This window comes from Bolinopsis microptera, chromosome 6 (genome assembly GCF_026151205.1).
Source record: "Bolinopsis microptera isolate Bmic1 chromosome 6, MBARI_Bmic_1.0, whole genome shotgun sequence".
NCBI classification, from domain to species: domain Eukaryota; kingdom Metazoa; phylum Ctenophora; class Tentaculata; order Lobata; family Bolinopsidae; genus Bolinopsis; species Bolinopsis microptera.
In genome coordinates, this window is record NC_087077.1 from 17,102,003 (window position 1) to 17,245,426 (window position 143,424).

At 38.7% G+C, this 143,424-nt stretch overlaps 11 protein-coding genes and 1 long non-coding RNA gene across 18 annotated transcripts in view; 9 read left to right on the forward strand and 3 right to left on the reverse strand.

The window, feature by feature from the left end:
- Positions 1 to 5,293: 5,293 nt before the first annotated feature.
- Positions 5,294 to 10,461, reverse strand: LOC134816474 (rho GTPase-activating protein 24-like). Of its 4 annotated transcripts, none has more exons than XM_063825335.1 (11): positions 10,362 to 10,461; positions 10,115 to 10,225; positions 9,786 to 9,921; positions 9,325 to 9,502; positions 8,719 to 8,898; positions 8,553 to 8,621; positions 7,620 to 7,781; positions 7,102 to 7,200; positions 6,734 to 6,922; positions 6,306 to 6,341; positions 5,294 to 5,978 (listed from the first exon to the last, which is right to left on the reverse strand). In XM_063825335.1, the coding sequence occupies exons 1-10, from the start codon at positions 10,408 to 10,410 to the stop codon at positions 6,306 to 6,308; spliced, it is 1,209 nt and encodes a 402-aa protein (XP_063681405.1). In that variant the 5' UTR covers positions 10,411 to 10,461; the 3' UTR covers positions 5,294 to 5,978. The 4 variants fall into 4 exon arrangements, with proteins under 4 accessions (XP_063681405.1, XP_063681404.1, XP_063681402.1 ...); XM_063825334.1 differs by lacking the exon at positions 6,306 to 6,341 and adding an exon at positions 6,448 to 6,478; XM_063825332.1 differs by lacking the exon at positions 6,306 to 6,341 and adding an exon at positions 6,437 to 6,478.
- A 3,952-nt stretch (positions 10,462 to 14,413) lies between these two features.
- Positions 14,414 to 55,518, reverse strand: LOC134816365 (ras-related protein Rab-6A-like). The gene is made up of 7 exons (XM_063825179.1): positions 55,493 to 55,518; positions 34,676 to 34,746; positions 34,404 to 34,462; positions 33,703 to 33,862; positions 33,316 to 33,427; positions 28,403 to 28,496; positions 14,414 to 15,202 (listed from the first exon to the last, which is right to left on the reverse strand). Exons 2-7 carry the CDS (start codon positions 34,734 to 34,736, stop codon positions 15,068 to 15,070), a joined length of 621 nt encoding a protein of 206 aa, XP_063681249.1. The 5' UTR covers positions 34,737 to 34,746; positions 55,493 to 55,518; the 3' UTR covers positions 14,414 to 15,067.
- Positions 51,528 to 61,579, forward strand: LOC134816366 (uncharacterized). Its single transcript, XR_010160400.1, has 4 exons — positions 51,528 to 51,692; positions 54,245 to 54,356; positions 54,645 to 54,768; positions 61,135 to 61,579. It is a non-coding gene; the product is annotated as an uncharacterized LOC134816366 (long non-coding RNA).
- Positions 61,580 to 62,135: 556 nt separating this feature from the next.
- LOC134816826 (uncharacterized) lies at positions 62,136 to 68,577 on the forward strand. Its single transcript, XM_063825821.1, has 6 exons — positions 62,136 to 62,295; positions 63,359 to 63,542; positions 63,739 to 63,849; positions 64,126 to 64,221; positions 67,148 to 67,278; positions 67,998 to 68,577. The coding sequence occupies exons 1-6, from the start codon at positions 62,160 to 62,162 to the stop codon at positions 68,378 to 68,380; spliced, it is 1,041 nt and encodes a 346-aa protein (XP_063681891.1). The 5' UTR covers positions 62,136 to 62,159; the 3' UTR covers positions 68,381 to 68,577.
- Positions 68,578 to 73,789: 5,212 nt separating this feature from the next.
- LOC134816621 (N-acetylated-alpha-linked acidic dipeptidase 2-like) lies at positions 73,790 to 89,355 on the forward strand. 2 transcript variants are annotated; one of them, XR_010160428.1, is made up of 13 exons: positions 73,790 to 74,456; positions 74,705 to 74,880; positions 75,078 to 75,229; positions 78,543 to 78,634; positions 78,918 to 79,011; positions 79,216 to 79,316; positions 79,691 to 79,782; positions 80,272 to 80,381; positions 80,641 to 80,867; positions 81,039 to 81,233; positions 86,531 to 86,702; positions 87,133 to 87,377; positions 88,542 to 89,355. XR_010160428.1 is itself a non-coding variant. In XM_063825553.1 (12 exons), exons 1-12 carry the CDS (start codon positions 73,791 to 73,793, stop codon positions 87,252 to 87,254), a joined length of 2,199 nt encoding a protein of 732 aa, XP_063681623.1. In that variant the 5' UTR covers position 73,790; the 3' UTR covers positions 87,255 to 87,928. The 2 variants fall into 2 exon arrangements, 1 of the variants encoding a protein (XP_063681623.1); XM_063825553.1 differs by lacking the exon at positions 88,542 to 89,355 and having other exon boundaries at positions 87,133 to 87,928.
- Positions 77,284 to 78,326, reverse strand: LOC134816624 (uncharacterized). Its single transcript, XM_063825557.1, has 2 exons — positions 78,030 to 78,326; positions 77,284 to 77,862 (listed from the first exon to the last, which is right to left on the reverse strand). The coding sequence occupies exons 1-2, from the start codon at positions 78,192 to 78,194 to the stop codon at positions 77,383 to 77,385; spliced, it is 645 nt and encodes a 214-aa protein (XP_063681627.1). The 5' UTR covers positions 78,195 to 78,326; the 3' UTR covers positions 77,284 to 77,382.
- A 144-nt stretch (positions 89,356 to 89,499) lies between the features above and the next one.
- LOC134816493 (protein AATF-like) lies at positions 89,500 to 91,634 on the forward strand. Its single transcript, XM_063825354.1, has 2 exons — positions 89,500 to 89,617; positions 89,741 to 91,634. Exons 1-2 carry the CDS (start codon positions 89,510 to 89,512, stop codon positions 91,019 to 91,021), a joined length of 1,389 nt encoding a protein of 462 aa, XP_063681424.1. The 5' UTR covers positions 89,500 to 89,509; the 3' UTR covers positions 91,022 to 91,634.
- Positions 91,635 to 91,845: 211 nt separating this feature from the next.
- LOC134816435 (uncharacterized) lies at positions 91,846 to 94,755 on the forward strand. 2 transcript variants are annotated; one of them, XM_063825272.1, is made up of 3 exons: positions 91,846 to 92,252; positions 92,448 to 93,322; positions 93,635 to 94,755. In XM_063825272.1, exons 1-2 carry the CDS (start codon positions 91,875 to 91,877, stop codon positions 93,318 to 93,320), a joined length of 1,251 nt encoding a protein of 416 aa, XP_063681342.1. In that variant the 5' UTR covers positions 91,846 to 91,874; the 3' UTR covers positions 93,321 to 93,322; positions 93,635 to 94,755. The 2 variants fall into 2 exon arrangements, with proteins under 2 accessions (XP_063681342.1, XP_063681341.1); XM_063825271.1 differs by lacking the exon at positions 93,635 to 94,755 and having other exon boundaries at positions 91,852 to 92,252; positions 92,448 to 93,474.
- Positions 93,650 to 94,183, forward strand: LOC134817455 (group XIIA secretory phospholipase A2-like). Its single transcript, XM_063826595.1, has one exon. The coding sequence runs from the start codon at positions 93,650 to 93,652 to the stop codon at positions 94,181 to 94,183; it is 534 nt and encodes a 177-aa protein (XP_063682665.1).
- A 135-nt stretch (positions 94,756 to 94,890) lies between the features above and the next one.
- On the forward strand, positions 94,891 to 98,865 carry LOC134816623 (protein MAK16 homolog). The gene is made up of 5 exons (XM_063825556.1): positions 94,891 to 95,073; positions 95,340 to 95,443; positions 95,603 to 95,743; positions 96,135 to 96,290; positions 98,568 to 98,865. Exons 1-5 carry the CDS (start codon positions 94,896 to 94,898, stop codon positions 98,703 to 98,705), a joined length of 717 nt encoding a protein of 238 aa, XP_063681626.1. The 5' UTR covers positions 94,891 to 94,895; the 3' UTR covers positions 98,706 to 98,865.
- A 197-nt stretch (positions 98,866 to 99,062) lies between these two features.
- LOC134816622 (phosphatidate cytidylyltransferase, mitochondrial-like) lies at positions 99,063 to 101,210 on the forward strand. The gene is made up of 3 exons (XM_063825555.1): positions 99,063 to 99,646; positions 99,895 to 100,003; positions 100,311 to 101,210. The coding sequence occupies exons 1-3, from the start codon at positions 99,070 to 99,072 to the stop codon at positions 100,729 to 100,731; spliced, it is 1,107 nt and encodes a 368-aa protein (XP_063681625.1). The 5' UTR covers positions 99,063 to 99,069; the 3' UTR covers positions 100,732 to 101,210.
- Positions 101,211 to 138,363: 37,153 nt separating this feature from the next.
- The window catches only part of LOC134816616 (uncharacterized), a 5,868-nt gene continuing 807 nt past the window's right edge, over positions 138,364 to 143,424 (forward strand). Inside the window, exons 1-4 of one of the 2 annotated variants that reach the window (XM_063825550.1) lie at positions 138,364 to 138,505; positions 138,870 to 138,974; positions 139,400 to 139,599; positions 141,967 to 143,424. The exon at positions 141,967 to 143,424 is cut by the window's right edge and continues 807 nt beyond it. In XM_063825550.1, the coding sequence (XP_063681620.1) occupies positions 138,416 to 138,505; positions 138,870 to 138,974; positions 139,400 to 139,599; positions 141,967 to 141,970 (399 nt within the window). In that variant the 5' untranslated portion in view covers positions 138,364 to 138,415 and the 3' untranslated portion in view covers positions 141,971 to 143,424. The remainder of the gene's footprint in view (positions 138,506 to 138,869; positions 138,975 to 139,399; positions 139,600 to 141,966) is intronic. The other variant, XM_063825549.1, reaches the window with a different exon arrangement.

The following is a 143,424-nucleotide window of genomic DNA, read 5'->3' on the forward strand; positions in this document are numbered from 1 at the left end:
CGGCGGAATGACAGGCTGAGCGCCGCCCAGTAACCCCAGCGCTACATTTAAAGGCAAAATCTCTCACAGGTCGTTGTCAATGACAACGACCTGTGAGACAATGTCATACCCATTCTCATCGGGCGATAAGCAGTCCAACGTCAATGCAGTAATCGTCGTTTAACCTTCTTAAAACACTGACATTACAAATACAATAATATCATCGTGTAATGGACTTTATAGTCTAATACAATAACGCGAGTGGTTTAGACTTAGAGCAATGTGTTTTAAACGTTTATTCAGTGAGTTGCTCTTTCTCTCATAGTCGTATTGTACAGGGGGGGGGGGGGCAAAAGTCAGTGTACATACGTTGGCCTTTATATATAGCTCAGTCACTGAGTGGCGAGTGCCCGATTCTTTGTGGTATGATTTACTATCACCACTCATTTAATGTTTTTAACAAAATCGGTGCCATGCTAGAAGCGTTTCCAATCTAATTGTATCCACATACCACATTAACCATGTTTTTACGGTACCGCGACAATTGACCTCCCGACAATTGACCCCCTATTTAATTACACTGGGGTCAATTGTCGCGAAATCTAGGGCTTAGTACGACAAATTGTCGGACAATTGACCCCCCGCCAATTGACCCCCCGACAATTGACCCCCATGCGATTACACTGGGATCAATTGATCTAGGGCTCAGTACGACATTTGACCCCAACCATTTTTCAGCTGCTAGTAATAATTTAGGAAAACACCATTTTTTGGCCATATTTCATCATTATACTTTAGTACTACATATATATAATACATTATATTTACAAAGTCAAGTCAATGATCCCCGTGATTTTCAAGTCACGTGGTTTTAAGTCACGTGATTTCCCCGACAATTGACCCTCCCTTGTCAATTGTCGAGGGGTCAATTGTCGCCCACCCGTTTTTACCTATTAATTAGTATTACTATTATATTAGATTTACTTTTGCAATTTTATTAGCTTAAAGTTGAAAGTTTGACCAATGAAGGCCTGCGAACGCCGTGATATTCCTTTGTCGCCTGGCAGAAGAAGGTGCATAACAGTTTCATTCCAACTCAAAATTCCCTATGAGAGTCAGGAATGTATTGTTGATTCTCATAGTCATTATTTTCTTTGATGAGGTGGCTACTGCTGATGATAAAGGTAGGAATTATTTAATCTGTATTGCATTTGTTATACTCTTATAATAGTTATAATTATATCTGTCCATTTCAAGACGCGAAATCGAAATAATTTTCTGCAAGTGATCAAAATTAAAAGATGGAAACCAGAGAAAGGATCGTAAAAGAAGCTGAAGAATACAGTAAAACGTTTTACAGGCTGGGTAGTAGTGCATCGTGACGTAAAGACCCGCCACGACCTAGGAAAACACTCCTCTTAAGATTAAAACAGACAGTACTTCTGGAAATGAGGAGGTGGTTCAAGTGGTGTTTTTCAGCCCACGAAAAAAGCTTGCAGGGGGTTTTTACATCCAGTTCTCCTCTCCTCCAAAGTATAAAATCTTCTCCTGCAACGCACTTTACACTGCTTTCCCCTCTTCCATTCCCAGCGAAATTGACAAGACATGGACAATCGCGCTAAACTACCTGGACCCAAGATTACATTGCATTGCAATGGGGTAAATGTTTTTGATATACTGCTGTCAGGCGAAACGTGTGACATTCAAAAATGGAGAAATGTTTGGAATAGAGAAGCAAAATTGATTCGATTCAATTCCGAAGACAGTGCCTCTGATTACTACTACAAACCCAAACCAGGTATAGTACTTGAACATCAACTTAAATTAGTCAATAAAGTTATATCTTTGATTTTAGACATTTTGAATATTATATGTGTGGCATCATACTGATATGATGAGCCCTTTATGTAACTATGATTGTAGCCTCTTATTTCACAGTTTGGTCCGTTTAAAAAGGGCCGATTTTGCAAATAAAAGGATTTAAGTATACGATATCGTGTTTAACTTTAATTTGCATTTTTGACTAAGTAATTTGACCCATTTCCGGCACAGACATTGGATTCAATAAAAATTGTCAAACTAACGAATGTATAATTGGGCTGGCTAACTTTTACTTTTCAGAGACAGGAGAGATTACTACTGTTCCAACACCAAGTGTACCTACCGATTCCAGTAATACTGTGGAACCAACTGAAACAGAAGTCAAAGCTATAACTGATGCCGATGGATGGGTGGCTACTGCAGAAGGTGATTAATTTTCGATTTACTCTTAAATTAAAGTAGCTTTGGTTCATTCTCCAAGTTGCACTCCGTTCAATGTTCATATTGGACCAAAATTTCGTCTAAAAACAATAAGTTCTCAGATTCCCTGTTTATTTTCATACTCGATCCGAATTCACAACTTCACTGGATAGAGAGCAGGGATGTCTCCGATAACTCTAATTGTTTTTTTGGGAAAATTTGTGGGATTCAGAATTTCTGTTGATCCAACAACATAATGTAAATTACATTTTCTTTGATCTCTGTACGCTCCGACAGTAAATCAAGTTCAAATGCGACTCATAAATATAGCCCCCTTGAACTATTTAGCTCCGACAGGTTTGAGGCTTACTCGGCTGATCTAATGAACACAAAAAATCGACTCGAATCCAAAGAAGCACGCCGGTGTAAGAGCAGCCAATTTTGTTTTCTATTTCCGGTTGCAAATCTAATTAAAATCATTTCAGCCCCTTTTGAAGGAGGATAGGGAGAGTACGAAGAATGGACTAGTTGTTCAGCTGTTTGTAAAGAAAGGACAGGAACACGAACAAGGACCAAAGTATGCACCGACTCTGCCTCAGCGCACGATGAAGCTAGCTGTCAGGGACAAAGGACCGAAATACGACCGTGCAAAACTGACCAGTCTTGTCCAGGTAATATAATTAGGTAGTGCGCCATCGACAGTGAGCCGCGCGTGCCGACTGTAGGATGGTTTTTTAGCGCTAATTTCGGCCAGCACAATTTTCTTCAAACAAATAGATATTAGTTAGATATTAGTTAGATATTAGTTAGATATATTGAGTATCCTTCCCGACCTCCAATTGCAACAAAAATTGGTAAGCTTACTCATAGACTTACAAGAAAAGTGTCCGAAAAATTTAAAGCATATCCAACCATCAGACATTATGTTACAGCTAAAAGCAGCGTATTTTGCCCCATTTTGATCACTATATCAACTCCGATATCCACCAAATTTTTCGGACAGTTGTGAAAGCCCTATTGAAAGGTCGTCGCCAATTTTTAGAATGATCTCATTTAAGGAACTGAAGATAAATCCGAATAATACGACAAAAATGGTCAAATTTGGACGAATTTGGTCAAATTACGCGACTTTTACAGCTACTTTTGCTCCAAAAGCCGCGCACCATCAAATATGGCACCTAGGCGAAACTCGCTGATCTTTCCAAAAAGGTATGACAAATTTGGTATTGTGAAAATTCTCACAGTCTCTAGAAAACAGTGGTACAAAAATTTTTAAAATCCGAGCAAGTTTATTTTTATCGTGCACCCCCTAATATAATCCCACTGCTATACATTCACAGTTTCATATGATTCGTTGGTCGTTAATTGGTATTCTTTGGGAAAGAGTGCCAATTAAAGATCATCTTTTCGCACTTTTACCAAGTTCGTAAAAGCTTGGAAATATTTACTTAAATTTGTTAAGCAATTATAAAATTGTGGTATTACTATTAATCAATTATTTGGGCACCATTAATTGAACAATCAGCATACATTTTCTAATCTAACTCCAACTTATGATGACCAATCAACGTGGATGAGACCCGTGAAGCGTAGTATAAGTTCAGCAGTTGCTGAACAAACTTGTCACCTCTCCACTCTCGGTCAGACATTGATAAGATAAAATGGTAAGAGGAAGACAGGCCTCCCCTATATGCAATACGAGTTCGGAAGCGGGGATATTGCCTTTTATTTCAAAGTACGTCTCGGCAAGGCAGAATGACTTTGTCATACGTTGTATGACCCGCCGCGCACGAAGTGCGCGGCTCCCCCTGTATCGTCACTATAGTGAAACGACCGTAGGGGTCGCAACGTGATACAAGAATGACTCAGGCCGAAAAGTCAAAAATTATAAAAGTTTTAGTCAAACATTTTTAAAATGTTTTAAAACTTTGTCCTAGCCTGGCGCGCGCTACTTTGTAGCACTTGCCTCGGGCCACTTCGAAGAAATTTAGACGAGTAACATCCGTCAATAGTTAACGGGTGATATTCGTAAAATATCTGTTCCAAAAAAATTTCAACATTACAACTTATATATAGAGTAACATCCTTGATTGACGATGTCAATCCGTCGAGATCGTTGCTCTGCGAAGCAGAGCAACGATCGTCGACGATGCGTAGCAAGAATGCTAGTTCGCGCGGCGCGTCGAAGTCCTCCAAGTAACATCCGTAACATACCGTCAATTTTTACGTCATGGGGGTGATTCGGAATCGGCGTCCAAAAATACATCGATTTAGATCAATGTCATACCCAAGCCGTTCACATAGCCATGTGTATACGCGTACTGCGTGACGCGCTTGTTTCACAAGTTGAATATACAATATATATCCTTTGCCGCCTTCGGCGGTCGCGCGCTACTGCAAGTGAGAGGGCTCTGGTTAGAGCAACCCAAGCCGCGATCAATGTCATACTCGAGCTGCGATGAATTAACATCGCATCGTCAATTAAGCGGTATGTCCTAATATAAGTAGATGGCCCCTTGTATTGACATACGTTGCATGCCACTTTTCGCGCGCGCCGCCGATACGAAACATGTATCAAATGGCCCCTTAAAAGATCCCACAGAGCGAACTGCGACCACCGGCTGACCAATTTACCCGAAGCCGCCTCGGCAATTACGGTTAATTCCTAACGACATTCCTGGCGACGGGAACCTCGGAGAGAACAACTACAAACTATTATTCCTCAGTTCTCGCTGCTGCAAATTTACTATGTGTTGCGATCAAGTCACCAGTAATCTCATGCACTAGACTGTTCACTGGATAAGCGATACAATTATCTATAATAATCTATCATAATAGGGTGGTTTTCATAGATGACCCTGCTGCCTTGCAGCTAAACAACGTAAAGTAAAAGTAAGCAAATTAACAAATCCACAAATAAATAACGACGCGTAATTAATTAAATAAACACGCGCAACACGCGCGCGTAACGTCCGTGCGTGCTATGCTGAATTTATACGATAATAGCTATGCGTCCTCCAACTTTGAAGTTTCCACGATTTGATCACAACACGGAAGCAGAATCACACAGACGTTCGGTGTAATGGTGTAAGGATGCTATCAATAACAATCAACAGATATAAACAATCCATCAGTCGTAATTTAACTACGAGTCCACATTAAACTTATTTACATCATATCAAAATCTCGTTTTTACCGCCATCTAAATACCCCGCATATTATTAAACTATAAAAGTATGAATCTAACGCTCAATTTGTTGTTAAAAATGGTTATCGAGAAACCATTTTGCACCGTTGCAACGATAAATTATAACATCGATAAGATTCCACTCACATGTCAACTGACGGGGGGCTCAATTTATTAAAGCCTGTGACAGCAATTAACCGATTAAACCTTTCTACGAGTCCCTAAGTTTATCTACTATCAAATAACACAATCATTTGCCATCGTACAGCAAAAGCATATGCTACAAGAATCGATAAAGGAGTATGGTTAAGAATGGAAGAAGCCTCCTGAAAACCTCTATGGATAAGAGAAAGAAATAAAAACACGTAAAAATTCAAGGCCCACAAATAGTGCCGGGCCGAGGTTTAACGGCTGGTCTATCTTTAGCAACAGGCTGAGTCCTCCTCCTTAGTTGGGGTGAAGTTAACAACTCTACATTTTTATTAGCACCCGTCAACACGGTGTTGGAACTGCGCGGAGGTGGTAGTGGTGACGATGGCAAGGATGCTCGAGGGCTACAACTTTCCTGCGCCTGGGTAATGGGGCTGATAAGAGGTTATGAAAGGTATTACAAATATTACAAATATTAGGGGTTTGATTTTACTACCGCTGATCTGTTATCATCTAGATTCTACAATGTAATTATATAGATATATTTTTGTAAAGCTTGAAAAAAGAAAGCCCCACATGACATAACATTGACCTCTAATAATCTCAAATACTGCTGTATCATTAGAAGTGTAAGAAAAAAAGGCATACATAAAAGCGAAAAGAATGCGTAATAATATGAAACATAATATATTGCTGTCCCGAGAATGCATTACAAATCGATCATATCAGCATAATCAGCTATTATTACTTAAGTGATTGTTAGTTCATTATCTTGATCCTGCAACTGATTGGTGTTCCTTAAATTGACATAAAGAAATATTAAACAGCATATAATTGTGTTGATGATAATTGACACTTGACACTGAATACTGTACTAACGCGGAAATTACTCAAGGTAGCTTTGTAATTTGTAACTTGATTCTGCAAATTTGTAAGTATTTATAAGTTTCTGTAAGTATCAACACAGGCGATGTATTTTTATAGGAAATATTACGATGGCCAAAATACATAGTGATAAGAAATGTAAGAAAAGGAATTGTGCCATCCCAACAGTATAAACAGTAAACAGTAATAAAACCTACTTTTTTCCCGCAAAAACTACTTATTTAAAGTGAGAGTATTTTAAGGAAATGACCGTTAATTTCCCGGTAGTAAGTGATAGTAAGATTATCGTACCTCTAGTCGTTGAACACAGCCTCCTAGATGATCCAGCTTGTTCTGCTGTTCTATAATAGTGTGCTCCTGATGTTCCACAGTTTGCTGAGATTGCGCCAGCTGCGCACGCAGCGCTGCAATCTCCTTATCTTTTGTGAGAATCTCCCGTGATTGTACTTGGTATTTTATCATTTTTACCGTGAATAAATTCTGAAAGGTTTGATAATATCATCAAAGCAGTGTCCTTCTAAAATGAATGAATAAGAGAACAGATTATTAGAATGTTTCTATTGAGTTTACTAGAAATAAACCTGACTAAGCATTAACATAAGATGAGAGTTGAAGAAACATACCTTAACAATTAACATACCTATTACCCAGAAACATACCTTAAGCTCGTCCGGGTCAATATTTTCTAAATCTAAATCTTCTTGATCTTCTTCCTCCTTGTCAGCAGGAAACAGTGTCTCGTGGTTCAATATCATCATCTGAAGAGAAGATATAATCTAACTTCACCAAACACGAGTTATATCCTGTAATATCCTGTAAACTTTTAGTAGTAATAATAGTTCCTAAACTACATATCATAATAAAATACTATTGAACGTTGAACATTTTACTGAGTAAGACGACACAGTAATAAGCTAGTAGAGCTACTTACAGAACAGTGGCGATATCATGTGTAATGAAAATATTGCAATATAGTGTTAACTGTTAAAACTATTTACTCAATCTCCGAGTTCAAGTTTCAACCAAATACCATATAATATTATGTAATGCTACTATTCAATAACTACACCGTGGTCAGATCATACATACCCCAGAATACCACAGAATATCACAGAATACCACATACGTCATACCATAGATTACGACAGAATAACACAGAATATTACATAACACATACCTCTGTGACTTTTTTAAGTTTCTGTATATCTCTCATCTCTAGATCAAGGTTGCCACTGTTGTTTTTGAGGATTGTGGGTGAAAATACTATGGCTAAGTTGTTGAGGTCCATCCTGTTGGAGTCTGAGTAAGTCTGCACTTTGAACAGGAACTCACAAAGTCTCTGAAAAGCGCGGGGGATTCTGTGATTCAAAATTCAAATTTTCAATTCTGTCATCATAGAATTTCTATGATGACTGTTTGATTATCTGTACATTTTCACAAAGAACGCACAGTAATCTGGGAATTGTTTGTTGGATTGACACTCCTCTGAACAGTTTCAGCACAGTTTTGATAACATTCTTTTAAATTAGTAAAGAAACTACACGGAGTACAAGTTCGCTACTTTCAGTCACACTTCAATACCTCTACAAGTAACATTAAACCAGTGAACTGTAACTCTTGACTTACAGTCTTGAAACACACAGCATATTTTACTATAGCGAGTTCAATTTTATTCTCTGACGAAAGCAATTACGCTATTACAATTCTATTCGTACAATTTATCAGAACTCTTAAAAACACAACAGTTTACACTATGAACTACAGTCTAAACTAAGTTAAATTGTTGTAACTGTATGGAAGCTATCTAAAGAGTGTAGTGTAAGCCTCCTGATGTCCCTACTATACATTATAAACTATACATTATACATTATACATTATGCATTATACATTATACATTATACAATATACATTATGCATTATATTTTTATATTACGTGTTGTTGAAAGACCTTCGAACGATCAAAGATGTACCTCATCACGCCAAGCAGTTATGCTTGTAGGTTAATATACACTTATAGAGTACAACAACGTTATAACACCATTATACATTATACACTATACACTATACACTATACACTATACATTGTATTTTTGTAACACTCCCTACTGACCCTGATACAGTTGTAGGCTGAGCAAGGTATTCTGTTGATCAGGTACCGTAACTCGTTCAACCCTTCTTGCTGTAGGAATAGTAGAGATAAGAGAAAATGTACCATTCATCTTGATATATCTGTATCATATCAAACAATTAATTAATTAATTAAACAATCCATCTACCTGGTTCAGCTCGTAGGTAAGAATTATAGCCACAAAATCCTCATACAGCGAGCTGGGTATCACTGAATCAGGCAAACTCCGGAGATACAGTTTCAGTAAACTGCCAATAGTGTGCGTATCTCCCTTTGCTTCTAGGTTCGGCTCCATTCCTTCTTGGAATTCCATCTTAAGCTGCTTTACCTGGAGGAAAGATTTGGTAATATTTTAGAAAATATCGTTGCATCGCAAAAATTCCTTTCATAACTAAAATACGATCAAAGTTAAGCCTGGTTGAATATCACCAATTATAATAGTTATACCAATATTTGCGGTATTTATTGAACTATTGTAATAATAAATCCTCTATTGAGTTACATACCATGCTTACACCTAGATTATGTATCGTAATTTGATACAACCAACATAATATATAATATGTACATACTGTGGACTGGAATCGCATATTACGTAATCTTACTTGCCTTAAAGTTATATAATAGAATACTGACTCATATCATAAGTGTCGGATAACCATCCAAATGAACACAAAAGTAAAAGTGAGTCTCCAACGCATTCCACACTGAACACATTCCACACTGAACACATTCCACATATACTTATACTCACGGTCTTCTCGTTTCCTGGCAACCTGAATATTCCATTCTCCTTCAGCCTGAAACTGTTATCAAGATACCCGATACACTGGGATATGATTTTAGGAACGTTTCTTCCTCCGTGGAGCTTTTCTCTTTTTACAGTCACCTCAATTGAAGAACCAAACATCCCACCTCCAAACGGGCCGTAACTGAAATCGGAAAGGTTTTGAAACTTGACTTTGTGATTTGTTGGCGATCATTCAATTTGGCGATCATTCAATTTGTCGGCGATCACACGAATTTGAATTTTTGAGCATATTTTCATCCGCATAACACGTTAGATCCCCTAATTTCAAGATAACTTAACATTACTGGGATAATAGACACACTAACATGAACATATTATTACTGAAATAGCAACACCGGGTTATATATACATATTATATGTACATATAACGATAGACCACCAAAGGTTAAAGTAACATTCCATACCTGATACATGATATGGCATCCACCCATTTCTCACGTTCTGTTTTGGTTTCACAGCTAAAATTGTAAGAGCTCTCCTTGTCCGTTAGCTCAAACTTGAAGCCGTGGTCCGTGTCCGGATTCTGTACTATCTTCTTACCTGTAATTACAGCTATAATAAATATCCTGGTGAGTTAAACAACTGAAATCTAATCTTCTGAAAGATATAATAGACATCCGTACCTACAGTTATGTAATGGCAATATCATATTTCCTTAACAATTGTTTAGGAAAATAAAGCTCTCTGTCTCCAGATATGGCTTTTTTAGCAGCAGCTATTATTATTCGCTTACCAGGTAGATCAATGATGCCTAACGATGGATTACTATTATCATCCTTCTTGAAATAGGACAAACTGTTGCCAGATACCACCACCCATCTTCTCTCATACCTCCTTAAAGTACCTGCACAAATAAGGGCCTCATAATTTTAATATTTTCAAATTTAATATAAAATTATAAAACATAAAATTTAGAACAATTAATCACATTGAATTTCGGCATTAGCAGTGACAATTTAAAATGTATTTTGACACCATACCATGTGTTTCTTTCTTCAACCATCCAGTAGTGATATTAGCCATACTCATTGCAATTCTCAGTTACAAACATGTCACTGTCACATATCTAGAGCCATGGCTATTTATTAAGAAATATATTATCCTTTTAGTAAAAGATTTGTAGATCTGGTTACTGGTTACTGGTGAGAAGGTGAACTATTTATGGTTTGTCAAGTGAAAGTGGTCCTTGATTTCAATTGGTTAACGTTGGAAGCTAATTGTTTAAAATTCACTATCGCGTGTCAGAAAGAACATGGTTCACCTAACCAGCCAGTATCCAGATTTATTGAACAACCCTATTTTCGAAAAATGTGCAGATGACTGAAAGAAAGACAGAAAAAATCTGAAATTGATTTGTTTGATAGTTGGGTATTATCAGTGGCGTAACGTAGGGCCCCGCTGACCTGCTGTGCGGGGGGCGCCATCTTAGGGGGGCACCAAATCGTTGTTTGAATGTGGGAAAATTTTGAAAAACTTAACTGAGGTAGGTACTACTACTAGCAAAACTGCGTGTTTTGATCTAGAAACACATTTTTTTAGAGATTTTACCGGCGTATCTTCTAAAATCACCTAATTTGTACAATTTTAGGGAGGGGCGCCAAAAGGGGAGGAAGGCCAAAAGGGGAGGGGGCGCCAACAGAAGGGCGCTTTTTCGGTGGGGGGGGGGGGGGCGCCAACAGTCAATGTTTGCGTTACGCCACTGGGTATTATGAATAATTTCTGAGAGCTAGGCTGTCAGAAACATGTGCAGGAATATATTGGTTATAATCACAGGAACCACTCCAAAAAGTCAATGTAGATCTGATTGGCCAATCCAGCTAAAGCATGTATAGTTTCCCAGGTGGCTTTAAAGCACATTTTAAAGATTTTCTGCCGTTTTAAGAAGGAACTAATATGGTCTAACAGAAAAGAATCTTTATAAGGTACAAAAGATACAGAGCAATGCTGCTCTGTGTTTATTTACGGCAAAAAGGTACGTGAACCAGTGGCGTAACGAAAGGCCCTGCTGACCCCGCTGTGCAGGGGGGCTCCGTCTTAGGGGGGCGCAAAATCGTCGTTTGAATGTGGGACAATTTCGAAAACTTAACTAAAGTACTAGCAAAACTGCGCGTTTTGCTCTAGATACACACTTTTTTAGAGATTTTACCGGCATATTCTTTAAAATCACCTAATTTGTTCAATTTTAGGGAGGGGCACCAAAAGGGGAGGGGGGCCAACAGGGGGGCGCTTTTTTCGGCAGGGGGGCGCCAACAGGCAACGTTACGCCACTGACGTGAACCTATTTCAAAAAGCTCCACTATCTACCAGTCTGGTTCAAAATATCACTTCTAGTCTTCAAGTGTCTTAATAACATAGCCCCTCAGTACTTTCTAGGAAACAACCCGAAACAAGCGCGTCACGCAGTAGGTACGTGAGTGGCTAGATAGATTGTTATTATAATATTATAATATATATAATTTTGTTGTTATGTCGTGTAAGTTTGTGGAGTAGTAGCAAGAAGGTATAGTATACATTTATATTTGTTCTATTGATTATTTATTAATGATTTTATGTAGGGTCGGCACCAATGTAATTATGGTTTTACCACTGTGTTTTGGTTCAGCCGAAATAAATTTTACTTTGATGTTTACATAATGTTTCTCACTCCAGCTGCAGTCTGGTAGTGTTGAGTCTCATGAATATTTTTTAGCTCTCTTTTTCCATGTTTTTGCCCCACAGGAGATATTATGGTCTTTTTTTATTGAATATAACTGTAATAAATTGATGTAAAGTTTATTTGAATTTTGAAATAAAACATCAATCTAAGAGAAGTAGTACTTCTCGTACTTCTCAGAAGTACGAAGACAAAGTTCTAGACTAGATGATGACTTTTATTTGTTGAAAGTTCCTCCTGCTCCTCATTTCAGACGAAAAGATACTGAATTTATGTTTTGTGGACCAAAAATTTGGAATGAACTACCCTACTCAGTGAGACCATTATCATCAGTAGAATGTTTTAAAAATGCCCTAAAGACATTTTATTTCCACCTAGCTTTTGATAAGTTCCAGTCATTTGGTTCTCCTTCCTTTTGAGTGTGAGCGATGGTTATTTTTATAGATGATTTGAGGTGATTGGGATTACAGGTGAATGTAGTTAGAATGAGATTTTGTCGTTATGTGTTCCATATTGTCCCTGCTCTGTATATGTATGATGTAGCTGTCTGATGGTTTAGGTGTGAGGATGAGTGTCTTTTTGCCAAGTCTGCCAGATGTTTCAAAGAGGGAGTTACATATAATGGGGAAATCAAAAAAAAGAATGAAAAAAAATAACACAATAAATAATAATTATACCTAAAAAACAAAAAAGATTTTAACAAATTCAGAACAATTAACAAACCTTTTTTGTAATCAACCTATATTTGAACATAGGATCAGATTAAATACAATTTGCGACAAGACACTTCATGCAACAAGGAGCATATTTTTATTGACAGGACATATATTCTGCCATGCCCACTGTTTGATACAGTCGCGCGCGAAAAGTGGCATGCAACGTATGTCAACCCACTGTCATGTCAGTAATGTGAACTTGTATCACTTGCAGCATAGCAAGTCTCATTAGGTAGTGCGCCATCGACAGTGAGCCGCGCGTGCCGACTGTGGGATGGTTTTTTAGCGCTAATTTCGGCCAGCACAATTTTCTTCAAACAAATAGATATTAAGTATTCTTCCCGACCTCCGATTGCAACAAAAATTGGTAAGCTTACTCATAGACTTACAAGAAATGTGTCCGAAAAGTTTTGTAGCGCGATGCACTACTGGGTCGCGCGCGCGCATCCAATAATGCTTCTCGCAACCACTCGTATGCAGATCGGCGAGATGCGAAGGATTGACATCGTGAATCAAGAAAAGTTTTAAGCATATCCAACCATCAAACATTATGTTACAGCTAAAAGCAGCGTATTTTGCCCCATTTTGATCACTATATCAACTCCGATATCCACCAAATTTTTCGGACAGTTGTAAAAGCCCTATTGAAAGATCGTCACCAATTTTCAGAATGATCTCATTCAAGGAACTGAAGATATATCCAAATAATACGACAAAAATCAACGAATTTGGTCAAATTTGGTCAAATTACGCGACTTTTACAGCTAATTTTGCTCCAAAAGCCGCGCACCATCAAATATGGCACCTAGGCAAAACTCACTGATCTTTCCAAAAAGGTATGACAAATTTGGTATTGTGAAAATTCTCACAGTCTCTAGAAAACAATGGTACAAAAATTTTTAAAATCCGAGCAAGTTTATTTTTATGGTGCACCTCCTAGTCTCATTCAATTTTTAAAATTTACCATGCATATGGTTTACAAAATTCCAAAATATTGACGATATGCGATAGAGATTGTTAAAGACATTAAATCAATCATGAGCATCATTGCGCTACATTATAGCGCGATGAACTGCTGAGCCGCGCATCAAATGATTTTTCTCGCAACTTCGGTAGATTGGCAAAATGCCCCACTCATATCATGGTGGGCCTGGGCCTCGCCGAGCTGCGAAGGATTGACGTCGTGAATCAATTCGCTTCATAATTTTACTCAGCTTTAAACTTAAATGCAATGTAATATATATGTATGATTTGGCATACTTGATATAAATAATTCAGTTAAACAAAAATTTGAATGCAGTGAGTTGCAGCGCCACCCAATCTAGCCTGTTAACGGGTGATATTTGTAAGTTTACAACCTACCAGGACGCGCGACGAGTTGGACTCGTCGACGGTATGGAACAGATATTATACGAGTATCACCCGTTAATACAAATCGACATGTTAAATGTTACCGAGCGTGCTAAATCTGAAATCGCTCTATACTACTAAGTCTACACAGACACTCTACATCTCGATCCGATCTTCGAGATTTTTATAAAAGGGCCCCCGATAGTTGAAGCCAACTGCAGCTGGGATCAATGTATTTTCGAACGCTGATTCCGAATTACCCCTATGACTGCATGACATATACTGTACACACAACACATATAAAACAACTTAATTCTGAATAAATTGATAGTAAATTTATCATTCACCAATCCTTCAACATGACATACAACAATATACAAGATTAGACTAAGACGTATCACTTTTAACAAATTCATGTCGTATCATGGCTTATATTTTAAAATTAAAATATCAGTCACTTAAGAAAATTTCAATACGATATTTTGATACAACTCTACAATAATGATAACAGTCTTAAGATATACTTGGGTAACCTAAATCATCCTATACAGAAGATGATAGATTTTGATAAAATAAAGATAACAAAATTTATTAAGGGCGCCGCCCGGCTCACCTATGATATTTATCGCACTATGTCAAAACATGACAGGCCAATGTGCAACAAGAAAATTTTAGGAGACATCGTTGCACTGCAACATTTCAATAATTTGACAAAACAGCAATTGTTCAGGACCATACTTTCACATTCCGCATATCAACAAGCTTGTGATATGAACAATCTATTGGATCAACACGAATGGTAAAGTAAAATAGTGAAGTAGCGGTCTCTTCATACAAAATAAGCTCACTAAAAACCCTGATCGCGGCCAGACTGTCTGCTCGGTATAATAAATCTGTGTTCGGTAGCAATCTTGCATGAGATGTGGTTGGGACTCTCCAACAGCTGAACCTGGATACAGTATATCTCCTAGCAATAACAACCCCCCTCCGCTGCTGACGGCTCAGTCTTGTCCTTCAGTTTCACTTCTATTAAATCCTCGTTGTTTTTACCGTCATTACCAGAGTCCATTCCAGGTAGGGCTGCCGCTATCCTCTTAAATAGCTGAAATCATGGAATGTTGTTATTTAATAGTTAACCATCGTTAACAAGCACTTGTTTTTAGAGTAGAATTACATTAACATCAAGATCGGTAGTTCCCGCAATCAAACAACGAATAGGTTTTAAAAAGTTTCAATTATTAAAATTATTATTATCAAAATCTCTGAAACATGGGCAGAATATTTTCTGTCATCATCAGTGAATATTTACTAGTCCCTGCATAAAAGTTGGAATAATTTAAGGACCATTAGTTTAATGTACTAACATGTCACCAAAAGAAGTAATGTGTCTATTTTTCAGCGGCACTAGACACGGGGTGCTAGCAATGGGGGGAGGGGTGGGGGATTCCTTTAAATTTTAGTTGTAATAAACATAATTTCCTCTGAGGAACTTCAGAAAAGTCAGAACTCAGATACTTTTTGATAACCAACAACACACCATATCGATCCTATATAAGTACTAGAAAGCCCGTGGTCACAGGGAGGAAGTTAATAGTATTCTGTGGTAGTCAGTTTTTATCGCATCAAAAAATATCCGTCATGACCGAAGATACAGCCGATTAAAATGTAGCTCGCACTGAACACAATGTAATTACCACAACACCAATTAAAATGTCGCTCGCAAATCTTTGCACGTGCGTGTAACCATGGTTACTATGCGACTTCCTATTTCTCATCTGATTTGCACGTGGGCGGTCGTACAAAGATAATTCTTTGAATTATAAGTAAGAAGATAAACTTGACATACAAAGTTTAATTAGTTAATGGTACTACTGCGGCGTGCCTGAGTGTATCGATTATGGAGGATGGCATTGGTTGTGGCTGCACCCACTCACTTCTCTCTCATGGTTTTGTTTTGCGTTGGTTTGGCTGAAATATCACATGTTTCCAATGGCTGATATACAAATAAATATATATCGATCATATCATTGTGTTAACCGTTATTCTGAGAACTGTGCCCGCTCTCAGGCGAGTATTAACTTAGGGATTGTTCACATAATATGACGCAAGCCATTCTGTGGCCATGTTAAACTCCTCTTCCCCTCCCTCGGCCACTTTACACAAAGCTATTATGTGGTAATAAGCTTCTCCAAGCCCCTACCTCTAAACCGGCTTACTTATGCAGTCTTCTAAACCGGCTTACTTATTATGTCTTCTAATTACATGACACTTGTAGTAATCTGTCACGTGACATAGCTATACGAGCGTCACGTGACATAAGGGTTGCCGCGAGGCCCAATAGAGCGTGATTTTAGTATAAATATGCATTTTGTGATATGGTAGATTAGCCATCTGGTCAGTGCGTTGTGTAACTGTGTTAAAAGGAGGTCACTGATCGTTGGTTTGTTTCAAGCACCATGGCCAATTTAAACCGAATGCACTCGGTACAGCCTAACATAGCTTTCTAACATCCATATATCGCCATTCGATTGGATTTTGACCGGGGAAATCATGAAATAATACTAATAGCATCAGCTTGTGCAGCTAGTTCTAATACACTTTTATGCAAATTTTGCTGATATGCCAACGAAATTAACTTGCTCGAAAATAAACAAACATGATTTTGGCCTATCTTTGGACCGAAAATTGGGTTTTAACCGGGTAAAATCAGTCTAATTATCTCAGGACCACTTTTAACGAATTCTACGGTCAAAAATACGGAGTATCTGGAGTCCATAGCGTATCGAGCAGGAACCCGTCTAACCCTAAATGGTGTCAAGACTCAAGAGAGTAAAATAATTATTACCTATTTAGTTCGCGTCGGCCGGGTGGTGTAGTGGTAACACGATCGCCTCCCAAGCAGAAGACCCGGCTTCAAATCCGGTCGGATGCAAGTCGGCTGTGATTTGGTACAGCTTCGGCTTGTAATACACACTCTCTGGCTCGTAGTACTAACCCCCCTACAGCTAGTATAGTGCCTCGGGGCTACCGGACAATTGAACCCAATTTGGACTTTTTCTAGACAGGGTAGCTTGGGAAGATAATTTTAAACCCAATCAGTCTATCTTATTAACTTTGAGGGGTCGTTCACATATCAAGTAATCATTTTTGGAAAATTTTTACCTCCCTCCCCTCCGTTATCAGTTTAACACATAGCTATTGTGTCAAAATTACACTAGCGTAATCATTCGGAAACCCCCCCCCCCCTCAGCTGATTACGTAATATGTGAACGATGTGGTATTTCTGATTTCGGTGGGAGAGACCTACCCTTGTATCTTGTTGTTGCATCTAATTCGCGTTTTTTGACACCACTTGAGGGTCCAAATTTTGGGCACCAAAATTCTTATTCCTTGGCCAGTTTTTTATTTGTTCATGCTGAAGACCATTAAAGCATTTGAACCAGTCAACAAAGTTTCAGTTTTATATCTTTTACGGTTTTTGCGGAACGTCGTGTTAAAGTTGATGCCGTAGTGTCCAGTAAAATGGTACGGATATATCTATATATACCATGTATATATACATTATACCTACATATCGTCTCGCTTTATATATAGTATACATAAGATAGTGATATTTTGATCTCCAATAACACATGCTGCAGAAACCATCAAAATCATTGATCTGTCCTAGCTGATATTCTAATGGCTTTTTAACTAATGAATCATATCGACATATCTACCCTTAGAAACAACGGCCCCCGTACAGTTTTAACTAGTCTCGGCGCACTAATGATCCGTTCCTTTGGACACGTAAGCGGCGAAACGAATGACAACGGTCAGTAGAAAATGACAGCTCCGGGGCCCCCCCGGCCCAGTTACATGAGGCTGACTATCTTTTATTTTGTAGTATTAGTTATCTCTTCTTGTCTATATTTTGACGAGTATAAATCAATAGGCCGTTTATATTATAAGTTTGAAGATCAGCATAATCACCTTACTAAATCGGTTCTTAGTACCCCGTCTTCGTCTTGACAAGAAATTGTTGGTTCTTAAACAAATAGCAGCAGGTCTCCATATAACACGTGCGTTAATTTGAGCGCTAATTTTAACCAACCAGTAATAGTTAAACTAGTCTATATGAAAGGAACTTTCAGAACATGATCACATTTACATGGTCACATTTACAGGACTGTTAGAATTGTCTAAGGAAATGGTTAAGCACGTTTCCAAATCATTCTTGTCGTATTGTATCTTATCTTGGTTATATGAGCCAGAAAGTCGGTAGTAACAATAATAATAACGCTTTATTTGTATACCGCTTAGACCGTATAAGCGACCAATATCCCCAAAGTGGGGTTGATACTGGCCAACAAAGCGGTGCAGATAATTATAGCTTAGTATTCCCATTTCTATTCAAATTCAAATTTATAAATTGTAGATAGTACAGTTAGCTGACGGGTTGTTTTTATTACTCTTTATCACAGAGCTCAATTATTACGGCCGGCGAGGTTGTACCACCCTATAGTATTTAAAGAATGTTCCGATCCGGATATTACACACCCAATAGCATATTTGTCTGAAATATTATTGGCTTATGATTTTGTCCATTAAAAAATACATTTTTTATTAATTGTATTACTGTTGACATGCAGGTATAAGATGGTATTGATATTAATTATCAAACTGACAATAAGTTTGATTATGATGGTACAGCTTTCCCTCGCAAATGTTTTCGGTAAGAAAATTCATAGAATTTTATGAATTATATTTAATGAAAGCACCTAACCCCTTAAATCAGTGAACTAATTCAAATCTGGGGCCATCTACAAAAAACTATAATAGAATTTTTTATTTTACCTGTTTTAACATTAAAAAAATTATATCTCGAAATATTTAAGTTTTAACTTTTGCTATAACCTTTCATGGCTTTTCTAATTGTATTTGTGTCGTTATCCATAAATAATAAATATGCCAATAAAATTCTTCATTTAAGCGACGAACTAATTAACTATTTACACTGACAGTGCCGAGTGGTGTGGAATGGATACCTTTCTCGGTTTCGGAAACTGCCATCGTCCCTACTGATTTCTCAAACTTGGCCGTGGAGCGATTCTACGTCAGGCTCCCTTGCGAAACATCCGTCCATTTCAAGCTCTTCATCCGAGATGATCAAGATGATACGAACGGCCATATTCAGCTTAACTCAAAGGTTTCCCGGCTAGCACTCGTTTTCAGTTTTTTTGGGCCAGCTTGGTTTGTTTTTACGGTTTTGGGAAAAGCGTCGTTTCATTCGCCTCTATTCTCCACTAGGTAAGAGGGAACGTTTACTGTAACGGTGCTGGAGCTAAGAAGCAGTACGGTGGAGAGTTAACTTGGTTTAACATGGATGATGGTGCTATGAAATGTGAATCTAACGGGGTAAACATCATCCTTGTGTGAGTACAAGTTTTGCTATAGCTGCTTTATATTTTTAACATACTTTTAGTATCCATAATCAATATGAGCGGAAACAATAGCTCGTTTCATCGTGTCACCAAGTAGTGGGTACCAGGTAATCATATCTAATTAATTACGATAATCAGGATGGAGAAAACAGTCGACAGGATCACCATCATGAACAAGGGACAAGTTTTGCACAATCAGGCTTTCACTGATAACGACGCATTCTGTCGGAAACCTACAAAATCTATCAGAACACAAGTTTGGAACTACGGAGGATCACTGGATCTCGGTGTCTTCGACAATTCAACTCCTCGTAAGTTCAGAGACAAAACAGATTAAAGTTCATTGTGTCGCTCCAATAACTTCCACACGGCCGCGTTATCATCACAATATCATTATCCTGATTATCCCCCAGGAGAGAAATGTGCCAAGTATCCGGACCACTGGAAAGTGCTCTTTGCTGGAACTGATTTCCCACTGGAGTCTGGAGAAAGTGTGACAGTGCGCTGTGCGGGGGGAGGGAGTGTCACTGTGACTTGTATCAGTGGAGAAACATACGATACAAGTCCGGACTGTGAGTCTGGTGAGTTAAAGGCGGTGTTCTTCAGGGACTTGATAGTCAGTTTTAAATCCTCGCCCAACCCAAATAGCACCCCAAATTCCCCTACCCTATCTATAGATTAGGGGTTGCTCTGATATGATGTTCGGCAATCGGCATATAGACTTTAAAAACAGTTTCTTAACAAAGATATCATAGTAACGAAGGCCAAGCCCCAAGGTTGAACGCACACGTGTAGTCACAAAGATTGTAGAATGTTTTGTGATTGTTACGTTGTGTTGAGAGTCGTACAGAGATATTCTTTCGAATTATAAGTAAGAAGAAAGACTTGAAGTACAAAGTTTAATTAGTTAATGGCACTACTGCGGCGTGCCTGAGTGTATCAATTATGGACGTTGGCATTGGTTGTGGCCGCACCCACTCTCTCATGGTTTTGTTTTGCACTGGTTGGTTTGGCTGAAATATCACATGTTCCCAATGGCTGATATATAAATAAATATATATCGATCATTGTGTTAATATAACCGTTATTCTGACTTTGTAAACTTCATATTATCTCGAATTTTCTGTACACCAATGACACTGCGACTAAAGGAACTAATGACAAATATAACTATAACAAAGTAACAAAAATAGCCAATATTTCGGTACCGTCTGTACCGAAATATTGGCTATTTTTGTTATTTTGTTATTGTTATATTTGTCATTAGTTCCTTTAGTCGCAGTGTCATTGGTGTACAGAAAATTCGAGACGATATGAAATTAACAACGCCAAAACGTTCCTCGAGAGTGTGCCTCCACACCATATTCAATAACCGTTATTCTGAGAACTGTGCCCGCTCTCAGGCGAGTATTAACTTAGGGATTGTTCACATAATATGACGCAAGCCATTCTGTGGCCATGTTAAACTCCTCTTCCCCTCCCTCGGCCACTTTACACAAAGCTATTATGTGGTAATAAGCTTCTCCAAGCCCCTACCTCTAAACCGGCTTACTTATTATGTCTTCTAAACCGGCTTACTTATTATGTCTTCTAATTACATGACACTTGTAGTAATCTGTCACGTGACATAGCTATACGAGCGTCACGTGACAGGATTAAACAGGATTAAACATGAAATTACCAGAGAGAACACTAACGGACTCGTCTTGGCTGACATAAGGGTCTTGGCTGACATAAGGGTTGCCGCGAGGCCCAAAAGAGCGTGCTATTAGTATAAATATGTATTTTGTGATATGGTAGATTAGCCATCTGGTCAGTGCGTTGTGTAACTGTGTTAAAAGGAGGTCACTGATCGTTGGTTTGTTTCAAGCACTGGCCAATTTAAACCCAATGCACTCAGTACAGCCTAACATAGCTTTCTAACATCCATATATCGCCATTCGATTGGATTTTGACCGGGGAAATCCTGAAATAATAGCATCTTGTGCAGCTAGTTCTAATACACTTTTATGCAAATTTTGCTGATATGCCAACGAAATTAACTTGCTCGAAAATAAACAAACATGATTTTGGCCTATCTTTGGACCGAAAATTGGGTTTTAACCGGGTAAACTCAGTCTAATTAACTCAGGACCACTTTTAACGAATTCTACGGTCAAAAATACGGCCACGGAGTATCTGGAGTCCCTAGCGTATCGAGCAGGAACCCGTCTAACCCTAAATGGTGTCAAGACTCAAGAGAGTAAAATAATTATTACCTATTTAGTTCGCGTCGGCCAGGTGGTGTAGTGGTAACACGATCGCCTCCCAAGCGGAAGACCCGGGTTCAAATCCGGTCGGATGCAAGTCGGCCAGTTACCAAGCTGTGATTTGGTACAGCTTCGGCTTGTGATACACACTCTCTGGCTCGTAGTACTAACCCCCCTACAGCTAGTATAGTGCCTCGGGGCTACCGGACAATTGAACCCAATTTGGACTTTTTCTAGACAGGGTAGCTTGGGAAGATAATCTTAAACCCAATCAGTCTATCTTATTAACTTTGAGGGGTCGTTCACATATTACGTAATCATTTTTGGAACATTTTTACCTCCCTCCCCTCCGTAATCAGTTTTACACATAGCTATTGTGTCAAAATTACACTAGACTGTAATCATTCGGAAACCCCCCCCCCCCCCCTCATCTGATTACGTAATATGTGAACGATGTGGTATTTCCGATTTAGGTGCAGTTGTGATATGACCTGGGTTCAGTTGTCGTTTTGGGATTCAAGCTGATTGGTCACCCAATTAAGCTGATTGGGAGCCTGCTAACTGCGTGGGAACTAGGTTCAATTGGGTTCAGTTGTCGGTCACCCTGCCTCGGCACAGAGTGGCTTAGGGTTACTGAAAAGGAGATACGCACCTCAGGCCATCCCAACGTTCGGGAGAGACCTACCCTTGTATCTTGTTTTTGCATTTAATTGCGTTTTTGACACCACTTGAGGGTCCAAATTTTGGGCACCAAAATTCTTATTCCTTGGCCAGTTTTTTATTTGTTCATGCTGAAGACCATTAAAGCATTTGAATCAGTCAACAAAGTTTCAGTTTTATATCTTTTACGGTTTTTGCGGAACGTCGTGTTAAAGTTGATGCCGTAGTGTCCAGTAAAATGGTACGGATATATATATATATATCATGTATATATACATTATACCTACATATCGTCTCGCTTTATATATAGTATACATAAGATAGTGATATTTTGATCTCCAATAACACATGCTGCAGAAACCATCAAAATCATTGATCTGTCCTAGCTGATATTCTAATGGCTTTTTAACTAATGAATCATATCGACATAGCTACCCTTAGAAGCAACGGCCCCCGTACAGTTTTAACTAGTCTCGGCGCACTAATGATCCGTTCCTTTGGACACGTAAGCGGCGAAACGAATGACAACGGTCAGTAGAAAATGACAGCTCCGGGGCCCACAGTTACATGAGGCTGACTATCTTTTATTTTGTAATATTAGTTATCTCTTCTTGTCTATATTTTGACGAGTATAAATCAATAGGCCGTTTATATTATAAGTTTGAAGATCAGCATAATCACCTTACTAAATCGGTTCTTAGTACCCCATCTTCGTCTTGACAAGAAACTGTTGGGTCTTAAACAAATGGCAGCAAGTCTCCATATAACACGTGCGTTAATTTGAGCGCTAATTTTAACCAACCAGTAATAGTTAAACTAGTCTATAGGCGATATGAAAGGAACTTTCAGAACATGATCACATTTACATGGTCACATTTACAGGACTGTTAGAATTGTCTAAGGAAATGGTTAAGCACGTTACCAAATCATTCTTGTCGTATTGTATCTTATCTTGGTTATATGAGCCAGAAAGTCGGTAGCAACAATAATAATAATAATAACGCTTTATTTGTATACCGCTTAGGCCGTTAAAGCGACCAAAATCCCCAAAGTGGGGTTGATACTGGCCAACAAAGCGGTGCAGATAATTATAGCTTAGTATTCCCATTTCTATTCAAATTCAAATTTATAAATTGTAGATAGTACAGTTAGCTGACGGGTTGTTTTTATTACTCTTTATCACAGAGCTCAGTTATTACGGCCGGCGAGGTTGTACCACCCTATAGTATTTAAAGAATGTTCCGATCCGGATATTACACACCCAATAGCATATTTGTCTGAAATATTATTGGCTTATGATTTTGTCCATTAAAAAATACATTTTTTATTAATTGTATTACTGTTGACATGCAGGTATAAGATGGTATTGATATTAATTATCAAACTGACAATAAGTTTGATTATGATGGTACAGCTTTCCCTCGCAAATGTTTTCGGTAAGAAAATTCATAGAATTTTATGAATTATATTTAATGAAAGCACCTAACCCCTTAAATCAGTGAACTAATTCAAATCTGGGGCCATCTACAAAAAACTATAATAGTATTTTTTTTAAAAAAAGTTTTAACTTTTGCTATAACCTTTCATGGCTTTTCTAATTGTATTTGTGTCGTTATCCATAAATAATAAATATGCCAATAAAAATCTTCATTTAAGCGACGAACTAATTAACTATTTACACTAACAGTGCCGAGTGGTGTGGATTGGATACCTTTCTCAGTTTCGGAACCAGCCATCGTCCCCACCGACTTCTCAAACTTGGCCGTGGAGCGGTTCTACGTCAGGCTCCCTTGCGAAACATCCGTCTATTTCAAGCTCTTCATCCGAGATGATCAGGATAAAGCGAACGGCCACATTGAGCTTAACTCAAAGGTTTCCCGGCTAGCACTCTTTTTCAGTTTTTTTGGGCCAGCTTGGTTTGTTTTTACGGTTTTGGGAAAAGCGTCGTTTCATTCGCCTCTATTCTCCACTAGGTAAGAGGAAACGTTTACTGTAATGGTGCTGGCGCTAAGAAGTACTACGGTGGAGAGAGAACTTGGTTTAACATGGACGACGGTGCTATGAAATGTGAATCTAACGGGGTAAACATCATCATTGTGTGAGTACAAGTTTTGCTATAGCTGCTTTATATTTTTAACATACTTTTAGTATCCATAATCGATATGAGCGGAATACTTATACATAAAACTAATTGCTATAACCTTTCATGGCTTTTCTAATTGTATTTGTGTCGTTATCCATAAATAATAAATATGCCAATAAAAATCTTCATTTAAGCGACGAACTAATTAAATATTTACACTAACAGTGCCGAGTGGTGTGGATTGGATACCTTTCTCAGTTTCGGAACCAGCCATCGTCCCCACCGACTTCTCAAACTTAGCCGTGGAGCGGTTCTACGTCAGGCTCCCTTGCGAAACATCCGTCTATTTCAAGCTCTTCATCCGAGATGATCAGGATAAAGCGAACGGCCACATTGAGCTTAACTCAAAGGTTTCCCGGCTAGCACTCTTTTTCAGTTTTTTTGGGCCAGCTTGGTTTGTTTTTACGGTTTTGGGAAAAGCGTCGTTTCATTCGCCTCTATTCTCCACTAGGTAAGAGGAAACGTTTACTGTAATGGTGCTGGCGCTAAGAAGTACTACGGTGGAGAGAGAACTTGGTTTAACATGGACGACGGTGCTATGAAATGTGAATCTAACGGGGTAAACATCATCATTGTGTGAGTACAAGTTTTGCTATAGCTGCTTTATATTTTTAACATACTTTTAGTATCCATAATCGATATGAGCGGAATACGCCTGAAAACAATAGCTCGTTTCATTGTGTCACCACGTAGCGGGTACCAGGTAATCATATCTAATTAATTACGATAATCATATCTAATTAATTACGATAATCATATGTAATTAATCACGATAATCAGGATGGAGAAAACAGTCGATAGGATCACCATCATGAACAAGGGACAAGTTTTGTACGATCAGGCTTTCACTGATAACGACGCATTCTGTCGGAAACCTACAAAATCTATCAAAACACAAGTTTGGTACTACGGAGGATCATTGGATCTCGGTGTCTTCGACAATTCAACTCCTCGTAAGTTCAGAGACAAAACAGATTAAAGTTCATTGTGTCGCTCCAATAACTTTCACACGGCCGCGTTATCATCACAATATCATTATCCTGATTATCCCCCAGGAGAGAAATGTGCCAAGTATCCGGACCACTGGAAAGTGCTCTTTGCTGGAACTGATTTCCCACTGGAGTCTGGAGAAAGTGTGACAGTGCGCTGTGCGGGGGGAGGGAGTGTCACTGTGACTTGTATCAGTGGAGAAACATACGATACAAGTCCGGACTGTGAGTCTGGTGAGTTAAAGGCGGTGTTCTTCAGGGACTTGAAGCTGCAGTTTTAAATCCTCGCCCAACCCAAATAGCACCCCAAATTCCCCTACCCTAGTCTATAGATTAGGGGTTGCTCTGATATGAGGCTCCGCATATAGACTTTAAAAACAGTTTCTTAACAAAGATATCGTAACGATGGTGGAACGCACACGTGCACTCACAAAGATTGTTGGATGTTTTGTGATTGTTACGTTGTGTTGAGCTTGTTTTACATAAAAATCGGCTTTATCTTCGGTTAGGATGGTTATTTTTTGATGCGATAAAAACTGTCTATCAAAAAAAATTAACTCCCTTTCTGTGACCACAGGCTTTCAAGTATGACATATAAATAAGTTAATAAATAACAAGTAAAATGAATTTATACACAGTAGTATATTAATATATTCGTATAATTTAATTTAATGATTAACATGTGATCATAAGTTATCGGATATCATGTTTATAATGAATGTCTGGTAGTGTCATTACACATGTTCCACGTGACCTGTCCAATACACAGAAATTATCGGGGAAAATGTCTTATTTATTCGTAGGCATTACCACGGGTAGAGCGCGGGGTACACAGAATTCTATTTGACGGCTTGGCGTTGGAAGAGAGGTGAGACCTGGCATATTCTATTAATAGAACTATCTTACAAGTCAAGCGGAAACTCGTGAGCTTGTGTTTCGGGTAAATACCAGGGAATTAGCCACAATGTATGTTGTTTTGGCAGAAGATTTGATAAAATCGATAGCAACAATCGAATAGAAGAGCTGTTGTTATGACAGAATATGAGCATTGAAACGTCACATAGAATTACGTGGGATCTGAAAGGCTCGGGTCGCGTCTAATTTCTAGAAACATAGGACAGAAACGCGCGTGGCGAATATTACGTCGCTCCGATACCAGATGTTCAGACATAGCGCGTTCCATGATTCATGAAAATCCGCCTCGATCTGTCCCATCGGATTACGTGTTACCAGTAATCGGTTAGAATTACATCACTATTCAAGATTTATATAGATGTATATAAGGGACTGAATATGGTAAATAAATACAAAACGTCGGTTCACAGAAAAAATTCTCATAGGTAGACAAAAGTTACAGGTTTATCTGAACTAGGTAGAAATGATCTCGTGTCACCATGGAATTTTCAATATGCAGCAAATAGCCGATGACATGCACATGTCCTTACTGAATGTAAATAGTTTCTTATGTTATGTTATGAGTGTTTGATGAAAACATCATTCATTGTGCACGGGAATTTCTAAATCCGTCTGTTTGAAATTTTAATGCAGTACAAAAGATGACTGTCTGTATGATTTTTGCAAGCATCCAATTTGATACAATTTCGATTTTATTAATTTGATCAACAGTACTAAATAGTAATCATGCACGAAGCAGACTTAGCAGTCTTCGCCAAGCCTGAATTATGACGATAACGCAATATCGCCTTTATCAACAGTACATAAACCACCTGTTTGCATTTAACAGTACAGTCTAAAGTTTTACTGTCTCCATATTTCGTTACTGAATACATACAACAACCTTAAAAGTTCAGTAGTATACACCCATCTTATGTACTTTACACTGTACTTATTAAAAGTACGTCGCAATGAATTAGATTGTACTGTAAAGTTGGGTAAAATAAACATGTAAAGTGTGGAATGTAGTGTGGAATGTAGGCCACTAACCACATTAACCACAGTAATATGCAGACAACATGCCACGTTCACAAGGACACGTCCTTTAGATCCTAACCTTTATACTAGGTTGCTATAAACCTTAATTTTAAAGTTTTACACTTACTAAGTTGATTTTATTGTAGAACCTACTACTGGTAGTTGCAACTAGTTTATAACTGAAAGTACCGGTAAAACAAACATGTAAGTATACATCAGCCGTTACATGGTGTAAACTGTAATTTAACTATTTTCACAACTACAATTAAATACATTTATTGAGTACCATGTACGTTTAGACTAGGTGTCCACACCCTGGCTCCATAATGTGAAGAATTCTAGATGAAATTACCAGTATAATAATACTATGACAATATGTAGCGTGTACTTTAACATAACTTGGTTTATTTTTCAAGATTATATATGTAATATTATGTGACCTGATAAGAAAATAACTTAATATGCAGCACCTGGTGAGAGTTCTATTCCACAGGTGCAACAAATTTCCTTCCAGTTTCTCAGAAATGATACCATTTCTGTGGCCAACTAGCCAAGCTCATAAAACGCAACACTTAGATGGACAACGATTAGAGGTGACAAAGTTATCCAAGTTTACATAGACTGGTGTGAACAGCTGAGTCATTTATGTGAGAATTCAGAGTAATAAATTTCATACAAAAAGGAATCAAGACCACCCCCCCGGCCAAGGTACATAGGAAGGGGAATCGGGAGGGAGAAACGTACCCGCGAGTAACTTTGAAAGCTAGGTAGAAGGGGGGGGGGGGGGCCGGGGGGGGGGGGGGGGTATTCCAGGATAGAGTGTAACAATACACTTGATGCACATTATAGGAATTCCTTATAAACAAATAAACTTATTAAAACGTTTAACTGTTTGATGTTCGTTACCTGTTTAACGTTATAACCAGCTTTTGCACTAGTTTCTATAAACATTACGTTAAGATCTTGGGACTTCTTTTCCCCTTCGTCAATTGGAACTTGTCTGAAAACACGAACATTACAATAATATATTATCATTTTCAAAAACCATGAAGTAATAACCTGAATGGATAGAGAAAATCAATTTACTCGCCTGATAGAGAGAACTACATGATATGCAGTGATGTAATAGTCACCCAATACCCATAATAAGTTGTATACAAGTCATATTACAGTACTTAAAGTATATAAATAGTTGTAAACCACAGACAGTTTTCATTTTACCATTTTAGGAGATCTTACAGCATGGTTATATGATTACTATAAACGATAATACAGTCTAAAGTAATTACAACACTATAGATCTATCATATTTATCGCTGTGTAATCAGGGACAAGCTTGAAATTGACTGGAGGCTGGGATTTGTGGTCCCCTAGCATATAATATATAATATATATCTATTATATATAAATATAATATATATATACAATATATAATAGTTCAAACCTGTGTTTCATTGGTTAATGTTTTAAGAAATCCTATATATTAATACTGCACTATTTTGTACTGTACATATATTGGTATTTGTAAAGGGTTTCCATGTGAGTACACCATAAATGGGTTAATAAAGTCTTTAAGAAAGCTAAAGGACTGAGATATTTTACTTATACATAAAACTAATAAAAACATTAGTTACTTATATATATATATACATTGATATATAAAATACAGACTACAGGCTGTACATTCGTTACTTATATTTTAAACTATCAAATACAGACTACAGATTATACATTAGATACAGTTAGGGTGACAAGACTGTTCTCTAAATTTTAACCATAGATTGATTTAAGAGGATTTCGTTAACCCCCTAAGTAAATGAGAGGGTGAAAAAAACAGTTAAACTTTTTCACTGAAACAAAAACTCTTAATGAAACTCTTTTCTAACAGTTTGCGTCCTTGAATTTAGAGGTAAAGCTAAGAAATTTAAACATAAAATTTGGCAAGTTTCCATAAACGATATTTTATGATCGGCGCCAATAATCGCTTATTGAGCGCTTTTTCGGCGCTTTTTTTTAAAAAAACCGTTTACAATCGCTTTTTTTACGATTATAAACGGTTCAAAAAAAATCGCTTATAATCGACTATAATTGATGTCATAATTCATTAGTCGATTATAAGCGATTTTTTTTGAACCGTTTATAATCGTAAAAAAAGCGATTGTAAACGGTTTTTAAAAAAAAAAGCGCCGAAAAAGCGCTCAATAAGCGATTATTGGCGCCGATCATAAAATATCGTTTATGGAAACTTGCCTAAAATTTGTTAAAACAGAAGAGCCACAACTGAGATGTATAATGTAAAGAAGTACTCTTACCCCTTCTAGATTTCATCTCACGAGATATGACAACCCCCCTTCCCCCTCCCTCCCCCCCTGATGTTAAACCCAAAAAGTTATAATCAGGACTACTGGAAAAAAGAAGCTTACTGGCGAGTAGAGTTGAAACGTAACTTTAACTTAGCCCACTCCATGATCAATCAAAACATCTTTAAATTGAGCAAGATAAGACTAGGGAGTAACAGTACGTAATCAGATGTGTGGTGGGAACTCTCTTTGTTTTTAGAGTTACAATTAATAAAGTTACACAGCATTATGCAAAATTAATCTTTACAAAGGTTGCTCTTCAAAAAAACAGATGTTTTCACCGCCGTGAAAGATAAAATGATAACATCATGGAATTAACGTATACATTTCTTTGTTCAATGTCCATTCACCGTAACGTTTCTGGTTTCATTTATTTGATCATCTGCGGCACTCTGATGTTTCCGATCGCGATTTATCGGACAGTAAATAGAATTCTTTATAGGGGGGGGGGGGGGGGGGGGGAGGGGGACATGTCCGCCAATGTCTTGTCCTTTTTAGATTCTATGAGACAACGGACGTGTTTTTTGGGACATTAGCGAACATTGGCGGACAAATATTATGAAAATTTTTTGCGCATATTTTGCGCAATCGGAAGGAGCCTATTTTAAAAAGAGCTTATGATTATATTCATAACATATCGAGGCTTCTCCTTTGCGATCAATCTCGGAAAGCATGCCTCCGGATAGCATGCAATCCGAGCTTGGAAGCGAAGAGCCTGCCTTCAGAGACCGAAACGTATTTTCTGAGTGTTTTCGAATGTTTTTCTATAAATCACTTTTGTTTACGTTTCATGTTACCCTGATTATTATGAGCCGAAAATATTTGTTTAGTTTTTCGAAGTCCGCACTCACCCCTCGATAAACGATTTTGGACTCCAAGGTTCCCCCTTGTAATGCAATCTCGAAATGCAAGCCTCTAGTCTTCTATGGAATAGGAGCTCGGAAGCGGGGGCCCTGCCTTTAGAGATAAGTTTCGAGAATGACTCGGACCGAAAACTTTTTACCAAGTCAAAATTGTTTCCAAAGTTTTTCTGGAAACTACTATTGTTTACGTTTCATGCTACCCTGATTAATATGATTACATAAACATAATTTTTCAACGTTTTTGAGTCAACTTTTGACGAAAAATATGCATTTCAGGATATATAGGAAATACATTTTTAAAGAAATATCCGGCTAAATGTCCCCCCCCCCCCCCCCCCCCCCATTTAACGTGGTTGGCAGCAGTGCGCTTATTTTATTAGTTACTTGACTGACGTGTTGGTGTGATATTGAAATAATTAGTTAACGAGCTACGGACAGGACCTCAACTCACAACAGGTGAAAATAATGTGATCATGTAGGTGGATATATACGATCAAATGTAAAATCAAATTTGTTCAGTAAAATCTAAACTCGAGTAAATAAAATATTATTATCAACATCATTCTACTTTACACCAGCCTGGAGCAGTTACAAAGTGCGTCCTAACATAGACCCCCCGTCCTAACGTAGACCCCCCCCCCCCCGTCCTAACGTAGACTGGATACAGTTCAGTTTCTAGAAGCTGCTGCATGATCTCATGCCCAATAAAACAGCTTAAAACCGGCCTCACCAGATTTTTTCATTGAGCCTGGCCTATTATAAGTGGCCTAAGAACTTGGGCCATTTGAAATTTGAAATCTTTCGCCAAAGATTGCCATACCTGATACCTCTTACTCAATAGTATTTATATATTTTATTTAACGCATGCAATTGTAAGAAAGTACGGGTATATGGCCCCCAGAATATAGGTGGCCCCCAAAATATAGGTCATGTTAGTGGATACAGTTCTAACCAAGATAAGCGATACTAATGGGATCTGTTACTGCTAGGTTGGAGTAAAACATGTAACTAATGTTTCTGGATAAAAATTTTGGACCTACATGAGGTATTTTGGTATATTTGGTCATGACAGCGAAAGATTTAAACGATGTTGTCATATTCTAGAGGGGTAAATATGGCGAAAAATTGTCATGACAAAAATCTGTCCAACACATGCCATTAAGACTACTGGTATGAGTATATAAGTATTATTTTAAGCTATCTTTTCATCGAGACATCTGCAAACTGACAATTTGGAAAAAAGTTATGGCCACCACAATTTTACGGGCCCCCAGAATATAGGTCTATACGACCCCCAGAATATAGGTTGGTCAAAAACCCTGAACATGCCCAAAACCATGCTTTGGGATGCTCTACTTGTAGCTACTAGTCTCCTGAACCCACATATCAAGTTTTATCAAAATTGGATAAAAATTGGCCGAGTTATGGGATAAAAACAAAAACCATATGCCCATATTTGGGCATACGCACCAAATTTGATCGATTTTGGTCCATAAATTGGTCAAATATCAATATTTTTGAATGAAACCAACTTTATATGGAAGGTAAGCATATATTATACATTCTCTATGATTATCAGCTCAATATCTACCTAACTGTGGATTCTGTGTTCAAATAATCGCAAAATATGAACAAAATCGCCCATATCTCAAACTGACTTCGCTCAAAACAATAGAACTCAATAGGGTTTCAATATTTTCACATGAAATTTTCAGAATCAACGTAGAATTGTCTCATGACCTTAAGTTTTGGGACAGAATTTTGAGTTAGGCCTTTAAAAAAATTTGGCGGCCAAAAATGTCTGATTTACAGTCATTGAGGTGCACATTGTATTGATACAGATAAAACAGCCCCCCTCAATCATATCTAGGGACACTCCTTCAATCTTATTTAAGTATTTAGTTAAGATCCCTACTAAATGAGTGCATGAAAGCTTTTTAACTAGTAAAATTAAAGATTTTACTCATTACGGGTATATGGCCCCCAGAATATAGGTTTAAAAAAAAAAATAGCGACCAAGATTCTGCATTTTCTCTGTCACCCTGAGCATTAAGGAATGTGGGGTAGTGATGAGAAACAGTTAAAGAACATATGCTGAAGAGATGGCATCATCAAAATGTATGAAGGTGGAGTATTTGAGGACGATTTTTGCATACCTATATTCTGGGGGCCGTAGTTTTTGATTTTTTGCTATTAAGTATACTTTAAACCATTTCAATTTAGTATCTGGAGCCATTGGCATCATCAATACAGTCTCAGCAACATATTCTGACTGTATATAACTGTCTGTGACAATTTTAGAACAACTTAGGAACAGATGTTTGGACCTATATTCTGGGGGCCCTGTTAAAAAATGGTATTTTTACAGGTGAAAAAAAAGTACACTTAAAAACCTAATAATTATTTTCAACTACCCAAGAAACATTTAAAGGGTTATTATGTACATATTTACAGCCCTAAACATGCTTAGAAGTAGTTTTAACACCTGTTTCTAAGTGCTCAAAAAACGACCTATATTCTGGGGGTCATATACCCGTACTCTTTGATAATATGCAATAATCCTTCAATAAACGTAGATTAAGGAAAGTAGACTGACCGTTTATCGGCGAGATCTGTTTTATTGCCCACCAACATAATGATAACATCGTGTCCACGTTCTGTCCTCACGTCGTCAATCCACTTGTTGACTTGTTGAAATGAACTTGCATCTGAGTTTAGGAGGTTATTATTGGAGTTTTTTCTCTTGATGGAGGCATGTGGCTTGTATTTTAACAGATAAAACTTGTGTTTAATATTGAATAGCTCCAGCAAGGGCTGCTCGTAATGAGGCACAGTGTATAATGTGTATAAGTTACATAATTTATTCCTAATAATAATACATTTAAATAATGCATAATAATGTATAATACATCATATAGTCGTAATAAAAATGTATATATAATACATGATTCCTATACTATTATATTGTATACTCAGTACTCACTAGTGATATCATATACGACGACAGCAACAGTAGAGTCCCGAATATAAGATGGGATAAGACTCCTGAATCTCTCCTGTCCCGCCGTGTCCCACAACTGTAGTCTTACTGTTCGGTCTTCCAGGTACATCGTCTTAGACAGAAAGTCAATACCAATCGTAGCCTGCCGATATAATGGTATTCAATAGATGTGGCTTCTGGTCATAATTTGTGGGACCATGGTGTGTTAGTTGTGACAAATAAAAGGAATATAATATATATATATAAGTTTAATGTTTTACTTTATTTATTTATTTATTAAAGAATTTGTTTAAATTTAATTGATCCTCGATATCGACTTGTCGAATTCTATGAATGCTGCCACTTTGTAATAATCCGAGTCTAGTTATCTATAAGATGGCTAACTGCAAATCTGTCCTTTGGGTACGCGTACGGATAGGTATCCAGTGACCACAAGGCACAAGTATAGAAGAAGTAAGTTCTACATAACCTGGATGGACATGACAACATAATGATATCATCACACAACAATAGCATAACAATATGTACAGCATAATATATCATACACTAGATAAAGTACAAGCGGTCTGGCTGTTACAAATCTAATTCGGTACTTAATTTGATGAGACGCTCTGATAAAATATTTAAACGATTTTCGAGCAAGCTGATCAGATTTTAAAACAGAAAAACTTGGTTTTGCGTACCTGATAAGTGGTGTCAAAGCTGTCGTACATAAACCTTGTTATTAGAGAGGTTTTTCCAACTGAAATTAAGTTGAATCGTATATTAATTTACATATTATATTAATAAGACATTATTATCAAACACGTAAAGATATCTATCAATAAGGTAACAAATTATTCAAAATCAATATTATGATATACACCAGTCCGAGCATAATGTTACATTTTGTAAGCGACATGCTTTTCAGTCAAAAACTTAATATCTTAATTCTTAATCTAGTAATCAAACATACCACTCTGTTCGCCGAGGAAGACAACTTTGAATTTTCGGAGTGGATTACTGTATTCAGCCATCTCATTACACCTAAATATAACAAACATGTTATTGTCAATGTTTTATGATTTTCTACCACTTTTGAACAAGTATAGGATATTAGTTAGGACTGGAGAACATAGGGTCAAATATTATAAAATTTTAAGTGATGTTTGAGGCTTACATTTGCATATTTTGTTGGATCATGGTTTAAGACAAAGGGAGGATTTTAACAAACATTTTAATGTGTCAATTATTGATAATTCTAGCCCTAAAACTTTGAAAGTCCGTGAACATAAATATACTCCTAACATCTTAATTTTAACTTTATATCTGTTTTAAGAGTTTTCAGATTTTTAAAGGAATTTTGGGGTTTACCAACTTTTTACAATTTTTAGGCTGATGTCACTGAAGATGACGCCTTGCAACATGCATCTTTCGTGGTACTCTGGAATAGAAAACATCATCAAGTGCTTCAACAACATTGATCCTAGAGCATATGCAAGGAACTATTCGTTTCTACTCAATGCAACTGCGTTAGGAAAACAAATTTTTTAGGAAAACAAATTTAAATTTTGGTATTTATTAATAACAATCAAAACATATCATATCATCAAAATAAAGCCGCGCGTTGGTTGACTGCCTCAGTAAGGTGAATAATATAAGCTCGAAGGTGCCCTGCGCATTTACAGAACCACATGCGGCGATCACATGATCATGAGGACCTGTGAGCGCCAAATTTAATTTAAAGTTTTTAGAAATCATACATCACTACGAGTTACTCATGCTTTTTTAATTTTCATAGGAGTGTAGATTGTCAGGTATTTCATTCATTCATACTTAGTCGGTTTAAAGCTGTTATATTTATGTTTAGAACTCACTATTGTTTAAACTATGAAAGCAGAACGTAGGTAATGGACAATATACCGACGACAATACCAAGGACCCGAGTGCCTCAATGACTTTTCCGGATCCGTTTTTACCGAGGGCTTATCCACCAGTTACTCATGCTGCATGTATAGTCTGATAATATTTATTTGTTTTATTCTATAACAAGCATTCTGTAAATTGGAGTGTCGTATTTATTATAAAAGAGCCAGCCAACCTCCGCATTATAATCTTTTGTGAGCCAAGTTCGTTTATAAAATCTTATCATATAATAAAATTGATCCAATAATCTTAGATGAACGGTATATAATATATCATAGCTCATCGTTATTAAAATCCGAATGGATGAATTAATCAAGTAATGTTCCCTTTCAACACAACTAAACAACAAACAAATGCTTGCTCACCAGTGGTGACGCAATCGTAGGGGCATGCAGTTATTTCGGATAACTCTCACCCCGACGACAGCGTCGAAAAATAATCAAATTATGCATTTGCGCCATACTGGACACATTTTATATTTAATATTCTACAGTTTGTAGAAATTAGTGTTATCTACTGCAGTAAGCTTAACTGGCGAGCAAGCATCGTCCCACTCGGCCGGGACGAAAATACCGAGTCCAATCACAGAAAGTTAACCATAAACTAATGATAAATATAAGAGCTCGGACATCGACAAAAATCACACACTCCAGACAACGGGGGAAGAGAGGAAAGGAAGCTGCTGGGCTCAACAAATTTTGATAATTGTAAACAAATTTGTTCTTGTGCCCTATAATAATTTGGTATTGAGGTATGACCCTGTACTGTGCGTGATGGCGAAAGTGAAAGTGAATGTGAATCTATAATGCGAACGAAGTGAGTTGTGGCCAAAAGATTCTTCAATTTTAAAATAACCAAGTCAAAGGACTCTGTTTTAAAACACAAGCTCATTCTTATCGAAGTTTAATTCTGTCCATTCTAATTCTTCGTACCTGGACTGTATCTTGAGTAGCTCACTTTTCAGTGTTACTTTAACTAAGTTTGTTGACTTAGTAAAGCTTATCAAACTGTCAATTTTTCGACAGTTGTTCCACATTTTTGTTGATTGATAAATGAAAGAGGAGGATGGGTTCGGGGTGATGAACTGGTCTGAACGTCTTTGTGATGATGATCTGTGGAGTAAAGATAGGAGTGAGATTGGAGATTCTAATCTGACAATTTTGAACAGTTCTAATAGACATGTGTATTTGTACAGGTTGTGGACGGTAAGAAGGCCGTTCTTGTTAAACAACGGCTTTGTATGCTCTTTTTTAAAGAATTCCCTTCCTAGGATTTGTTCATCTATACAACGTGTTCTGGCACATGTTCTAAACTTATCTAGATATGCTTCAAGGTCACCAAATAGTATTCTGATACATTTTTTCTGAGTGATGAAGATAGGTTGAAGCATATTGTTACTCGACCCACCCCATACCGATATTCCAAATCTTAGGTGAGACTCAAATAACGTGTGGTACAATTCTTTATGGTGTTTTTTCGGGATAACATGTCGTATTCTACTGAGTCTTCCGATCTCACATCTAAGTTTCGAGTTGAGGGCTCTTATTTGAACATCCCATTTTAGCTTTTCGTCAATAATAACACCTAAAAACTTGGTCTCTTTACAGAGTGCAGACGCTTCCAGGCCAGACGAGCGGGTTAATAACTTTCAAAAGCTGTTTACAGACTCCTGGAGATCAAAGATTAACGAGAGCAGGAAACTCACTTTCTACAAGGACGTCAAAACAGTCTTTGCATGGGAGCCTTACCTCGATTATGCAAGAACTCTCGATGACAGAAGATCAACAGCTCAAATAAGGTGCAGTTCACACAGACTCAGCATAGAAATTGGGAGATACAACAACACAGAGAGCAGAACTTGCACCTTTTGTGAACTGAAAGGATCAACCGGGATCATAGAGGATGAAACACACTTTCTCACTTCCTGCCCTCAAGGGAAGGCTATCAGAGACAAGTTTACCAGAGCTAGTAAAAGCTTGGGAAACAGCAATGACAACGGACTGACCAACATTGTCAACACTCTCTCTCGTACCCAAGATCTTTAGGGTAACCTTAACGAGCAGGATGTGAACTTGATTAGACTTTCATGCTCAACCATCAGAGAAATGTACAGTCTATAACAACAACAGACCTGTGAAGCTGCCATGGGACACATCCTCATTGAAGCGCATGAGAAAGAACAAAGATAAAGCATGGACTGCATTTGATATTGAACCTTCTAGTGTTAATCTTAGTCATGAAAGTAGTAAACAGCTCATATATGAGAATGATGAAGTGAAAGCAAAGATAAGATATGAGAAGAAGATAACTTCCAATTTAAAGATCAATTGTAAATCATTTTATTCTTATTTGAGAAATAAGAGAAAGGTTAAAGCTTCGGTACCAAGTTTAGATAAGGAAGACGGTACAAGGACAACTAGTGCAGGGGAGTCTGCAGAGGTACTTGCAAGTGCCTTTAGTTCGATGTTTGTTAATGAGCCACTCGGCCCATTACCTAGAAGTTTTAGTAAGAATACTAATAGTATATCTGATATTGTTATTACCTGTGATAAGGTTAAAAAGGAACTATTAAAGCTTAATATTTTTAAAAGCACTGGCCCAGATGGGCATCATCCAAAGCTGCTTAAGTCCCTAGCTGGAGATGCTAGTTTTGTAACAGCTCTTACTAAATTATTTAGTGCCTGTAGTGATACTGGAAATCTTCCGGAGGTATGGAAGTCGGCATCTGTAGTTGCACTTTTTAAAAAGGGCTCTAAGTCTGACCCTCTTAACTATAGACCAGTTTCTCTTACTTGTATTCTTTGTAAAGTTTATGAACAGTTTGTTAGATCCCATGTGTTAGAATTTTTAGAAGACCGTATTTCAAAGGACCAACATGGGTTTGTTAAAGGAAAATCTTGTTTGTCAAATCTTTTGGAGACTTTCGACACTATACTTAATTTAATAGATGAAGGTGCTCCTGTGGACTTATTTTATTTTGATTTTAGTAAAGCTTTCGATTCTGTTCCCCATTATCGCTTGATTAACAAGCTAGAGAGTCTAGGGATAACTGGTAAAGTTTTAGATGTAATTACAGATTTTATCTCAAATAGAACTATGAGAGTGTGTGTAGAAGGTGAAACTTCAGAGTGGAAGATTGTATGGTCAGGAGTTCCCCAGGGATCAGTCCTTGGACCATTACTATTTGTGTTATTTATTAATGATTTACCAGATAACATTAAAAGTAAAGTTAAAATATTTGCTGATGATCTTAAGCTTATAGCTAATGCCTCCGAGCATGAAATTATAGTTAATGATCTGAATGAACTAGAGATGTGGGAGAGTAAATGGCTTTTAAAGTTTAATCCTACTAAATGTTCAGTAATGCATTTAGATGTTAACGATAACCCAAGATCAAGTTATTCTCTTAATGGAGTTACATTGGCAGAATCTGTACAGGAAAAAGACTTGGGAGTTATAACCCATAACTCTCTGCTTTGGAATGAACAGATTAAGGCTTCAATATCTAAAGCCAACAGAATGATATGTTGGATTGTTAGAAATCTGATTATCAGGGAAAAATCTGTGATGATATCCATTTACAAAGCTTTGATAAGACCCCATTTAGAGTATTGTGTTCAATTGTGGAGTCCAGTTGCGGCTCATGGAAGTTGGGGATCATCTTGGAGCTGGAGAGCGTCCAGAGGCGGTTTACCCGTCTGATTGATGAGGTGGGTACTCTTTCATACAGTCGTCGACTGGAAATCCTCAATTTAACAACGCTGGCAGAGCGGCGAATACGTGGGGACCTCATTGAATCTTTTAAAATGATAAGTGGTTTGGCCAATTACGGAGCTGGTTTGTTCAGTATGAGCAGATCTGGTCTTAATGTGGTATCAAACAGTAGATGCAGTAAAAGTAACAGTAAAATGAAGAAAGTCCACAGTTCTTTTCTTCCGGAGAGGGTGAGACCATATTGGAACAAACTCCCCTCGGATGTCAAGAATTGTGGGACTGTGTTAAGTTTTAAAATGAGATTAGAGGCTTTCAAAAAAGAGACTATTTTAAACGGATCTGTAAATGACAGTCATTTTTGGTATATTTCGGACGAAGTATTAGGAAAGATTGAGGAATTAAATTATGCTACTAATAAAGAGAAGCACAATGAATATCTTATGTGTAATCCTCATGTTGCTAAAAAACGTTTTATCAACTTATATAGTAGTGGAAAGTACAGGGTGGCCCAAAAGTGACTACCCACACGCAACTTCTTAATAACTCACGTAATTCATCTCTAAATTGCACCAAAAGTTCAGAGATTATAGATATGGGTCAAACTTAGATTTCCTGAAAGTTTCGTAAGCCACGCCCAATTACAGTGGGCGTGGCGTGACACTCCCTCTTTTTCACTATTGTCTTCATAAAATGAGAACGCTTTAAGCTAAGAACTCCAAATTTTTTGCACACATGTGGCTTGATAATTTAAAACCTTTCCCGAAGTTTCAAGTTCATTGTTCAAAATTTGGCTGAGTTATGACCATTTCAAAATTCATCGGATACGTGATCCGAGCACTCAGTCAGTGATCTCTGCACTCAATCAGTGATCTCGTCACCCAATCTGATCAAGAGTAAGGCGTTAGCGTGTATTAATGAGGTTCATTAGGCTTTACCAAACATACTGAGGAGATGACGACCTGATCATGATTGATTGGATACGGTCATTGTAAAGTTTGCTTTGCCCAAATTTGACTGCCAAAATTGGTACAATTTGACCGGTTGAGCTATTTAGTGAGCTAGCATGCCACCTGGTGTTCACCCTTTGTTAATATTTCACCCAGATGGAAACAAATGTTCACTGGACACTTTAACATGTAATCTATATGTGTTACTCAGCCAATGTGGAGCATATCAGTGCTTCAAAGTGACATTTTAAAACTTTTTGCAATCTCGTTGGTAACTGAATCTGGCAGTCAAAACAGGTTGAGACTCTCAGAAAAAGGTCCCATCTACACAGAAAGCCCCGGTTGAGACAACTTCTAATGCTCAGCCTGTGTGGAGCAGTAGCTTGAAAGTTAGGCAATTTTCGAGACCAAAAATCATACGCTAAACAGTCAAGTTTTTGGTTGAAACTCTATGAACTTTTTAGCTGAAACCCCTCTCAAGAGTTTTTGACTATTTGCGATAACACACCATGTCTCAACCGACGTGGAGCGAGGTTTTGGCAATGTAGAAATTTGTAAATTTTTAATTTATTAGCTTTTCATAATGCTTTTGTTTAGATCTGTAAGATTTTTTTAGCTTGGTAACTCTTACTAACTCTATTTTGAGTACTGAAACGGATATTTATATTCAGTACACTTCTCTCAACCCTGTGGAGCCCAAAATGGTTAAAAATTTGCCAACTTTTAAATTCTTTCTGGGTTGAGATAAAGTGACTTCTGTGATTTACATCTTGACTCCTGTATCTATATTTTCACCGTTGATGCAGACTCTTTAGTCGAGAACAGCCTATCTCAACCATGTGGAGCAAAAAGAGGTCTTCCTTTTGATCAATCGAGACAACTTTTAAGTGCTTCATGGGATATTATTTTTATTCATTCTAGAGAAAATATGTTATAATACTGGTGGTCAATAAACTTACTTCACGGGAACTATTCAGTGCTCAACCTGTGTGGAGCAGAGATGATTTCTGTTGTATTAGATTTTCGAAGCTCACTACTTCATTCTACAGCCGCATGCAAGAGAGATCTTAATCAAATGTTAGGCAGTTGAGGAATCCCGTACATGACATGTCATTTCTAGCTCTGCTCCACTCTGGCTGAACAGTTCTGGAACATCAATCATGGCCCAATCATGGTAAGAAAAGTATTTAAAGTATATCAGTAAACTTTAAATTGCATTACGTACAAATTGGCTACAGATCGACCATCATGGAGACTCTTTTTACCGTAGAAAAGCCTGTTGCTCCTCACGGTTGAGCATATTGTCTTTTTCTATGGTTGCATATTTCTCTTTAAAGGACACAGTACTACATACATCAACAGCTTCTTAAGTATTGATGATATCATTCCTCCTTTATCCTAATATAACAACACTGATCCTTACAAATAGTTGTGTTATCAATCTATCATTCCATTCTGCTCCTCTCTGGTTGAGCCTATTAAATACAATTTTTCAATCTGTTCTGCTAGTAATTTATTGTAAAAGCTAAAATACTCATTCTAATTTCTCATCCAAGTCATATCAGCCGATGAGGAGTCATGTTATGCAGTAAAAGTCCTCTGCTCCACATGGTTGAGCATTACTAGGTTTATCAGCAGTTCCAAAGAATAGAGTCAGGGGGTCTGAACATAATCACAAGAAAAAATGATATTTTTATGGCCTGATTAGATGTATTTATCGTTTTTAATCACACTCACTTTCAAAACTCAGTTTCTTCCCAATCAGTATTCCCAACTAAGGTATAATAGTTTCGTGCTCCGCATCAGTTGAGCAAGGTGTACCATTATTGATAATGTTATCTGGTGCGTATTCCTTTAAACTAAGATTTTGTGAAAAAACGGAGATTCTACTGTAATGTTTACCCCTGGTTGAGACGAAAAATATGAGGATATTTCGACTGCTCCACACTGGCTGAGGTCCATTTTATGATTTGGCAGTGAAAATATTTTGCAATTAACGTCCAGGATCTATTTGTTAAATGGCGATCAAAATAGTCAAAAAGCATAGATTTTATTGGGGTGCTCCACACTCTTTTGCTCCACATCGAAAACCAGGTCATAACTTTTGCTCCACATGAGATAGAAACTTCATTCCAAAGAATTCAGAAAATTCGGAATCTTCAGATGAAAATGATATCAGAAAGGATTAAATTGCTCTTTATCAACCTGCTTAAAAATTTAATTCAAAAAGTAGGCAAAATGGGCAAAGCAAAATTGACAATGACCATACCGATAATGACTTTGCTAGACAGGAAAACACAAAATTCTTCGTAAAAGTAAGGTCCTAGGATTCCACGAGAACTGATGGCGCACCAGATCGTGACCTTTTCACCTTTTGTTGACAAAATCTATCCTCGATTGGAAATCACGGTCTAAAAGTTGGTGTTTCTTTGTGATCCGATAGGCCCGGTTAGAAAGATCTCGCTTAAGGATTCGTTGAAGGGATGTTCTGCACACAGGGCAGAACTCCCCATTCTCTTTCTTCAGGTAGACGAACAATCGTTGTTCCGCAGTATAGGGAGGATAGTGAACCATTTTCGATGATTCAATGGATGGTTCATTCCTTTTTATTGATTGTAAGGAACGAACCTGTGACTAGCAGGGCTAACAAGCCCTGCAACCAATCAAGCGGTGCACGTGAGCCAAACAGGCCATTAACCAAGTGACGAGATCACTGACTGAGTGCTCGGATCACGTATCCGATGAATTTTGAAATTGTCATAACTCAGGCAAATTTTGAAAAATGAACTTGAAACTTCGGGAAAGGTTTTGAATTATCAAGCCAAATGTGTGCAAAAAAATTTGGAGTTCTTAGCTTAAAGCGTTCTCATTTTATGAAGACAATAGTGAAAAAGAGGGAGTGTCACGCCACGCCCACTGTAATTGGGCGTGGCTTACGAAACTTTCAGGAAATCTAAGTTTGACCCATATCTATAATCTCTGAAATTTTGGTGCAATTTGGAGACGAATTACGTGAGTTATTAAGAGGTTGCGTGTGGGTAGTCACTTTTGGGCCACCCTGTATATAAATTAGATTCATTTTAACTTGGTTGTTTAGGCCAATAGATTTAAGATAATTTTTAAACTTTAGTAGATATATTTTTGATGATGTGTGATGATGTTTGTGTCATTATATTTTGATTATGATTTGATTTCTGAATCAAATCATAATCAAAATATAATGACACAAACATCATCACACATTCTCTAACATTAAAAGTCATTTACAAAAGTCAGTCAACAGTCCAGGTAGATTTTTAATTTTGCTTGTTGATTAAAGGTTGTAGCGCGATGCGTTACTGTGCCGGCACAGTAACGCATCGCGCTACAACCTTTAATCAACAAGCAAAATTAAAAATCTACCTGGACTGTTGACTGACTTTTGTAAATGACTTTTAATGTTAGAGAATGTGTGATGATGTTTGTGTCATTATATGCCGCGCCGCGCACTCAATGAGGCTTCTCACAGCGACATCGGCTAGATCGGCGAAATGCGCTACTGTGCCGCGCCGAGCTGCCATGAATTGACATCGTCAATTAAATTAAAGGATGTTTAAAAATGTGCAGCATTAATCTTATTATGTATAAAGCGAGACGGTATTATTATATATAGATGAATCCGTATATATGGATGGATCCTGACACCACGGCATCAACTTATACGCGCCGACTTACCGCAAAAACCGTAAAAGATATACAACTGCGAAACTTTTTTAATTAGGTCATATGCTTTAATGGCCTCCAAATCAGCATGGAAAAATAAAAATTGGCCAAGGAATAGCAGTTTTAGAGCCCAAAATTTAGACCCCCAAGTGAGTCAAAAACAAAAATTAATTTGTATCACGTCGTGACCCCCACGGTCGTTTCACTAGGTGTTCTTAGGATACAGCTAGGGGGAGCCGCGCACTCGTGTGCGCGCGGGTCATACAACGTACGACAAAAATTAAATAGGTAATAATTATTTTAGTCTTTTGAGTCTTGACACCATTTTAGGGTTATACAGGTTCCTTCTAACTGTAAATGATACAGTATAAGTACTGTTATAATATAAACACCATAAAATGTAAATCAAAAACTTAAACAAAAAATTGGTGCGCCGCGCATATTTTAATTAACACGACACGCGCTTATTTTGTATTTTAACTGATTTATACCGCACTACACTCTTAAACCCAAAAAGGTCATGGAGTGCTTGTTGGATGGGGGTCTAAACTGCTTTTTGTTGTGATGTGATTTAGTGGATTTTATATATATTATTACAAAGGGTTTTATTTTTACTTCAGTTTTTAAATTTGTCCCATTTTTACAACATTTTTATATAGGGTCATTGCTATATTATGTGTATATTGTTTGAATATTCTTTGTTGAAAAAAATGTATACCGCACTACACCAAATTATGGCAATATTTTAAACGAAACTTCGGTTTTCAGCATGAACATAGTTTTTAGCAAAATATTGTAGGTTCCTAGTACAATACTTTCTACAGCAAGTTTTTAACTTTCTGGAGGTTGGGCTGACAACATTTTTCTTTCATTCGTAACCAAATCAAGAAAGGAGTAAAAAATGACTTTTTCCGTTGTGCTTGAACTATGATAGAGTTTGTAGTGTGATAGATGATTGTGGCGATGGTTCTGACGAACAACAATGTACCAATGTGTTTATGTGTAAATTTAAAGAGCAGCTGATCCTAATAACTGAAAAGTGCGACGGAGAGATTGATTGTCTTGACTTCTCGGATGAATGTAACTCTGACTGTGGCAGAGAAATCATACAGAGCCCATTCCTCAAGCTCTTATGTTGGTGTTTGGCCCTTTTAGCAATTGTAGGGTGAGATTGTAGGGTGAGAATCCCTGCCACGTTTTTGGCCAGTTTCGCCGGGGCTCATGTCTTTCCTCGAGGGAGCATTAGTGTATACAGAAAAACTGACAAATCCTAGCGAAGTCCAATCCGAACCACATCTTCCATCAGAGGTGGTGCTGGGTCAGCTGGTTACTGAACGGATTGGCCTGGAGAATGGCATAGTCCTGTTACTCTCAAGTTAACCATTGAGGGGGTCAGGCGCTGTGTGCTCACGGCTGGTTCTGAAGTGGGAGCACTGTCGGTGGTGGCTCACCCAGATAACGGACAGTGTCTCTCCTTCTTTCTTCTTGGACTTGCATTGTTGCTGGCGAGTCAGCCAGTAGCAATGCAGCATCTCACTCACTCAATCACCTCAGCAGTTCGGTCCATTTTTTCATTTGCATTACTTTCGCTCCAGGATGGCACTGTCCTGTCATCCTCAAGCTAACCATCGAGGTAGAGGGTCGGATGCCATCCGTCTCACCTGGTTCTTGACCTGTCGCCCTCAGACCTACAGAGGTGGGGTGCACTGTCGGTGGCCTGTCACCCAGGTTGTCGGTGGTATCTCTCCCTCTGCCTCCCCTTTGGACATGCATTGTTGCTGGTGAGTCAGCTGGCAGCAGTGTACCATACTATTGCGTGTTTACTAATCCCCTCTTAGCTTTCAGGCTGAACTAAAATTATAAACTAACAGAAGCAGGATAGAAGCAAGAAATCATCAGTAGCCCCTCAACTTAACGAAGACTGATATCAACCGCTCTGGTACAAGCAACTCTGATAAAGTACGACACTGCTGCTTCTCTGGGAAGTCAGCACCAACAGAAATGGGGACACTCTCTGATATGAGTGCTGGAATTCTCAGCCGTTTTACTCTACAGGCTAAGTTTCTTGTTATAATTCTATCGCTCTGTTCTTTCATTTGTATTCTGTCTCACTCATCTTGTTTTCTCGATCGTTACTTGCCTCCGTATAGGCTGCTAAACTTAAATTATAAACTAACATTCGTTCCACCCCCTTGTGTGTATACTAACACCCCTAGATTCCCAGGTCTGGTCCTCTGGCATTTCCGAACAACTGAAAGTCAAGTTCTTTAGAGCCTGTGTCGAACCAGTATTGCTCTATGGATCAGAGACATGGACCATAAACAAGCAGCTTGAGAAACGCCTCAACGGATGCTACACCCGTCTTTTAATGAAGGCCAAGAACATCTCGTGGAAGAAGCATCCAACTCTCAAGCAGATCTATGGCAACCTTCCATCTATTGCCTCAGTGGTTGCGTTGAGGCGTTCCAGATTTGCTGGGCATTGCATGAGAGCTTCTGACCAAGTTATCTCCACTATCCTCCCCTGGCGACTTGCCCAATCGGGCCGTGGAAGGAGACCACTCACCTTCCTGGACGTAGTAGCTCGTGACACTGGGCTCCAGTTAGACGACCTTCGAACTGTTATGTGCGATCGAGACGTGTGGAGGCAGACAGTGAATGGGATTTCGATTGAGGATCGCCCAAAGTAAAAGTAAGTAGATTCCCAGGAACAGGCATAAATATCTATGGAAATCAAAGCCAAACAGACAGACAGCTACTCAGCCACAATGCAGGGTAACAGATACTGCTCTGAACCAAGGATAAGTCGGATTACAAGAATGCCAACATCATACATCACGTCTCTTATTAAAAGACAAAGCTCAACTCTCTATCCAAGTTCCTGAAATCAGAGTTGTCTAACTGAGATTCGCAGTCAGACATGCATTATACCCCCCTCGACCAACCCATCTACTAATCCGTGTCTACAGGCAAGAAATTGATCTCGTCATTTGTAATATAACATGAAATATTATATACCTATTGAAATTCTCATCCTCCACATCATACAAAAGAGAGCGGCCTTTGGCCATACACCACATCATATCAAAGAGAGCGGCCTCCGGCCAGACATATCAGACCTAACATGATCTATTTTCCTTAAAAGCCCATGTTTATATAAAGTTTTAGCGTGTAAAATTGCTTCACTTTACTTACTTGTTTATAAATTTTACCTCGAACCATGCTTTCACAGAATTAAAATATTACCACACGACGCGACAGGGCGACAGTTTTCCAAAACTGGTTACATTCTTCCCTCAAGGCGCAGCTCCTACACCTGGTAAATTCCACTCTAATAGCACAACCTCTCAAACAGACTCACCGAAGTAATCTTCAGCCATTAAATGCGATTCAGGGACTATAGCACCGCTGTCAAACCTGATCATGTTACAAGGCATGACTTTTCTGCCACTACTTCATCATTATAGATACACTGATTAGTGATTACTTAGTGTGTAGATAAAACGATATGAGTGTTGCACACACTGGCTTATCAATGAATGATTGATTCATCCTATCAGCGTTATCTTGATTCGAACTGAGATTGCTATATTAAATTTTTCCGATATTTTACGTAACGCGCGAACGCCATTTGAGCACAGTATGTACTAATGATCTAGCTGCAAATCCTTTAATACGTTTTGCTTGCGCGCGCGCTACTCTGGTAGCGCGCATGGCGGGTAGTTTTAGTATCTATTGTGAGGTCATCTTGTTTCAACTTTTTATTCAGTTTTATTCATTTAAACGATGTTAATCATTTAAAACGACTTTACTAGAATTTGTCAACGAAGAAGAACTCTAAACTGTTACCACAGCAACCATTCAATGTTGCCATAGAAACTACACACTCTTAACATAGCAACCACACACGGTTACCGTAGCAACTCCAAATCACTACCTAGCAACTACACGCTGTTACCATAGTAACTACACACTGTTACCATAGCAACTACACACTGTTACCATAGCAACTACACACTGATACCATAGCAACTATACACTGCTACCATGGCTACTACACACTGTTACCATAGCAACTACACTCTGATACCATAGCAACTACACACTGTTACCATAGCAACTACATACTGATACCATAGCAACTACACACTGTTACCATGGCTACTACACACTGTTACCATAGCAACTACACACTGTTACCATAGCAACTACACACTGTTACCATAGCAACCACACACCGTTACCAGGACCCTCCAGTACTGGAAACGATGAACCTTCCCAACCTGATCACCCATCTCTTTTACATTAATCTCTTCATACCAGCTACCGCTCTCAGGATTGGGAACGAGGAGCGAATGGGAGCTATTGCGATGCAATCCGGACAAGAGTCTGGGATGGCTCCTTTAGTTCCAACTTCTCAGTACTGAGAGCGATTCTCTTTTCCATTATTTGCCATAGCGTGTGCGACGCGTGCATCCTCGGTGAGCGCACGTGTGCTCCGTCAGCACCGCTACATAGCGGTCTGCGAGCGTGCGCGGGCAGCTGTGGTGCGCGCTGTGCCGCGCAACGGCGTTGTGGGGTCGGCCACTCACGCTGAATAACAGAGTAGCCAAACCGGGGTCTATTACCCGTACGGCATATTATTACGCGCAGATGCCACTGGCGGCCCGCCGACCAGAGACGCCCGGTGGCAAGCTGATCTGCATATATGACCTCCATATCTGAAAGCAGGTTGGAGTGCACTATGGAAAGCTTAGAAGCTTCTGTCACCTACTACTACTACTACTACTTTTAGCAATTGCTCTGAACATGATTTCGGTTTACCGAACTTCAACAGACTTTAAAAAAGAAATGTCAAAGGCGGCTCAGATTAACAATAAGATGCTGATACTTCTAATAAATGTAGGTGACCTGTTGATTGGAGTGTATTTATTTCATATTGCGGTTATGGACACGATAATCTATGGGAGTAGCTACTGCTTTGAACAACTGAATTGGCTATCAAGAGTTCATTGTACCATAATTGGTGTCATCTACACACTACACAGCACTATAAAATTGCAATTGGTGGTTAAAGTCTGATGATTCTACAGTCTACACACATTATTATCAGCACCACATGTTTTTATTTATTTCATATTGCGGTTATGGACACGATAATCTATGGGAGTAGCTACTGCTTTGAACAACTGAATTGGCTATCAAGTGTTCATTGTACCATAATTGGTGTCATCAGCACAATTGGTTACGAAATGTCCCTATTATCCATGACAACTCTCGGCATAACCAGGCTGATGGAAATACAAAATGGGGCACGGATCAGTAGTGAAATCTCAAGGTCGGCTATTCGGAACATTTGTTTAATAACAACAGTTATCGTTCTGATGTCTATTGCTATAGTCGTAGTCCCTTTGGTGCCTCAATTTGAAGACTTCTTTGTCAATGGCATGACCTATGAACCTTCAATAAAACTTTTTATCGGAGCTCCTGGGAAAGAAATCCATCATGATCTGCTACAGGAGTACTATGGAAAAATAAAGGAGAAAAATCTTAAATGGAAATCGATTAATGATCTAGTTGATGGCATGTTTTCCAATTATTATGGAGTAGATGTACCTGGTCGAAATAGATTGAAATTCTACGGCAATGAAGGGGTTTGTCTTTTTAAATTCTTTGTTAAAAAAGACGATCCCCAAAGAATTTATACGTGGGTTGTCATTTCAATGAACATGATTTGCTTTGCAATAATCTCAGTATGTTACATCTTCATCAACATTTTGACCAGTGCAGTGCCACTTCCAAAGTGCTCACTCAGAAGAAAGCAGGACATGAGATCAGGAAAAGGAACAAAAGAATGAAGATTACAGCGAAAGATATCCCTAATCATTGGGACAGACTTCCTCTGCTGGCTACCGGTTACCGTAGCTTCCAGCCTACATTCGGGGGCTGTTATCGACGCAACTCGCTATTATGCCCTTATTTCTATAGTCTTCCTTCCAATCAACTCTGTCATCAACCCTGTACTTTATATAATAATGATTTCTTTTCCGTACTTTTGGGAAAATTTTATGAAAAAGTGTATTGAATTTGTTTGCAAAAAAGAACCGAAGAACCATCAGTACTGATGAGTAAGATCGTGAAGGTCAAATAATAGAGATGGAAACTTTTAAGACCTGTCATGAAATACCACTCGATTAAAACTATACAATTTTTTGATTATGCGGATCGGTTATAAAACTTTTATTCTACTATTTTGTGATTTTGACTGACTGTCATGTTTTCTCCCCTCATATTCATGATGGTACATTGGCAAAGCTTTTAAAAAGCGTTGAGGGTAAGACAACTTTGCCCTTTACTATCAATGAATCATTAAAAAAAAATTTAAAGTTTTATCCTTATCTGAATATCAATTGGATGTTAAGTTTGATTGTGGCACAAGGTGATAGTGAATTATTTGTTTTGAGTAGATTATCTTAAACACATTGGCTCTCTTTTTGCCGCTTTTTCCAGAGCTAAAGTCTGTTGTTAACTTATTTTAATCTGTTCTGATGTTCAACCTAATGAGGTCTATACTGCAATAAATAATATAATAAATCTATAATAGTATGTTAAATCTGTAAATGTTTGAATACAATTTGTGAATGAATTTTGTATCGTGCTAGTTGAAATTGGAACTATTGGTCTATTTATTTGCTAGATATCTATATTTATATATTTGCTCTATCTCTTTCCCCTATTTATTTGATTTATGTAATTAAATAATTACTCTCTTAATTTCATTTAACTATACAACAAGGTGTATTATTTTGTAAGCAAAGGTATGAATGTTTTTGGATAGAGACACCATAGTATTCCAACTTATAATATGATTTGTCTATATTTGACATTCATTGGTGGCAAGGGATGTCAAATGTCAATACCTTATTTGTCATTCTTGCATTTGTACAGTAAATTGTATATTATGATGTGTGTTGTATGTCAGGTCCTAATTCTACTGTTATAATATGTATATTAGCTAAAGACTAATGATGACCTTGTCTGTGGTGATTCGTTGACTAGAACGATTATTATAGTTGTATTTTGGGCAACAATAATATCTATATCTTATTGTGTACTTCTAATTTGTTATCTGTTATGTTCCCTATATTTCACGGTGAACCTTCTTTGTGAGAATAAGGTGCCCCGCCCCGCCCCCACCCGCGGCCGACCCCACCCCCACCCCAGACCCTTATTGTGAAAGAGAGGTGACTAGGGTTATGTAGGCTGTAGCACCCATCTTATTATAATCGTTTTAGGATGCTGGCCTGTGATGACTTCTTGGACGATATTGCTAACATCGAAAAACAGTTAGTATTTTTTTAATCTTTTTTTTAATTGCTATATAAAGCTTAATAATAATATCTTTAGTTTCATAACTTATAATTTTTTGTCCTTTCATTGATTAAATGTATTAAGATTGCGATTGGTAGGCTCTCCTAATATGAGAGGCTTTTGTTGCCCACAGCCTCACCACCACACCACTAACACCACATTACTTCAGTTACTACAACACTGGATACAGTGCCGGATGGAGTGCGGGCAAGGAGGAGGGAGAAAGGGAGGGAGGACCTCTCGGTTACAAGCAGGGAGCACTTCTTGCTAAGGAAATACGCTCATATCAAACATTTGCTGAGACGCTGATCTTAAATATTCATACTCCTAACAGGTACAGCTGCTGCTTAAAGGGGTTCTGACTTGTGTTTTATCTTTTGAATCTTGTTCAATTGTGGTTATTGTTTAATTTTAAGCATCGTTAATTTGTATGCAGAAATATGAGGTGGCCATTTTTCATGTTGCAATAACGACTCTTTTTTAATAATATATGAAAATGTAACAAAAATTATACAAAATGACAGATTCATTAGCCATAGTGCAATTGTATATTTATTAATTGTGGCGATCTATTAAATGCGTGCAGAATTCATAAAACAAACTCAAATTATGCTGAAGACGATTTACACAAGTATTTTGAAAGCTCCTGCTAATAAAATCCTTTCGTATCACTTATATGTTTTAAATATCCCCCTCCAAACTCAAATTATGTTTAACGCAATGGTCACGCAAATTCTATAACAATGTAATTAAATTAACTTCGAGTTCTTTTTCTAAGCATACATGAAATGTGAAATTGTCACCGGTAAGGTTTTTAAGTCAATCAAAGCATTTAAATGTCAACAATCATTTTGAAATGAAGTTAAGAAAATTTATTTTAAAAGAAGACAAAACTAAAAGTTATGTTATTACATTATTACTACAAATAACACGACAAAAATCAAAATGAGTTAAAGAAAATAATCACAATCACATTACATTATTTAAAATCAAATTATCATACCAAAACTTAAGGATATGTGGCAGCAGCTGTAGGCTCACATGAAATTCCCTTGTAAGAGCTCTGTAAAGGTCCGGGAACTTTAACTCTATATTAGTTTATTAGAGTAGTATAACAACTACTGATCTTCCCTAATCATGTAATAATGCATAATAAATCATGTAATGAAATATAATAAGATATATAATAATAACAACTACACACTACACAGCACTATAAAATTGCAATTGGTGGTTCAAGTCTGATGTTTCTACAGTCTACACACATTATTATCAGTGCAGCACCACATGTGTTTCAAACAGAAATAAACAGCTTGGCTTTAATCAGTCATTATATCTCCATTAGTTCAAACCTCCACCCCCCCCCCCCCTCTACCTGTCTATCTGCACTGGCCACTGCAGAGTCTTCTCCAGTACCCAACGTATCTCCTCCTCAACTCCTCCTTTCTGCAGATTAAGATGACTGGATAAAGTACCGCGTATATTAGAGGCAGTGTGAACTCTGTGAATCCCACCAACATTCCAATATCTGCTACCTCTTTATCAGAGTAACGTTCACCCTCGAAGTAATTCAGCAACAATATGAGCTGGCAGATAATGTACGCAGCGTTACAGATGAAGAAGAGGAGAGATACGGAGAAGACGGTGATTGAGACGTGACGGGCGGTATTTGGCATCAGTGGGGAAACTTCGTCATCTTCTTGTTCCCGGAGTGATCTTCTCAGGTGTTTTACTTGAATTATCATACATGTTAGCATGATTAGCGGGGGGCCTAGATGGTAGACAGCTTCAATTGAAAGAACAATCCCATTGAAGATACTATCACACTTTTCAGTGCGTTCGCCAAACCCATAATATATAGCCACAGCCGTAATTCCTCCAGGCATAACGAACAAAAACTGGTAGTAGAGATAGATGTATGCACCCTGGTGAACAAGATTTGGTATAAAACTAAAGACAATGGCTGTGAGTATGATGGCATCTGAAACATGAAGCATCATTATGGCAAAGCAAAGGCAAGCTACAATTTTCCGTAAGCGCTGAAAATTGATCCTATGAAAAGGATTAGAGACCTTAATGGAAATGGAAATGGTCATCACTAAATTGAACACTTTGGACCAATTGACACCAGGAAGTGCAGTAAGCATGTAGTAAACCAAGCTCTTATAAAGAACAGTCACCTCAACCAGTCCTGTGTACGCTAGGATACTGATCACTGAGAGTACCAACTCTCCTTGTGCTCTGAGAATGTCAGACAAGGCAATACCCATGAACAAATTGGGGATTAATTTGTTTCTGTCCTTGTAGTAGCTTCGAAAGATGAAAATGTTATGGATCACAACTATCACACTCAAAGGTATGGTGAGAGGGGCTAGGTAGAAGAATGCTCCTTTGAAGGCAAAGAAGACTCGACGGTCAGAAATATCCTGTAACTGATTCATTGCGTATCTAGTGAGTATTTTAAAGGTTATGAAAGAGAAAATGCTAAATTTTATAAACAAAAGCCGCAGTTAAATCGGTAGGTTAAGATGATGAGATATTACTAACTATATCAACCAATTCTCATATTAGTGGGTAGGGGAGGTCTAATACATATACTTTCTTTTCACTGACAATAATATGCTGACAATAACAAAACTCGTAATATCAAGTGACTGTATTCTGAGTTATGTCCATAAACAAGGTACGGATTCCACGTAAGGATTCCTGCATCAATGTATTATCTACTCACAGACATGTTTCAACCTTATAACAAGAATGTAAGAAAGTTCACTGATGTAACTTCTCATACCCTTCAAGAAGTTTTCAAAAGTTTTACACAGGTTTTAAATCTACATATTGTTAAATTGATGCAGCTTGAAAATGTGTGTAACACTACCTCTTCAGTCGAATAACGAGAGCATTGGAGAGTCTACGAGACATGTGCTCTACCTTTGTTATAGAGAACACGGAGGATTTAATTGAGAGGTTTAACTCGGTCAAAGCAAAACACAGACAGGTTAGCCCACACATGTTTCAATTTAAAGTATCGATGCTTGCAGAAACTTAGATTATTCGTCCTTCATTGTGTAGTCTGTTGTATTATATACCGTATACGTGATTGTCAGGAAAAAGCATTTGTTTCAAATTACCTCACAAGTCACAATTCGTGTACCCGGCCTTGATAATATGTTAACAATTTAGACTGACGAGTTTCACGAGTATTATATTTGAGCAAAGTTCTGTTTCCCCTTTTTTTGTATGGTTTATTCAGTGTTGTATATATAGTTACAAATTACAATCTCAGGTATGCTCTCTACTGAGCAAACAACGGAACAATGATACACAAAGTCCCAGTCCTGACATGTCCTTTTAACACACGTGACTCACACGGATACCCCACCTGGAGTCTCAGTCTTGCAGCAATTCCGGTTAGGGTTGTCTGTTTTTAGGGTTGTCTGTTTTTAGGGTTGTCTGTTTTTATGGTTGTCTGTTTTTAGGGTTGCCAGTTTTTTGTTAGCTTAGGTTTCACTTAATTTTATTCTGAAATATGATAGCTGTCGTGGTGTCACTCTTGATTTTGTTTAATTTCGTGTAAATTTTAGGAGTGAATCAATAGATTTATGTGTAATAAATTCAATCAATACATTGTCTCAATTTAAAACATGTTCACTTCTTAATTTATAGCTTCTATGTAGTATGTACAGAGTAGTCAATTGTCATATGAACTCTACCCCAGATCTAGCCCATTTCTAGGTCAATTATATTCAATCCATGGATCACATCACTAATTGTACGTTACTGATTGGTGACGTGATCTGACCCCTCTTTGGGGGCCGGATCAGTTTCCGGTCCCAAAGTCTCCCAGTGGTCAAATGATGCAAAGTTCCCGGGTTTATCCTGTGGCATATTAATGATGGAGGATCTTGAAGCGCAATAACCAAATACCAAATTATTGTGCAAAGCTTAACGCGCGGCTTTTACACACGTGTTCACATCTTATTTAGCTTTACGTACGTTCGCTCCTTGCTCGATGAACATTATGTACGATCTTCATTGAAGTAGTCAGTAAAACAAGGACATGATACTATCTATGTGGGGGGACTACGGACCCCATCATAACCCATTTCAAATTTGCCGCCTGGTTACATAGCACTCAAATTATTTGTTATATAGTAGTGTTGAAAGTATTAAAACTTGTTACATTATACATACCGGTTATGTTGAAATGTGGTTGCGGATAGCTTCTAATTGTCTAATTCCACCAATAATGGAGATAGACAGAAGATAAAATTTTCCACAGTTAAATTAGATATTTTTGATTTATTTCATCTACGGGTATATGGCCCCCAGAATATAGGTGGCCCCCAAAATATAGGTCATGTTAGTGGATACATTTCTAACCAAGATAAGCAATACTAATGGGATCTGTTACTGCTAGGTTGGAGTAAAACATGTAACTTATGTTTCTGGATAAAAATTTTGGACCTACATGAGGTATTTTGGTATATTTGGTCATGACAGCGAAAGATTTAAACGATGTTGTCATTTTCTAGAGGGGTAAATATGGCGAAAAATTGTCATGACAAAAATCTGTCCAACACATGCCATTAAGACTACTGGTATGAGTATAAGTATTATTTTAAGCTATCTTTTCATCGAGACATCTGCAAACTGACAATTTGGAAAAAAGTTATGGCCACCACAATTTTACGGGCCCCCAGAATATAGGTCTATACGACCCCCAGAATATAGGTTGGTCAAAAACCCTGAACATGCCCAAAACCATGCTTTGGGATGCTCTACTTGTAGCTACTAGTCTCCTGAACCCACATATCAAGTTTTATCAAAATTGGATAAAAATTGGCCGAGTTATGGGATAAAAACAAAAACCATATGCCCATATTTGGGCATACGCACCAAATTTGATCGATTTTGGTCCATAAATTGGTCAAATATCAATATTTTTGAATGAAACCAACTTTATATGGAAGGTAAGCATATATTACACATTCTCTATGATTATCAGCTCAATATCTACCTAACTGTGGATTCTGTGTTCAAATAATCGCAAAAAATGAACAAAATCGCCCATATCTCAAACTGACTTCGCTCAAAACAATAGAACTCAATAGGGTTTCAATATTTTCACATGAAATTTTCAGAATCAACGTAGAATTGTCTCATGACCTTAAGTTTTGGGACAGAATTTTGAGTTAGGCCTTTAAAAAAATTTGGCGGCCAAAAATGTCTGATTTACAGTCATTGAGGTGCACATTGTATTGATACAGATAAAAACAGCCCCCCTCAATCATATCTAGGGACACTCCTTCAATCTTATTTAAGTATTTAGTTAAGATCCCTACTAAATGAGTGCATGAAAGCTTTTAAACAAGTAAAATTAAAGATTTTACTCATCACGGGTATATGGCCCCCAGAATATAGGTTTTAAAAAAAAAATAGCGACCAAGATTCTGCATTTTCTCTGTCACCCTGAGCATTAAGGAATGTGGGGTAGTGATAAGAAACAGTTAAAGAACATATGCTGAAGAGATGGCATCATCAAAATGTATGAAGGTGGAGTATTTGAGGACGATTTTTGCATACCTATATTCTGGGGGCCGTAGTTTTTGATTTTTTGCTATTAAGTATACTCTAAACCATTTCAATTTAGTATCTGGAGCCATTGGCATCATCAATACAGTCTCAGCAACATATTCTGACTGCATATAACTGTCTGTGACAATTTTAGAACAACTTAGGAACAGATGTTTGGACCTATATTCTGGGGGCCCTGTTAAAAAATGGTATTTTTACAGGTGAAAAAAAAGTACACTTAAAAACCTAATAATTATTTTCAACTACCCAAGAAACATTTAAAGGGTTATAATGTACATATTTACAGCCCTAAACATGCTTAGAAGTAGTTTTAACACCTGTTTCTAAGTGCTCAAAAAACGACCTATATTCTGGGGGCCATATACCCGTATTGCGTGGTATCAAATTTATGTTCCATCAGGCATCATCCTTTAAACTGTTCTGAGATTTAATATTGATAGTAGATATGATGTAAGATTTAGAATTATTATCAAATATACCCTAAAATTAACTCAGTAAGATTATTTGAAATTTCAAAGACGATTCTAGTTCTACAGGTCGTAAAGGATACTCAAATTAGTTCATGAATAAACAAAATACTGACTTTCCTGATGAGATTTTGCACTGTTCTCTCTATGGTCATATTTAAAGTTTAGTTCAGATTCTTTTTGTTTTTGGTTTACCTTGCTTTTGTATTTATGTTATAACAATCTTTTTCTCTACTGTATTAAATATATCATGACGTTGGTGTCAGCATTTAGTAACACATAAAACACGCTTCTTTACAATAACAAGAAATCAACTTCTAGTTTGATAGGTGAACACATTCTTTGATATACTCCCAAAGTCAAGATAAAAAGAGTTGTATAAAATAATAGACATGTTCGACATCAAAGGTTAAAATAAAGGTAATTAATAATGTTTGTCCTTAAATTAATTCCGTACTGATTAATTCCATAGAATACTAAAACGTTAATTCCATATAATACTGAAAAATTAATCGGTGCTTATTTGGAGTAAACATTCTTTCTAAATAAAATAAAGAACGTTTTATCTTCCGTACTGACTCCTATTCTTAAGCACAATTTATTCCAGGCCATAACGTGTTTTGCAGCATGTCGTTAAGTATATCTTCGTAAGTTCATACCCTTTCTTGTCTCCTGAACTTGAAGTGCAGCTGAGAGTTACTCCTCGTAAAATACGAAATTGGTTTACATCTCGTAGTCAGCATGTCTTTTTCTGAGAGATTTCTCGGTTAGACTATTTTGAGAATGCGTGACGAAAGAGATACTTTTTAGACGGTGGTCAGCAGTTGCCGAAAATATTTTATTTATAATACAGGGTGGGCCAAAAGTCAGTGTGCAAACGTTGGCCTTAATAGCTCAGTCACTGAGTGCCCAATTGAAATACTTCCTTCTGGTATGACTTAGTACCACCACTGGTTCGAGGAATTTGTCAACTCGAAAAATATTCGCGTTCATTTTTTTCAAATGGAGGTTCATTTTCACATTTATTTGATAGTTTGGATAGTCGGATCAAGCTAAATGTTATTGAATTGTGTTTGGCCATTCGAATTACGTTTGTCCTGAAAGAATTAGAACTGTAGCTTCTCAGATGACCGAGATATGAAGCATAACGAATTTATTCATTACGTGTGATCAGGTGATTGGTTTACCTAATCACGTGATAAGGTGCCCCCGTTAACTACCCCGTTAAACATTATGGGAATTGTTAAGGGTGCCCAATTAAGGTGTCGTGTCACGGTGTCACATAATCACCCAGTCAATTTTGTTAACGAGATACACAAAATGCTTGATAACTTCGTCATTTCTAATCCGTTTTGCCTCATGTTTTCAGATCATATGCAACATTTGATAATCTACCGTCTCTGAAAAAATTAGGCGTTCAGCATGTTCAGAGAAAACAATATAGGTGTTTTAATATTGAATGGGCGTGGTCTAAAATATTCGAATTTTCAAATTTTGACGACGGAATCCTCGAACCAGTAAGTACAGTATGCCATCTGCAAAGCAACAGCTCTTAAATATAAAACACGGCGGAGGTATAAGACCCAACGTTTGCACACTGACTTTTGGCCCACCCTGTACTAAAAACTGAATACTCACCTTGTGTACAATAATTGTAAGTGCGTAATACAACACAGTACCAGCAAACAGATGGTTTTAGAGCAAACAAGTGGTTAGCTGCATTCTCAGGATTTCCCCGGTTAAAAATCCAATCAAATGGCGCTATATGGTTGTCGAGATACAGTGTATGTCGATATACAGTGTGATTACCGATATGTTGTTGGGTTTAACCATCGTGCTGGGCCCTGTCTGTGGCTTTCTTCTGTTTAAAAAAGATATCTTGGTTAAGGTACAGAATCCTATTGTGAATGAGTTGTGAATTTGTGAAAAATGATGTCGACTGTCGAGAGTCGGTCGAATCATTTTCTCTGTGCTTGTATGATCTTACAGTTAGTGGTAGCTCGTTTGGCTTCGGATGGTTTGTAATTAGTAATAACTGTCACAGTGTCACTTGTCGGTCGTTTTCCTGACTATACCTACATTGAGTATTTCCCTGTGATGGAAGGAGAATCAAAACAATCCAAGTAAAAACTGAAAACGGCAACATAGCTACCAGTCTTATAGAGAACTGGTGAACCTAAACGTGTAGGTAGGGTTACAGACAAACATAACGAACAACGTAAAAGCAATATTAAGAAGGTCATTATTCTTATCTTCGCATAATATGCTATCAATTTGCAAAACCGCTTAATTTTATCAAGACATAATTACTGCACACTGTGAACTCGTCGGTATTTATTCTCGCATATTTTGTGTCTACTTGGGTCATGAAATCTTTGTCCTACAGTCATCTGTACCGGGAATGATGACAATTTTTTATTGTTTCTTGAATATTCTCCGCAGAATTTTGATTAACGAGCTCGTAAATGAGTAAATCGTCACAACATGCCTATTAATTTCTGAGCTCCGCTTTGATCCTCTGATTAATGTGATTCCGAAGAATTCCCACTGGTAAGAAAATGCCAATTATGTTGTTAAAGTCGAATTACGTTGAGAAATTTCGGGGATGAGGTAATGTGAGCGGGATTGTTACTAGGTACAGGATTAATAATCCTTCTCAGGGTTGACTATTAAGAATCCCTCTTATCTGGCTCCAACAAAGATCAGATCACGTCACCCAATCTGTGACGATCCATGGATTTATAGCTGATTAACATGGTAATTATGTAGTCCCTCACTCAAGTAATAGAGCGAAGCAGAGCCTCCTTAATATAGTTCATTTTATAGTTCATTATAGGGACAATAACATCACTGAAGTTGACGAATTTTTCTTCTCTCATATTATGTCGGTGAGAGACCAAGATAGGAAAGAATGTAGCGAACGCCAACTTGGCTGATAATGATTGCTATTCTGCTGAAGAATAGAGTTTGAAATCCATTCTCTCATACCATCTACAATCTACATCCAATGACAATGAGAAGAGTTTGTCAAGCGGAAGATAAATTTATGATTCCTAGATGAAGTGGCAGACGAAAATCATGGAGGAGTTCAACGATTGTGCGAGATTCAGTTATTATACAGCTCAACTTTGATTAATATCAATGAACAGTGCTGACACCTTGAAAATGTATTCCTCGAAATATGGATCAGTGTTTCCTAGTCCACAGATAGCGCATCTCGCTGTCTTGGCGCTGCCCTCACCCACTGAAACATTTTCAACCTTTGTTGTTGTTCTTTCCCTTTTCATCTCGAATCTTCGAATTATTTATGTCAAATACCGAGTCGTTTGTTTATAAATTAATTAAGCGGCTCGCTTCTAAATTCTTCTGCGCCGATGTATTCGTTCTCATTTATCATTATCTCATTTAAAAAACAGCCAAGCCGTTTATAATTATTCGTTTGTTTTGTGTCATTTCCTTTATTTAATGAATTGGGAACTTAAGAGAAGGTCAAAATTCCTCAGAATCTAACACATTTTGGCACAAAAGGTCTCGGACCGGTAAATGTAATCGTAAAAACATTATACAGTATAAAATATAGAAGCTATTTGAGTATTAATCATACTGTTGATTATGGGTCACAAACCGTTTAATGAAATATTCGAACTTACCTTAAAATTATGACTATTACGATGCATATTTCCAATTCCTGTACGTCGCACTATTATTTAGGTATTAAAGACGGCTGTACCAGTTCTTACGAATATGTCAACCAACACTGATGGTGATGTTGGTGAAGACTATTCACTGCTGGCAAAGGAAGAAACAGAAGTGGAAAGCAACAAAGAGGAATATGCTTGCTCTGTCTGTGGAATGATTTTCTCTTTAGGGGACGACTTTACAGTTCATTATAGGGTGAATCATACAATAACTGAAACTGGAATTGACGAGGTTTCCGTCTCTGATATTTCTGTGAAAGGGAATGCTATCTTATTGATCTGAACATAAATTATAATTTTGGAGACGTATTATTATATGTTGATTTTAGCTGAATTTATCGAGTTTGTTTTCTCGAATCGACTCAGTGAGAAGCAGAATATTTGAGATTTGAAGATGAAATGTAACTTCCAATAACAGGGAGAGTGGGATCATCATCTGTATCTCAATTTAGTTTTTATATTTATTTGTTATAATATATTTAAGTAGTGCTTTTTATTGAAATCATATTTTGCAGCTTTATTTTAATCCAAAGTGTTTCGACAAAACTTAACTTGATTTAGAAATACAATCGAGGGCGATAACTAGGACAGTAAAACCAAGATTTAAATTTAATTTGACCAAATTCGACTTATTTGGATCGGTAGATCTACTGTTTGTGTTGAATCTCGAAACATTTAATGTCAGATGTTCTTTAAACCATATTATATGTAATAATGTTTTGCAAATATCTTAGCTTTCCAATTAATAATTTTATCCAAGAAGTATAATCTTTGACATCTTGATAATTCTTTAGGAGTCTTGGGTTCTGTGTGTCTCAATGATCGGTGACAAATAAATAAAAATGATCGTTCCACCAAATTTGGTTTCGTGTTTCTTGTTTACCAGCTTTTTTCTAAAGTTTAAATACTCAAGGAATTCAAACGATTGAAAATGCTACACTTTACTTCTGATTTGAACTAGATGATGTAAACGAAGCTAGAAACGAATATAATTATAAGTAATTTAATTTACTTATCTGTAGAGGATACCAATGGTAAATGGAAGAAATCCAAGACATCCTGAAGATAACGTTTAAAAGTCTGAAGAAGAAAGATGCGGACTTGAAAAATGTTTTGGATACACGTTGTCAAAAATGCTGCCGGAATTTAGTTCTTGAACAAAATTTCAAAAGAGGTATAATAACTTCCAAATGACACGTCATTTCACCATATTACGGAAAATTCCTTGATTTCACCCTCTACTTGCAATCTTATATCCAGGGCCCCTAATCCCCTTATCTCCAGGGCTCCCTAATCACCTTATCACCAGGGTCCCCTAATTATCTTATCTCCAGGGCCCCCTAATTATCTTATCTCCAGGCCCCCTAATTATCATATCTCCAGGCCCCCTAATTATCATATCTCCAGGCCCCCTAATTATCTTATATCCAGGCCCCCTAATTATCTTATATCCAGGGCCCCCTAATTATCTTATCTTCAGGTCCCCTAATTATCTTATTTCCAGGCCCCCTAATTATCTTACATCCATGGCCCCCTAATTATCTTATCTCCAGGCCCCCTAATTATCTTATATCCATGGCCCCCTAATTATCTTATCTCCAGGCCCCCTAATAATCATATATCCAGGCCCCCTAATTATCTTATCTCCAGGGCCCCCTAATTATCTTATATCCAGGCCCCCTAATTATCTTATCTCCAGGGCCCCCTAATTATCTTATCTCCAGGCCCCCTAATTATCTTATATTCATGGCCCCCTAATTATCTTATCTCCAGGCCCCCTAATAATCATATATCCAGGCCCCCTAATTATCTTATCTCCAGGCCCCCTAATTATCTTATCTCCAGGGCCCCCTAATTATCTTATATCCAGGCCCCCTAATAATCATATATCCAGGCCCCCTAATTATCTTATCTCCAGGGCCCCCTAATTATCTTATATCCAGTGCCCCCTAATTATCTTATCTCCAGGCCCCCTAATTATCTTATATCCATGGCCCCCTAATTATCTTATCTCCAGGCCCCCTAATAATCATATATCCAGGCCCCGTAATTATCTTATCTCCAGGGCCCCCTAATTATCTTATCTCCAGGCCCCCTAATTATCTTATCTCCAGGGCCCCCTAATTATCTTATATCCAGGCCCCCCAATCACCTTATCTTCAGGGCCCCCTAATTATCTTATCTCCAGGCCCCCTAATTATCTTATCATCAGGGCCCCCTAATTATCTTATCTCCAGAACCCCGTAGCGACCCACCCTCTGAACACCTCTCCCCTCCATCCTCTTGGTCTGTCTACTCTCACTCCAACTACCCCGGTCTATTGGTTGTGAAGGGAGCGTTCTCACCTGATGGACTTACAGATCTACTGAGCAAACTGCTGTTAGACTACCAAGTCCAAGATAAATGGGGAGCTGATGTTAGGTTTTATTATTTTCTTTATCCGAAGACTTTTTAGAGTAGAATAGTTTTTGTCAAGTACTAGGATTTGTAATTTTCATCTTTTTACCGACCTTTATAAAGTTAGCTTACAAACTGTAGCACGAGGCACCCACCCACTTGATTTTAGAATGATAACTTTAGATTTCAAAGATTAATGAACGTTAGAAATCTTGTGCAGGTCAAATCTAAGTTGTCTTGGAATAACTTGCCCTGAAAGCAAAAGTTACTGGTCTACTACAGACGATCAAGAACATCTTCTCATTGATAAACTCCGCTGGGTTTCAAATGGGTAAGCATGTCCATCATAATCCTCCACTTCAATGATATGCAGTATAGGTACATGATACATCTTAATTTTCTAGATGAAAAAGTAATTTGAGGTGATAATTGAGTTTAATAATGACTTGAATAGTTTTCAAAAACTAGGAGTAGGATGCGTTCTTTTGCACTTACTTTACAGCTCACTTTACAGCTTACTTTACAGCTTACTTTACAGCTTACTTTACAGCTTACTTTACAGCTTACTTTACAGCTTACTTTATCTAATCTAAACCTTCCTTTGCAGCTATCATTTTGACTGGACTAAGCGAGAGTATCGGACAGGGTTCAAGTCTCAATTTCCTGACGATCTGGCAGATATTGGTTACAGTGTCGTGAAAAGGTTGGGGGGGGGGGGGGGGGGGGGGTCCAACCCGATGTCCGATATGAGGGTTGATGAGGCCAAAATCGGAATCGGAAAAATCGGAAAAATCGGAAAATTGAGAAATTTACAGAATCGATCTCTAAAACCTCTCAGAAGTGATATAATTCAACCAGAACCCCTACATATGCTATATTGTTATAAGAAAACAAACCAATTGGACATTCCAATAGTATGTTTTATGTGTTTTTCCACTGCAGGGGCTTATTAGTATGCTCACTACTAGTTGGAGTTGTCATGTACTCCCAGACCCGAGTGCTTTGGCCTTTTGACGTGACATCGATTGTTAAATTGTTTCTGCTCATTAATTTTATCCCTGTTACTTGTTATTATGTATTAGTACAACACTAGGTACCGGGTTATATTTTGTGGTCCGGTCTTAAAACATACCATGATATCACTAGTACACTGCACCTTAAATGTATACCAGTAGTAGTCAAGTACATTTGTATCGTAACACATGCTTGGCTGGGGGATCATGTTTTGTGTCCGTTCGGTACCCTATATTTTCAAAACGGAAAAAAAGTAGGGCGAACAAAAACGGACAAAAACAGACAAAACATTTACATGTCCTCCTCCTCCCTAGTCTTCCTCCTCCTTCTCATCAGTCCTCCTCCTCCTCCTAAGTCTTCCTCCTCCTCCTGAGTCCTTCTCCTCCTCAGTTCTCTTCAGTCCTCTTCCTGACTCCTCGTCCTCGTCCTCGTCCTTCTCCTCAATCCTCCTCACCCTGCTCCTCAGTCCCCTCCTCCTCCTCAGTCCTACTCCCAGTCCTCCTCCTTCTCCTTCTCCTCCTCCTCCTCCTCATTTCTCCTCCTCATTTCTCCTCCTCATCCTCCTCCTCCTTCTCCTCCCCATCAGTCCTCCTGAGTCCTCATAGTCGTCATCCTCCTCCTCATCCTCGTCCACCTCCTGAGTCCTCCTTCTGAGTCCTCCTCCTCATCCTCCTCCTCAGTCATCCTCCTCTTCCTCCTCAGTCCTCCCCAGTCCTCCTCCTCCTCAGTCCTCCTCCTCCTTAGTCCTCCTCCTCCTCACCAATCAGCTGCTCCTCTTCCTCAGTCCTCCCTCTCCTCTTCAGTCCTCCTCCTCCTCAGTCCTCCTCCTCCTCAGTCCTCCTCGGTCCTTCTCCTCCTCCTCAGTCCTCCTCGGTCCTTCTCCTCCTCCCCAATCCTTCTCTTTCTCCTCAGTCTTCCTCCTTCTCCTCCTCCTCCTCCTCAGTTCTCCTCCTCAACCTCCTCCTCCTTCTCCTCTTCCTTCTCCTCCTAATCAGTCCTCCTCCTCAGTCGTCCTCTTCATGTCCTTAGTCATCGTCCTCATCCTCATCGTCCTTAGTCCTCGTCCTCATCCTCCTAGTCCTCGTCCTTAGTCCTCGTCCTCATCCTCCTAGTCCTCGTCCTGGTCCTCCTCTGTCCTCCTCAGTCCTCCTTCTCCTCAGTCCTCAGTCCTCCTCCTCAGTCCTCAGTCCTCCCCCAGTCCTCCTTCTCCTCCTCCTCATCCTCAGTCCTCCTCCTCCTTCTCTTTCTTATCAGTCCTCCTCCTCAGTCCTCGCTCTCGTCCTCGTCCTCAGTCCTTTTCGTCCTTAGCCCTCGCGTTCTCTTAGTCCTCCTCCTCCCCGTCCTCAGTCCTCCTCTTCCTCCTCACCAATCCTGCTCCTCTTCCTCAGTCCTCCCTCTCCTCTTCAGTCCTCCTCCTCCTCCTCTGTCCTTCTGGGTCCTTCTCCTCCTCATCAGTCCTCCTCCTCCTCAGTCTTCCTCCTTCTCCTCCTCCTCCTCTCTTTTAATGTTATTTAAAATTGTGTAGACTATTCTTTGTATCTAACTGAGGATTGGAAGTTTGAGAAAGGACCATGGTCAATGGTCATTAACCGTGCTACCCATTTCTGCAGATAGCCTGTTACAAATTGTGGAGACAATTTAAATCAAAAGTTACTAAAGCGTTCCCTATTTGTTACTATTGTTATTACCAACCGTACCTCTTTCAATTGTGGACCGGGGTGGATGTTTCTGTCAAACAAGAGTTGATACGACAGTGTGTTGTTTTTCGGACGAAACGATTCTTGTTTGGAACTAGAAACCATTTTGGGGTTCTGGGACCACCACCAATCGATTTCTTGTCATATTTAAGTACAGAAATAGCTACATATATCGCCTAGAAACCTCAGAGGAAAGATTTAAATTTTCCCGATTTTTCCGATATGAGGGTTGATGAGGCCAAAATCGGGATCGGAATGATCGGAAATGATCGGGTTGGACCCCCCCCCAAAGGTTACAAGATAGTAATTGAATTTAAATTTGCACTATAAAAATTGATTTCAAAGACATAAGTTAAAATAATATCCTCACGTTACGCACTAACACATTAATATTACTCCAGCTTGCATTATATAATAACTAGAAAACCCGTGGTCACAGGTGACAGGGAGAAAGCTAATAGTATTTTTTGTTAATAAGTTTAAATCGCGTCAAAAAATATCCGTCACAACCAAAGATACAGCCGACTTAAATGTTGCTCTTACTTAACACAGCGTAATATCAACAAAACCGATCAAAATGACGTTAAAACAATCATTGCACGTGCACGTGCGCGCGTGTAATAACTCAAATACCCTCGTTACCGTGGTAACTACGCAAGTTCATATTTCTCATCTAATTTGCACGTGGGCGGTCGTACATACAGACAACATAAATAATTCTTTGAATTATAGTAGAGATAGTTGGTTCTAAAAGAATAAGCAGTTACATCACTGCTTATAATGTGATAACATTATTTTCACAACTTTGAGTCGTGAAAATAGTTTTATCCAACGAGTTTGATAAAACGAGTTACATACCGAGTTTGACGAGGTGTGTAACTCATGTTATCATAAGAGTAATTAAACTCTTGATTTCAGTCTGAGAGTCAGCAGTGACGTGAAGCCAGACTCAGCAATAATGAACTTTTATCATCCAGGAGATACTCTCTCCTTCCACACAGATGAACTTGAGTGGGATCTGAGCAAGCCTCTTGTATCGATTAGCTTAGGTATGCGGGCTTTTCAAATATATTTCTTATCCAGATCAGTTAAGAATTTACCTGATCAAGCTCTGATATTGATCCTAAAAACGTATAAAGTACGAATACGACCGTGAAAATTTAGTGTTGTCAATTATATTCGACTCCTCGAATAACCCCTCAAATAACCCCTCAAATAACCACTCAAATAACCCCTCAAATAACCCCTCAAATAACCCCTCAAATAACCCCGCAAATAACCCCTCAAATAACCCCTCAAATAACCCCTCAAATAATCCCTCAAATAACCCCTCAAATAACCCTTCAAATAACCCCTCAAATAACCCCTCAAATAACCCCGCAAACAACCCCTCAAATAACCCCTCAAACAACCCCTTAAACAACCCCTCAAATAACCAGATTTACCGGGAATACTCTGTGTGGGAGGAACAACAAAGTCTGACCCACCCATCTCCCTCCTCCTCACGCACGGAGATATCATCATTCTGTCAAATACCCCTCAAATAACCCCTCAAATAACCCCTCAAATAACCCCTCAAATAACCCCTCAAATAACCAGGTTACCGGGAATACTCTGTGTGGGAGGAACAACAAAGTCTGACCCTCCCATCTCCCTCCTCACGCACGGAGATATCATCATTCTGTCAAATAACCCCTCAAATAACCCCTCAAATAACCCCTCAAATAACCCCTCAAATAACCCCTCAAATAACCCCTCAAATAACCAGGTTTACCGGGAATACTCTGTGTGGGAGGAACAACAAAGTCTGACCCTCCCATCTCCCTCCTCCTCACGCACGGAGATATCATCATTCTGTCTGGACCCTCTCGTCTGGCATACCACGCTGTACCTAAGGTCTTCACCTCATACCATGTGAGAACATGCGAGCATGAGGTGGTTAGTAGTTCAGACTTGAAAAGTGAGGAGGATCACAATGTTGGGTCGGATGTACCGCGCTGGATAAGTCAGTTTGTTGATGGCTTGTCTTCAGACCGGTTAGAGAAGATTGATAAGTCCTTATCTGCTGAAGAGTTGAAGGAGAGGATCAGAAAGTTTTTGCCGAGGACAAGATTCAATATCAGTATTAGGCAGGTAGAAAAATATGAGTGAATAAGCTACTTTGCGTCGAAAATAAATCTTTCGTGATTCCATTTCTTTATTTGTTGGTAAAATTGTTGCATTTTTGATCTTCGATATGTTATGCAGTTTTGTATGTTGAATATGATTATATCATATTAAAGTATTAAGTTCTTAATAATGTAATATACAGATTTAATTGATATTTTATTAGTTCATTTTCTTATCACAGTTCAATGTTTCATTACACACACTACGCAATGTATCCCAACTTAAAATGATAGTTACCCTGTTAGTAAAAACAGCGTAGGTATCTTTAACAGAATCATGTCGTGCAACTTCTAATACCCTATACTTTATAAGCAGAATGGTTCCATACAGTTGTAGTATTTCTTTACCCTATACTTTATAAGCAGAATGGTTCCATACAGTTGCAGTATCTTTAACAGAACCATGTCGTGCAACTTCTAATACCCTTTACTTAATAAGCAGAATGGTTCCATACAGTTGCAGTATTTCTAATACCCTATACTTTATAAGCAGAATGGTTCCATACAGTTGTAGTATTTCTAATACCCTATACTTTATAAGCAGAATGGTTCCATACAGTTGCAGTATTTCTAATACCCTATACTTTATAAGCAGAATGGTTCCATACAGTTGCAGTATTTCTAATACCCTTTACTTTATAAGCAGGATGGTTCCATACAGTTGCAGTATTTCTAATACCCTATACTTTATAAGCAGAATGGTTCCATACAATTGCAGTATTTCTAATACCCTATACTTTATAAGCAGAATGGTTCCATACAGTTGCAGTATTTCTTTACCCTTTACTTTATAAGCAGAATGGTTCCATACAGTTGCAGTATTTCTTTACCCTATACTTTATAAGCAGAATGGTTCCATACAGTTGCAGTATTTCTAATACCCTATACTTTATAAGCAGAATGGTTCCATACAGTTGCAGTATTTCTAATACCCTTTACTTTATAAGCAGGATGGTTCCATACAGTTGCAGTATTTCTAATACCCTATACTTTATAAGCAGAATGGTTCCATACAATTGCAGTATTTCTAATACCCTATACTTTATAAGCAGAATGGTTCCATACAGTTGCAGTATTTCTTTACCCTATACTTTATAAGCAGAATGGTTCCATACAGTTGCAGTATTTCTAATACCCTTTACTTTATAAGCAGAATGGTTCCATACAGTTGCAGTATTTCTAATACCCTATACTTTATAAGCAGAATGGTTCCATACAGTTGCAGTATTTCTTTACCCTATACTTTATAAGCAGAATGGTTCCATACAGTTGCAGTATTTCTAATACCCTATACTTTATAAGCAGAATGGTTCCATACAGTTGCAGTATTTCTTTACCCTATACTTTATAAGCAGAATGGTTCCATACAGTTGCAGTATTTCTAATACCCTTTACTTTATAAGCAGAATGGTTCCATACAGTTGCAGTATTTCTAATACCCTATACTTTATAAGCAGAATGGTTCCATACAGTTGCAGTATTTCTTTACCCTATACTTTATAAGCAGAATGGTTCCATACAGTTGCAGTATTTCTAATACCCTATACTTTATAAGCAGAATGGTTCCATACAGTTGCAGTATTTCTAATACCCTTTACTTTATAAGCAGAATGGTTCCATACAGTTGCAGTATTTCTAATACCCTATACTTTATAAGCAGAATGGTTCCATACAGTTGCAGTATTTCTTTGTCGTGCAACTTCTAATACCCTATACTTTATAAGCAGAATGGTTCCATACAGTTGTAGTATTTCTAATACCCTTTACTTTATAAGCAGAATGGTTCCATACAGTTGCAGTATTTCTAATACCCTATACTTTATAAGCAGAATGGTTCCATACAGTTGCAGTATTTCTTTACCCTATACTTTATAAGCAGAATGGTTCCATACAGTTGCATTATTTCTAATACCCTATACTTTATAAGCAGGATGGTTCCATACAGTTGCAGTATTTCTTTGTCGTGCAACTTCTAATACCCTATACTTTATAAGCAGAATGGTTCCATACAGTTGTAGTATTTCTAATACCCTTTACTTTATAAGCAGAATGGTTCCATACAGTTGTAGTATTTCTAATACCCTATACTTTATAAGCAGAATGGTTCCATACAGTTGCAGTATTTCTAATACCCTATACTTTATAAGCAGAATGGTTCCATACAGTTGCAGTATTTCTAATACCCTATACTTTATAAGCAGAATGGTTCCATACAGTTGCAGTATTTCTTTGTCGTGCAACTTCTAATACCCTATACTTTATAAGCAGAATGGTTCCATACAGTTGTAGTATTTCTAATACCCTATACTTTATAAGCAGAATGGTTCCATACAGTTGTAGTATTTCTAATACCCTTTACTTTATAAGCAGAATGGTTCCATACAGTTGCAGTATTTCTAATACCCTATACTTTATAAGCAGAATGGTTCCATACAGTTGCAGTATTTCTTTACCCTATACTTTATAAGCAGAATGGTTCCATACAATTGCAGTATCTTTAACAGAATCATGACGTGCAACTTCTAATACCCTATACTTTATAAGCAGAATGGTTCCATACAGTTGTAGTATTTCTAATACCCTTTACTTTATAAGCAGAATGGTTCCATACAGTTGCAGTATTTCTTTACCCTATACTTTATAAGCAGAATGGTTCCATACAGTTGCAGTATCTTTAACAGAATCATGACGTGCAACTTCTAATACCCTATACTTTATAAGCAGAATGGTTCCATACAGTTGTAGTATTTCTAATACCCTTTACTTTATAAGCAGAATGGTTCCATACAGTTGCAGTATTTCTAATACCCTATACTTTATAAGCAGAATGGTTCCATACAGTTGCAGTATTTCTAATACCCTATACTTTATAAGCAGAATGGTTCCATACAGTTGCAGTATTTCTTTGTCGTGCAACTTCTAATACCCTATACTTTATAAGCAGAATGGTTCCATACAGTTGTAGTATTTCTAATACCCTTCACTTTATAAGCAGAATGGTTCCATACAGTTGCAGTATTTCTAATACCCTATACTTTATAAGCAGAATGGTTCCATACAGTTGCAGTATTTCTTTACCCTATACTTTATAAGCAGAATGGTTCCATACAGTTGCAGTATCTTTAACAGAATCATGACGTGCAACTTCTAATACCCTATACTTTATAAGCAGAATGGTTCCATACAGTTGTAGTATTTCTAATACCCTTTACTTTATAAGCAGAATGGTTCCATACAGTTGCAGTATTTCTAATACCCTATACTTTATAAGCAGGATGGTTCCATACAGTTGTAGTATTTCTAATACCCTATACTTTATAAGCAGAATGGTTCCATACAGTTGCAGTATTTCTTTACCCTTTCCCTCGGAACGACTAGCCACTATAGCTATGAGAAGTGTTGCTGCCGACAAGGAACCCAGAAAATCAGGTATTTCATTTGACACGTCATGGTTTTCCAGAAAGAGACGCATGGTCTTTTCTTTTTTAGACTTGTTTTGAAGTATTTGTGATCATGGAAATTTCAAAATAGCATTAACATTAATTGTAGGTACATTGATTAATAGTAGGTACATATTCATTTAAACTGTGATACTTGCTAGCTATAGTATTTGCGTAGCAATGATTTAAGTAATTTATTATGCTTTTGTAAATAAAATATTTTTTTTTAAAATAAAAAAATATTAAAAATACCAAACCAGGCGTAACACGTGACCTGAAGGTGAGCGGACCAGTGTTACAGGTGACAATATCCTCATCCGAACTCAGATGTCTCCGAGTATCTGTCGGCTCGATCCTGGAGCTGCTCAAACTGTCGTGTAACACAATGGAAATGTTTGATACTAAATCATGACGGTAACAAAAGGCTCTTAATTATATTTATAACTACAGTTCAGGTACAAAGGATACAGATTTAGACAGCTCTAGCTCTGTTATCGTGTGTTATTGTGTACGAATTTCAGTGTACAGATAAGCGAGACATTCAGCTTTTCTTTTTGTCACACGAAGTCATAAGATTGAGTCGCATATAATATGACGTGCGCGAAGAACTGGTGCTGTATGTAATTTAAGTGACATATTCATTTGTTTATTTATTCGTTTATCTATTCATATTCATTAATTTATGACTGAACGTATTGATTAAAAAGTCCCTGCTATTGTATACTTTTAAGATAAATCGTGTTTGATTGCCTAGCGTCTAGTATGGGTGGGATCTTATAGAGACATTAAATCTCAACCTTTTTAATTTCATTGCAGGTCGAGTCTTGATCATATTACTCAATATTACCTTTGTCTCTTGTAATTTCATATTTAATCCAAGATTGCTGTTTCCATTTTCCATGCCTTTATTTTGAGTCTGAACATCTCTCTCAGGCTAATGTGATGTAATCTGGTTCACCATGTCAGCAAACAACACTCCTCTCACCAATAAATCCAGAAGGAAATCTCTCGCTCAAAAACAAGCTAAGAAGCCTGAGAGACATGTGCTGGATAATCCTTTTAAGATTCGGTGGCCGAGGCATTCTGAAACTGCCATAGAATCTTCACTTTTAGTTATAAAACATCACATTTGTCAGAAATACGGTGCAGCCTGTGTTGTAGACTCATCTTTGAATGAAAACAGAGGTAAACGTAACTTTGGGCATCGCCTGGAAAAGGATCGTGAACTTATTTTCAGTATCAACTGTGTAACGAAACTGTTCGAAAAAGATTTCAAATTTCAGGCTGTTTTTGTGGAAGAAAGTTTGATCCCGACGAGGATATTCGATCACATATTATATTTGTGTGGGTTGAGAGAGGTTCCACTGGTCAAGGGACAAGTCTCTTTATATCTATCATCTTGTCTGGGCAGGAAGAAGGTTGCTATAGCAGGGATACCTGCTGACACAGATGTAACATTCAGTGTGCTAGTTTCACCCACCTTACCGTTTGTTAATATGGATAAATTGCCAGAATTGGTAGTGCGAATTGAAGATGTGACACCGTCTGCAGAGGCTGTTAAAAGAAAGAGGTTAAAACAGGAATCAAAGGAGAAAAAGAAAATTGCTAAGAAAATGGAAGTCGATTAGAATTGATGGAGTGATATGCAAGAAGATCTAAGTTTGTAGGGAACTTAATCGCTTCTTGCTTCCCTTTTTGACAGTTTTTATTCAATTACTCAACTCTTGAGTGATTCTCCACTCTCCAGTTTCCGCAATTTTAGAAATTCGCATCGATCTTGATCCCTATTCTGATTCGTTTTTCTTCTTAAAGGAATTGTATTTGAGCTTCAGTTAGTGCCTTATATACTCACCACCTCGCTTTTAAGTATGTGTGATAGGAGACCCCCACTAACTTCACCTTTAAGTATGAGTGACAATAGACCCCACTAACCCCACCAACCCACCTTTAGGTATGGGTGACAGGAGACGACTGTACAACCTCCAGTCGTCCAGGGGAGACGGTCACCTTGTTCAGTCCGTCAGTGACGACTATGACGACGAAGACCTCCTCCTGTCTGGCTCCCGACGACAGTCCCCTTCTTTCAACTACATCAAACTCTGCGTCATAGTCTTTTCTATTGTCGCTATTTTCTCGTCTGGCTTTTTCTCTCACATTTTGATAGTCAGCTTCGGTAAACCAGCCTCAGAACACAAGATAGACAATATAGCCAGCGTTATAGACCCCGCCAAGATAAGGGAGTATCACATTGAACTTACAAAGCATACTCATCTCGCTGGCACGCCCAGAAACTACGAACTTGCCCAGTACATCGCCAAAAAATTCCACGACTTTGCCTTTGACAGTGTCGAGTTAAAAAACTATTCAATCCGGTTACCATATCCAGACAAAAACAAGCCGAATGTAGTAAAACTGTTTGATTCGTCAGGTGTTGTGAGGCACACTTGTAGAAGGATAGAGAAGCCATTGACCGAGTTTGAGAAGTATAATCCCACCACACCCCTGTTTAACGCTCACTCTAAGCCAGGAACTGTGAAGGGGCCTGTTGTTTACGCTAACTATGCTTCTAAGTCTGATTTTAAGGTGCTGCAAGATCAAAACATCACTATAGAGGGCAAGGTCAGTGAAAACATTGCGGGTATTTAGTTTGAAATTTTGGCTGAACTCAGTTTTATGTTAATCATGAAAGTTGATAATAATAGCAGAAGTAAAATACTGAGCACACGATTTGGCACCAACATAAAGTTTTATACATGCATTGATGTATATACATATAATACATAATATTATACCTAATATTTACATAATACGCTCCGTCCTACATTATTATAACATATTATTATCCTCCAACACTACCCTCCCTATAGGTAGTTCTAGCACGATACGGAGGAATATTCCGTGGGAACAAAGTGCAGAATGCAGCTGAAGCTGGAGCCCTGGCAATTGTCCTGTTCAAGGATCTAGCTGACCCTGGAAACAAGGAACGGTTCCCTCTGTCTGAGTTCGCCCCTAGTTCCTCCGGGGAGCGGGGCACTGTCGGCCTGTGAGTTTTATTTCTTATATTTCAGGTTTATAATATGATAATCGGATTATAATTTAGATTTGGGAACAGATATTTACCCTTGTGTCTGTTCTGTTCTACAAAACTGTCTACTAGATAATATCCGGATATTTTCTTCTACGATCACATCTTCAGTCTGCATTTCTTACATTTTCTACATTCCCTACATTTCCTTTCAGCTCAGACGGAGACACAGACACACTCGGCTGGCCCTCAGTGGAGAACAGTTTCATTAAAGCAGACGGAGAGTTGTATTCAGCTGCTATCATATCACAGCCTATAACTGGAGACGATGCTATGGTGCTGCTCCGAGCCTTGTCAGTGAACACAGGTTAGTTGTGGAGATCAATGCAGGGTTAATTAATATAATGCATGGTTAATTAATATAATGCAGGGTTAATACATCTTTGAATTAAAGTATGAATTTCCTGTATGTTACAATTTTTAGGGAGTTTGATCATTTGCATATTCTGTCATATATTAGTAATATTTAATCTAGTTAAACAGTATTTTCTGATTAAACAAGAGATTTCAAGATGTCACAATGATGTCACAATGTCATTGCACTGCTCAAATTTCAATTAAAAGAATATCACACACGCATTTTTGAAATTACGTTTACCTTACTCGGGAATATTATAACCGGGATAAAGTGGTGGGTTTTGGAAGATTCCGCCATATTTTTCCCGGTCAAAAATTTTACCAGTCATAAAAAAACCCGCCGACTCAGATTATGGGGTTCCAAGGGGGTGGTGATCATCATATTTTACCTGAAGTCTCATATGTGCTAGAGAAGACTTTTGAAGCAGTGGATGGAGGGCTGTAACTTTATTGGCGGTTGCTACCATAATTTCGTTATAAAAATCACAATTTGGTTATAGAAATCAGATTTCAGGGTGGACCATGATTCTCACTTCTCTTGCCCATGAATCAGTGAATTGTAGAGAAGAAAACAATTTATATGTTATAGAAGAAAACGAAAATAATAATAATATATAACATTAGACGATTAGACGATCTCAGTATGATTAGTGACATTTCTCCTCAAGTTCCACAAAACCTTACGTCAAGCCAGACCAGATGTTCAGGCATATCTAAGTCTTACTTTTACAGAGCACACATTCTTTGGAATAAACTCCCTTATGAATTAAGGGAAATCTCAAGGCCATCCGTGTTTAAAACCCATTTAATTAAGTACCTCTGGACAGTTCTAAACGACCATATAACATCCTCTGACAGTTAAACAATTTACCTTAATGTAACTATATTGTCTAAATATAAATTGATAAAAAGTATAATTAATAAAATATGTTAAATAAAGTGTGTTTATAATTATGATTTATGGTACATTGTTATTTATTATATTTATATTTTAGGCTGTAACCTTTAAATTAGTTCAATGGAATAAACCTAGCATGCCTGGCCTTGGTTGCAGCATCGCTTCACTTATAGGTGCATTTAGGGCCCGATGTAATTGCTATGATCAGTTTACTGGTCAACTGGTGTTTCGGTGTCCCTTATTTTGTTTACACTCGGTCACTTGTCAAGGCATGTAAGGTCATTCGGCGATATTTTCTTTGAAATAAAATGATGTATTTGTGTAACAATTTGAAAGTTTATTGATTTAAAAAAAATATATATATATTATAATAATAATGTCTCTAAATAGTGATCGCTTCTCGTGTGCAGTGTGTAGACTAAAGAAAGAGGGAGTTTTTCCCGTTAAAGTAACTTGTGGCCACATCCCGTTAGAAGTGAGTAAACTGTGCCACTATTTCATGGTCCACGGTGGATTGATTACTGGAGCAGTTGAAGATGCAAAGCCAAGACGTTCCCCAATACCAAGCGGTGGGCAGGAAATTAAGCTCCGGCTGACCTTCAGAGCAGTAGCCCCATTAGCGGACAAAATGAAAGTCTTGTTAAGACAACAATACAACTTCGAATTTGATGGTCAGCAGCTCAGGGGGATATCAATAATGATAATGGCGGGGACATTAGCGATAATGAGAATGAGAATACGCTTTAATGAAGATTTGACTTATTATTGCTTAGATTTATTTTCCTTTATAAAATAGACGTGTCTTTTTTTTCTATTTCTGAGTAATATCAATAACTGTAAATTGAAATAACTTCTTTAACAAGTAACAAAAACAGAAATTTCGGTTGAAAATTTGTTGACCTCTGAAAAAAAACTTGAAAGGTCGGCCACCGGTAAATACATGACCGGGATAATTTGGCGGGTTTTGGGAAAGTCCGCCATATTTTTCCCGGTCATTAATTTTCCCAGTCATAAATTAACCCGCTATAATATTCCCGAGTAAGGTAATCACTTGAAACGTGGTCTGTGGAGATATTTTTCAAAGTAACTCAAAATGCAGATAAGTCATAAAAGTGATGGTAGAAGTATAATTCTTTATAAAAATAAACCAAAGACTAAGATTACATTACACATACAAACTGGAGAGGACTATAATCATTTACAGCCTAAGCGAAAAGGTCTTCCGGATCATAAGGTCCTGAGCCCCAGACCTGAACTTCAAGGATATGTAAGTGTTTAGCAAGTTTCTGGTGTAGAACTATCTCTCTGGCATAAGTCGGGTCACTCTCCGGTACATCGAACTGGTAAATGGGTTTAGCACTTATTGCTACACCTATCATTTGAACGTCAGCAAAAATCCGAGTTCCAACGAATTGCTCCTGGCAGCAAAATCTTACGTTCCAGACTTTTACTCGGTGGATGCGGAAAAGTCCGCCGAGATGAATGGTCAGTTTGTTGTTGGGGCTATAATTATTAGTTTTCGGGTACGTCTGTATGCTTTCAATGGCACGTTTGTCAAATATGAACTGTCCATCCACGATGAGGTCAGCATCACGGCCAGCGTCCGCATAGCTGGTCTGATCCACCATCTTGTAGAGAGAGATGAGCCGTACTTCAGATGTCATTTGTTGTTGTCTACCCTTTACCTGGTGAGGTTATGGTTACAGAGAAATAAATTAACTATTATTAAGTATTTATTTCATCAACAATCAAGTTGGTGGTAAAAATAATTAACATTCAACATGTTCTACGCGGCTAATTAACAACCGCCTAATCAATCAACTTGTCTGATGTTTTACTGTTAACTGTTTACCGTGGTAAGATCCCCTTGCACTTTCTTTATCAAGCCTTTTTGAGAGTCAACTTTATATTCCAACATTCCGATTCTATCTTCTAATCTTTCCAGACTATTTTTTATCTCGGCGATGTTCTGAGCAGACGAGACGGCTTGTATCTTCACGAGAGACAGTGTCTCCATCAGAATCTTCTCCAGTTCTGACCATGAAGAAGGTGGAGGGAGTTGAAGGGTTTCCTCCTTCAGCTCCAGTCCCTCTCGTGGAGGGAGTTGAAGGGTTTCCTCCTTCAGCTCCAGTCCCTCTCGTGGAGGGAGTTGAAGTCTATGTTCTGATTATGATTTAACGAAATTAATGGAATAGGTTTAACGGAAGACGATCAAATTTTACTCGCACCTGTTTAGTTACCTTAGTTACCTACCTAGTTACCTTCATTAGCTTATCAACCAGATTATCAGTATGGAAAGGAGGAATAACCTTTGATGCGATGTATTTAATTTCTTAAAGTTATCCAATATTCCCACTCTCTTCAGGTTTAAAGCTACCAGAGGAGTGGCAGACGGGGTTACTAGGGAACACGTCATCTGGTATCGGAACTGGGGCTGAAGATGGACCACAACTTGAGGTGAGACTAAGAGGATTTGTTGAATGTTGGTAAAATGATCTGGAATGGCGCGGACTGTACAAGTAAAGTGTAAAACACGTGTTATTTTGTCAAGTAGTGTGATCTGGAGTACTTACCAGAATCTCAAGATTTTGATGACTTTTATTTCATTTATTCCTCCATATATTATTTCTTATATTTCTTTGCAATAACCAAGGTGCAGATATCGACTACCAGCATAGAAAATGAGTTCACCAAATGCTTTTAAATTGATCAGTTAACTAATTAATCAACTAATTAAAAGGTAACGGTAAATGTGGATATTAGAAGAGTTAATATAACGAACGTTATTGGGACAATCACTGGATCTTTAGAACCTGATAGATGGGTAATCTTAGGTGAGTTGAGGTTACAATGATTCCAATGATGAGTGTAATGGAACAGTACATTTTGATTTACTATTTTATTTAAATAATGCTTTCGTGTATCCTACATTTTACAAATATTTCACCAAATTTCCGATGCAACAACGGAAAAACAATTATACTTATTCCGCCAAATGTTTCTTTGTGTTTCCCCTCTCCAAGTTTCCCATTATCCAGGTAACCATAGAGACGCATGGACGTACGGAGCAATAGATCCGAGTAGTGGTACAGCAGCTGTCATAGAGGCTGGCAGGGCCCTCTCACACTTTCTCAATAAGGTAAGTAATGATAGTGTAAATACTTAAATAATAGGTGGTTAGAACTTGGGCACTAAGATTTGATTCATAATAATAATATATCACAAGGTTAGTAATAGTAAGAGGCACGTTTTGCCCTCTCGAAAGTCGAATGACTTGTCAACTATAATTGAATATACCCCTTACTAATAATGTTAGAACGATTCACACGTCCCCACTGATATAAAGTCCAGTGTTAATCACTATTTCCAGGGCTGGAGACCTAGAAGAACAATAAAAATTCCTCGACAGCTTTTTAAAATTCGTACAGTTCGGCACCTTTTAAAAGTTCGTACAGTGCGTACTGACCAACTATGCTATTTCCAGGGCTGGAGACCTATAATCACTATTTCCAGGGCTGGAGACCTAGAAGAACGATAAAGCTAGCCTCGTGGGACGCAGAAGAGTGGGGTCTGATCGGCTCCCTGGAATGGGTAGAGGAGAACCGGTATATACCTTCTAGTCAATCTCTTGTCCCCCAACATATTTGATCTAAAGTTCGTGCTAGTTATATATGGTAGAGGAGAACAGGTATATACCTTCTAGTCAATCTCTTGTACCCCAACATATTTGATCTAAAGTTCGTGCTAGTGATATATGGTAGAGGAGAACAGGTATATACCTTCTAGTCAATCTCTTGTCCCCCAACATATTTGATCTGAAGTTCGTGCTAGTTATATATGGTAGAGGAGAACAGGTATATACCTTCTAGTCAATCTCTTGTCCCCCAACATATTTGATCTAAAGTTCGTGCTAGTTATATATATGGTAGAGGAGAACAGGTATATACCTTCTAGTCAATCTCTTGTCCCCCTAGATATTTGATCTAAAGTTCGTGCTAGTTATATATATATATAATATGAAATATATTTTTGTCTGCTTTAATTGATACTAAATAAAATTGTTGTTTTCTTGAAATTGTTGTTTTCTTGAACAGGGCGCTACTGGAGCACCGGGGCGTGGTCTACATTAACACGGACATTGCGGAGGGGGGAGAGTGTTTGAGGGTGGATGCTACTGGCTCGCCTCTCTACCAGAACCTCACTGGTACTGTGTGATATTATTTACCTGCTACATATAATAATGTTATATTAATGCTTTTCAAACACTATACATAATGTTATATACTACGTAATATTATATTATATACTACCATAATAATATATTAGTATCATATTAACTATACTACTGAGTAATTAAATTATCGAGATAAAAACATCTACATCATCACAACTGATTCTAAGTTTCCACTTCTTCTAAATGTATCCCCCAAATAAAGTGCGCCTTAACTAAAACACCCTCCCAGGCACAGTACTGGGTGCTGTGAACAACGAGGGTTTCCAGAGACTGGATCTGTCCGGTAGTGGGTCCGACATGTACGGGTTCTATTGTTACGCGGGGGTCAGTGTGATCAACGTTAACTGCCAGTCGTACGCTGATGTTTATCATACTATCTACGATGAGCAGCAGTTGTTTGAGGTCGTGGACAAGGATTACAAGAATTTAGCTAAAGTCGCCTCAAGTTTAGCGCAGGTACTAATGATTGCTATGAATGTACGTAATTAATTGGTATAAACGCTTAATCAATAAGTAGGACTATTCCAAGGTTTCTATAGTCAGTTCTCAATAGTATTAAGTTAATTATTAATATATATAATATTAATTATTAAGTATTAAGTTAATTATTAATACCCGATATTCCAGTTAGTTGTCGGGGTAAGTGAGCCGGCCCTAGTACCCGGCAGAATTGTGGAATACGGAAACAGAATACAAGAATGGTGGGATATGTTGAAACCTAAGATCTTACAGACCTTCACTCGTCTGGACATTGACGAGGAGCTGATTCACATATTGGATAATACCTTGTTTGAGTTGGGGAGAGCCGCTAACACTTTCAAGGTGTGTTGTGTATATAATGTGTCTTTTAGTTGTGTCTTTTAGTTGTGTCTTTTAGTTGTGTCTTTTAGCTTCGTATCTTTTATAATGGGGGGGGGGGGGGGGGGGGGTGTCACGTCCGTCTATGTCCGCTTGTCTCATAGAATCCAAAAAGGACAGGACATAGGCGGACATAGACGGACATAGGCGGACATAGGCGGACATTAATGGACACCTAAATTGCTAAATAAAATGTTCAATTTTTGCTGTTATAGGGGGATCATGTTTTTGTCCGTTCGGTACCCTATATTTTCAAAACGGACATAAAAATAGAGCGGACAAAAATGGACAAAAACGGACAAAAATGGAAATAACATTTAGATGCTTCCTCCTCCTACTCTTCCTCCTCCTCCCCTGGGTCTTCCTGATCTTCCTCAGTCCTCTTCCTCCTCCCCTCCTCAGTCCTCCTACTCCTCCTCCTCGTCCTCAGTCCTCCTCATCAGTCCTCAACAGTCCTCCTCCTCCCCAGTCCTCCTCCTCCTCCTGAGTCCTCCTCCTGAGTCCTCCTCCTGGGTCCTCCTCCTGGGTCCTCCTCCTCTTCATCCTCCTCCTCTTCCTCCTCAGTCCTCCTCCTCATCCTTCTCCTCAGTCCTCCATCCTCCTCCTCAGTCCTCCCCCAGTCCCCCTCCTCCTCCTCCTATTCAGTCCTCCTCCTCCTCCTCCTCCTTCTCAGTCCTCCTCAGTCCTCCTCCTCCTCCTGAGTCCTCCTCCTCCCCCTCCTCCTCTTCCCTCTCCTTCATCCTCCTCAGTCATCCTCCTCAGTCCTCCTCAGTCCTCCTCCTCAGTCCTCCTCCTCCTGGGTCCTCCTCTTCATCCTCCTCCTGGGTCCTCCTCGGTCCTCAGTCCTCCTCCTCCTGGGTCCTCCTCCTCATCCTTCTCATCAGTCCTCCTCCTCCCCAGTCCTCTCCCAGTCCCCTCCTTCTCCTCCTCCTATTCAGTCCTCCTACTCCTCCTCCTCCTCAGTTCTCCTCAGTCCTCCTTCTCATTTCTCCTAAGTCCTCCTCCTGAGTCCTCCTCCTGAGTCCTCCTCCTCCTCCTCCTCTTCCCTCTCAGTCATCCTCCTCAGCCATCCTCCTCAGTCCTCCTCCTCCTGGGTCCTCCTCCTCCTCTTCATCCTCCTCCTCGGTCCTCCTCGGTCCTCAGTCCTCCTCCTCCTGGGTCCTCCTCCTCATCCTTCTCATCAGTCCTCCTCCTCCCCAGTCCTCTCCCAGTCCCCCTCCTTCTCCTCCTCCTATTCAGTCCTCCTCCTCCTCCTCCTCAGTTCTCCTCAGTCCTCCTTCTCATTTCTCCTAAGTCCTCCTCCTGAGTCCTCCTCCTGAGTCGTCCTCCTCCTCCCTCTCAGTCATCCTCCTCAGCCATCCTCCCCAGCCATCCTCCTCAGCCATCCTCCTCAGTACTCCTCAGTCCTCCTCCTTCTCAGTCATCGTCAGTCCTCCTCCTCAGTCCTCCTCAGTCCTCCTCCTCAGTCCTCCTCAGTCCTCCTCCTCCCCCTCCTCCTCTTCCCTCTCAGTCATCCTCCTCAGTCATCCTCCTCAGTCCTCCTCAGTCCTCCTCCTCAGTCCTCCTCCTCCTGGGTCCTCCTCTTCATCCTCCTCCTGGGTCCTCCTCGGTCCTCAGTCCTCCTCCTCCTGGGTCCTCCTCCTCATCCTTCTCATCAGTCCTCCTCCTCCCCAGTCCTCTCCCAGTCCCCTCCTTCTCCTCCTCCTATTCAGTCCTCCTACTCCTCCTCCTCCTCAGTTCTCCTCAGTCCTCCTTCTCATTTCTCCTAAGTCCTCCTCCTGAGTCCTCCTCCTGAGTCCTCCTCCTCCTCCTCCTCTTCCCTCTCAGTCATCCTCCTCAGCCATCCTCCTCAGTCCTCCTCCTCCTGGGTCCTCCTCCTCCTCTTCATCCTCCTCCTCGGTCCTCCTCGGTCCTCAGTCCTCCTCCTCCTGGGTCCTCCTCCTCATCCTTCTCATCAGTCCTCCTCCTCCCCAGTCCTCTCCCAGTCCCCCTCCTTCTCCTCCTCCTATTCAGTCCTCCTACTCCTCCTCCTCCTCAGTTCTCCTCAGTCCTCCTTCTCATTTCTCCTAAGTCCTCCTCCTGAGTCCTCCTCCTGAGTCCTCCTCCTCCTCCTCCTCTTCCCTCTCAGTCATCCTCCTCAGCCATCCTCCTCAGTCCTCCTCCTCCTGGGTCCTCCTCCTCCTCTTCATCCTCCTCCTCGGTCCTCCTCGGTCCTCAGTCCTCCTCCTCCTGGGTCCTCCTCCTCATCCTTCTCATCAGTCCTCCTCCTCCCCAGTCCTCTCCCAGTCCCCCTCCTTCTCCTCCTCCTATTCAGTCCTCCTCCTCCTCCTCCTCAGTTCTCCTCAGTCCTCCTTCTCATTTCTCCTAAGTCCTCCTCCTGAGTCCTCCTCCTGAGTCGTCCTCCTCCTCCCTCTCAGTCATCCTCCTCAGCCATCCTCCCCAGCCATCCTCCTCAGCCATCCTCCTCAGTACTCCTCAGTCCTCCTCCTTCTCAGTCATCGTCAGTCCTCCTCCTCAGTCCTCCTCAGTCCTCCTCCTCAGTCCTCCTCAGTCCTCCTCCTCCCCCTCCTCCTCTTCCCTCTCAGTCATCCTCCTCAGTCATCCTCCTCAGTCCTCCTCAGTCCTCCTCCTCAGTCCTCCTCCTCCTGGGTCCTCCTCTTCATCCTCCTCCTGGGTCCTCCTCGGTCCTCAGTCCTCCTCCTCCTGGGTCCTCCTCCTCATCCTTCTCATCAGTCCTCCTCCTCCCCAGTCCTCTCCCAGTCCCCTCCTTCTCCTCCTCCTATTCAGTCCTCCTACTCCTCCTCCTCCTCAGTTCTCCTCAGTCCTCCTTCTCATTTCTCCTAAGTCCTCCTCCTGAGTCCTCCTCCTGAGTCCTCCTCCTCCTCCTCCTCTTCCCTCTCAGTCATCCTCCTCAGCCATCCTCCTCAGTCCTCCTCCTCCTGGGTCCTCCTCCTCCTCTTCATCCTCCTCCTCGGTCCTCCTCGGTCCTCAGTCCTCCTCCTCCTGGGTCCTCCTCCTCATCCTTCTCATCAGTCCTCCTCCTCCCCAGTCCTCTCCCAGTCCCCCTCCTTCTCCTCCTCCTATTCAGTCCTCCTCCTCCTCCTCCTCAGTTCTCCTCAGTCCTCCTTCTCATTTCTCCTAAGTCCTCCTCCTGAGTCCTCCTCCTGAGTCGTCCTCCTCCTCCCTCTCAGTCATCCTCCTCAGCCATCCTCCCCAGCCATCCTCCTCAGCCATCCTCCTCAGTACTCCTCAGTCCTCCTCCTTCTCAGTCATCGTCAGTCCTCCTCCTCAGTCCTCCTCAGTCCTCCTCCTCAGTCCTCCTCAGTCCTCCTCCTCCTCCTGGGTCCTCCTCCTCCTCCTCCTGGGTCCTCCTGGGTCTTCCTGATCCTCCCCAGTCCTCTTCCTCCTCCCCTCCTCAGTCCTCCTCCTACTCCTCCTCGTCCTCAGTCCTCCTCATCAGTCCTCAACAGTTCTCCTCCTCCCCAGTCCTCCTCCTCCTCCTGGGGCCTTTTCCTGGGTCCTCCTCCTGGGTCCTCCTCCTCCTGGGTCCTCCTCCTCCTGGGTCCTCCTTCTCCTCCTCAGTCCTTCTCCTCCTCCTCCTCAGTCCTCCTCCTCCCTCTAAGTCATCCTCCTCAGCCATCCTCCTCAGCCATCCTCCTCAGTCCTCCTCCTTCTCAGTCCTCCTCAGTCCTCCTGATCGAATCCTCCTGATCCTGAGTCCTCCTCCTCCTCAGTCATCCTCCTCCTCAGTCATCCTCCTCAGTTCTCCTCCTCCTCCTCCTAGGTCCTCCTTCTGGGTCCTCCTCCTCCTCCTGGGTCTTCCTCAGTCCTCCTCCTCCCTCTCAGTCATCCTCCTCAGCCATCCTCCTCAGCCATCCTCCTCAGTCCTCCTCCGTCTCAGTCCTCCTCAGTCCTCCTGATCCTCCTGATCCTGAGTCCTCCTCCTCATCAGTCATCCTCCTCCTCAGTCATCCTCCTCAGTCCTCCTCCTCCCCAGTCCTCTCCCAGTCCTTCTCCTTCTCCTCCTCCTATTCAGTCCTCCTCCTCCTCCTCCTCAGTCCTCCTTCTCATTTCTCCTAAGTCCTCCTCCTGAGTCCTCCTCCTGAGTTCTCCTCCTCCTCCCTCTCAGTCATCCTCCTCAGTCATCCTCCTCAGCCATCCTCCCCAGCCATCCTCCTCAGCCATCCTCCTCAGTACTCCTCAGTCCTCCTCCTTCTCAGTCATCGTCAGTCCTCCTCCTCAGTCCTCCTCAGTCCTCCTCCTCAGTCCTCCTCAGTCCTCCTCCTCCTCCTGGGTCCTCCTCCTCCTCCTCCTGGGTCCTCCTGGGTCTTCCTGATCCTCCCCAGTCCTCTTCCTCCTCCCCTCCTCAGTCCTCCTCCTACTCCTCCTCGTCCTCAGTCCTCCTCATCAGTCCTCAACAGTTCTCCTCCTCCCCAGTCCTCCTCCTCCTCCTGGGGCCTTTTCCTGGGTCCTCCTCCTGGGTCCTCCTCCTCCTGGGTCCTCCTCCTCCTGGGTCCTCCTTCTCCTCCTCAGTCCTTCTCCTCCTCCTCCTCAGTCCTCCTCCTCCCTCTCAGTCATCCTCCTCAGCCATCCTCCTCAGCCATCCTTCTCAGTCCTCCTCAGTCCTCCTGATCCTGAGTCCTCCTCCTCCTCAGTCATCCTCCTCCTCAGTCATCCTCCTCAGTTCTCCTCCTCCTCCTCCTAGGTCCTCCTTCTGGGTCCTCCTCCTCCTCCTGGGTCTTCCTGTTCCTTCTCCTCCCTCTCAGTCATCCTCCTCAGTCATCCTCCTCAGTCATCCTCCTCAGCCATCCTCCTCAGCCATCCTTCTCAGCCATCCTCCTCAGTACTCTTCAGTACTCTTCAGTACTCTTCAGTACTCTTCAGTCCTCAAAATGTTTGTCCGCTAATGTCCACCAATGTCCGCTAATGTCCACCAATGTCCATCCAAGTCCGCCAATGTCCGTCCGGGTCCGCCAATGTCCGTCCGAGTCCGCCAATGTCCGTCCAAGTCCGCCAATGTCCGTCCAAGTCCGCCAATGTCCGTCCGTGTCCGCCAATGTCCCAAAAAACACGTCCGTTGTCTCATAGAATCCAAAAAGGACAGGACATAGGCGGACATAGACGGACATGACACCCCCCCTATAATTCATTGTTGTTGCTCGGAAGTTGACATCATTAAAACAGTTTTAACCTAAGTTCTCAAGTTCTGTCGTACTTGTCTGGCTTGAAAGTTCCAGATAAACTAACAATTACTTCTACAGTCGGAGGTAACAGACAAATTGTCATCCGACAGTTCAGCGCTTGAAGTGAGAAGAGCGAATGATAAGATACTCCAGTTTGACAGAGCATTCCTTGTGGATCAGAAGATACCTGGTACCATGTTCTATTCTAGGAATGTTCTAGTGTCCCCCTCTTCTACTAACCTTTACATGGGTGAGAGCTCTTTAGTATTATAAATATTTAATTATTATCTAATTAATCGTTAATAAATAATAATAGCTCGTTATTAATATTAGGGGGGGGGGGGGGGGGGGTAACATTTTTTTGTTTTTTTTTGTTTAGGTAAAAGTAATTTTTTGAAAAAACAAAAAACAAAAAAATACGTTATATTTCCTTAAAAGATATTTATGATATGATTGTTATCTTTAAAAGTCAAAACTCACACAGTATCGTGTAATATTGTGGTCTTAAATGATATCTAGTATATTATCTTCGATTTTTGTCAGCGACTTTCTTTTCTTCTGAAACCGCACCATAATAAATATTGACAGTATTGTATAATATTGACCAAATGACAATTATTGTCTGTCTGTTCTTAAACTTTTAAAACCATATTTATTAACCAGATAATCGTCTACCCCAGGTTCAGGGTTTCCGGGGCTGCTTCACGCCGTGTCTCCAACAGCCACTAAGCAAGAGATACTCACCCAGCTTGAGTATGTCAGATGGGCGCTGCACGCAGCCACTGCTGTTCTATCCTCTTAACTCCGCAATCATTCCAAGTTCTTACCGCCTTATTCAGTCATTCTGACGCTTTTTATGGGATATTTTGATGGAGGGAATTAAACTTGAACAGATTGGGGGGGGGGGGGGGGCAACCATATTAAAGTATATTAAAGTATATCACCGGGTCAAAATCGGAGAAAATCCTACATTTTAATATACTTTAATATACCTACAATTAGAAGATTTATATTCTTCGTTAAGATTTACATGATGAACTATATTTTTCACTCAGATTCGCAAGATAAGCCTGTTTTAGGACTAGTACATGAATTTCCATCCAGATTGGTCAAAAATTGGCTGAGCTATGAGCTTTAAAAAATATGCCCATATTTGGGCATACGCTTTTGCCCAAATTCGCTTTTGCCCAAATTCGATAAAATTTCAATATTTTTTAATGAGACTAATTCTATGTGAAAGATATAACTCAGTGTTTGTTGAATATAGTGGATACTAAGTAAAAAGACCTCCATGAACAAAATTGGGAAAATTGCACATAATATCTCGGTTCGGAATACTAGCCAAAATGACTTCATTAAAATTGAAATAACTCCATCAGTTTTCAATATTTTTTCAAGAACTTTTTGGAATCGATTAAGAATTGCATTTCAAGCTTATTTTGGGCAACAATTTTTGATGTAGGCCTCCAAGGAGATAGGGATATAATAAAGTATATTGTAGGTATATTAAAGTATATTAAAGTATATCCCCGGGTCAAAATCGGGAAAAATCCTACATTTTAATATACTTTAATATACCTACAATTAGAAGATTTATATTCTTCGTTAAGATTTACATGATGAACTATATTTTTCACTCAGATTCGTAAGATAAGCCTGTTTTAGGACTAGTACATGAATTTCCATCCAGATTGGTCAAAAATTGGCTGAACTATGAGCTTTAAAAAATATGCCCATATTTGGGCATACGCTTTTGCCCAAATTCGCTTTTGCCCAAATTCGATAAAATTTCAATATTTTTTAATGAGACTAATTCTATGTGAAAGATATAACTCAGTGTTTGTTGAATATAGTGGATACTAAGTAAATAAAGACCTCCATGAACAAAATTGGGAAAATTGCACATAATATCTCGGTTCGGAATACTAGCCAAAATGACTTCATTAAAATTGAAATAACTCCATCAGTTTTCAATATTTTTTCAAGAACTTTTTGGAATCGATTAAGAATTGCATTTCAAGCTTATTTTGGGCAACAATTTTTGATGTAGGCCTCCAAGGAGATAGGGATATAATAAAGTATATTGTAGGTATATTAAAGTATATTAAAGTATATCCCCGGGTCAAAATCGGGAAAAATCCTACATTTTAATATACTTTAATATGGTTGGCCCCCCCCCCCCCCCCCCCCCCCCCCCCCCAGATTCCTGAATTCCATCTGATTATTATCTTTTAACCAGAAAAACCTTTATTTGTGCTGGATCACAATCAGGGGATATTTATGTTTATGGTGAGAATTAAAAAGTAGAAAGGTCCTTATTTGAATTAATTTATGAATTTGTTTTTATCTAGCTATTACATTTAATTGTACATAATGTCAAGTAGTTTAATTGATTCGAATTTTACTGCTGCCAATTTTAAAGTGCAAATCTTTTAACTTCATTGTATGCCGAGTACTGAAGTAAGTTTCAATCAATTGTAGCTTTGTGTTTATTGGCTATTGATTTTTTAGGAGTGTTTTTTCGTCGTTTAAGTTAAGTTTTTATGTTGATTACTAGTAAATAACGTTGGTTAACAATTATAAATTAATCTTTCCGTGCTTGCGTGTAGACGGTGCAGAATTCAGGTCAATTTTGTTTTTTCTCCGTGTTTGGTTAAATCGCTGCAAATCTTTATCAATTAATCAACTTTTAATAAATTCTTTTGGTATTTCTGTAAGATATTATAAAGCATATAGTAAAAGATGACTGAGTATAAAATACATTATTATTGCCAGCGAAAAATTATGATTTTCGGTTAGTGATATCAGGTTATTCTGCTTTTGCATTGAATCTGTTTGTTTTTGAGCAATTATTTTATGTGTTAATAATATGCAAAACTTTGAAAGTATGTTGTATATCTGATAACAAATCATTGTTTGACTATATATTTTAAAATTCATTGTTTATCCCACTTCAGGGCTCTACCTCAAATTCTTTTTCAAGATTCATTGCAAATAGTTTTAAACTAATAATAAAATTCACAACATTTTCACAAATGATGTCTGTTAGGTTGAGTTATGTCGTTTCTAGAGGAGATATCAAAGTTGACGACTGCTGCTCCCTCTATTGACCCGGAGCTCGTGGGATTCGCTGATCAAAGTGCTTTTATTTCTTCAAAATCTACCGTGAGTTGACTCTGTTGATATTTCGTAATTTTGTTCTAGAATGGCTAAAAATTGTCCTTCGTAATATTATGTGAACAATCGCCAATATCAAAGATTATTATTTAACAAATTCACCTACCGCAGGCGAGACCGTACCACATACTCGATGACGCTGATGTTGGAAAACCAATATCACGTGACGAGCTCTTTAAAACAGATGAGATAGATGAAGGGGACGAGGAAGCAGCCCTCTTCTTGTCAAAAGGTTTAGATGATCAGATGATGGGGTCAGATGACAGTGACACGGATGGTGAGAGTGATGAAGATGACATGGTGTCCAGTGATGGAGAGGATGGAGAGGATGGAGAGGAATCGGGTGAGGGCTACCAGACCGGTGATTCAGAAGAAGAAGATGTGGTGGCTGCGGCTGGTGGTGCGGTTGCTGAGGAAGACGGGGAAGATGAACTTCAGATGGTTCAGCAGAGAGATAACTTTTCGGAAGAACAAAAACGAGATTCAGTCAAGTTCCAGATTAATTGTTGGGACAAATTAGTTCAGCTCAGGCTTAAACTGCAGCCGTGTTTACAGGAGATATCAAAACTGCCGCCCCCAGAAAAACGTGTGAAATACATGTCAGGAGAGGTGTCACAGTCTCACAGACAGAAGATCATGACAAACGTTCAAGGTGCCCTGGACAAGCTTCTAGATCTTCAAGAACAGCTTATTGGCTCTAACTCTGAGGTGAAGGCTATTCATTCTGGAAAGAAACCTGTGGACGATGATGAGATCCCATCTGATACAGACGAGGAAGACGGTGAAGAAGACGAAGAAAAAATGTCACCGAAGAAACAAAAGCGAAAACGAAAGCAAAATTCTGATTATTATTTGTCTCACGCTAAAGAAAATAGTGAAAAGCTTGAACAATTCAAATCGGACACAATTTTGCACTGGTATGAACAGACAAAAGCAGTGGCAAAGAAGTCGTCATTCATGAATAAGGAAGTCAGTGTTCTTGATCAAATTGATCACATCCTCTCAAACAAAGAACGATTGACTACCCGAACAAATCAAAACCGTAACACTGTCCATTTCTTTGGAGAATCAAACACAGAAGCAGATTCGCATCCCTATATCTTCAATGACGACGATTTCTATCAGCAACTTCTTCGAGAGATCATCGACAAAAAGATGGGAAATATCGACAATAATGATCCTGACACTATGGGTCGCCAGTGGGCAGAACTTCAAAAGCTAAAGGTAAAAACGAAAAAGAAAGCTGTGGATACAAAAGCGAGCAAAGGCCGGAAGATTAGGTACGAGGTGCATTCGAAATTGTTGGGTTTCATGGCTCCAGTTTCATTAGATTCGTTGAGTGATGGTCGACAAGACGAACTTTTTAAATCCTTGTTTGCCTCAAATTTGTAACGGGTCATATCTTTATAATTTTAAAATCTTATACGACGCATAGTTGTTTATTAAGTTATTAATATATTGACGAAGAACTCAATGTTTGGTTATGTGATTATAGATTGCGATTGAGCATCATCTCATAATATCTGATGATATACATTTTAGTAACGTTCAGTAATTGTGCTGGTGCCTCAGTTAAACGAAACGAAGTTGTTTTAATGATTCTCCAACTTAATTTAAAATTCAAACTGACTAATTTCTTTACGTTAATACATTTGTAAGATATTACGTTTCTCTAATACAATGATTACCTTACAAGACTTTTTTGTGGCGGACCAATTTGCGACGACCGAAATTTTGGCGGTCCGAAAATATGGCGAAATTGAACAAAAACCGTCAAATTTCGGACGTCACAGAAAATAAGGGTATTTTTCATCATTTTTTGTGACAGTAAGCAGTAAGGAAATTTCTGAAATTCGGCAAAATCATGTTCAAACTTAGTCTGTATTAAGACTGTAAGACTTTCATGTTAGCACATACGTGTATTTTAATGCAAATTTAAACTGTATTGCTTGACATTCAATTCGTCATTGGTGTGGTGATAATTTGTCCCAAGATGCCAGAATTTATTTATTTATTTTACTTGATATTACTTTTAAGAAACAAAATAAAGCAGTGAAGGCACAGTCATTGAAATAAGCTAAAAGATAATGCGACGGATTCTATTACGACGACCGAAATTTTGGCGGTCCGAAAATATGGCGAAATTTTCGGAAAACCGCCACATTTCGTACGTTATAAATATGTCTTGTAAGGTATGCTTACACTCATATCTCATCAGGATGTTGGACCATGAAACTGAAGGGTGATGAATAAAAAAAGAACCTCACAAATCGAATCTCTTGCCCGACCGAAACCCCTCGAATACATCCCTCAAGCAAAAGCCAAGATTCCAACAACTACTTCCGAATGGTTTCTCTTCAAAGGTCAGAACGTTTACAGGCAATTGACCCTAAACTGGGGACGTAAACTCGTGGTTGGGGCGTTTCCTTTCATCGCTTATTTTAGTGTCACATTCTTCGACTATCGGCGAACGAGGTACAACTTTCAGCTTCAGCAAGCTGACTTCTTTAAGCAGTCTGTTGCTTGCATTGCCAATAGTCCGGAGGTAAAGGAGGCGTTTGGTACGGATATAAAGCTAAAGAGAGCCTCCTACTGGACTCTTGCTTCAGGGTTTGTTCCATGGGTAAGTAAGTTAAGGAGCAATAAATAATTCGATTTATTTTAATGATTCTTTTTTATCTCCTTTAAGTTGTCCTTCTGTGCTCACCAACCATGTTAATTACTTATTGGACAATTTAGATTCGATTCATGATTATTAAGTTTTAATCCCTGATGTGTAATTCTAATTTAATTATTCTAATTATAATTTAAATTACAGATTAAGGAACGACACGTGTGGTTAGGATTCTCGAGTCTTCGCAGGGACGGTTGGATTAGGATGGGACTGCGCAGGACGGACTTCATCTTGGACAAGGAATCTGCAAGACTTATTTCAAGTGATATTGAAAGTGGACTAAAGAAAGATTTACAGATTTCATTGGCGAAAGCAAAGGAGGTAGGCGAATCTGAAGGTACAAATCATGAAGAAGTATCTAGTGATGAAGTCAGGGAGACTACTAATTTGACTGTAGAGTCTTCTGAAACAGCTACTGAAACAACTACTAAACTAGTACTCAAAGAAACAGTAGAAAATGAAGCTAACGAACTGAACGAGTCACCGTCAATAAAAGAAGACACTATTCTGAAGGATTCCGAAAAGGAGGTCTCACAAGAAAATAACTCAGACCAAAACCTCAGCTCTGATGAATCCGAACCAAGTGGCTCTTGGAAAGAGGATCATTCACTAACTACACAAGAACGTATCGCTGAACAAGTGGCAGAAAAAGAAACCAAAGACAAACTCAGTCACGATCAGAGCCAAGAGTACATGGCTGAAATGCGGCGACTATACCCAACTCTTCCGGAGAACTTTGGTCAAAACGATCTGGAGCAAGCTGTTGCTCTGAAGAAAGATAAACTGCTAGACGGCCAGATATTCAACAACACGTGGGATTTACTGAGCTTGTCGATTCACCCTGATAAGGCGGGTGACGGCCAGACCTTTGTTTTGTGGGACCCTGAGAAGAGTTACGTTGATCAAGCTGATTATTTCATTGATACAGCCTGGTTATCTATAAAGAAACCGGGGTTTATGAGAGCGTCCAGTGTTGCTGTTGTGGACCAATCTTCTACTGTGGCAGAAGCTTCATGAAGGTTCGCTAATTTGTTAAGTTTAGGTTATTATTATTAAAACAAATTTCTGTGGCCCTGAATTAGTTAATTTATTATTGAGAGTTGAGACGTAGATCAGTTCGATATTCGAACATTTGATTTTGTACGATCTTCAACTAAACTTGATTTTTGTATGTTACGGAGTTTCACTGTTTATTTAATTATTTTCTTAACGTTTTTCAATGCGACATGATATTGTAAAACTGACGAGTTAGACGTCTACATAATAATTAGAACAATGTGCATGCTCATGACTATTTATTCAACCAGATAAGATAACACACTATCATGTAGGCAGATAGCAAGATCATGGGGAGATGGCTACTGAAACTTCTCTTTTTCACCTTCCTACTTCTCCCTGCTTCACCATTTGTTAACAACATAGCTGCTGGAGGCATGTCCAAGTTTCTAAAATCAGTCGGTGAAGCATTTGGAGCAATGTTTGACTGTTCCTACACCTGCCCTAACGGGGGCTACCCTATTCCTATCCCTGGCTACGTGCCAAAACCAAACGGTTGCGGAACTGCCGCTACAATGTTCACTAAAGAACTAGCCCGGTTTCTACCGTCAGTCCACGAGTGCTGTTCCCATCACGATACTTGTTATGGCACCTGCAAGGAAGAACGGAACAGCTGTGATAAGAAATTCCGGAAATGTTTGAAGGAGATCTGTGTGGTAGCTAAGCAGATGATAAAAATGGCGGGAAGTAAGTTCAATGCGGAGGAGATTTGTCAGAGTGCTGTAAATGGTTTGTATGCTGTAGTGGCCGGTGCTGGCTGTAATTCTTATAGAAACTCACAGAAGGAAGCTTGTCTGTGTGTTGGGGGAGCCCCAGAGTTGTAGGGGGGGGGAGCCCCAGAGTTGTAGGGGGGGGGGGAGCCCCTGAGTTGTAGGGGAAGCCCCTGGCTTCATTTTGTTTTTATGTTGGAAGACTGCATAACTTTTTGGAAAAGTGGGCATCATTCATCACGGTTGTGTTTTAATATTAGATGGGATGGACTGGATAATTCTGTGAATATAATTATAGGCTGCTTTTTAACAGACATGAACAGTTTTACTTTTGCTTAATTTCAAATTTATAGTATTATTATTTGTAAGTGTGATTGTGTTTATAACGAACTTACAACTATGATCTTTGTACATGTAGAGATATTTAAATTATAAATCATTGATATTTAATAATCGGCGTAACTGCCTTTGATTTCTTTCATAGTCCCGTCAGTGATTTTTTCTGAACGATAATCTAGAGTGGTTCCTATTTTACTTGGCAGGTGAGTAGTGAGCACCGTCCATATCATTATTCACAGCATTGGTTCAATTATCTCGTTCAAGTTTACTAATATAGTATAGAAAATACTCAAGTATAGTGACTTCTGGGGCACCCTGTACTGCTTTAAAAACATGTCAATCTCTTTAACTTTAAGCATGTAACTTGTTTCAAACACATATCTGCTTGATGTTCTACTCTAACTGACATTTGCAGATTTATTCTCCACTTACCCGTATTTTGTAGTAGTAGCACTTATTCCCAACTTACCCGTATCTTTTAGTAGCCATGCAGAACGACGAACTAATCTGGCAGAACATCAACCTCAACTTCTGTTCCTACAAAGTGAAAGCAAAGCAACAGAGACAGACATTCTGTAAGAATGAGCACAATGTAACTGGTCTCTGCAATAGACAGTCATGTCCGTTGGCTAACAGCAAATACGCCACTGTTCGGGAGGATAAGGGTGAGTCTTTATTTACAACATGAACAGTGTAACTGTGTGCACAGTGTATTATACATAGTGCACAGTATAGTGCACAATGTACACTATTCTGTGCACTATGTGTAGTGTGTAGTTAACACTACCCTGTGCTCACAATCACATAGATCTGACTAGCTCAGATATAACTAACTTATCTTTCAATTCCTTGACATGGTTGAATCTTTTTAGAGGCGAGAGGTTTCTTGTTCTGTAATGAAAACATTGAATCACGTGATAATAAACTTCAGGAGTTTGTTATTTGTACATGAAGGTGATAGAGAGAGCCCACAGCCCCAAAGAAATGTGGGAAAAAATAAAACTCCCTAGGAATTACGAAAAAGCTCTTGAACTTGTAAGTTCATTTCTAATTTCATAAATCTCGTTATTTTATCCCGCACGATGATATTTTGATTCCATATCCTACTTTATACACCCTGTTTAATCCTAGAGCTCTTATCAATTTGAGCAATTAAATCTTTTTTTGCATTATTCGAAAACAATTCCTTTTCAGATCGACAAGCATCTGATATACTGGCCACAGTTCACCGTGCACAAATGTAAGCAGCGGTACACGAAAATAGTACAATATCTGATCAGAATGAGAAAGTTGAGAAAGAAGAACGTTAAGAAGCTAGTGTCACGTGATCTGAAGGTTAGAATACTGACAGTTGTTGGGGGGGGGGGGGAGGCGAAGTGGTTCAGTTTCTTGTTTGTTTAGAACAAAAACCTGTTTGTCTACTTATTATATGTTTATCTGCACTGTTTGTTTTATAAATCTGTGCCCTTCAAAGGAATTTTGTGAATTTACGTAATGATGTTGATAAAATTCAAGGCGTCAGTTCCGAATTCCGATTAAGGGCAGGGCTCCCAACTAAATAGTCAGAGGTTGCTTCTTGTATTGTTAGTTATTTAGTCGTTAAAGTTAGAAGAAAACAACAATTCATTATTGTATCTAGAATAGTATCTTATTTCTCACTCTTAACCTGTAACTCTTCGCTTAAGTTAGCAGATCATACCATAGCTTAACTCTCGTCACTTCACAGATGGAGAAGAGAGAATCGAGGAGGGAGGCTAAGGCTCTATCTGCAGCCCAGCTTGACCAATCGATTGAGAAAGAATTGTTAGAAAGGTTAAAGAAGGGTACTTACGGAGATATCTACAATATTCACAAGGATGTTTTCGAGAAGCTTGTCGATGAGGTACGGTTAAAAATTTCACAGAATTTACTTGAAATACTGTTCTTTATTTAAAGCGGGAATATACTGAATTATTAGTGATTCTTTCCGCTCCTTTTTCGAGTCACATTGCATAAGTTTAAAGGACCAGTTAACTCAAAAAAAAGTTATCCTCATATTTTGACAGATTGTGACAAATAGCAAACTGAGCAACGAGTCGAAATTCCTAAATCTCTAATTGCTCTCTAACGCGTGTAATTAGCGTTTGTATTATTTTGGCGATGACGTCATAAAGTCCCTTGCGCGCACAGAAGAGCTCGTGAGACTGTATTTTACAGGTAAAAATGGACATAATACAATGTTTCTCCCCTAAATAACTCGAAAAATAAGTGTTTTAGGGTACATGTTGCTTCATAAGTTGTATATAAACATGGCCATTCTGCACAATTTGCCATCATTCAAAAATCTGTAGGGCCTTCATAGCCCAATTTACAAGATACCCATACTTTTGCATGATTTCTGGAACCGGAAATCAGTTTTTCGCCAATAACTGAAAAAGTAAGCACTTTAAGGCATCTGTTTCTTCGTAAGTCATATATAAATATGCTAATTGCGGTTCTTTTGCACCCTGTCTAAAGACTCTATCACGATCCTATCGAAAATGGGCTCAGCACCACGCCCAAAATGGTTTTTGGCAAATTTCTCGAAGAGTAAGGATTTTACTTTTTAGGCCATGTGTTGCTCAGTAACTCCTATATAAACATGCATATGCCGCTTCGTTTAAGCCTATTTAGAAGTCTACGACCTTCAGAAGCAAAGGGTCGGTTACGTTATTGGGTCAATATCGGCGTGGTCAATATGTCTCCAACCGAAAATCGTTTATTCATACTTTTGAGAAGGTCTTTGCAAAATTTCGTGAGTATACGAAAATTTGCAGGTTCAATTCCATAAATGTCCTTAAATGACTGGACTACACTAGTTTAGAGTTAACTTTAGAGAAACTCATAAATCATTATTATCTAAAATTAAGCTGTCAGTGTCCATGATCAACCTATGGCTACAATGTTTTACATGAAAATTGAAATGTAAAAATCAGGAGTAATATAATAAGTGTATTTCTAGATTAAAGTGCTATCTCATAGTTTAAGAATTGTATAGATTAACGTATGTCGTTTAGCCATCTAAGAATCGATCGTGCCGCAATATATATGGGCTATGGCCAAAGAATAATAGGGTCTTGGAAATTCTATATTTGTTCAGTGGGTCGATTGACTGAACACGTTTGCACTTGGTATTTAATTTTACCAGTAGTTTATTTATGTTATGTACCTACCGATGATCATACAAGTAGGACGATAACTAGGTAAGTCAAATTCAAAACACACCGCTCACCGTACACTCCAATCAGTATTACGTATACCGGGTATTTTTCAGTTCCCACGGCACCGTTCTGATAGGAGCTACTTCTACTAATGGTCCCATGGGAACGGCCGTAAAATAGCCAGACTTCATGTCTCCTGTACTGTCTGGCACGTGTGGATTAAAGTAAGAAATTTCGCTATGCTAAAAATATAATTGCTCTCGGAACTATGTCTTTTAGGATAGCGAACCATTTGACTGCTCGCATTCTTCCGAACAACTGTAATATTATATTACAGAGTTACACTCTGATCAGCTATATTTAATATATAGCACATTATTTTGTGTATTAGTTTCATGGACTGGGGAAAAATAATCGGTACAGTCTCCCTTCGTTTTAATGAAGCAATGAAAACAATCCAAAATTATCACATATGACATAACTTGTAATAGCAGAAACTTTCTAACCGTACATTCACCCGCCACTGTTCAAGAACTTATGTCACTGTTTAAAATCCTGACGTGAGCACTGTACATCCAATCAGCTATTCATATAGTTAGGGTGATAGCCAAAACTATAAGGATTTTGGAGAACTAGGGAAATAGTCATAACTCTAAAATTTGAGTGAGTTACACGTGTTTTATTGACGATGATAAACATTTGTGCATTGTATTACGCTATGCCAGCGCGCACTGAGGGACTTTATGACGTCACGCGGCCACAGCTTATTATTGCAATAACACGCGTTACACGTAAGCTAGAGAGTTGGTTCTTTCGGCGATACAATTTTTTACCAGTTTGTCACAGCTGATTTAAATCTTAGCCAAATTGGAGACTACAAATTTTTCAGTTAACTGGTCCTTTAACTATTTGAATATATAGTCCTATCATAAATTTGCAGTGCCAGCGCCATACGTAATAACACATTTACTTTGACTCAGGAGGAAGAAGAAGAGGAGGGAGAATCTGAATACGTTGAAGATTTCGACGAAAGCGATTTGGAAGATATTGAGGACTACGAGATGGAAATGGAGATGGAAACTGCTGGAGCTAAGAAAAGAGTTAAAATAACTGAATAACAAACTTTTTAAATGAAACATCTGGTTTTTATATTCTTCAGTTCAGAGATTTTTAGGCTGTACTTTCCTGATCGATTGCGGTTTTTGGGTAATTTATTCTGACTTAAAATTCAATCTATGCCATATTCATTCCTCTGCCTGTTTTAGTTTTACTCTATAATGACTGTCTTTTTATTGAATATTTAACTTAAAATTAATTTTCAATCGCATTTGTTTACGAATTCTGCTCAACAATAAAGTACTTTAATTTTAAATCTTATCTTTCACATGATATTAACATAATATTAACAATTAACATATTATAAATATGTTTCAAATTATGTGATCTCACAAAGTAACAATCACACGTCTAGCTTGTAGCTCTATGTATGGAATATGCAGAGGATACTCAAGAAGTGCGCTGAAACAGCTCACCACCACCTGCAGACACACCCACACCGCTGTAAACTCAACTCTCTCCTCAACTCCTGCTAAAACTTCAACTCCTGCTAAAACTTCAACACCTGCTAAAACTTCAACACCTGCTAAAACTTCAACTCCTGCTAAAACTTCAACTCCTGCTAAAACTTCACCTCCTAAACCATTGAAGAATGACTCGCCCCATCTTTCAAACCCCAAACTTCAGAATCTCGTCACATCCAGTTTTCCGAGGTCACGCATGTGTTTTGCTTACGGCTCTAAAGTCCTGCACCAGCTTGAAAACCTCCCGACTGCGGCGACTATGACAGATCTTATATTCGTAGCAGAGGATCCTGCAGCATGGCACAAGGAGAACTTTAGGAACAATAAGCACCATTACTCCTTACCTATGCGGTTAATAGGGCCTAGCGGGGTGGCTTTTGTACAAGATATACGTCCTTATTGTTTCTTTAACCCGTATGTAGAGATTGATGGGGTCCTTCTCAAGTATGGGATCATCTCTGAAACTCATCTCTTGAAGGGTCAGTTAGCAGTCTGCTCATTTCCATTTACCCTCATAGTTGGATTATATTACAATGAAATTAGATTTTAATTTTAGTTTGCGTTATGTTCGTACCCATCCTAGATACTTTCTTCGGCACATAAACTGAATGTAAAAATATAAGTTTACTAAATAATATGCAGAGAGTTCTCCAATACCCCTGAAATGTAAAAATATAAGTTTACTAAATAATATGCAGAGAGTTCTCCAATACCCCTGAAATTTCAGATTTGCAGACCTGGGACACCTTGTACGTTGCAGGGAGGCTCCACAAACCTGTGCTGGTTTTATACCAACATCCTCAATTCAGAGGCTCCTACATCACTCGCAACCTGAGGTTAGTTAACTTCACCGAGCAAGGAGGGGTGGTTGACTTTATATTACTTAGAAGGCTGCCTTACTATTCTCGTTTCTTTGTAACGTCATCCACATTTTTGTGCATCAAAAGTAGAAGATGCGCAGCCCGGCGTATTAAACATGTTTCTAAACATGTTTCTAGAGCTAGATACAAATGAGGGCTAAATAAATTAATATAATCGAATTTTACTCTTGATTTTTTGCTATAATTAGAACTGGTGATATATTATAATTACATACGCACAGAATTATTAATCGTGATCTGATCTGACTTCAAACCCTCTCAGATCAGCCCTTCACACAGCTCTGATGTTTCTACCGGAGGTGTTCAACGACATCCAACTCTTCACCGTCATCTGCAACATCTCATACTGCGGGGATGTCAGGTCCAAACTAAAGCTGGAGAATCTTAATAAGGTTCGGAATATTGTGGAACCTAATATCGAGCACTTCAAAAACCTGTACGAATCTGTGATAAACGATTCGCCGTTTGTTGAGAGAACTGATTACGGATACTGCCAGGCTCCTAGAACGGATAAAAATCTCCGAGCTTTAGAAAACCTTATCCCCGCTAAACTGCTGCATGTGCCGGAAGATGGCTCGCATCCAAAAACTCGTGTCTTTAAATTTGATGATAGACTAGAAACGAAACACCAGCTCTTCAGAAAGTCGCTGCGGGAGACTATCGCTATCCCGAAGAACAACTGAAAAAGGTAATGTTCATACCCTCAATTAACCAGACAATCAAAGGATTCTTCACTGCGGGGGCATCCAAATCATTTAGATACGGCCTCGCTAAATGGAGAAAGTCCAAATCAAAATCAGTAGAAGTTTTTAAAAAGGACTCCCCTGACCTACCAGCTGTTGTGGTGGAAAGTAAGCTGATGTCCCATGAATATAATATTTACTGGCACAGTGTGAGCGCAAAGAATCCTAGTTTCCGGAACAACGTGATAATATCTGTGTTTTTAATGGTGTCAGCAACTTTATACGTCATGTGGAGGGAGAGTGGTTATCAAAAATCTCAGGGGGACATCAATAGTTCAATAACTGATCTTTAGGGTTTAATTTGTTGTGTGTAAATTATTATGTACTTTTTTATTTTGATCTGTCATATGAGAACCAGTTTTAGCTTTTTTCGTGCATCTATCCCTGGAAATCAATTTTTTACACCATACTTTTTGAAATGATGTTTGGTCAATGACTGTTCAAAATAAAACTTCTTTAAAACATAATTATATTATTCTTCTTGTTGTACTTACTTGTGACGCACTAACATTTAAAGAGGATGCTGGATAATCAAACAGCTTTAAAGTAAAAGATTTTGCTAGACAGACTTATGTCAGACTCAGAAAGAAAGAGCGAAGAATCTAATTTGAATGACACCCCTTCTTACCTCGACTCACTGGATACCGGGCACGTTAACGCTGGTACGTTGCATTACTGTTTATTATTATATCATTATTATTATATTATTACTGTCTATTCATAATGAAATTACAAAATTATGCCTGTATAATCCCACAATCCTGACACCCATAACGTTTTATAATACTCTTCTTCTCAACAGTTGATCTGAGTAAAGATAACGGGGAGGAAGAAGGAGAGTTCCTGGATGAGGAGTGGGGGGATGATCAGTGGGACGATCTGGACAACGACCCGGACAATGAGGACGACGACCGGGACGACAAATATTCCGGTTAGAAAATCAAATATTCGTTGTATTAACCTTTGTCGTGAAGTGAACAGGTGTTGTTTTATCGAATTCATACAGGTTGGCCCAGAAGTAATTAGTAACTGCCCAGTGCCCTCACGCAACATTCACGTAATTCGTGTTAGAATTGCACCAAAATGCTAGAAATTATTATAGATATGGACCATCTTAGATTTTCTGAAAGTTTCGTAAAATTTTAGAGATTAAAGTAGATGTGGCACGACACTCCCTCTTTTTCACTGTTATGTTGTCTATGTTGTCTTCATACTATGAGAATGCTTTGAGTTAGGAACTCACAATTTTCTAGACACGTTTGGTTCGATAATTGAACAATTTTCCCTCAGCTTTCATAACAGTTTCCAATTCTTGAACTAAAATAAGCTCCTTCCTGGGAAAGCTGTTTCAGTTAGCCTAAACGGCAAATGGTTTGGTTTAAAGTTAGAAAGCTGTTCCCTGGCTCAGTCTCACAAAGTCATGCTGTTGGTATGAATTGAAACACAATCATATGACGCAAAGGTTCCGTTCATAAATAATTAACTAATTGGGGTAATTAAACATTACAAAATTTTAAAACGATGCCTATGTCAGAGGATTCATTAGAAATATAGAATACATTACTCAATAGAAAAAGTCTCTAAATTCTCTCTTCAAAGGAGCAAAACATTAACACAAATATTCATTTCCATGAACTACAATTTGTAAACATTAGATTAAATATCAGATATCGGTAAATTTTAACTGATGCTCAAAAATTTATTCAACATTTAAATGGACGTGAAAAATATACTTTTTTAACTGTAAAACCGAAGCTTGAAAACATTTAGATATACGGATTCTAATCAAATTTTTACTTTGCATTCGACTTCAATTTATTCGTTCTACACTGTGTAGTAAGAGGCATACTTAATATCAGGAGCATCATAATTGAAAGAATAGATTTCGCAGATAGTCCAACGGTTTTTATAATACATCACGATATTTATATAAATTATATGTTAGTGTTGAAATGTTTACTGTTTTTGATGGTTCCGATCGCCTACCGTCTTTGGCTGGGATAGTGAGATTTGTGTCTGTTCCTAGTTTCCTTCTGAGATGGCTAGGATAGTGAGATTTGTGTCTGTTCCTAGTTTCCTTCTGAGATGGCTGGGATAATGAGATTTGTTCCTGGTTTCCTTCTGAGATGGCTGGGATAGTGAGATTTGTTCCTAGTTTCCTTCTGAGATGGCTGGGATAGTGAGATTTGTTCCTAGTTTCCTTCTGAGATGGCTGGGATAGTGAGACTTGTTCCTAGTTTCCTTCTGAGATGGCTGGGATAGTGAGACTTGTTCCTAGTTTCCTTCTGAGATGGCTGGGATAGTGAGATATGTTCCTAGTTTCCTTCTGAGATGGCTGGGACAGTGAGATTTGCTCCTAGTTTCCTTCTGAGATGGCTGGGATAGTGAGACTTGTTCCTAGTTTCCTTCTGAGATGGCTGGGATAGTGAGATTTGTTCCTGGTTTCCTTCTGAGATGGCTGGGATAGTGAGATTTGTTCCTAGTTTCCTTCTGAGATGGCTGGGATAGTGAGACTTGTTCCTAGTTTCCTTCTGAGATGGCTGGGATAGTGAGATTTGTTCCTAGTTTCCTTCTGAGATGGCTGGGACAGTGAGATTTGTTCCTAGTTTCCTTCTGAGATGGCTGGGATAGTGAGATTTGTTCCTAGTTTCCTTCTGAGATGGTTGGGATAGTGAGATTTGTTCCTAGTTTCCTTCTGAGATGGTTGGGATAGTGAGATTTGTTCCTAGTTTCCTTCTGAGATGGCTGGGATAGTGAGACTTGTTCCTAGTTTCCTTCTGAGATGGCTGGGATAGTGAGACTTGTTCCTAGTTTCCTTCTGAGATGGCTGGGATAGTGAGATTTGTTCCTAGTTTCCTTCTGAGATGGCTGGGATAGTGTGATTTGTTCTTAGTTTCCTTCTGAGATGGCTGGGATAGTGAGATTTGTGTCTGCTCATAGTTTCAGATATGATTATGATCATATTGTCTCCTGCAGAGGCTCTGAAAAATTCAAATTCAAGTCGTATATTTTTAACGGTAGAGTAAAATATTAAATCCTGGGTTCAATGAAACATGTTAAAACATACGTAATTAGAATTCATGATATATAATTATATCAGACATAGGAGTTCACTTTCCCTTACGTCATTATGTTTCATAACTCACTTAGATTGAATGAATCTTTTTCTTTTAAAGCTGAGGCTAATTAGTGAGATAAGGATTTGAGATGGTCTGATTGTTCGAACTCTGTCTTAGCTCTCCAACAGCTGCTCTGAGGCAAAGGTTGAAATATTAAGTCACTATCTTGCTACTTACATAATACATACTTTTGTAGCTAAATCACTTAAATCTCAAAATGTTGCGAGAAACGCGAACGGCCATTAAATAGATTTTTTTCTTGGGTATTTTAATACTTTCAACTATATATAACGAATACTTCCAATCCGGATTTTACATTAAATAGTTTATTTGGTTAATAACTCATTACTCACCTACTTCAAGGTTTCAATTTGTTTAGTTGGTTTACTTTACGAGGTTGTTACTGTTACTCAAACATTTTATCGTCGTCCGCCCCATCTTACTGGTCTGAATTCTGAAATAATCAGTTATCATTACCAATACTATTTATAAGAAAAGATTTGCAATGATTTTTGCATTGTTTTTCTTTCGATGTTTTGTTGTTACATACAATTATCAAGATAATGATCAGATATATCTCTAAAGTGCAAACTTACGTTAAAACCGTGTCGGTACTCGAAAAGATAGAGCTGTTTTCCCGCGGTTCAGTTTGGGTACCGTTCACTACTGACTTCAACCGTAAAACTAAAAGGAGAAGTTGTCATTGTGGATCATATATTTACATATTATCATAATACAGTAAAATAACAGAAATATCAGGCCAGATGAAATTTACAATTATTGTACTAGAAGTACGAGTCCGACTCATTAGAAAACATGATATTATTCATTTCAATGACCTGATCACGGAGAAGATAAGGAAATGGTTCATCTATAATGAGTTCTCTCAATTTATCTTGCCTGCCAACATGCTGGCTGCTTCTCTGAAATAATAAATAATGATACTGAGTCTATAACAAGTCTAATGTACCGTCACAATAGTGACTTTAATATTAGTTGATCATTATCTGGCTAATCAAGTTAAATGTTTGATTGGATCCTGACGAATATAATTCTTTGTTGATCTTAGTCGATTGTTGTTGTCTCATTTAAATTATTATATTTACCTTCCTGAGGTGTGTGTTACTTTCCACCCACTAGTAAACTTTTTGTCATTCGTCTCACGCGGTTATGTGCACATCAGTCGAAATGCACCGGTCAAAATTTTCATGGAAACAAGCGTCCAACTTTTTTCTCCCGTTTTTAGTTCGTCCAGATAATAATATATTGATTTAAAAGTGATGAATAAATGAAAGATATTTTTTATCACAACTTTTTGTGGGAGAAAACTGTCTCCTCATTCGAATCGCTCTAATGGACAAATCGCTTTAAGGACAAACTAAAAATTCGACCGGTGCATTTCGACTGATGTGCACACATCCGTGTCTTGGTTCTTCGAGAAATTTCCTGGGGATTGAAAATTATTTATCACTACTAGATTGCTAGAATCTATAAATTTAAAAATTTGTTGTTTTAAAACAGAAACATCGTTTAAATTCGTGATCATTGAATAAGAGAGATTATTGCAAAGAAAGTTAAATCATAAAAGATTTCGAAATGATTGTCAGAACTCCCTGTGCAGTGGTTTCCTGTCTGCTGTCGTTCGCAGCTTCAAAATCTTCAAAATTGACTAGTACGAGTAAAATTGTAACCACCAACTGCTCTGAAACATGAAGATATCGATTATTCAGTCAAGTTGTAAAAAGCCTATGCATATGGTGGTAAATTTAGTTTATGTTACAGTATTTGAAGTACTTCTTATGATAGTAACAGTATGATAATAAGCATGAACATTTAATTTACGAAATAACATTAAATTGCGTGGTCTAAAAAGATTGAGACTGAACCTTTGATAAATGAAATATTAACCTCATAGATGGAAGTAATTTAGGGCGATATCAAGGTAATTTTTTAGTGGTTCGTTGTTCTGACTGCTTCTGGATGTATGCACTATACAGGCCTCGTTTCTCTGAAAGTATAACTTTAATAAGTCAATAATGCAACCACTAACATATTATCAACAGTAAAACCTTATTATAGTCAGACGTGAGATTTAATACTTAATACTGCACTATGTTATGTAAAATAAATGATTCGATATCCAGTTCAAAATCATAATTTGTTAATTCCAATCACGCGTTGTTATCTCACTTATTGAATAAACTGATGTATATACTGGACGTAAAATCTTGCTATTGCCTATGGTACCACTATGACCCCACTTTTTATAAGAGAAAAACCTGAAATACTTAATCCTAATCTATTGTGGAGGGGTAATCGCTCATCAGGTTGATCTCTGCGCACTTTTGCCTGCTTCATTACAAAGTTCTACTTCTATACCTGAATTAAAGTTTTAACTACAAATATAAACCGAGGTTATCCTTAAAAGCTTAAAGCCTGCGAGATAGATATTGAAAGTGTTAGATAATAAAATATTAAAGCAGGTATGTATATGACACGTATACTTGTTGTATTTTAATTGATATCTGAGTTTACCTGGGGACCACAGGCTTTATTGTTTGTTTACGATCGAAGATATGGCGGAGTGAGAGGCTGACTGCCGCCCAGTAAGGTTCGCGTTCGCAAAAGGAATATGCAACTTTTAGCCGGCGCGGCGGCGCGAACGCTTCGCTTGCGCAAGAGAGACATACAACACGTAGCAAACAGATCCATGACAACTTGCAATAAGTATAGGGTTGCATAAAAATATAAATAATGATCATAATCAATATTATGGAATATAATAATTTAATATGAGACCATTCACATTAGAAATGCGGCTGCATTTCTTGTTAGAAGTGTGTGTAATCCTTTTAAACCACATTAGTCGCTAAACACTTAAACAAGCGGCCTATTGATAATTGATGTGGCGTGGTATCTCCTTGAAATTATCCTATTTTAGAATTTACCTAGGCTTAGACAAAAAGGTTCTTTAGAGTAAGTGAAGACGGTCCCCACTGTGCAGGTCACTTCACTGCTCCCTCTGTTGAGAGCTCCAGAGTCAGAACAAGTCACTTTCACAACGGTTCCTGGGTCTAATGGAAACTTAGCTGCTGTCTCAATAGTGCTTGTCCACTCAGCTTTCAGTCCAGTACATAACCCTTGATAATATAAATAGGTCCATATATTTTATATTCCTCAAACAGGGCTCGATTATATCGATTAAAAAGAAAATATCCATAAATTCGTATTGTATATAAGGTTCACAGGTATGTGATATATACGTATTGAAATAAAAAGTTAACTTAATAGCATTTAAAATATTTCAAATCTTCAAAATACACAGCTACCTGGTTGACGCTGGTAGTAGTCAGATGCAGAGTCAGAGGATTGGAACCGTATCTTTGCAACTTCTCCGCTCCACCTTGTGCTCCAGTCACTGCGACTACACGTTGAGTCTGACATCAGGGTGTTGATCATCTCCTTCTCGTTACAGTGTACCACTAGTCTGATACCTGAGGTTCTGGTTAAGGTTACCCTCCATACCTTGTCTGTTGCAGTAGGTAGGTCAGTAAGGAAGTTAGCATAGTTCCAGTTGCAGTACCTGATAAGGTACTGAGGATTAGAGTAGAAGCGGACGAAGAGTGATCCTGCTGTGACTCCCTGTGAGGTGTAGAGGTACACATCCACATTATCGTCACTCCCTAGCGTACTATTAGTCGTTATGTTGAGAGAATACTTCTCCAGATTAAAATCGATATACACACCACGTTGTACTGCTATCCAGCCTGAGGTTGTTACCACGTGAATATTTGATAGCAGTTTACAGTACACATCAGCTGGTAGATATTACGAGTAAAATATTATCTAATAGTGCAAATTTATACTCGGTGACCAATGCAATGACAATTGCATTATATTTACTACTCTTATACGTCATGATAAATTGGTTCAATATATTAAGCTCATAATGACTAAATGACTACAATATAATAATTTCAAAAATGTTATTGTGCTGCTGCAGTGCTACAAATATGATATTTGTGAAAATATTTGATCGTAGTGATCTTACCTTCATTGAGATTCTCAGCAGTATTCTCAATGACGAGAAAGGACATCAGCAAGATTAACAGCATTGTTGTATACTATTGTTCTTGATTCACTAATAATACAACTATATTACAATAAGATAATACGTCGGAAACCTATGCTAAATACTACGCAAGAGTTTAAAAAGGGTCACATTTTGCAGTAAATAACGACGATAATCATTTTAAGAGCAATGTAACGGAATTGTCGTTTTTTGTTCATACTGCACTTAAGTCGGTTCTAATTATTTCAGCAACAATTTATAGAAAAAATTGAGAAAAACCAGTTCTAAGCAAGCTCACATAATATCATGATATTAGGGTACAGTAATCCAACTGCATCATAATCTTACTATATATAAAGGCATTTTACTGACACCACGGCATCAACTTTAACACGGCTTTCCGCAAAAACCGTAAAAGATATACAACTTAATTTTTTTTGACTGATTCAAATGCTTTAATGGCCTTCAAAGCAGCATCAAAAATAAAAATAGGCCAAGGAATAAGAACTTTAGTTCCCAAAATTTGGACCTATGTGGTGTCAAACACGCGAATTAAATAGGTAATAATTATTTTAGTCTCTTGAGTCTTGAAACCATTTAAGGGTTGGATGGGTTAAAAGCGTTTTTTAAATTTAGTCATTTTAACACTTTTTATTCAAAAAGATTTAAAAAACCGTCAAAATGACTAAATTAAAAAATCGCTTTTTAAGCGCCTTTTAAGCGATTTATAAAATTATAAACAGCTAAATTGCAACCAACTTATAAGCGCTATAATCGCTTATAAATGGTTCAATAAGCGCTTTTAAATCTTGACTCCGCTAGTGCACCCCAGGTTAATGGATGTTCAGAAAAGCTCTTATAAGCGTTTTCTAATTCTGGGCACTCCCCCGTTCCAACCAGGTTGAGGGGCATTGAGAAAGCACTTAAAAGCGCTTTCTATTTCCTATGGGGGGGGGGGGGGGGGGGTTTCCTCCCTCTTTTACAATGTAATATGCAAAATGAAAATAGTACATAAAATTACAATTTTAAGTTCGTTATAAACTAAAAGTTGCACTGTGCAGTATGAATTTGTATATATGACAAAGCTCTTTCAGTATAAAATAGCATCAAGAGAATATGTGCACCAAACACTGACCTTACATAATATGTGTTTAACTCTACAAAACCTCGTTGTAATGCAGACCTTGCTATAACGCGGTTTTTTGGGCTAAATTCTTTCCTCCCTCGATGCGTGTTATAACGAGGTAAGCTACTGTTATAATACTTATTCAAATTGAAATGTATCATTATTTTAATTTATCCTTTCCTTTTAGGGCTAACCAAAGCAAAGTCGTAATAATGATCACTGTCGTTTTCATGTGTATATCTAATTTTCTTATGTATGTTATTTATTAGGACTGATAGAGCGATAAATCAAATATAACAACAAAAATATTTTTACCTTAAATATTTAATGTGACAAAAATATTTTATTACGGTAATGTTTACCGTATTTACCGTAATGTTTGATTATCTCAGCGGACTTCGAAGACCTCGAAGACAAAAATATTTGACAGAATCTAAAAGATATTTAATCGACTGTATGGTCCCTGTATTTCTGTAACAACATCACTGCGTGGAATTGATTAGGGACATTGATTAGGGACACAGATTTGTGAAATATTAAAGCCTGTCTCTAAAAATATTATTTTCACGAGAAGTTCTTCCTTAAACAAAAACATTAATAATAAGAAGTTAGTATTAGTATTATTAATTAGTAAGAACTAATGATAAAGAAGAAGACTTTGATAACTATTTAAAGCTCCCCGACGCGATGCACTAGGCCAGGATGGCGTTGTAGACCCAATTTAAGTCTATGTGCAGCAGCCGGCATCAATTGAATAATTTGTACACTGTTCAAGATAATATGAGAGCGTGCAAAAGAAAACCCTGACCCTAACCCTTAAATAGTGTACTGATCTACAAGAAAAGGACTGAGGTGATCTTTGCGTCTCACGTGTACCCATCGCCTTGCACCCGCCCATGACCCGATGCCTCTTACGAGGTTCTCAGATAAGCTGAAAACTAATGCACGATTAAGCTCATGAGTTGTTGGGGCAGCCTATTGGTTTGTGAGAGAATCAGGTCTCACCTGTAGCACTGTAGGTTTGAATATTCATTGTTACTAGAAAATTTGGGCCAGCCAAGTGGTCTGTGAAAGAATCTGGCCAATCTCCTTATAGTACAGCAGATTTGGATATATGAATATCGAATATTAATTGTTTCCAGAAAACCAGGCCGGAGAGCTTTGGTGAGGGATCGTGAATGCTGCACCTTCACTGTCTCGTCTACGAAAAGATGATGAGTCTGACAAATAGTCAGTGCACTGTTAGGAAATAGCGCAAGTAAAGGAGCGCACAAGAGATTCTATGTGAGTTTTAATCGTTTCCTATAAACCTGCGTCATTCTATTCACTACATTCGCCCCATTATGTGATCAGGACTGAGCTGTCGAGAATATATATCGCCTCTTCCAGAGATCCTCCAGTCAGCGTCCCTCCTATACCCTGCGAGCTATTACAATTTCTCGTGGAAGAGGCTGACGTTTGCCGAGTGCAGTAATGAAGACCGATTAGGCCCGCCTGGACAAAGGGACACACAGTGCTGTTTTACTGGGCGGCGCTCAGAATCTCTATTCTAACATAATAGCCTGGGGTCCTCAGGTAAAGTGGTGTTAGGAAATAGTGTACTGAGATGTTTTACAAAGATTCACAGAATATGATTTTTGTGAAGACGGTAAATTCCCCAAAATATATGGATCCGTGCCATTTTACTGACACCACGGCATCAACTTTAACGCGACTTTCCGCAAAAACCGTAGAAGATATACATCTTTTTGACTGGGTAAAATGCTTTAATGGCCTTCAAATCAGCATGAAAAATAAACAATTGGCCAAGGAATAAGAATTTTAGTGCCCAAAATTTGTACTCCCAAGTGGTGTCAAAAACGCGAATTAAAGTCTTTTGTGTCTTGACACCATTTTAGGGTTAGACAGGTTCCTGCTAGTAAAATAATAAAAGCGAGGGATCGTGAATGGTGTGCAGATAAAGATCATTTAAAGATTCAATGATTGAGTGGTACTATCTTCCGTCTCAGCCCCTTCCTCCTTAACCTGTAAGGCACAAGACTTGGTTCACTCTCCAAACCTTATTCGTGTTATTCTATACGAGCATCTGGGAATCATACGCTTCACAAAATACTTACAGCCCAACAGGCAACATACCTACAATAATGATCCCACTCGTGAATTTTGAAATTCTGACTCGACTGAATTTTATTACCGCGGTTTTATCATCTTCAAAAAAACCATATTCTGTGAATCTGTATAACCTTATAATAACGTTAACTAGTTAACTGGACAAAGGAACACACAGCACTATTAGGAAATAGTGAACTGAGATATTTTACACAGATTTATAGAATATTGTTTTTTCGAAGACGGTAAATTCTTGTCGATATAATTCGGTCGAGTCAGTTATTAACAAACTTTGTCTTCTTTTTATAACAACTCTACTGCATATTACGAGGAAATACAACTTAGAACGACAATTCATAAGCCGTTTTTTAATAATTAGAAGAATGGGAATTTCTAAGGTAGATGGATGTGAGTGTTATCATTTGTAAGGAACGACACACCACCTTCACTGTCTCGTCAGCGTACCGCGACAATTGACCCCCCGACAATTGACCCCCCGACAATTGACCCCCCGACAATTGACCCCCTATGTAATTACACTGGGGTCAATGGTCGCGAAATCTAGGGTTTAATACGACAATTGACCCTCGACAAGGTTAGCGTTAGGGTTAGGGTTAGGGTTAGGGTTAGGGTTAGGGTTAGGGTTAGGGTTAGGGTTAGGGTTAGGGTTAGGGTTAGGGTTAGGGTTAGGGTTAGGGTTAGGGTTAGGGTTAGGGTTAGGGTTAGGGTTAGGGTTAGGGTTAGGGTTAGGGTTAGGGTTAGGGTTAGGGTTAGGGTTAGGGTTAGGGTTAGGGTTAGGGTTTGTGTTCACTTGTCGTCCATCCCTCGTCAGTCGTCTACGAAAGGATGAAGATATTATTAAAATTATTGTAAACTAAAACTTTTATAAATTTCTGACTAACATTTTGGTAAATACAATTTTTGCTACCCAAATTTGATTTTCCTCAGGTATCCCTCAAAAACGACCACTGCAGAGTCGTGTCCTGAAAATCCTCTCAGTCCTCAAGATCGTTTATAATTCTACTTGGAGTTAATCGATCTTCCTATGGCTAACGACTACACGACTAGGCTCACTTGGTACCTTAAATAAATACGCTAAACTCGCAGCAGCCCGGTTAACACTCGTGGTGCCCTAAACGGTGCTTTTTGTTCTTTTCTCTTTAACCTGTTGAATATAAAGATGACTTAGTCTGTTTGTAATCCCGTATGAGATTAATAAGGACGGATAGGCTTGGTAAGTTTAACAAGAGTTAACGTGACTGCAATAGTTATAGTATGTATTCTCTTAGCACAATGATCCTAGTGGCAAGTTACTAAGGGCATGGTGAATCGATTTACCATTGAATTCAGAATCTAGTCTCTTACTTTGTGGCTTCTATGGAAATCTAGAAATAAACGGACAATGAACTATTGGAGCTGATAAAGGAGTGACAGTTGCGTTACGGTAACTCCATAGTAATTACAGAAGTACCTTGCTATAAGTAAACGTGCCTCGCTGTATAACGTGGGCCGAAAAAGGAAATACAGTGGCCACAGTCGACTCTACCCAATTTTGGGGTTTGGTAAAAAAAATTAATCACAGAATCTTAGATATTACTCAAATATAATATACTCGTTTGTTGTAGATTCTCTGGCGAAGCAATGATGAGAACAAGTTAGAATTCGACAAGATAAGAAATACTGCTGCAAGTTGTTATACTTATGCCGCACAGCTGCAGGACTAGTCCTTCAGCTTAGACAGTCATTGCTTCTTTTAGGTTTAAAATGGGGTCCGGACTCTAGGGCGTGAGATTCTAGGGCGCCCAGACCTTTTTTCAATAGCCAGATAATCGTTGTTTCTTTAAGGTTTAAAATATGGTCCTGAACCTTATATAGCCTATAGGGCGCGAGATTCTAGGGCGTGCGATTCTAGTGCGTGAGATTCTAGGGCGACCAGTTCTTCCTTCAGTGTCCAGATGCAGTCATTGCTTCTTTAAGCTTTTAGGTTTTAAGGAGTTGTTATCTACTATTTTTGTACTTTTCGACATTCTGATATCTTTATAACAATTAATATAATTGTAGGTGGAAATTTTATTCACTGATCATCACCATTCCCTGCTGAAAGGAAAATTTACATTCGATTCGTAAGTTCGTATGATATCTTGGGTAAGGAAAATAGCTATGAGTATGAGAATTATACTAAACCAATTCCAAAATTATTGAGTTGTTCCCAGATTTCGCGCCATATCTTAATCAAGTTCTGTTGACCAAAGAAAATTAGACGCCTATATGCCACAAAGATTCCGTTCATGAATAATTAACTAATTGGGGTAATTAAACATTACGAAATTTAAAAAACGATGCCTTTGTCAGAGGGGTTCATTAGAAATATAGAATCTATTACTCAATAGAAAAATTCTCTAAATTCTCTCTTCAAAGGAGCAAAACATGAACACAAATATTCATTTCCATGAACTACAATTTGTAAACATGATTTGCACGTGGGCGGTCGTACATTATACATTATACATTATACAGAATAATTCTTTGAATTATAGTATAGATACCTACATACCATTAACCATACCATGTCTACCGTTTCTTTTTGTTATTTTTCTTCTCTCTCAAGACTCAAGCCATATGACCAATCAATATGATATCATAAATGTAGCACTTGAGGAGTTTCTCTTTTTCTCTGTTTATTATCAGGCACTTTCGCCACAATGTTTCTCAGTTCTCACATATTTTTCTTCACACTTATCAAACCACTGAACCTCTACATAAACCTGAGACGAATAACGTGAGTTATTAAAGGGTTGCGTGTGTGCAGTTACTTCGGGGCCACCCTGCGGTTGGTTCGAGCGTTGTTTTTCTGAAGTATGCCTGAAGTATGTTCAGATTTTCACGTTTTTACCGATTGATTACCCATTCTTACAATTTATGTTAGAATATGTTTTAAAACACTCGCTCCTCACGAGGCAACGTTTCAATGATTCCTGTTTATTTGTAATCTTTTCGGGTAAGAAGCATAAGATTATGCGTTGGTCTCAGCGGCACCATTATTCTCAATAACAAATCCCTTAAATAAACCTGTAAGTATTCAAATTAATATGAAACTGTATGATCATCAGACGAGGAGGATGAGAGTCTGGATACGGAGGAAGTTAACTTTAACGAGGAGGTGCTGGAAGACGAGGCGAGACTCGCAGTACGGAACAAACGTGGTAGAAGATTTGAGAGGATCGAGTTCTCTAACAGGTCTGCAATATTATTATATATAATATATTACTAATAATATTAACTTCTCGATATGTTGAGTGGTAAACTGGTGGCAGTGTACAGTGTTTTTGTGCACCTACTCGTGCACCTACTCCGTACTCGTGCACCTACTCGTGCACCTATAACTCGTGCACCTATAACTCGTGCACCTACTCGTGCACATTCTCGTGCACCTACTCGTGCACATTCTCGTGCACCTACTCGAGATTAAACATTTTTCTATCTGAATATTTAGATCGTAAAATAAATTTTTAAGGCGTTTTATTATTAGTGCAGATTTCTCAATCAATCAATAAAATCTATTTCCAGTTGTTTTTACATCTTGCACTTTCAGGCTGACGGATGAGTTCAAATTACTGATGGGAGAAGCTAATCTTGCTGTCGCAAAAGGTGACAGAAAAACCGCCATTAACGTCTGTTTAGAGGTAATATTCGTGTCAGTAGCACCTAGAGTTGATATTTGTATTTCTGTTCAGTGTTGGGGTCGTTCACATATTATTACGTAATCAGCCGAGGGGGGAGGGGCCAGGGGGGTTTCCAAATGATTACGCTAGTGTAATTTGACACAATAGCTATGTGTAAACCTGATTACGGAGGGTACAAATTGTCCAAAAAGTAGTTACGTAATATATGCGAACGACCCCTTAGTTGAAGCTGTCCATATTCTGGTTCTAATTTGCTGACTCTGTTTCCGACAGATAATACGGAATATACCGGACAGTCCAGCCCCTTACGAGACTCTATCCGTTATATTCGAAGAGGAAAACGACTTGTACAAATCACTCCAGTATGGCCTAGTTTCCGCTCATCTCTGGCCAAGGGACCCTCTCAAATGGTTACATAGTAACCAGTAACCTAGTAACCATTAGCTACAGAGCTTTTCACTATAACATCATACTGTAGCCAGTAATTTATCCCATCATTTCTCATTTATGCTCTATAAATGTTTGATTGAGCTTTTTAAGAAATATTTCCATTCTTCGCTATTTTGAATTCCTAACAACATAATATTGTCAGTTATTTAGAATATATATTCGCATGTATCCACACTATATTTACATTACACGTTCAACGTGATATCATTATCAGTGCAGTGTGTACAACACCAACTACACCGATCAATTGCCAATCTGCGAAACATTTAATTATTATTATCATTTCGAGATGGCCAGGCCTACTCTCATGCTGTCTATAGGTGGTGATTAACTCTGAAAAACTAGGGTCAATTGGTAGAGCAAGAGACGCGAAATCTCGAGTTTCTGGGATCATTCCCCAGTTGTCCCTAGTTTTTCAGAGTTAATCACCACCTATAGACAGCATGAGAGTAGGCCTGGCCATCTCGAAGTGATAAACATAATATTGTCTTACTGTACTATCTTTATGATTGACTGTCTTACTTTTAGGTACGGTCTAGCACAGAAATGTACCGATCTTAACGATAAGGAAAATGAGAAGATCTGTATGAGTAAAGCTTTGCGATATTCTCACCTTATTAGATTTAGAGACAGGGGCTTCATTGAGGACGTAATCAGGTTTGTCAATTCTTGTCAAAACTCATATATATTACATAGTTACATATATGTAAGGTATTTTGGACTAATTCAACCCAAACATGAAGATATGATATTATAGAATTAACGTAAACAACTGCTCCTTTATCCTTAATAACACCATTTAAATAAAAACGAACTGGTGTTTCTTTAACAGCGGCTTCTGTGGCTCCTTTGGCACTGTAACATATAATTAAATGAGTACAGATTGAATTATTTTTAACTGCGTGTAAAAATTTTGTTTCCCCAGTTATTTTGTGAAACCTGTAAGTTCATTAGAAGAGAAGCTCTCTGAAGAGACTGCAAGTAAGCTGGCTATCGGATATCGGAAACTCATTAAAATATCATCGGACAGTGACAAAGAGGAGTTAACAGCTATGGTGAATGTCTTTGAGACCAGGTACAGTAAAACCCCGATTTACCACAAACCCCGATTTACCGATTTTTGGCGCGTCTACAAAATTTTTCTTTGATCCTTAAAAAGTCCGTATGATATCGATTGTTGTGGGAAGAAGAATAAATATTTTTGCATGCCTTGCTAGGGTACACCCCTTGCTATAGGTAAACTGATTAGTTCTGAAGTGTTCTCATTTTACGACAAAAATAGTGAAAAAGAGGGACTGGTAGGCCACACCCACTAATCGACGAAATTTTACGAACCTTTCAGCGAATCTAAGTTTTACCCATATCTGTAAACGGATTCCAAGAGTTATAAAGGGTTGTGTGTGGGCAGTCACTTGTGGGCCACCCCGTAATACAAAATTAACCCTCAAACAGATGCTCTGATGATTCGAAAAAGGAAGAGTTTTGGGCCAAGACGTACGTGAGTCTGATTGAGGCCCACCCGGATCTTGCTGCCATGGACAAAGTCGTCAAAGTTTGTAAGGTAGACACTCTTATGTCTTTAGGTTCACTCATGTATCTCGATAAGGAAGGTATCTTGTGAACTGTTAAAGTGTTTATTAGTATCTGAACAGCTTTTAACCATATGTTTCGTCTTATTATTTTAGGAATGATTTTTCTAAGTGTAAGGTGGATGGCGGGATATGAAGAAAAGTACCTTCTATTTTTCTAAAATTTGAATTAATGGACGAATTCACTAAACAAATTACTATCTTACTTCAGTATTCAAATATTTACTTGTTCCATTGCTGACTGACCCGTAAATCCCCTCACAGTTGTACCTATCGGGGAAGCATTACAAGCTTATTACATTATCTTTTATTCGCCATTCATTATCAGTGAAAGTGTTCGAGGGCCTTAGCTCATATTTTATAGTTTGCGGTTAAGATATAACTATAAGCTCTAATTTCCACAAAACTTTACAGCGTTTACTGTTCACGGTATTCACTGATCCGTCTTCATTTATAATTATAGCATTATGATAAAGCATACTGATAACAAATTTTGCTATGATTAAGGACACTTATCCTATTCCATTACTTCTGACCTCAATCATGTTTTGTTCTATCTACACTAAGCTGAACTCGATAATCGGTCACTGGACATAGACTCCGTCAAAATGGTAAACTTTTAGTCAGCTTTTATTTGAAAATGGAAAAAATTGGAACGGGTCGGTAAATGTCTATTTCTCTAAGTTTTCGATGGAAGTCTTGCTCCCAGAACCTCAATCGTGACTTGTACTATCCTTTATTAACCCACTAATTGTTCTAATTTTAAGATTAACTACTGGTGGCTGTAGCAATATCCTGGCGGGAACCCCAGGCTATAAGTAAAATGTTCATAAAGATAAAAAATAATAAAGATGCGGCAGAATGACAGGCTGAGCACCGCCCAGTATAGTAAGAGTATAGTAAGAGTACTGCTACTACCCGGTATTCTGAATATCAATATTTTAGTTGTATCTTGTGATAATGATATCCAAATAAATTTCGCCTTGCGGGATATGTCACATGTATGGGAAGGCTAATTATAATTGACTGGTTATGGGACATATTATGTCAAAAAAATTCATTTCGTTGAAATCGTTTTTGACTTTCAATTTTCAAAATGTTTTACACTTTCGTATTAAGAAAAATAAATACAACGATTACCGGTGTCGCAGAAGTAAAATCATTCACATATGATCAGTTAGAGTTACTAATAGTAATATAAATTACTATTTAAAAAAAATACTTTTCCTACTTGTAGGACTAGGAGGAGAGGGGACACTGTAATAGTCCCCTTACCTCATAAATTATCGATGTACACAAACAAGATCAAATTTATATTTGTCTGACAGAATTAAACAGAATTAAACAGGATTAAACAGGATTAAACAGGATTAAACAGGATTAAACAGGATTAAACAGGATTATACAGGATTAAACAGTAAATTGGCTTGAGATAACATTAACAATACCGTCTAAGCAATACATTATTTTAAACAAAATCGGAATGAAAGGGAGGGAAGGAAGCCGTTACCCTCCGCATACGTTTGGCGTTCTGGAGGCAAACGTATCTGACAGTCTGTAGTTCGTCTTCAAGGTGTCGAGGGAAGCAGATATCGTAAGCTCTTCTAGTGAGGGATCGGATGACAGCGTAATTCGTGGAGGAGTTGGTAGTGCAGGAGGAATACTTGTTGTAGAGGTTTGTGTGGGTGGGTCTTCTGTAGGGTGAAGTGGACTTGTAAGGGTGGATGAGGACATCGAGGAAAGGTATGGTTCCGTCGGAGGATGGTTGTTCTTGGGTGTATTTGAGGTCTTCTGCGGATCCGATCGCCTGGTAGACTACTCGCCATCGAGGTGGTCAGACATTTAATGACCCTTCCTGCTACGAGGATAAACTCTACGTAACCAAAGTAGAGTAGTACCTTCCTCGATGTCACCCTCTGATCGGATATGGGAGGTGTTTCATTCTTGTCGGGGTCGGTGGTATACTTGACGAACGTTCATAAACTAATCTCTCGGGCAAGGTGTAATCCCTCAAGGACCACGGACTACAGGGTTGAATGGACCATAGCCAGACGTGGACACAAAGTCGGCCAGAACAACTGCGATATAAGTATGTCGGATAAATTAGAAATATTACTTCGATCATTCGAACCCCAGCTGCAAAATCCAAAACGGAGCTCGCTCCTTACAAAATGCCGCCATTGTTTTCCTTGCATGTTATAGTTATATGGAACAGGTCATGGCATATAAATGTATTACTAGTAGAACTAGATCCTTAATTTTATATGGTTATTTTAAGTTCACTATCCTGCTCTTCATCTCCAGGACTGTAAAACTTCTTAACGTGTCTCCTACTAAATAATACACATAGTACAGCACTTTGATCAGATCCAATATTCCACGGTCAAATATGTAGAATAAGGTATATACTCCGCGCTAATATCGTATTACATGACACAAAATTCATACAGGATGAGGTAATTTATTGAGGCGGAAAATGTTTTCAAAATATCCTAAGACATTGTCCGTAATTTAATGAGTTTATGTTCAGGGTACAAGTACCAAAACACAAAACAGCTGTATACTAGCACGCTATGCATATTCTACTGTGCACTCACCCCGCCTGTTTGTTCTTATCAAGGTTGAAACATCAATCCCAGGCAACACTCCTCTAAGTTTCCTCCCTACCGGACCTGACTACAACATTCCGGATTATTGGGTAATTGATAAATACCCATTAGAGATAAGATAAGAGAATCAAACCACTGTTTTATGATTTAACCATAAAATCTCTGGCATTGATTTCTGACAATTTTATTGTATTGTTGCTGTATCAAAAAAGGAGTTTTGTGCTCGAATTGAATCGTTTGAATCTATTATCGTGTCTTATTGAGATCACGTGATGGTCGATATAGTTAAGGAATCAATTAGGCAAAACATTTGATATTTGGACCATTGGCGTAACAAAGGGCCCGCAGAGAAAATGAAACAATTTGTCGCTAACTGCAGTTCACGCAGCTGTTTTTTACCTGGGGACCCCACGCTATTATGTTCATAAACATAGCCTGGCGTAATTGAACCCTCTAAAGCCCAGTAAAGCTGTTTTATTATTAAATATGGTTATGATAATGGTTTGCGATAACACACGATAATTGATGATAAACCAATGACAAAGCTTAGGGTGGGCAGCCAATTCAATTCCCAGTTTCAATCCCATTTTCGTTACAGCTTTAATTATTATATCATAACTTCTACTACTATGATCTAATGAGTTGCAGAGATGTGCACTGTTTTACGTTTAGGCGGCGGCGGTCTTGACGCCGCCTAAACGTAAAACATCGACCGCGGTCTGACTCCAAACCGCGGTCTACTGTGTACATATTAGTATTTTGGTTGTGTAACTGATGTATATGAATTGATTTCTTAATATATCGCGGTGGTGAACGTCTCTAATGAGTTGGTCACCTCTACCTTGATTGATCGATTGATTGATTGAGGAGCACTACCCAGAGGCATTACTCGGCACTAACGCCTTACCTGATTTCTAAGAGCGTTCCTTAACTCCTCTCTTAGATTTGTTACCTGTCTGGTGTGTTACCAGGTGCGAATATTTAAAACGTAACCCCCATTCCATTGGAAATATGGTGGTAAGTGGTGACGTTTTAAACATTTGCAAGTTTTTTGGAACGATAATTCTAACTCCATACTTAGTAATCTCTATCCTTAGTATTAGCAATAACCCAAACACATACCCACACCTGCACCCTTCGTATTAATAACCTCAAATTCTTAATAAAAACCGCACATGTCCATTAATACCTCCTTGTTCATGTTATTGTTAACTTTGCAGTGTGTGATTTGAATTGCACATTTACTGATTTACAGTGACACTGACACTCATTGTCAAGTCTTGATCATTGATGCCCTGTATAAAAAACAAAGTAGACTCGCTAATAACTCTGTTTTTATTAAATGTGAGATTGCAGGGATCAGCTTTGCTTAGAGTGGCCAATGTTTTACTAACTAAATAGAAACTGAAAGTGTGATGGCTGATTCAAAAACATTGACAATACATCATTAAAAAAGTTGGTAAAATATTCAAATTTAATAATAATATAGGCATGCCATCTGCGCCAAAAACACTTTGACAAAACTTTCCCCGTCAGTGGCGTAACGTTGCCCTTCGTTACGCCACTGTTCCCTATCAGGGTCATTTCACAAAACTAACAATTATTTTGGCGAGAGAAAATTGGGAAAATTCGGCAAATTGCACATATCACGCGTAATATTAGGAATATTTAAACAGTTCTTAAGCAGTTAGTTATATTAATTGTATCATATTCTCCACATCGTTAATCATAGTAGCTACAGTGATTTGTTCTCACGGTACCACTGCATTACATTGGGAGACTACTCACTACTCTGACAATGTTGCTAGACTATACTCCCGGATTGGGTTAACTTAATCAGCTCACTGCGCTTCTGATTCTGATTTTTGCTTTTTGATGTGGTATAATATGATATAGTTCACCACTAAAATAAAATGCATCATGTCTTCTCGACATTTCGTCCCCAGTAATCAATCATGATCGACTCACTCAAGAGAGCGAAAAACAAAACATATTAAAAGAGTTCGTGTTAATGTCAAGTTCAACTCGAAGTATGGGGTCATTATTATAAATATAATACGAAATGATACGTGCAAGATAACACGTTACACGTACACAATCATACATAATGAGTAAGTAGTAAGTAGTCATATAACTGCATCCCACAAAACCTATACTACGCTTACTATATCAATATCCCACAAAACCTATGCTCACTATATCAATATTATTAGCAGCACTTTTAGTGCCAAAAGCGAGCCTCGTCACTCCCCAGTACTTACATTTATTTCTTGGTTATAGTTTCAGTGCGAGTTCTACGTGAATCATGTTCAGATAATGAAACTATTTTCTGAATACAGTTAACGCACGGATTTTTAAAAGTTCACGGGGAAATTTTGATAAGGCTACTTATCCTCTAACTAGCGTAATAAGAACTTTATACGGTCTTAATTACTTTTATTTGCGCACGGAAGAAGCCAAACAAAATAAACAAATTGAATCAATTATCATGCAGTCGTCTTTAGTCTACCATTAATCACAGATGTTTGCCAAATAGCGTTGCTTTGAATATGATAACATTATTCTTTCAAATCGATAGTACAGCTGTTGTCATAGTAACAAGGATAGTACAGGATCTTCATTTGACGCATTAAATACCCTAATTCGTACCCTCAACTGTTTATTCAGATATAAATCATACGCAAATATTGCCACACACAAATTCTTGAGTTATACCATGTGCACAATGAGTGCTGAATTACCAAGTTTATCACTTAAAATCACAGCTGAGACCACACTTAAATCACAGATGAGAGCCTCACGGACCTGTATTTATCAGTTTATTGTCACAGATAAGATTGGCTTGTCAGATACCAATCTAATGATCAGGGTCCTTTGTCCCTGTGACCGGCTACCATGCTAACACACGCGGCTAGGACTACGTTCCAATTCACTTGGTGGGTCCAAATTAGGGCACTGTTCCGTATGTTAAGAAGCCTTTTGTCAGCATATCAGACACACACACAGACTATAACTTGTTCACCCAAAGGAGCAAAGGGTACCAAGAACCGTTATGCTGTATAATTTCTCTGATGTTGTTTGATCAGGTGCGATAAATAAAATCAAAAACAGAAACCGGGGATCAACCAGGCATGTCGGAGTATGGGGAGGGGTGCTCGAAACAACCAGCCTCCTCGACAACCAGCCTTCTACCGAGCAGACCTCATTTATCCTTTACAAAACGTGCTATTGTCTTCTCCGTGGCGGTCTTCAGCATCTTCGCTCAATATCTTTACTTCACTGTGCCCATGGCATTTTTAGCTAATGAAATTCTTGAGGTTTGGATACGTTTATCATCAATTTACTCAAATTGTATCTACTTTTTCGATGAATTTTTGGCCACGTCGGTTTCTAACTTGTTTAACCATAAATCTCCATCTTTCAGAAGCGTAACCGGTCCCCAATGATAGCTGGAACAGTATTTAGTGCCTTGTGCCTGAGCTTGTTCTTTACCCTTATAACAGCACCTAAAACCTCAACCTTTATCTCAATACGACAAGCTATATTGATTTGGTGAGTCTGTGACAACAGTCAGTTACTATGACAATTTAGATGGTTCATTTGGACCCAAAATTAATCTAAACCTTCAGAGTTTTATTTCTGTCATAGTCTCAATTTTAAACACGCTTTATTTTAAATATCACTCTTTCGCTCACTAGGTAAAATTATTGTATAACTCGATACTTTATCTAATTTGACATTAGCTATAACTTAATTCGTTTTCAGTATCGCTTTGTCAACATTGTCGACAGTATTTTACGTAATAAAGCTAGATGACACCACGTGGATAGTGTACAGTGTGGTCTCTAGGATTCTACAGGGAATAGCTATAGGAATCACAGGTAACAGATGATATGTTACCACTAACATGAAATTAAACAGACTTATTTAAAAACCAAACTTACTCCAAAACAAAGATTTGAAGGTGAAAAGCTTTAAATTTTCGGCAAGTAATAAATGAACATTTTTAAAGTATTTTTTCTCATTTCTCCTTCTTTTTACTATTTCTCCTTCTTTTTTTCTTTTTTTTTCTCCTCCTTTTTTCCCATTTCAGATGTTCGTTTTCTGGACATGATGTCACAGAGTTTCCCTGACAACGTAGCCCTGGTTACGTCAGCTTACGAGTTGTCTTTTAGTTTCTGTATGATGGCGGGGTTTGAGATGGGGGGCTTCTTTTATGAGAACTTTGGGTTCTGGGCTCCTCTTAATATCACGAGTAAGTAACCAGTAAGTAACCAGTAAGTAACCAGTAAGTAATCAGTAAGTAACCAGTAAGTAACCAATAAGTAACCAGAAAGTAACCAGTAAGTAACCAATAAGTACCCAGTAAGTAACCAGAAAGTAACCAGAAATTAACCAGAAAGTAACCAGAAAGTAACCAGAAAGTAACCAGTAAGTAACCAGTAAGTAACCAGTAAGTAACCAGTAAGTAACCAGAAAGTTAATAGCTATTTACTAGTAGTTACCAGCAAGGGCAGCAAGTTACCATGTTACAATTACATCTTTAATCTTCCTTCAATACTTGCCGACATTGTTTAATTACGGATGAGAGAACAGAGAACCTCTGACATCTGAGAAAACATGTAAAATATGGTTGTGACACAACCATATTTCCGTTGTGTGTTATGTGTGCTAATCAGAGTATTATTCAAAAAGATATTTCAGCGGTATTAGTGGTAGTGTCCTGTGTAGCAGCGTATTTCTGCACGTTCTGGTTAAACGGCAACGAAAGTGATGCTTCTGATGTAACCCCTGATTCTAAAGACGTTTTGTACTGGCCAATTTTGGTAAATGAAATGATATTTGATGATCTTACAATCGGTTGTTTCATAACCGTCGCAAAATTGACAATAAGGATTTTTTCATCCGATTTTCCTTCAAGCTTGACAAATCTAAAGTTCTTAAATCAAAGAAGACAACGTCTCCTTATTTTCAGGTACTAAGCTTGTTTGTGATGGGTTCTGTATCGATCACAGATAGTATAGCGATATCATTCTTTAGCAATTACATGCTACACGAGTGGGAAACTTCAGAAACCAACAGTGGGTGGATGATGACTGTTGCTTCTCTTTTCTATACTGCTTCTACTTTTCTATCTGGCTTCATAGGGTCAAAAAGAAAGGTTTGACATCAGGAGTTCAGGATTTACACTTTCATATACACTGTTTATATATGTACACTACTACTGGTTACCATAGTTACACTGTTTTTAACATCACCCTCTAGCTCACTCCGGACTTGGATCAGTTACAAATAGTTTGTTTAATAAGATACGGCTCGTATGACTAACCCCCCTACAGCTAGTAAAGTGCCTGGGCTCGGAGTAGCTTAGGGTTACTGTAAAGGAGATAAGTACCTCAGGCCATCCCAACACCGGGAGAGACCTGTCCTTGTATCTTGTTTTTCATTTTTGTAATATGATATGTTTTTGTTGTAATATGACATATTGTTGTTGTAATATGATATCCATCAGAACCTGAAATATCTCCTGGTGGGAGGTTTGACTCTGATGGGCACCAGCTCCTGCTTCCTGGGTAAAGATGTGCCTGGTCTACAGAAAATGGGGATATTCTTTCCTGCTGCCATCAACTGTATTTTACAGACTGGGAGTGGTTTTACTCAGGTGAGATTTTACGGTGTTCAGAAAACTGAATGCAAATTCACAGCTCACGCAAAGACCTAGCTCCAAATAGATTACAAAAAATAGCTCAATTTCTAGATCTTTTAAATTAGATTTGGACTGATATTTATGATGCCTACCCACTATAAATCATGCAAACTAAACTAAAGAACTAATACCCCCCCCCCCCCAACTAAACTAATACCCCTCCCCCCCAGGTAGCAGCCCCCCCCCCCCCCCCCTCAACTAAACTAATACCCCCCCCCCCCAACTAAACTAATACCCCCCCCCCCCCCCCCCCCCCAGGTAGCAGCCCCCCCCCCCCCCCCCCCAACTAAACTAATACCCCCTCCCCCCCCAGGTAGCAGCTCTGCCCCTCATGATAGCTCACTACAAACACCGGACAGGACTCTCAGAGAACGTCGCCAGCTGTCACATGGGCGGTATCTACTCCTCCTCTTTCTTCCTAGGCTCCTTCCTTGGTCCTCTCTGCGGGGGCTTCATCATCCACGTCTCCTCCTACGGGCTCAGCTGCACTATTTGTGGTATTTTACTCTTGGTATCAGTTCAGATAGTGACGGCACTCCATTTAACCAGTAGAACATTGCTGAACCCGTGGCGGGCGTCGTGTGGTTTGTCTCAAGACATCTGCAATAATTAACAGTTGCTATCTTATAATATAGTTATTAAGTTATCAGTTAGAGAGTTAGAGGAGAGTTAGAGGAGAGTTAGAGGAGAGTTAGAGGAGAGTTAGAGGAGAGTTAGAGGAGAGTTAGAGGAGAGTTAGAGGAGAGTTAGAGGAAAGTTAAAGGAGAGTTAGAGGAGAGTTAGAGGAGAGTTAGAGGAGAGTTAGAGGAGAGTTAGAGGAGAGTTAGAGGAGAGTTAGAGGAAAGTTAAAGGAGAGTTAGAGGAGAGTTAGAGGATAGTCAGAGGAGAGTTAGAGGAGAGTTAGAGGAGAGTTAGAGTAGAGTTAGAGGAGAGTTAGAGGAGAGTTAGAGGAGAGTTAGAGGAGAGTTAGAGGAAGTTAGAGGAGAGTTAGAGGAGAGTTAGAGGAGAGTTAGAGGAGAGTTAGAGGAGAGTTAGAGGAGAGTTAGAGGAGAGTTAGAGGAAAGTTAAAGGAGAGTTAGAGGAGAGTTAGAGGATAGTCAGAGGAGAGTTAGAGGAGAGTTAGAGGAAAGTTAAAGGAGAGTTAGAGGAGAGTTAGAGGAGAGTCAGAGGAGAGTTAGAGGAGAGTTAGAGGAGAGTTAGAGGAGAGTTAGAGGAGAGTTAGAGGAGAGTTAGAGGAGAGTCAGAGGAGAGTTAGAGGAGAGTTAGAGGAGAGTTAGAGGAGAGTTAGAGGAGAGTTAGAGGAGAGTTAGAGGAGAGTTAGAGGAGAGTTAGAGGAGAGTTAGAGGAGAGTTAGAGGAAGTTAGAGGAGAGTTAGAGGAGAGTTAGAGGAGAGTCAGAGGAGAGTTAGAGGAGAGTTAGAGGAGAGTTAGAGGAGAGTTAGAGGAGAGTTAGAGGAGAGTTAGAGGAGAGTTAGAGGAGAGTTAGAGGAGAGTTAGAGGAGAGTTAGAGGAGAGTTAGAGGAAGTTAGAGGAGAGTTAGAGGAGAGTTAGAGGAGAGTCAGAGGAGAGTTAGAGGAGAGTTAGAGGAGAGTTAGAGGAGAGTTAGAGGAGAGTTAGAGGAGAGTTAGAGGAGAGTCAGAGGAGAGTTAGAGGAGAGTTAGAGGAGAGTTAGAGGAGAGTTAGAGGAGAGTTAGAGGAGAGTTAGAGGAGAGTTAGAGGAGAGTTAGAGGAGAGTCAGAGGACAGTTAGAGGAGAGTTAGAGGAGAGTTAGAGGAGAGTCAGAGGAGAGTTAGAGGAGAGTTAGAGGAGAGTTAGAGGAGAGTTAGAGGAGAGTTAGAGGAGAGTTAGAGGAGAGTTAGAGGAGAGTTAGAGGAGAGTTAGAGGAGAGTTAGAGGAGAGTTAGAGGAGAGTTAGAGGAGAGTTAGAGGAGAGTTAGAGGAGAGTTAGAGGAGAGTCAGAGGAGAGTTAGAGGAGAGTTAGAGGAGAGTTAGAGGAGAGTTAGAGGAGAGTTAGAGGAGAGTTAGAGGAGAGTTAGAGGAGAGTTAGAGGAGAGTCAGAGGAGAGTTAGAGGAGAGTTAGAGGAGAGTTAGAGGAGAGTCAGAGGAGAGTTAGAGGAGAGTTAGAGGAGAGTTAGAGGAGAGTTAGAGGAGAGTTAGAGGAGAGTTAGAGGAGAGTTAGAGGAGAGTTAGAGGAGAGTTAGAGGAGAGTTAGAGGAGAGTTAGAGGAGAGTTAGAGGAGAGTTAGAGGAGAGTTAGAGGAGAGTTAGAGGAGAGTTAGAGGAGAGTTAGAGGAGAGTTAGAGGAGAGTTAGAGGAGAGTTAGAGGAAAGTTAGAGGAGAGTTAGAGGAGAGTTAGAGGAGAGTTAGAGGAGAGTTAGAGGAGAGTTAGAGGAGAGTTAGAGGAAAGTTAGAGGAGAGTTAGAGGAGAGTTAGAGGAAGCCTAAAAGAGGCCAATCTGTGGACGCAATTGACAGTAGTTCTTATGTTGCTTGTTTTACAGAGTCAGTAAGTTACCGGTAAGTTACCAGTAAGTTACCAGTAAGTTACCAGTAAGTTACCAGTAAGTTACCAGTAAGTTACCAGTAAGTTACCAGTAAGTTACCAGTAAGTTACCAGTAAGTTACCAGTAAGTTACCGGTAAGTTACCAGTAAGTTACCAGTAAGTTACCGGTAAGTTACCAGTAAGTTACCAGTAAGTTACCGGTAAGTTACCAGTAAGTTACCAGTAAGTTACCAGTAAGTTACCAGTAAGTTACCAGTAAGTTACCAGTAAGTTACCAGTAAGTTACCAGTAACTAGTAAGTTACCAGTTAGTTACCAGTAAGTTACCAGTAATTAACTACGAATAGTTTTTTAGTAAGTTGGCGGTTGTAACGTACATTTTTTTCAAGATATTTGCCATAATTAGGAGTTCATCTTATTTAACTATTCATTTAATTAATTATTTCATTATATTTGTGACTTAATGTTTATGTTGGAGTTAAATTGAATGTTGATAGTTACAACGAGCTAAGTTTAATCTTTTAAACTACTTATATAATATATAGTACATCTTCTGTACTTTCGAATAGAAGATCAATCCAAACTTAAATCTGTTGATAAAACAATGGAGAGAATTTGCAAGTCAAACCATTATATCATGAATGAGTACAGTAGGCTGTAGCTTGTATACTACCAGTCTGATACCCTATAAAGCTATAAGCATAGTGTTGTTAGTGCAGCAGTTGAGTATGCACTTCACTCTGTACAATTGTTGACCACACAGGGTCCGGGGTACTTAAATTAATTCACTTAAAAAAGGAGTCGAAATAAAATTATGCATCGATTGCACCTTGACGTCGAAAATTTAGCTCCAAATACTGTACATTATTATTATCATGTTACCATGGTTACAAGCTGCAGATATAGTGATCTGACGGGTTCAACCATAAATGGTTTTGGTGTATGTCCCGTCCCCTTAATTGCATTGTTTACTTTTGTCATACATGGACGACTGTTTAACTCGGTTTGAGGACATACCGCAAGAGTCACGTTATAAAAGTAAGACAAATTAGGTTTCTCCGTCGTGGCCATAAAAATTACAACACAGCTGCACGTACGCCTTGCCTCAGCTGCAACACCCTACATTACAAAATGTTTTAAAAACGGCAAACCAATAAACCAATCTACTTAAATTAAATTTCGACCTGACCTGTAAAATCTAACAGTCTAGGACCAGAATAATTCGAGGCAGCTCGAACTCGCGGGACGTGAGAATCGTATCAAACATCACTTTTATTTGGGGGATCATACTGACCACGCGGTATAGTCCTCCAATCCTGCTCCTCCTTCTGATTACGGTCCTCCGAGATTAATTTGTCCAATATTAAACGGCTTGGAAACTAATATCGCCCGGAAAATGACAAATTTATTAAAAATAGCCCGATTGAATGGATATAAAAGGCGGTGGACGGAGTTGGTGACCACTACCATTCACCCAGCTTCCAGACACTCTACTCTACTGACCCTACAATCAACATGTTCAGACTCCTTCTCCTCACCCTGGCCCTATCCACTGTTCTCATCAACGCTACTATTATGGAAGAGGTATATTAGAGAAACCATTGTTAGTGCCTACTGCCTTGGTTTAGCAGTTGTAAGATTCCTATGGTGATGTATTGCCTGATATAGCAAGTTTCTCAAGAAACAAGTAATCAATTGTATATAAATTATATCTTTCATACGAATAATAAATGTATTTATATATATTTGTGTTTCCTGTTAGTAACACCCTGTTTGTCAGGAGGACAATGTAGAGGGTGTAGAAGAGAGCAGTGAAGAGGGACTTCTGATCGGTTACCCTTCCTCCCGGCTCTCTAACGTCAGATCACGTGCCAGGTCTAGTGGTATTTCAGAGGAGGAGGACCAAACTTGGTAGAACGCTGTTACCATGGTTACTGAGGAGACTGTTCGTTTTATAGTGACTGGAGCTACAAGCTGAACATTGTTACCATGGTTACAAGCTGAACATTGTTACCATGGCTACAAGCTGAACATTGTTACCATGGCTACAAGCTGAACATTGTTACCATGGTTACAAGCTGAACATTGTTGTGTTAGAGACCCGCCTCCGGGTCGTCTTATGGTTTGGTTACATTGTTTAATTTTTGAATCACGATTTAATGCTTCAACCTAGTGTTTGCTTAATCTATGTAACTATAATACAAGGTGTCTTGAAAAATAGAAGACGAATATTTAAATAAATAGCTAAACTACAATTAATCCTAAAATACTGAAAGTAAGGCCACGTGGTCACGCGGTGGTACAAAAGAAGATGAGACCGGAAAAATCACAAAATACATAAATGTTTGGTACAGTAACAGATCATTGAAAACGATATTACAACTGGGTTCATTTCTGGATGTTAACGAGAACAGTTATATAATTTAAATCGTTAAAATTACCTCTTTATTGATGAAGTTATCAGGTTTACATTTCGACTTTGTCAAGGACCCTCATGACATTAACTAAAAGAGATAATATTTTACCAAAACCCACAATTGGGTAGAGTGGACCGCTGCCAGTGTCTCCCTTTCCCAAAATGATATTAATTTGAATGACCGTTCTCAAATGCAAAATGATACCGAAAATAAAATTGGTCGCTCGCTCTTCCCATTCATTTACATAATATACAATTGTAATACCTTACGAGACACATTTAACCCTTATCATACTGGGGTGTTATCAGCTACCTTGGGTACCTTGGGTTCTTTTCGGGCTAGTATGCCCAGGCCAAGACATCTTGCGTCTCCACCACCGGTGTCACAGCCCATTCCAAGATTGAATTACCATTAGCCCCTGTAAATCTAGGGGTAGGAGGGGTGTCGGGGACGGTATGAAGAAAGCGATCAAGTGCTGCCTTGAATTTTGGCAAGGTTAAGATAGACTTGATGTCGTGAGGCACAACGTTATACAAAGCAGAGGCCACTGAAGGGAAAGAATGGAACCTCATGGTGTTGGTGCTTTGGCTGCCAGACTTTGGGGCAGGAGTGATATGATCCACCATATACGTCATAATAATATAATACTTCAGAATACAACAAATTACTTACTTGATACTTGATAAGGTCTCCTCAATCATTCGAGTGGCCTGCACCAAGGAATTGCCGCTTATGTCGTATCATCTCTCTCCAGTGCTTGCGATTTCCTGCCAACTCTCGGACCTTATCAAATACAATGTCTGGATCTCCAGTAAATGTTACTGCGTCTTCCAGGATACAGGTTCGCCAATTCTTTCTTGGCCGCCCACGTGATCTTCGGCCGTGAGCAGGTATCCAGTCAAGTACCTTACTCGGGATTATTACGAAGTTACGACGGGTTTATTAACGACCGGTTAAAATATGGTTCGGGAAAAATATAGCGAAATTGCTCAAAACCCACCACATTTTCCCGGTCGCCATTTTACCGGTGTCCAACCTTTCAATTTTAGATTCAAAAATTTTGTATCAGATGTAAATTTCCTTATTAGAGATAAGCAAGTTTAGAAATTTTCGCATTGCTAAAACTTGTGAAACAAGTCGAATTATCAATAATTGTTGAAAGTAGACAGAAATAATGACTCGTGGTTAATCAAACTAGATGGAAAATAATTTTTAACATTTGAAGCGTAACAACCAGATCGATATTAAGATAAAGGGAGAGCTGTTTAGTCTTCCAATAAGTTGTAATCATCTTCGTTATTTTCATCTGGATCATCCCTTACATCAGTTTTAATTAATTCAAGTTTTAATTTAACTGTTACTTTTACTCTGAGTCCTATTTCATTATGTAGAGATAGTCAATACATAAGAAATTAAAAATTGGCCTATTTAAATCAAATTTGACAATAAGGATATATGACAAGAATTGGGCAAAAAGGTGAATTTTTTGCAATTTTAGTCAAATGAAGTCGAAAAACCTACAACAAGTGTCCCAATAGTCTTCTCTAGGGAATATAAGACAAAGATTAAAATATGAGCACCCATACCCCTTGGGAACCCTAAAAGCTGAGTAGGCGGGTTTATTAACGACCGGTGAAAATGTGGTTCGGGAAAAATATGGCGAAATTACCCTAAACCCACCACTTTATCCCGGTCATAATAATCCCGAGTAAGGTAGATATTTTGGTAGCCTGGTGTCCGGCATTCTAGAAACATGTCCAAACCAGCGAAGACGGTTGGCACTGATGTAGGTTATAACCGGGTTTATTCTTGCCCGCTCCAACACTTGAACATTGCTCGTCCGTTGGAACCACTTAATTCGAAGGATTCTCCTAACAGTTTTGATGGAAAACTTCGAAGCGATGTAGTTGCTTTGAAGTAGTGTTCCAGACTTCGCTTCCATAAAGTAATATTGTTAGAACCGCTGCAACATATATCCGTATTTTGGTGTTAGTTTGGATATTGCGATTCTTCCAAATATTACCGAGCTGATTGAATGCTCCTGAGGCTTTCTGGATCCGTGCAGACAAGTCCCGGTCAATAGTCCCATCACTTGATATAATCGACCCAAGGTAAGTGAAGTTGCTGACTTGCTGGATAGCCGTGTCTCCTACTGTAATGTCCACCGTTGATGCTTCAGTATACGGCCTCTGTGATGTATTCTTGCCGATGGCCATAACCTCTGTTTTCTTCGCATTGATTCTTCTCAACAAATTACTCAATATTATTACCAAAGTATTTCGCAACAGCGAACAAGTACTCAGAGGGCTTTGGGCCCTCTGATTGGTGACGTGATCTGACCCCTCTTTGGGGGCCGGATCAGTTTCCGGTCCCAAAGTCTCCCTGTGGGTGCTTTTGTATTTTGATCCCCCAAGAGGACGAAGACATGTAACACCTCTTCTTTGAGAGTGTTGGAAAGAAGTGTTAACACTGTTGGGAATCTCACCGTAGTAAATTTTTCAGACGAGGATGATCATGTACCTCTCACGGCGGCGCTGTAGGGAGTAGAGATCAAGCTGCTTCAGGCGCTCCCAGTAGCTAAGATGCTTTTATCTTGCTATTTTTTGCAGTGAATGAGCGTTGGATCGACTCAATCATGATTATGTCACACTGGAGGTGAGGCGACCAGAGAGCCCAACAATACTCGGTAATAGAGCGGATGTATGTCTTGAAGAGCATCATCATCGTGTCTTTGTCTCTGGTAGGGAAAGTTCTCAGTACCCATCCAGCTTTGCTCGCTGCCTCAGAGGACTTAATTCTTGTGATGTGTTGACGCCAGGAGAGATTACTGTTAACGGGTGATACTCGTAAAATATCTGTTCCATATATAGGACCGTCGACGAGTCCAACTCGGCGCGCGTCCTGGTAGGTTGTAAACCTACAAGATATAGATTATAGATCACTGTCAACATACTCACCGAGATCTTTCACGACATCATCAGAAGATATCGATGCAACAGATGGTAAAATGTAGGGTTTCTTTAGCTCAGGGTTCTTACCATGCTGGAGAAGTTGAAATTTACTTTCGTTTAGCTCCATGTTGTTTGTTACTGCCGATCGCACTACTGCACAGAGATCTTCCTGGAGACATTTGCAGTCGGACGGGGAGCTGATGTTTTTGTGGAGCTTGGAGTCATCAGGAAACACTTTTACTTTGCAATGTTTTACAACTAGGAACAGGTCGTTGATGTACAAAATAAATAGCAAAGGGCCTAACACAGTGCCCTGTGCATGTGGTACCCCTCTTAGCACCATTTTGACGGATGTTACTCGTCTAAATTTCTTCGAAGTAGCGCGCGCCGCTTTCTTCTCGAAATGTGCCCGACGGCACGAGCTACAAAGTAGCGCGCACCGGGCCAAATCATTAACAATGGTCAAAGCACCATTATGACGAGAGATTCAATACCATCTACAACGACACATGTTGCCGTTGGGTTCTTCCACTGAGGAAGCTTTCCAGCCAACGGTGGGCGTTGCCCTGGAAACCGTACATATGGAGCTTCTTCAGAAGTATACTTATAGTTATAGCGTGGTCAACCTTATCGAAGGCTTTGCTGAAATCAAAATACAGAATATCAGCATTTTCGTCACCATCTAAGTTTCACCTAACCATGTGCTTTCGCGCCACTGCGGGCGCGCTTGTTTCACAAGTCAAGAAACAAGTCAAGAAACCACCGTGAGGCTGGCGCGCGCTACTGCAAGCGCAAGGGCTCTGGATAGAGCAAATCTAAGTCATCCATGATGTCTTGGACGTGGTGAAGAAGTTGAGTAAGACAGCTTCTTCCAGCTTGAAAGCCGTGTTGGTCGTGGTTGATGATGTCTTGAGCTACAATGTAGTCAACCAGCTTAGCACGGACGACCCTCTCAAACATCTTTATGAGGTTGGATAGTGGTTGGATCAGACTGGAGCTTGTCATCACTATCCAATAGGAGTCCGACGAATGCAGCAGGGGTTTTTAACTTTTTTGTTTTTGACTCTTTTGACTAACCACCTGTTAAATTTTAAATGTTAAAATTATATTCAAATTCTGATTCAATTTCAAATTTATATTGATTGGCAATATTAAATTTGTTTACTTACCTGGGGCCCCCAGACTATTAATTATTTTCATTGACACACGCTGCAACCCCTTTTGATCGGTCGTGAAGCGCAGTCGGCCGGCCGGCGCTTCGCGTGCACGAAAGGTATACAACGTGTATATAGCACGCTGAGTGCCGCCCAGTAATGTTTCACTTGATTGCAACCAGAAACGCTGCGTGCAAGAATGATAGCGCGCGGCGCGTCGATGCGATAACATCCTCAATACTGCAACTGAATGCAGCAATTATAATTCACATATGTCATATATTTGACTACATTTTTTATTGTATTGTAAAATGAATAAATAGAACACTAAGAAAATACACAAACTTTAATCATACATTATTTTTAATTCACATGCACAATTAGATGTATTAAACCGATTTCTAAAACAAAATATCCAACAACAAACAATTCGGAAAATATACTTCTTTAGATGACGCAAAACAGTTATGACTATGAATACACACTTAATTAATTGCATCGATTATAGATTTGTAGATTTATAACCTACCAGGACGCGCGCAGAGTTGGACTCGTCGACGGTCGCGGTCCTGTAATATTTTAAATTGTAGCGTGTAGCGCGATGCACTACTGGGTCGCGCCGCGCATTTTCTCGCAACCACAGATCGGCGAGATGCGAAGGATTGACATCGTGAATCAATATTTTAAACAACTATTTTACGAGTATCACCCGTTAAGTAATGTTTGAAACAAATATGTTACGAGTATCACCCGTTAATTATGGATTAGACATTCGTCATTCGCCTTACCCGGGGACCTCAGGCCGGCTATTATGTTCATAAGGCGGAATGACAGGCTGAGCGGAATGACAGGCATTCGTAACATAATAAAAAGTGTTGATCAAGTTATGGTACAAATCGAATATTGCCGTATGTTGCATCTGTTTTACAACTTTAAGTTAAATATAAAACTAAACTTTAACTACAACAATTAGGCTAAAATGGCTCTTGCTTGTGAAAAGTGCATCAACTACCCACCGAAGCGGTGCGTTGGGAGTTTTATCTCAGTTATCCTACTCCTTGTAGCGCGATGCGTTACTGTGCCGCGCCGCGCACTCAATAAGGCTTCTCACAGCGATCTGGCTAGATCGGCGAGATGCGCTACTGTGCCGCACCGAGCTGCCATGAATTGACATCGTCAATTAATCCTACTCCTAAAACTGTATCATTTATCAAAAGTTTTCAGTGTCTTTAATAACATTTTACTATACCATTTAAAATGTAGGACCTGTTTGATATCATCAACTACTACTACTAGACGGAAGATTGACTAGAGGATGTCGATGTCAGAGTTTAGATCCAAAAGTATTGCATTGTAAAAATTCTCATTAGATTTTGGATACTCATAATTGAATATTGAATATTCAACAAGATTTTCATTGCTAATTCGTTAGTAAATTGTTTAGCGATATTAATTTTAACTTATTTTTAAATTGAAATTGTTGGCTTTGGTCTGCATTTAAAATTCATATACTTGGGAATGTGACCTTACAGTTATAGGCAGAATGTGATATTTTGCTCTACACAAATGTGCATTTGTACAGAATATGAGAGATCGGATGTAATTGGGTAGCTTTGTTTCAATGGAGGTGGTGGATCCCGATTCCCAAGTACCTAGGACATGTGCTCTTTTATGCCTTGTTGCAGTTTAATGTTTTCACTATGACAATTGTTAGTGGGTTAGAGAGTTTAGTACACTAAATTATCATTATGCTCATTTATATTGATTACTGCCATTTTTCATGTAAACGTAGGAAAGCTAAAAGATGTGGTTACGATGAATTAAAGGCGGTGAAGCTTTCAAAATGGTAAAAATTGATAAATGCTGAAGCCTTTGCCAAAATTAACCAATCCCCTTCATCAAATTTAATCCAGTGATCTCGGCCCACAGGCTCCTCCTATTAAACAATTTTGATTTTTGTAAATGTGTGCTGACTCCACCACCTATGTATTTAACCTAATATTTAGTGTATTACAGGTAGAAATTGACTTAGGTAGGTATTTTTCTCTTAGGTAGATATTAAGAATTTGGATAATTTCTTAATTGTATGACTATTTCCATTACTGAGACGTTTTTAATATTTAATTTAGGAGGGTTTTTGAAATTTTTATAGGACTGGTTCACAGAGTGAACAGATTCCAGATTTATATATTTTTAAACTGATATTTAATAAATGATTAAAAGAACAAATTTTAAAGTTGCCATTAGATCCAAAAATACACCCATTATGCTCACTTAAAAACAACTCTAAATCAGTAGGCTGTCACTCTATTAATGCACCACACCGCTACCTCCACTGCACTAATAGTTATACAATAAATTCTACAATCCTAATTTTGTGTCGTGATGGAGACCGGTGTTCATACAAAACATTTACTAGGTTGCCGTTTGGTGTGAGCAATAGCGAACAGCACGCACACTCCTTTGCCCCGTCAACCTATATCTAATCTATTTAAAGAGTGACAACCATACTGCACATTGAATTAGGATTCCGTTAAATATCAAATTGATTTATTGTAAACTTGTTTAATCTGTAATAAATGGCATAAAATTGAAATTTTTGTTTAACTGAATTTTTGTTTAACTGAACCTTTATTTTTTCCATTTCACCCTTTTATAAAAAGGTAATAGTGAAAGGTTACGAATGGTCGTTTTTGCAGAAAAACGTGGATTTTGGAGATTGCGGTAGGTGGGTCAAATATATGTCGTGTTCCTTGCTTACTTACTTCCGTTCGTTATCATGTCAACTTGCCGTGCGCACGCGCGCGAGGATTGCTTGCGGAGATGTGGTGTATAGCTAGCCTGTGGTCAATGAATGCGCGGCGCGGGAGTATTTTAATGTATTTTAATGTATGTGTTTCAATAGTATTATTATGAAGTGAGCTGATTAGAGCTTATATTTATAGTTATACTTATAGTGAATGTGGAATGGGAATCTAGCGTCCGCCAAAACGAAACAACGGGCGCAATTCTTGTTAAAATCTGAGTGTACTCAAACACTGCAGGAGAAAGAACAAGAAATTAGAGAAATGGAAGAAAGCACAGAATCATTATTCAAGAAATCTTACATTTTAGTAATTGGGTCTATGATAGAACTGAGACCATCTTGCAGTTGTTGATATTTAGATATCAACTCTGTATTTAATCATTCAAAGTACTGAGTGATTCAAAGTACTGATATGAGTGATCAGTGTTCTGAATGGTGTCTTTTACACATTGAGATTTAAAACTTCTAGCTTGGCTGAGCTTCTGGGAGTAACTTTGAAAGGGTGCAAGCAACTTCAGTCAAATATATTGGGTGCACCAAAAATATCACCAGTTTTAGGATCGTTTAATTAATATGAACACCAAGGTGAATTGAAAAGAAGGAAGTTTGCTGACACTTATTATTTTTAATTAATAATTAAATTTGCAGCAAGTCAGATCATGTCACCTACCATAATGCTCTTTTGAGGTTGCATTTGCATAGATCAGTGAACATACATTGTCGATATCGTCTTGAAACTATGAAGTCGATACAAGGGGTTCTTCTTCCTCCCTCATAACACTTGCAACCATTCCCTACTGTACACATTGATATCTCTGGCAACCTCCCCCAGGATTGCCATATCCCAGAGGCAAGTAGAGCATCTTCATGCTATCCTCTTGTGGGCCATCCAGGCCCAGCCTTCTTCTGATAGCACTAATGCCACCTATAAGGACAGACTGAACTAAGATACAGCTCTTCTTTTGCTAGGTAACTCAGGGAAGAGCTTAGTTGTACAACTATTTAAACTTTTCTTTGACTCCAAAGATCTTACACAAAAATGTAGCATATTATAATAACTGTAACTACATAATTTAATATTGTTCAATAGTAGGAAATGTAGTATTCTTTACAGTTCAATAGACTATTCAGTAACAATACAAGATATTATTTGATTACAGCACTGTATTAATTCTTGCTGAAATCATTGATCCTGTTACAATCATTGTCACGAGCAAATCAATCTTATGTCACCACACTGCACCTTCCTTTGTTAATTATACAAAGCTATAAACTATTCTCTAATTGTGCAGGCATGTAAAGAGTATGTAAACATTCGGGATTTATTAATAATATGGTTGCTGATATGGCTGGTCCGCTGAACGCTATTAAAAGGACTGTCATCGACGGAAAAAGTGTGATCCTTTTGGACGGTCCACCTCAAGTAAGTTAAATCCTATAATCATATTATGATCTCTGTACGTACATTTTCACGACTTAATAGTCAATTTGATTTTAAAACTTCAAAGTGAACTGCCCTCTCCTGCGTAAGCTGGATAAAGGCACAGCAATGGAATTGCCACCCAGCTTTGTCATATATAATGTCCACCACTAATTATATAATTAAATTTCTATTCCATTCCTCCGGTAAAGCCCGCTATTTAAAGTGTGCTCAGCACAGCATGTGGTAGAACGTAATTTGTGCACAGTAAAAATGCGTTTTATTTAGAATATATGTACATAGAATAATATATTTAAAGTTAATCTCTCAAGATGTTGGAAATATCGACCTTGACAATTTAATTCAGGTTTTATCCTGGAACGAATTCAAGTCAATCTGCAAACTATTCGAAGAAGTGGATTGGTTTGACATCGCAGAGGTCACTGGAGCCGACTTTACATCGAGCATGCAGGTGAGAAGTGATTACTGCACCACTGGCGCGGTTTAGTGATACTCACCGTGCTACATATTATGTGCCATAACATGCCCTTACATGTGCTGCGTGTGCAGTTTGCAAGTGTAACATGCAAGTTATCCGATTAATTCTACCAAATTATCCTCTGGTCTGTTGTGCGATATTATAATCAACCCACAGCACAGACAAGACTATTGTTATGCCTATTTTCAATTTGGATGTGACCTCATTATAATTCTTGTTCATGATAGTGGAATGGTGACTATTCGATCACATCTCTCAATAAAAATATTATAATACGACACAAATTTGCTTGGTTGTATGTTGGTTTTGAACCGATGCTGACATAATATTGACATATACCTAATTTAAATGTCACCTCAAATTTGCTGTAATGTAAGTTATTTTTATTGCCATTATAGACGCCAGTCAACGGGCCCGGATGCCTCAAGTTTCCAAGACAGGAAGAGCGCAAGAATGCTATTACCAGTGTGCCCAGTGTTGAGAAAACTGTATTAGCCTCCCTTGACGAGAAGCCCATAAGTAATAGCACACCATTGAAAACAAAGCCTTCCAAGAAAAAAGGTTTCACGGAGAGGAGGTTTAGGAAGTCCGAGAAATGGTATGTTTCAGATTGCACGAGATGAACATGCTTTTTACAATGAGGCTAGTTTGCTGATTTCATTCTGACATGAAACGATCTTCACTTATAATACCGGTCATGCCTTCGTTATGACATGAATGTTGAAGGAAACTTTTCCTTGGAAAATTTCGAACAAAATTTTCATCATAACTGAAAAGTTACACCCTGTCACCGAATGCATGTAACCTTTATAAGCCCCTTCAAATAAATTTGCCATGGTAATCATCACTTCGGGCTGTATGCTGGATACATTGATCTTGTTAAAAATAAGTTTTTGATTAGTTTTTAATTAATTGTCCTGTTGATTTTACAAGCTTTATTTATATGTTAGCATCTTATATAATTGTTGTTGGCTAATAGATCATCTCACTGTAACAGTGCTCATTTATGGGATGTAATTGGATTATTACATGTTAATGCATGTTGTGACTTAATTTAACTAAATGTTAGCACAGTTGCAGTCCTTCTCTTTTGAATGTACATTTGTTAATGCTATTCCATAAGAGACAGCACAAAGATTAGAATAATAATAATACATAACTTTATAACTGACCATTGTGATGATACTATTATGCAGGGTTCAAACATTAATAAAATAAAATTATTAATCCAAATATAATTAGTAAGCCCCATTCACTTTTTACCAAGTTATGGCAGAGCATTCACTTATCTCACCAAATTACAATACAGTACACTACACAGCACTACAATAATATAATACAGTTTACTATATACTATAATAATAGGTAGTAGGCACTATTATGTAATATAGTATGTACTATGTAAGTTATGTATATTACAATGTTAGTTACTACAATATGGTATATCACAATGTTAGACACTATACAGTATGTATTGTACACTATAATAAAAGGTAGTATAGATATAATAAAAGGTAGATAGGGTCGGATAATCTGCTGCTGCTACTACACACTCTGTCAAGTTAAGGTCTGATAATTTATCATATCAGCTGTCTAGCCTAACAGTTAACACATATAACCTGTACACGGAGCTGTGTCGACTCACCCCAGTACTTAGCTAGCAGTTAACCAGTATTTGACAGTTAGCTGGCCAGTTAGCCAGTACTTGACAGTTAGCTGGCAGTTAGCCAGTACTTGACAGTTAGCTGGCAGTTAGCCAGTACTTGACAGTTAGCTGCCAGTTAGCATTAATATTATTAATTTATATACTGTAATTTCAATAAAAATACACATACTGCACTGCTCACAATTAAAAGAGAGCTCTGAGATAAAATATTAAGTTTTTTACCGCATGCTCGTATATCTCAGTGCCGTTGCTAAGTGCCATTACACCTTAAAAAGCTAAAATAGTGCTTCTCATGGAACCAAGATTCGTGAAAAATTTCAAATATTTTAGTTTGGTAGTTCCCAAGAAGCCTGTTATTGTGCACTGTTATTCTGTAAGGCTTGTATCTCTCTATATTGTGCACTGTTATTCTGTAAGGCTTGTATCTCTCTATATTGTGCACTGTTATTCTGTAAGGCTTGTATCTCTCTATATTGTGCACTGTTATTCTGTAAGCCAGCCGAGTATCTCTCTCTCTCTCTCTCTCTCTCTCTCTCTCTCTCTCTCTCTCTCTCTCTCTCTCTCTCTCTCTCTCTCTCTCTCTCTCTCTCTCTCTCTCTCTCTCTCTCTCTCTCTCTCTCTCTCTCTCTCTCTCTCTCTCTCTCTCTCCCTCTCCCTCTCTCTCTCTCTCTCTCTCTCTCTCTCTCTCTCTCTCTCTCTCTCTCTCTCTCTCTCTCTCTCTCTCTCTCTCTCTCTCTCTCTCTCTCTCTCTCTCTCTCTCTCTCTCTCTCTCTCTCTCTCTCTCTCACCCAAAGTACCATGTAATTGGTCATTCCACTTACCTACTAGGGCCTCTTTAGCACTGACGTTCTTTTATTATAGTATAGTGGTCGAGGAAGTTGCGTTTAAATATAAAAATGTAATCGCCAAACCCAAATTAAATCGATTTTTTGTGTAAATGGTATTTAATCATTCTAGGTAATTATTATAAAAAAGGAAGTCACAAAAACCACTTTATCATTAGCCTTCATGATTGAATTAAATTTGGGCACAACCACTAAAATCCCATAACTCTACACCCTCAAACAGTTTTATAGTCGCCGAGCTTCATGCCATCCCGAGCTTCATTCCACTGCGCTAGACAGTTCACTGACAAACACAATAGCTTTACCACCCTGAGACCTGCCAGTCAAATCACACAAATGCCCGCAGCACAATCAAACCCGCAGCTAATTAACAAATACCAGGCACGCTATACACCACTAATTATACCCTGGAGTTGAAGCAGCATGTTTCTAATAACCACATACCTCCCTCCAGGTAGAGGAATCCCCGACACTCAAAGAGGTGGCAGCCCAGCACATGCTCTCAAAAGAGACTGTCTCTTATCTCAGTCACCTGGGTATCACCAGCTGTACTAACCTCCGCAAACTTACTCAGGACGATATCTCACACCTCCAGATCCCGATGGGTCAGAAGCGCAAGGTTTCCTCCGCCGTGGGTCAGTTAACCGGCAAGCCCATGGTACCCATACCTGGATCCTTCAGGTCTAAGAGCACCAGCGGTGGCAGGAATGTTGAGGGAGCACTTGCTGAACATCCCAAATTCTGGGCGGACCACATGGGCAACTCTAAGCTCATAAGAATGCTCTAATACATTAATTCCTTTTGTTGGAGCGTGTGTGTGTGTGTGTGATATGTAAAAATCTTGTAAATATATTTTATGACACTGCTTGACACTAAGATATTCGACCAATGTGAGTTGCTCGTGGATTAATCTCATTATGGAACGGAGGAGGCAAGACAAGGCATAATTGTGTTCCTGACAAGTATGATTTATATGATTTGGTTATATAACATGTAAACTAACTAAGTAACGAGCCGATTTGTTGCAACCTCTCTGCAAGTGCAACGTATATTTTATATAATATGGTTTCACGCACTAAACTCACATATTTCGTAAGTTCGTAGTATGGTTGGTGTTAAAGTTATTTTATTCAGGCCAAAAATTTATCACACAGTTTTTAAAATTTGTAAGAAATTTAATTACACAGAAAAATGTTGTCTACTGATTGAAATAAGGCGATAACGAACTTCTCGCTCTAGTAGGATGGTTTGTTTCAATGATCATTTTGCCAGTTTCAACCAACTTTGAGAGTCGCACTTGAAACTCTTCCTGGTTACCATGGTAACCAAACTTGAATCCTGGAAAATTATATCCTTTTTAGATCATATTTGAAAGTCGACTTTAGGTGCACTTTTCATCTCAAGGATTTTGAAATATGGGGACATGATGTAATTTTGATTGCTATTTATTATAGTATATTAGGAAGGGCTTCCAGCTATTTGGTGATCATAAGAAAATTTAAAGCGCTGCTATTTGACAGCTCGATACTTCATACTTGACTAAAAAGAGAACCTGCGTTGCTTCAATTTACGTAATTTGTCGATTAATATTATAAAGGAGTACTATTAACATACTATTATGTAACTTCAACTTGTCACATGGATTGAACTATCCTTGTCTTCTGAACTCATTGGTAAAGTTCCAATAAAATAGCCTTTAAGCCTTCCAGTAGGTTGGGAAGTGAGAAGTGGTCCTATTTAAATTGTAATGTGGATGAGTGCAATTACAAGGTTTGCTGACTTATTAGCTACATGGTTAAGTATGTGAGTAGCGTTGGAAATTACTAAAAATCGTATTGCTGAAAAAGTGATACCATGAGTGATTGATGTTTTTATGATATTGTAAATGACAATCATTATAAATAAATGAATT

What these genes read in the sequence shown, in the direction of transcription:
- LOC134816474 (XM_063825332.1), bottom strand. Translation starts at nt 10,410, where the DNA reads ATGAGTATGGCTAATATCACTACTGGATGGTTGAAGAAAGAAACACAT. An exon ending in TTGACCCGGACGAGCTTAAG is followed by an intron (nt 6,923 to 7,101) that starts GTATGTTTCTGG and finishes CAAACCTTTCAG; the next exon opens with AATTTATTCACGGTAAAAAT. An exon ending in GCTGTGTTCAACGACTAGAG is followed by an intron (nt 6,479 to 6,733) that starts GTACGATAATCT and finishes ACAAATTTGCAG; the next exon opens with AATCAAGTTACAAATTACAA.
- LOC134816365 (XM_063825179.1), bottom strand. Translation starts at nt 34,736, where the DNA reads ATGGCTGAATACAGTAATCCACTCCGAAAATTCAAAGTTGTCTTCCTC. An exon ending in CTTCCTCGGCGAACAGAGTG is followed by an intron (nt 34,463 to 34,675) that starts GTATGTTTGATT and finishes ACTTAATTTCAG; the next exon opens with TTGGAAAAACCTCTCTAATA. An exon ending in ACAGATCTCGCCGATAAACG is followed by an intron (nt 28,497 to 33,315) that starts GTCAGTCTACTT and finishes TCGTGTTTTCAG; the next exon opens with ACAAGTTCCAATTGACGAAG.
- LOC134816826 (XM_063825821.1), top strand. Translation starts at nt 62,160, where the DNA reads ATGGAAGAAATCCAAGACATCCTGAAGATAACGTTTAAAAGTCTGAAG. An exon ending in AAATGGGGAGCTGATGTTAG is followed by an intron (nt 63,543 to 63,738) that starts GTTTTATTATTT and finishes AATCTTGTGCAG; the next exon opens with GTCAAATCTAAGTTGTCTTG. An exon ending in TCTTGTATCGATTAGCTTAG is followed by an intron (nt 67,279 to 67,997) that starts GTATGCGGGCTT and finishes TCAAATAACCAG; the next exon opens with GTTTACCGGGAATACTCTGT.
- LOC134816621 (XM_063825553.1), top strand. Translation starts at nt 73,791, where the DNA reads ATGGGTGACAGGAGACGACTGTACAACCTCCAGTCGTCCAGGGGAGAC. An exon ending in AGCCTTGTCAGTGAACACAG is followed by an intron (nt 75,230 to 78,542) that starts GTTAGTTGTGGA and finishes CACTCTCTTCAG; the next exon opens with GTTTAAAGCTACCAGAGGAG. An exon ending in TGATAGATGGGTAATCTTAG is followed by an intron (nt 79,012 to 79,215) that starts GTGAGTTGAGGT and finishes CCCATTATCCAG; the next exon opens with GTAACCATAGAGACGCATGG.
- LOC134816624 (XM_063825557.1), bottom strand. Translation starts at nt 78,194, where the DNA reads ATGGAGACACTGTCTCTCGTGAAGATACAAGCCGTCTCGTCTGCTCAG. An exon ending in TGCAAGGGGATCTTACCACG is followed by an intron (nt 77,863 to 78,029) that starts GTAAACAGTTAA and finishes TAACCTCACCAG; the next exon opens with GTAAAGGGTAGACAACAACA.
- LOC134816493 (XM_063825354.1), top strand. Translation starts at nt 89,510, where the DNA reads ATGTCGTTTCTAGAGGAGATATCAAAGTTGACGACTGCTGCTCCCTCT. An exon ending in TTATTTCTTCAAAATCTACC is followed by an intron (nt 89,618 to 89,740) that starts GTGAGTTGACTC and finishes CACCTACCGCAG; the next exon opens with GCGAGACCGTACCACATACT.
- LOC134816435 (XM_063825272.1), top strand. Translation starts at nt 91,875, where the DNA reads ATGAATAAAAAAAGAACCTCACAAATCGAATCTCTTGCCCGACCGAAA. An exon ending in CTTCAGGGTTTGTTCCATGG is followed by an intron (nt 92,253 to 92,447) that starts GTAAGTAAGTTA and finishes TTTAAATTACAG; the next exon opens with ATTAAGGAACGACACGTGTG.
- LOC134817455 (XM_063826595.1), top strand. Translation starts at nt 93,650, where the DNA reads ATGGGGAGATGGCTACTGAAACTTCTCTTTTTCACCTTCCTACTTCTC.
- LOC134816623 (XM_063825556.1), top strand. Translation starts at nt 94,896, where the DNA reads ATGCAGAACGACGAACTAATCTGGCAGAACATCAACCTCAACTTCTGT. An exon ending in CACTGTTCGGGAGGATAAGG is followed by an intron (nt 95,074 to 95,339) that starts GTGAGTCTTTAT and finishes AATAAACTTCAG; the next exon opens with GAGTTTGTTATTTGTACATG. An exon ending in TCGAGAAGCTTGTCGATGAG is followed by an intron (nt 96,291 to 98,567) that starts GTACGGTTAAAA and finishes ACTTTGACTCAG; the next exon opens with GAGGAAGAAGAAGAGGAGGG.
- LOC134816622 (XM_063825555.1), top strand. Translation starts at nt 99,070, where the DNA reads ATGTATGGAATATGCAGAGGATACTCAAGAAGTGCGCTGAAACAGCTC. An exon ending in TGAAACTCATCTCTTGAAGG is followed by an intron (nt 99,647 to 99,894) that starts GTCAGTTAGCAG and finishes CTGAAATTTCAG; the next exon opens with ATTTGCAGACCTGGGACACC. An exon ending in TACATCACTCGCAACCTGAG is followed by an intron (nt 100,004 to 100,310) that starts GTTAGTTAACTT and finishes AAACCCTCTCAG; the next exon opens with ATCAGCCCTTCACACAGCTC.